Here is a 144,179-nt window from a genome sequence, read left to right as displayed (position 1 = left end):
CCAGTACTTTATTTTTTCTCAAAAAAGTACCCGTTTTTTGCGCGTAAAATCAAGTTGCCCAATTTTGAGTGCTTGGCATTCCCGTAGTTTTCGTTTCGTTAACTTGAAAATTTGAATTAAAGAAGCCACATCTATTACTGGCAGTTTGCCGAAAACAAATTGTTTACACCACTAAAATTAACGGAGTTGTTGTAAACAACGCAAACCTCTGCTAACTTCGAAACCAGTGGGCCAATTGAAAATTGATTGGTACTGTTGCCTTACGTAGAATGTTAGTACTGCAAGTACATATAAAATGTATATTAAATAACAATAATAACGTCAATATCACTGATTATTTGCCTAGATGTTTCTATACGAATACCGGCAGCTCCGTCGTGGGACAACCAGACAGGCGACAACCAGAGTTCAAAACAAAAATAAATATCCAAAGATATTGAAAATACTGCTTACATTTAACGAGTATGATTCACGTATATGCATTCATATGCATGCCAATGAAAAATCGATAATGTAATACTTACAGCACGTTCATTCTGTACACTTTGGATTCCTGCAGTCTTTCTAAAAAAGGATAAAGCTAATATACTTTGACTTTTGATTGAAAATTTGGATGAGGAATTATTTTTTTCTGACGTCAACTTTTGTAGAAAATGCGATTTTTTGAAGACTTCGTTCAATTACGGTGGTACAGTAGTTATTTAAAAAATCATTATTTACTTGTTTCTGTGAATTTACCATTGAAGGTTGGCCTTATAATACTTACATTCGTCGTTTTCAATTCATACTAGATGTCAGCTACCTCTAGAGTAAAAGAAAGAGTCTTTGTCTTTTGAATGAATCTTTGAGGGAAGAAGATTGATTCTGATGAAAAAGAAGATGGGTGTCATATAGCTGCGCATGACACTTGAACTGAACGACAGTGCAGAGATGATGAACTTTTGTAAAAGGGAAGGGAGCTTATGTACGTTGGGAAGTAAGGAGTTGCAACGTGTAATACGCAGGGATCAATACCAAACACAAGAACATAAAATTGTAGCAGTGTTACTGAGAGGAGTGGACTTATTAGCAAAATAAATTGGATTCAAAACACGAATGGTTTGTTTTCGTATGATGTTCATTGAAAGAATGGTAGAGAAAATTGTAAAGTACACTAATATTCAGGTAGAGAAAGTCACTGAAAATTATTCTTGTAAAAGAGATAGTGAAACAGACAGGAAAGACTTAGTGTTCCTGAATAGTATTTTACTTTTAGCCAGGGCATATAAAACTGAGTAACAGAATTTTTTATCATTTTGGAACCACAATGGATTAGGAGTGGAAATATGTTATTCCTCCATGAGCCATAACATATTTCTCTTTTCCCCTTTATCTTTTCGTTTCGACAACGTGACTGCTAGAGTAGAGAAAATGAAAAGTGGCAAATTAGCACAAAGTAGAGATGTATTTGAGATGTTTGCTCGCAATACACGGCAACATTATAGAATTGAGCCATGAGAAAAAGCTGATGAATAATTGATCCCTTTTCAAAGAAGATGTTCATATAGTCAATAGTTACTTTCCAACCCCGCAAATTATGGCATCAAAATTTTTGCATTGGCAAATTCGATTGTATTTGAAGATGTACCTACTCAGGGTGGCAACCAGAGGGTCCATTTTTTGTGGATAGCAGTCCAAAAGAGGAGTTAAAGCGAATGTTTTCTTTTGTGAACAGAAACGGGAGGAACATAATTTGAACTACTGGTTCAGTAATATTCTGCAAGCAGATGAAATTCTAAGCAATAATTCGACGGTTGCGGGAACAGTGCGCAAAAAAATAAAAGATATTTAGCACTGAATGTTCGGAAAATGGGCGCGAATATCGCGGGGTTAAACAATATTGGACTAAAAAAAAACCTTTACAAATTTTAGGTGCGAATAGCGCTATCTCGTTTCATAGTGAGTTATTGTTAAGGCTTGCAGGTTGAGACGCTGTGTACGGTCACTGTTCGAAATAGTCAATCCCCGTAAAAGCACAGTAATACCCGGGTCGGTGTAAAACGGGCGAGTAGAATACGTTACGGTTGTTGGAGCACTTCATATTGCAATATCCAATAATCACACCCAAATTCACAGAAAAGGAGGCATGGGTCTGAGAGACAATATTTTTTAAATTAATAGTTATACGAACTTGGGCAATAGAAACTTGAATATAGCCTCAAATATTTAGAAATAATACCAGAGTCTCAAAGAACACACCTCAGTGTATGACGTTAAAGTAAAACCAAAGCTTGACTACTGGAAACAGGAAGGTAACATCTATTAACAAAAGCGTAGATAATTTTGTATTTTAAATGCATGAAGTAGTCTCTCGGAAAAATAAGAGGTCGACAAATTGTGATTTTTTTAAAAACAAAAAACTACAGCCAAATAATAATGTGAATTTTATCTAGATATTATGGATCCTGCTCACAAAATAGATTGATTTAACAGGACGAGTTTTGAGCTGCAATTTTTAAGAGGATGAAGTTTGTTTTTCCACTTTTATAAAACTGAATGATTTTGTGTGTTATACAGCCATATAAAATTCATCTTCTCTTTGCGTTCTTTGCTTTTCCACCATATTGAGTGTAATTTTAGTCCAAGCAAAAGAAAAGTCTACTTACGGGATAGAATATTGTCGATGCAATAGATTGCAATGATTGGCATCTTCCAAAGGAGAATTTTTGACCAAGGCTCGGAGGCGTTAGAACCACAATCAATAGTATTATTCCCTTCATGGAGCAGTTACGGGAAGGACTCGTTCTCTTCATTTCTACCTGGCAAAATAAAAAAAAGCGAAAATCATAAGTCCAAATACTCAAGTTGCTGACATCAGAGGACTCTTTTATGAGGAAAGATGCATCTTCACAGTACAAGTTTTTGAGGTTCGCATTTTAGGCCGAAAATTCTATGATGTAATGCTACGAGCAGAATATGGGAATAGACGATTACAATATGTTATTTACGAACATTTTAATGTCCCAGGTTGAATTATGTGTAAAAGGCTGCGCAAACTTATTTGAATTTAGTTCAAGAAACAACATTTTAAGCAATAGGGTGGTTTCCTGTTATTTTTTTATTGCCTTAATCGAAAGATTATTACTCCTGGAGTACGTATTTCACGCTTTTAGATTTTTAAATGACAATTACTATTTTTCGCGATTAAATGAAAAGTGAAAAATTTCAAGCGCGCGAAAACGCGACGCTCAAGTATGAATGCCGGGAAATATCTCCGTACGTCGTATTTCTGGTTCCCCCTCCCGCCCGGTGAGGTGAACTTGAGGCGAGGCTTAGCGCTGATACGTCGCAGGCTGCCAGCGGGTAGCTGAGTACCTTGCTGAATGGTAGCGCTTGGCTTAAAAAAGGTTTATTAATACCTTATCAAACGAAGAAAACTTTCCGACCTTAGCCAGTTTTAGTAGGTGATTATTAAGACATGTTTCCCTGAGCTCTGTGCCTCATGCATGCATTGGTAACCTCAGACGATGTATAACTCCTATCCTCTCGTGTAGAAACTAGGCCCTGTGACGTCACGTGGAGTGGAATCGCATGGGCGCCAATCTGGCCTTTTTTAAAGGAGGATAAAATTTGACCCTTGCCATTCGTCTAAATCGGTATTTCAAAAACCAAATAATTTGTGTATTATGAATACACTAATGGTGGGTAACGAATCGCAATCAATGCCTTTCGTTTTCTTTGATGAAGGAAACTACCCTATTCACGAGATCATAGCTACTGAGAATACAAATAAATATAATCGAATTCAAAAGATACCCTGTATGCCACTCCGGGAAATAGAATCACCCCGCCTCAATAACAACGACAGTACTCTAAAAATGCCGCGAAAAAATATATCCCATTTCGCCGTAAAGATCAACAACGAGAGGTAAATGTTATTTTTGTTAGACTTTGAATAGTAAAAGAGGAATAGCATTGCATTCAGTGTGCCGCCTTTTCTTCCGTCTCAATATTAGACATTCTTTGCCCCAGGCTACACATGTACATGTTCGAAATACATTTAACAAACTTTATATAATATTTGCGTTATCACGTTTTTATTTAATTTATTTTAAATCAATTCAACTCAAATTATTGATCAAACATTTCTTCCATGGAGCGAAGATCGGACTGCTGTAAATAATTTTGTTATTCAATTTTTCTATTCGCTTCGTTTTTACTGATTAACGCATTTTTAGATGCAGATGTATGGGAGACTCAGGCAAGACGCATATATGGAAGGTAAAGAAAAAATGTTAAAATATATGATGAACATAACTTTTCATTGTTAAAAATCAGTACTTTGTTTCACAAAATTTGGACTCATCTATTAAAAAAAATGAGAACTTTTAGATAACTTCTTCTGAAATTGATTAGATGAAAACGTATCAATTATCCGTTTTGCTCGTAGTACCATAAAAAACGGATACGCCTTAAGGGCAAAAAGGAGAACTTGAAAAATTAACAAATTAGCCTTAACAATCGTTCAGAAGTAGCTGCCTAAGAAAAACCGTATATTCTTCTTACCCGGGCCTCCCCTATCGAGTTTTCTTGCATTTAAATATTATAAATTATTTATCCCAGACTACACATGTACACTGATGAAAAAATTCTCGGGATTCCCACCGGGTGTGGTATTGGGTTAATTCTCCCAACGTTTCAATGGCTAAGTCTGCCATCGTCTTCAGGGGTTTACTCTTAATGGTACTTCTTTACGATACTTATTTATTTATTCATATCCCTGGTTGCGATTATTGTTGGGTGCGGATGTAAAGATTAAGAGTAAACCCCTGAAGATGATGGCAGACTCAACCACTGAAACGTTGGGAGAATTAACCCAATACCACACCTGGTGGGAATCCCGAGAAATTTTTCATCAACCTATACGCCGGGAAAACCTAAAATTTTACATATGTACATGTTCAAAATGCACTTAACAAACTTAATATAATATTCAAGCTAGTTAAAATTTAAATTAGTTGAATTCCTAACTTTAACGTCAAGCCGTTATGTGAAATTTAAATTAAACCCGTTGAATGTCACGGTTGACAATTGCTAGTTATTGATAAAGATTATTCATCATTTAGTATAAACCAAAAGATTTTTACATAAATATCATAAGATCCATTCTTGATCAAATTTCAATAATTTCGACGTGGTAATTTATAAATAAAAGTAGTACCTTTTATGCTGAATCGCTCGCCCGGAAATAAGATGTAAAGAAGGTATGTGAGAATTTCTTGATCACTTCTCAGTGCTCTCAAAAACAATGGCGTGGAGCTAAAAGATAACGTCTTTTATATAGCTGGTAAATTTTAAGTGTTTCGAAAAAAAACTTACTCACCGTCACAATTTCACCTTTCAAATAAAAAAATCACATTCATTCGTGACTCGCAGTTCTCTCCGAATACTAAAGCGGCGGATTGATCCAGCAAGACAAAATAATTAACGTCCTTTGCGGTCATTACTTTTTGGAGGAATTTATATCGAGGAATCTGCACGCAATTTATCCTCCTCCTCCAAATAGAGCAAGAGAAGAATGTTTTTATTCTCCTCACGTCTTTCACCTCACCCCAAACTTCCATTTCCAGTTCATTCACCGCAATAAAATTTACAGCAGTGATACCCTCACAAATCTGTATAGCATCTGTTCAAAATCTCTAAAAAATGATTGTTGATGAGACTAATACTACAATCCTGGAGGTAATTAAAGAGCTGTTCTCTAGTAGTAACATACAAAACAGTCAAAGTGCTGTCGGAGTGAGTATTGCCGTTTAAAAATGATTTCTTTAGGTTAAAACTAGACTCAAACGGTCAACCTTCAAACGGTCCTGATATTTCTCGATTACTCACTTAGAAGTAGACAAAAACTCTCCAGAAGGATGAAACGCGACCGGTAAGCAGGCGAGCGTTTAAAATGAGTTTAGCCCATTGGTTAGCTATATTTTTAGGTCAAAGTTTTCATTTCAAATTCGCATTTCCATATATAAGTGGATGGTAACTTTACATTAGAACGAAGTACTATTGACTTGCATTGAGAATTAAACGGCAATCTACCGTTTTCGAGCTAGAGTTCATTTCGCGGACCGATATACTGTCTACTCACAACCATCAATTTTTTTGGGGTGGATAATAAGATTTAATTACTACTTGCGCTTGTTTAAAAGGACACCAATAATGCATTGCTCAGAGAATCCATGTTGGATATATATTTTTCTCAGTAAACAGTGATTACTGCTACTGCTATGCAACTACCTCTGCAGATACAGCGAACACATATCACCATACAGGAAGTGCAATGTTCGAAAGTACGGATATTACAAGATCTACAGTCACTTAAGCCGTTACCATGAACGCTATTACTATAGAATCAATCTCTTACGTGGATGTTGAAAAGTTGACAGTCGTGTAAAAATGTAATTATAAAGGACCTGTGAAATAATTACCCCTGAATATATCACGAAATAACGTTATTTAGCCGGGATTTGGTTGGTGTGGTGGCTAGAGTGTTGGCTTCCCACCCCGTGGGCTCAGGTTCAAATCCCGGCGGAGGCAGAGAATTGTTACAGATTACCCGATCCCAGCTTGAATGTTGTACGGAGGACATTTCAAGCGCAACACTCGGTCCGTTGGATGGGACGTTAAGCCTTGGTCCCCTTGGCGCCGTTTTTGAGGAGCAGGCCAATGGTTACAACGAGTTTCTCTCCACACTTCCTTTCCATGCTCTTCTCTCGCGGCGCAAATGAGCTCAGCTGCCGATAGCCTCCTCCAAATGCCGTAAGCCTCCTCAATACCGTTTTTTTTTTTAGCAATACTCGATTGACAAACGTTAGCTTTTCCTCACATTCTTTCGACAGTATTAACCTTTTGAAGATACATTCAAACAAAACCGTTATACATGGAATTTTTGTCATGCGTCGTACAATACGAATAATTCTCAATGATTAAGGAAATACTGCAATCGAAATGAGAACCACGAAACACACGCTTACGAAGTTTTAAATGGTTAGATTCCATAGAAAATTTGACTCAATTCCTTACGCCGCGGCATCAAGGCAAATTCGGTGGAAGGGGCACTGCTAACGTAGAATCCTTGGAAACATCCTCTTCTACCAACTCGCGAGAAGAGACGAGGGAAAATCGTTGCGTGAGAATAGACAATGCATCGCTGGCAGGTTGTGACACGGATTGCTCCAAAGAAATTATCACCTCCCACAACTGTTCCCAGGATGAGAGACTTTAAGATTAATTTTGTTTTGACCGTGAATATTATCAAGGGAAATGGCACCGTTTCATCAAAGTCAAAGGGCACTGGTGAAAGGAGAGGGACCTCTTCGATCGACACACGAGAATAAACGAGGGGAAAACGTTGAGTTGGGATAGACGCCGGCACGTTGTGATACGGACTGCTTTACAGAAATTCTTATCTGCAAATACCGTTCCGAGGATGAGGGACTTAAGGGTTCATTATATTTTGATCTTGAATATTTCCAAGGAAATATCATCGACTCATCAATTGAAGCTATGAACGCAGTGCCATTAAACTTGATTCCCTCAACTAACTGATACCATAGAACACAAATAAATTTCTCTCGCAGTTTTGATTTCCTTTCACTTTATGTTCATATTAAACCACTGTATGAACATCACAAATGTCTAAATACGGAAAATAATCTTGAAGCCACTAAACTTTGCATAGTGATACGGTCAAGCCTTATGATAATAGCACCAACACTCCTGTACCTTGGGGGTAAGCAGGAGACAAGTGGCCCCCTGGAAAGTCACTTTTTTCATGGATGACTAAAACCAAGTTAGAGATTAGTATACAGCAGAAGAGAAGGAGCCAAGACTAGCATTAAAATAGGGAAACAAAAACTGGAATAGGTGGATAAATTCTGTTATTTGGGAAGCAGGATAGTTAGCGATCGGAGAAGCATGAAATAAATGTTAGTTTCACAAGCTCAGGAAAAGACCATTCCACCGAAAGAAAGAAATACCAACATTAGCAAATTTAATCATTATAGAAAGGAAAAAAATTATTATAACTTACGTTTGGAGAGTGCTGCTCTACAGAAGTGAGGAATAGACATTGGAAAACGACAGAAGCAGATAACTAAAAGTGAAAAATCTTTATACGAGGTCAAGAAAACACAATCGGCTATAGATAGAAACTTGATGGCGTGGTGAAGATAATCGTTCATTCATTCATACGACGCCTTTTAAGCGTAAGCATTCAAATAAATTCAGACGTAAGGAAAGAAAGGAATAAGAACATATAATAGAAAAGGGACGATGACAATGGTGCTGTAGTAGATGGAAAAAGTCATAAATCTGAGGGTAAAAATGCCGTATTCTGGCTTTTTAAATCTACCGCGGCACCATTGTGAAAAGTAGTAAAAATTCTGAAAAAAAAGTGAAAGTTAACGAAAAATTTATCTTGATCTTACGGGTATTGTTTTAGTAGTTGGTAATACTGCAACAGCAGTTAAGTCGGTAAAGGGTACTAAATAAATTATTTGTTTTCTTTTAACCGATTTAAAGACTGAGCTCCGTTACAATATAACATTTCAATAGTTAAACATGTAACAAATATTGTATCATATTTTTAAATTTTAATTCAACCTAATAGTACGGCCAACTCGAGTAGATACTTCACTACCGCGTTTATAAACAAATTTCCAAATTGTTGTCTGTCGGAAATGTCTGTGTTCCTGTCGACTAATGAAGCAGTTTGATTTTATTTCCTCGGAATTTTTTGCAAATTCGTTTCATCGGAAGGTGAGCGCAACAAAAAAGTGTTCCCGAATCGCCACAAAAATCACAAATGGTAAATTGAGCGAGCAATTTTGACGATCTATAACGAAGATGTGTATGATTCAAACTGGGTAACTAGGTAACTGATAGTTGGCACTCTACATATATTCCAATATATTGACTGTGTAACAAACGAAACGAAGTCACCAACTATCTATCTGAAATTTTAAAGTACTACGATATGCATCGTTTACCACGGTACAATTTACAGTGAAAAGTAGGCTCGGTGTTCATGATGCTTCGAACCTATACCAACCAAAACTATGCAACGGTACACGTTTGGTGATTAAAAAAAAGCTATTAATGAATGTGATCCACGCGACTATTCTCAAACGAAAATTCAAAGGTGAGAAAGTTCTCATTCCGAGTTTTCCATGATTACAAATTATATGCCCTTTAGAGCTTGAAGGAATTCAATTTCCAATACGTGTTGCATTCGAGAGGACAATTAACAAATTACAAGGTAATCCTTCAGTTTTTTTTATGCTTGCGCTCATGTGCTCATGAAAACCCATGGTTTTCTCACGGTCAATAATATGTGGTACGTTCACGTGTTGGTAAACCATCCGCTGTATTTCTTTCTTCGCTTCAGGGGCGCAGCTAGGAATTTAGGCTAAGAGGGGTTGAGGCGCAACTAATATAGACGGTTCTGGAGGGTATTGAAAACTCGCCAAGGTAAGCGACAGGTTCGGGGGCTCCCCAGCAGAAATTGTTAAGATAAATGGTTCAAATGGTGAGTTTTACGGCTGTGTGAATAGTTAGATATGTTTCTTTGTGAGTCATGAGTCCCCCTGTGTGCTGCCAAATTTTTCACATTAGAATATTAAAAAAAAAATATTATCTGAGCTCTGTGGGTGGTTTCTCACTGAAAACCCACCCTCGCTGCGTCACTGATTTACTTCCCTATATTTATTTCGCTTCATCAGATTTATCTTGTGCTTGATAACGAAACAAAAACTGTTATATATCAGGTGGTGTTTGACTCAAGAGATTAAACCCGAATGTGTAGGATACACCGTGTTGCGTTTACGCATGCAGCACTTTTACGCAGTGCATTTTTTCCAAACAGAGATACAAAAACTGGCGCGCCAAATTTATTCCATACGAATTCTGCTTCCTAGGAGCTTTTCTTACGCGATTTTGAATATCAATCGGGCGTCGGTCTAACATTACGTTAAACTGACCAGTGAACAGGCCAAGTTTACGCAACTGACTTAGACCTAAAATATTTTTTTTACGGTTAATAACACAAATAGCCAAGAACTGAATGCATACAATTTTGACTTTATTAACTGCCTTATAAAACCAAAATGCCCCACATTTATAATTTAAAACGTCAAAATTAGAAAATTCATTGAAAAATCCGCGTAAACGTGCTCAGATCCACCATATGCAAATTTTATAAAGAAAATGTCTTTCTGAAAAGCAATTTCAATACTTATTTTCGTAGTTTTATTTAATTTGTTTCCTTATTGTATTATAGTACTAAAAGACCTAGCAAAAGTTTTGCCGTATAAATTATTTCTAGTAAATATTTTGGTGGTCAAATGAAAAATAACTAACTTAGTGTGTGGGTATGTGGTATATGACTGATAGAGTAAGATGCTGTGAGCGATATTGACCGATAAAAAACAGTAAACATTCATTTTTTAAATTCATTGTACTTTTATAATATTTTATGTATATAAAAGAGGATGTCTGTTTGTCAACCAAAGTTAGTTCGTTGCTGCATCTCATGCTACCAAATCACGTAGTGCTACTTTCGGTTTTGTCCGACGCGTACTTTTCGTCCTTATTTCATTGCCATTGTTACGTCACGTAATGCAACTTCTGTGGTTGATTATCCTGCTGGGTAGACAAAACCCTTGACTTGGTCTAGTAAAACTTAACTAAAAGGATTCTACTCTTACCTGTTAATACTCATGGTGCAAACATTTTTTTCTGGGGTATGCGGCATTTCATCCCGTGCGCGATATACAGAAATCATTGTTTCCATTGCTTGCTGTTATATATGTACACCCGCATCAGACCTGCTTTGTTCTTTTATCTAAAAATCCTGCCATGTGACAATGAGTTCCCAGTTACCAGTTTATCTTTCTCTTTACTTCCCGAGCAACACCAGGTGACCTGCTAGTAATCAATAAAGTTCAAATGACATCTCTACCAAAAATTATGACTATAAAAAAACATTATCAGCATCTGAATTTAATGGAGTGTACGGTATTTTTAGTAAATCTATCTTTAGCCAAAACAAACAAACTGGATTGTTTACCCATGCGTGAATATGCCACGTACAATTGTCCGCATTAAAAACACTGTATGCCTCAAAGCCACAAAAAGACATCGTTTGGCCTTGACACTTGTCATTGCAAATACCAATCTCATTGGAAATTGAACACGTTTTAATTCAATTGGCACTGTTGTCGGAATAATAGGGATTCGAGGTGGTACTACATCTCCTTGGCACATACAATTAGTAATTTATGGTGATATAAAGAGATTACAAACGACATAAAAAATAATGCTCGGTCATCAAGGGGACAGTAAGCCAAAAACGCATTTTTCCTTTTCCTATTTCACTCCTGCTTCTATTTTTTGGAAGTTTTAGTTCAATCAATTATTCAATCAACTTTTACGTAAACAAATTGGTTGTTTTGATTTTCTATCATTTCTTTCATTTCAATGACCGCAGCGCTGCCATTTTCTTTCCGTAGGCTTTTATTGAACTAATCTCCATATTAAATTTTAAATTCTGAATAAAAGTCGGTACAAACTTCCAATCATAATAAAAGTGCTAGAAAGTTGCACTGTCATCTGGTTCATGGTTATCCTGAAAGATACAATCTGATATTAAATCGATAAGTGGATTAAAATTTACATATTAAGACGACAAACAAAAAAGCGAGTTCATGAAAACGCAGTAAAATAATTTTAATTTTACAGTACATGATTTATTGATATTTATTCTGACACGAGACATAAAATTTCAAAATTAGACAGCATTTACATTAAGATATTTGCACAAGGGCATTCATTTTCGCCCGCACCAAGGATATCGAACGAACATTCTTAGCAAAGACAACTATCTCTGCGCATGACAGCAGCTCTCCGTAAAGAAGTCTCTCATTTCACTTCTTTGTAACGGTATTCTTAGTGCAGTATGCCACACTGTCCTCTTTTAGTCTTTCTCACACATATTATGGACATCTAAAAGAAGAAAAAGCTACTTTTATTTGTGTCACAACCATACCCAATGCAATCTTTCGCAAAATAACAAACACCAAGTCGATACAAAATAACTTCCGAACAAAGTAATCGCAGCTATTGAACCACTAATGTCTATCTTATATCGAGGAAAATACTCAACTCTCTATCTATATTCATCTAACAAAATCATCAAAAGAAATAGAACAAAAATATTAACTTGTGCTGTTTAAAACCAATATGTGCCACTGCTAGCTTTTACGGCGCGCGATGGCTGACGCAACACTGAGACATAGGTTCAGATGTGCAAGCATTTTGGATCCTTACACCCGTATTCATAATTTCCCTAAGAAGCTACCAATGCCTAAGTAGCCTTCTCGGTAGTAGCATACTAGCACAATGGATTGTTACTAAGGGCTACTAAGCTAAGTATGCTACTATCATGGGATCTGGCTCCTAAACGCCCTCCTGCTTTGACTAAGCTACTAAATATGGCGGACTGTAGTGGATGATTGTGTTATTTTTAGTGTTACTCCGGTGTTATTAGTATTCTGTTACAAATGTTTTACGCATTTGTGCCAAAATGGAACGAGAAAATCCATTCTTCAAGTAAGGGGTAACGTATGTACTGTAATTGATGACAGGAATTGAAAGTTTGGTATAGCTGAAAGGCAACAACAACCTATCATTAATTTTTAATCATATTTGAAGCAGTTGTTCTTTAGTGATACATTTAACGCGTATTAATTTTCATTCGTCTGTACGCTTGCAAGTTTTTTTTATGACTTTCTTACCTATTCTGTTCACTTCGTGATCTTTCGCCCGTGTTTATTACATTTCACGCATTTCCTTGAGCCGTTGTCTTTGTTTTGGTTGCGGTACGAGTGATAGTGAGAATCAACGTTTTTTGATGCGACAGTTGAGGGATTAGCAATTTGTTTCACCCTATTTATTTCAGTGTCCACATAATGGTGATGTAAAACAGCATAAACTGATTCTAAATCGTTATAGATGAGTGAGAGTACGATGCGAAGAATCTTTTCGAACTTCATCGAGTGAAATTTCATTTAGTGAGTGCAGTTCTTAAACTTCATGCAAACCACGGTTTCATCAAAATTTACCCAGCCGTCCTTTTCAAAATGGCTGAAAAAAAGAATGGCTCAAAACTTTTTTTCAAAAATATTGGTTTGAGATTGTGTACTTGTAGGTAAGCAATGATAAAAAAGTCCGAATACTTAAAAATGTCGAGCAATAGATTTTATTTAAATTGGGTGATTTGAAATGGAATATCCCCGATGTGATCTATCAAATTCATAACTTTTAAATGCTATTCTTCTCACAAAACTAAAATAGAATTTTTTTACATTTACCGATAATTAAGTTAAAGTTATTACCGAATGCTCATACATGGCTTCATAATTCTCCATGTTCTTGTCGCTACACAGCTTCGAAGTTCGATAAAATTAGTTGATTCTTTCGCGCTACAAGAACGCTCTGTGGAGTCATGATGGGAGCAAGCAGATTCGCTCCGTGGCATTAACGAACAGTAACAACGATAACAAACAGATAAGACCATACTAGTTCATAATTTGAAGGGTGTGTGAAAAACAGTTGTGAACATTTTTGAATTATTTTACGGTGTACGCATAATGCAATGGCTAACTCCGACTTCGTAGGGTGCGTTCTAGGAACATTATGAAGGTAGATTAATTCATAGTCGCTTATTTATTCTCCGACAATGAAGATTTCTCGGCGTGATTTGAGAATCCACGAAATTGAAATGTAACATAAATTTAATCAACTGCCTCGTTCGCTAGTTATCTAAAGCAAGGTTTGTATCTCATTTAAGTACTGTCATTTACTCATTGATTTTAATGTGTACCGGATGTAATGCTGGAATATATGAAGTTAACGTTTTGAAGAAATACTACGGAACATATTCGAAGCCGATTTACTTAGCATCTCTATGGTCTAAAAGAGAGACAGACAGTGACACTATAGTTGGATAGGTTAAACTGAAAATAAATTTATGCGTTTGCATTGTTGGGGCTAAGGTGACACCAGAACGTAAAGTGAGAGCAAATATCTTATACTGTGGAAATCGCGGTATATGGGGATGATGGAAAAGTAATAAGCACTATTTTTCAAGACTGCATCTTCCAGTATGCAAACATTCTTTAAACCTATTCAATATAAATCTCTCACATGTTTTATGATGAAATTAACATGCATTGCTAAAAAAATAAATTCTACTTTGAAAAATTACGGAGAGATACATAAGTATTTCTAAAATTGGGAAAAAATACTCTGCTGGCACTACGTAAACGTGTTGTTTACTGGACTCTGACGTCACGCTCATCAAACATGGCGATGAGTCGTTTGGAGCGCAAAATTACTATGCTATTTTCAAAGTGGAATTTAACGAATAATACGTAGGTCAGTGAAGAACTGCTTTCACTGTAATTTTCAGTTTGGGGATATTTTTTAATCGCTTAAACCTCCATTTTCAGTGGAATTCCCCATTGCTGCTCCTTGTCCCTTTCCATTGATGAGAGCACGGCGGCAAAAAAAGGAGATCTATGGTAAAGTGCTTGCCTATAGAACGGGAATCGAAGGTGTGACCACCATGCTGTGATGGTAAAGGATATAAAGTTCCATTTGATGTGAACTCAGGGAGAGATGCGTCTGTATGTGGTGCTGCAGGTCTCCGAGAAGTCGAGAGGACCAAAATCCTGACTGTAGAGTCATGAATATTATAAAAGAGGATCCTCAAGGCTCTGACGTTGACGCCTTATTGTCACCAACCGCGCATTTAACATGGGTTTACAAAAGTGGCCATTGTCGTCGCTGACGTACAAATTGGTCCGAGTTTCAGGGGGAAATGAAGTAAAATTATGCGTGTCAACTGAAATTTACATTCATGATGATATTATTTATTCATGTAATAAGTCAACAATGCTGTTCCTCTCAATTACAAACATTATAATGCAAATTATGGAAAAAAGTGCATTGCTTTGCTCTCATCAATGCGCATTTTCGAAAGCCGATTAAATTGCGACCGAAGTGGCAACAGAAATCAACCTCCTGTGGAATGTAGTTGGGCCTCCACTATGCACTCTCATTGTGTTGAGGTTTAATTTCTTTAATAATATGGCTGCCAGGTCTGGAACGAAACCGCTAAGATCGAAGCTGAAACATCGAGTTTGGATCGAATGTTGAAACTCACGTGAGTGAGAGGAGATAAAAAATACAATTTACAATGTAATAAACTTTGCCCTAATAATTAATTTGAGAAAAATAGAAATAGCTGGGATGCAATCAGCCACCCATTTATTTATGATAGTGGGCCACTAGACTATGCAAGCATTTACAATGATTTTTTTTGGGTGTTTAAAAATAAACCTATTTCAATTTTTTAAAATTAATTTTTCCGGGTCTTCCTTTTGGGCTGTATTCTTTAATAATTCTTCACCACTGATTTGTTGACGTTATCGCTCTGCTGCTGAATTGTTATGTCGTTTTGCAGTCATTTGCATCGAAGTCTCAATTAAAGGCTATATTTTGTTTTCTCATTCATTGCTACCATATTCGCGCAAATGTGTTTTTGCGGAATAATCTTGCGGATTGAATTTTTAACATATTAAATGCGTTATGTTGTTCATTCTGTAAGGTAATTGTTCTTAACCCGCAAGTAAAAAGGCCAAGTGGTGAAGCCAAGGGGGTTGAGAACCCAAGGGGTAAAAGTGATTTTTTATCAACAGAGTTAGTGACATAAATTGATAGAAGATATATTTTAAAAAAATTGATTGCCCTAGGAAGCAAATGAGTCTCTGTTCAATGATACACCGACTGGAAAATAAAATTCACTTCCAATTATCTAGTTGATCTCGTTTGTTTTCTTTGCTTAAATTCCATTCCTTACTACACTTTGGCATCCACTTCTCACTTTGGTGGAATCCCTTTTGTGGAGTCTATATCCCTTGTTGCTTCAAGTTCGGGCTTAAATAAGTGCTTACATATTGGTGTTTGTTACAGCTTAACCTTTCTTATAGTTTAAGCTTAATTAGGTCAAACTACATATAATGGAAAAAGGACGAGGACAACGTTGCTGTGGTAGATAGAGAAAGCCAGAAATCAGAGGGTAAAAATGCGGCCTGGCTGGGACTCGAACCCTCTGGTGGCATTACCGATAGGAATGAGACTCGAACCCTCTGGTTCGAGTCCCATTCCTATCGGTAATGCCTGAATTCCTGATTGTTCCCGACTACTGACGCAGTTTGATTTCATATCTCGGAATATTTGCGAATTCGTTTCATCGGAAGGTGAGCTGAACAACAAAGTCTCCCGAAGATGATTGATCGCCAAAAAAATCAAAAATGTGGATGACTCAAACTAGGTAAATCAGGATTAGTTAGTACTCTACATTCATTAAAATCTATTGAGTGAGCAACAAACGAAGATGAAGTCACCAAATTCCCATTTGGATTAAGCATTAAATTATTTGGATATGCCTGGCTATGCGCAGCACAATTTAAAGCGAAATTTTGGCTCGGTGTTTATGAAGCTTCGGAACGATTAACAAATCACAAGGTCAATCTTTCAGTTTTTTTTGTTTGTGCTCATGTGCTAATGGAAACCCATGATTTTTTCATGGTCAATTATATGTGGTACGTTCACAATTTGGTAATCCAACCGCTGTATTTCTTTCTTCGCTTCAGGGGCGCAGCTAGGAATTTAGGGTGGGGGGGTTTAGGCGCAACTAATACGGAAGGGGTCTGGTGGGTATAGAAAACCCGCCAAGGTAAGCAACAGGTTTGAAGGCTCTCCACTAGAAGTTTTTAAGACAAATAGTTCAAAAGATGAGTTTTACGGCTGTATCAATCGTTGGAAATAATCCAGAGAATTACAGAGGTATAAGTCTACTAAATACAGCATATAAAATTTACAGTAGAATAATAAATACTAGACTACAAGCTATCTCTGATACCATTCTATTAGAAGAACAGGCTGGATTTAGGAAGGGAAGATCTTGCATTGACGATGTTTTTACTTTAAAACAAATCATTCAAAAACGAAGAGAGTTCAATCTAGAAACGCATCTGGCATTCATAAATTTTGAAAAGGCATTCGATCGTGTAAATAGAGAAATGTTATGGTCAGTTATGCAGAAAAGAGGGTTTCCTAGACATCTGATAAAAGCTTCCCAGAGTCTATACAGAGACACCAGAATTGTAATTGACACAGGGAAACAGATTACCCAATAAATTATCATTAACCAAGGAGTCAGACAGGGTTGCAGCCTATCCCCAACCTTGTTTAATCTATATATAGATGACGTTCTGAGAATGTGGAAAGAGAATAATGTATCACCAGGCATAGAAATAGGACCATCTCAGTACTTAAATATAATGCTGTTTGCTGACGATCAGGTTATAATACAAGATAAAGAGGACAAACTCCAAATGGCAGTACACAGACTACACCAGTTGAGCAAGCTATACAACCTGAGAATTTCAAAAACCAAAACAAAGACTATGGCATTTTTAGGAAGCAACCCGATACGAACAAAAATTGTTATTGAGGATCAAGTCCTGGAGCAAGTGTCGCACTTCCAGTACTTAGGATGCGATATGACGAGGAAAAAGATATTATAAATAAGGTTAACACTTTTCAGAGAATATGTGGCATTATTAGAAGAACTCTAAAGAATAAACCAAGAAAAGAAACACAAATAAAATTTTACAAAGTGATGGCAGTCCCTACTGTACTCTACGGATCAGAATGTTGGGTACCAAAAAGGAAGGAATTAAGGCAGATAGAATCGTCTGAAATGAAATTTTTAAGATCACTAAAAGGCTGCACAATATTGGATAAAATAAGAAACACTCAAATAAGAGATGAACTGGGTGTCCAAGCAGTCACTGACAAACTTAAAGACTACAAACATAGGTGGAAGGAACATTTACTTCGAATGCCAAATGAAAGAATTCCAAAACAAGCAATGGAATATCAACCATTTGGCAAGAGAAGTATAGGAAGACCAAGGAAAAGATGGTAATGTGGAGCCGGAACAGGCTTAGTAGCCTAATCCTGGAAGGAAGAAGAAGAAGATCAATAGTTGGATATGTTTTGTTTGTGAGTCATCCGTCCCCCTAATATTAGTTACGAAATTTTATTAAATTATTTTTATAAAATATTCTCTGAGCTCTGGGGGGGTTTATCCCCAAAAACCGACCCTCGCTGCGTCACTGCTTCGCTTCGCTATATTTATTTCGCTTCATTCGCTTTATCTTGCGCCTGATAACAAAACAAAAACTGTTGTATATCAGAAGGTGTTTGATTCAAGAGATTAAACTCGAATGTATAGGGCACACCTTGTTGCGTTTACGCATTCAGCACCTTTACGCAGTGTATTTTTTTCCAAACAGAGATACAATAACATGCGAGCCTAAAGTTTCATATGAATATATATTTCATACGAATGATGTTTCCTAGGGGCTTTTCTTACACGATTTTGAGTATCAATCGGGCGTCGGTCTAGCGTTATGTTAAACTGACCAGTGAACGGGCCAAGTTTACGCAATTGTCTTAGAACTAAAATATTTTTTTACGGTTAATAACACAAAAAGCCAAGAACTGAATGCATGCAATTTTGACTTTATCAACTGCCTTATAAAACCACAATGTCCAACATTTCTTAATTTAAAACGTCAAAATTAGAAAATTCATTGAAAATCCGCGTAAACGTGCTCAGATCCACCATATGGAAATTCAATAAAGAAAATGTCTTTCTGGAAAGCAATTTTGATACTTATTTACGTAGTTTTTTAAATTTTGTTTCCTTAATTTATTATAAAGAATGGTGTGAAACACAAGAAACATGTAAATGTTAAAAAATTAGTCGACAAAAGAATTGAGTTAAAAGGTTCATAAAACTAATCTTAGGTTTGCTGACCAGTGGTAATGAATACCAAGCCAACGCTAGGTATTTTCCATCTGATGTTCCCCTCCAATTGTGGATTGTGAAAAAAAAGCAAGATGGATTGAAAATTACGAAAATGAGAGCGAGGAAAAAAACTTTGACGAACCATGTCGGCGGGCGAAAAATTCTCTGTTGAGGACCGCGAGAGGGAACATTTTAAATACTGAGGCACGCAATGAATCCGCTAGAGGCTATGGAGTCCACGGTTATGACGTCCGAGTCGTCTTTCCTCCGAAACCCATTCCAACCGATGTCCGCCGCCCCGAGATGATCGACCTAGGGAATTATTTTTACACCAATTTTTTAGCTTTTTCAAGGTTACTTCTGCTTTTTATAAAAATTATTTTTTGTAATATTATTTATATTCTTCGTGGATTCAGGTAAAATCTTGCAATCGATCAATTTGTTTGGCTCCAGTCGGGTTCAAACGTGTTATGTATTTCAACTAATTTACAATCAATTTAAGGTAAATCACTTACCGTATTTACCCGTAGAAGCCGCGCACCCTTTATCCGGAAATACCGATTAAAAAAAGGGGGTACGCGGCTTACACGAATCCACCAAATTTTTATGCAAGCCGCGTACTATTTTCCGTGAAATTCTTTCCGTTTATTTATTCATAGTTTAGCACTGAAACTGGGAAACCTTCGCAGGAATTTCTTTTCTAACATTATTTAGCCTTATTAATCACGGTTACGTAAATGTATCGATTTAGCAACGGATCACGAGTATATAGATAGATTTTTTAGACCGCAACAAATAAGCGCTAGGAAGTTTTTTTTTCCTCGCGAGCTGTCCCAAAATTGGGGGTTCGGGGGATACAAGAGGGCGCGGGTTACACGAGTAAATACGGGTTCACAATTGCGATTTTCTCCTGAAAGGCAAGTACCCAATCTTTATCTGAAGTTTATCAATTCAGTTGGTGGTTTCTGGCGATACTCAGTGGAATTTGATGAACATTTTGGATAAATAAAATTAAACTCCGTTTTTTTCATGGTGAAACAAAACTCAGTAATATTCCACAAACTTTAGTTTTAACAGTCCACTAGTTTCGGCGTTTATTCCGTCATTATCCAGAGTAACAAATCTTAGGTTCATGAAATGGTATCAAATCAAATGGTTCATTCAGGTAATCAAAGGTTAGTCTTGATAATGACGGTACAAACGTCGAAACTAGTAGAGTGTTAAAATAAAAGTTTGTGGAATAGTACTGAGTTTTGTTTTACCATGAACATTTCATCGTTCCGCCAAGTAACGCCCAAATAAGTGGATTTTATTCGTTTTTTTTTCAATTTTAAATTCAACAGATGATGATCTTAACCATCGAAACCATGGTAATGTTTTAATAAAAATTCACCAGTTCAGTTATTATTCGCCGTTTCAGAGTACCAACAATAACTTCCCTGCTATCACTATTTTCGCCGTCATTTTAAGGATCTGTAAATTTACACGAAGTGGGTCACATTGACAGAGAAGCACTAGTTGTAGATTTATCTGAAGGCTGAACGGAAGGATGGTTGGAAGAGAAATGAAATATTGTGGATGGATTGTAGTATCTGGGTATCTAACGATTTGATCGTTGGATCCTTCTTACTCGTAGAATGGTCCTCCAAGATTGTTAGAACATTAATGCTTAAGCTTGGTTTCGTCAGTAGTGGGATGCGCCCGCCTTTGTGACGGTGCGGGATTCCTCGTCCCCTCCCTTCCTTCCCTAACCCCTCCCAGGAGGCGTCGTCGGGCTCCTATCGCAGCGGCGCCTCCTTTCCTTCTCCTTCCTGTCCTCCCCCTTCTGGGTGCAGAGTGTATCCTCGCGAGCCCGCCCTAGGGTTTCGTTCCATTTGTAGCATCTGGGTAAAAAGTTTCATCTATTGCAGTAAAGTATGGCCAGCTAGTTATTGCAAACCCCGTCATACATATTAACATTGCCCATCTCACAGTCAATTTTAAGGGTGTCTATGAATTTGGCATGTAGTCTATGGGTGCTTTCAACTAGGCTAGCGCTGTGCTAACGAACAGCGCTACTTGGGTTTGAGCGCTTCTTTCTAATTCTCCATTTTTTGAGGAGTTCAATACCTTCAGCGGACTCCATTTTTAACAGTGAAAATTTCCTCTGCTTGCGGACGTAGCAGTGTGACCTGAAACGTATTTAGTTCAGGCGAGATTATTATCCGTTTTAAGTATCTGAAAGTGATCTTGCATATTAAAAAAATAATAGCCGTGAAGGAAGTGTTAAAACTTGAATTTACTCTCCATGGAAAGATGTACTGATCCAAAATATCTTCGCAATAAATATTGTAGCTATATATTTCTTTTCATCACTTGCTATTTTTTGTTATGTATTTTTCATTTCATTGTCCTACGTTTATTGGGCATATATCACTATCATATGTATTATTATACTCTAAATGCAAGTACATCTTTTAAATCTTTACTGATAGAATCTGATAATCATAACTTTTTACCATTGGCTCAAACGTTCAACGGCGAAGATATTGGGTTATATTTAAAACCAATCTTGAATTTAATTTCTTTAAACTATTTCATTTGTGAACCTTTCAGTTGATACGTTCAGAAACATCGTATGAACGCAAATAATAAATGCATCCTCGGTCGGCGAGAAAGAAAGAAACTATATCGAAAAAAACAACCGGACAGAAAACAACGGCATACACCTCAGCAAAGGACACAACATTAAACTGGGATGATAAAAACCACCAAATTATTAATTTAGAAATGCAGCAAAGAAACCACAAAATTTCGAGACCCAAAAATAAAAAAAAGACATATTTGGTAAAATATATTGAATCAACTAAATTTTTTCGGCCACTATACCGTAACGTGCGACCGGAAATTCGGGAACTTGAAAGTCCAGCCAACGATAGCTGACTTCCCTCTTACGTAAATGTAAAAATAAAAATAATTTCGCACGTCTTTTGGCGGCGAACACCAATTGGAATTGGTTTCTCAGGAATCAAGATTCGGAGGTCCGGCGCTTGAACTCCATCACCTCGAGCGTTTTCATTGCGTGCCGCAAGTATTTACGCTTTGCTTCCTCGCGGTCCTTAATTATGTAAATTTCCGCCCGCGGGTATTCTATGGAGGATTCTTCCAACTTTTTTCTCGCTCTCATTATCGTAATTTTCGTTCCATCTTCTTATTTTTTTCCACAAATTTTGGAAAGAACTTCAGAGGGCGTGGTTTTGGCGAAGGGTAGCAAGACATCCTCCTTTTAGGATAGCCTTGAGTTGAGCAGACCTTGTTACACGTGCAGTTTTAAGTGAAATCAAGAACATTTTGATTTAATGAAAAATACGCATCGACCCGTTTTACTGTCGCACGATAAAAAGATAATAATAATAATAATGTGTTATATTTCTAAACCTGCCGCGTGAACGGCGGTGAAATATACAATTTGCCATACAAGAATTGCCATGAGAAAAAATAATAAGTTCTACTTAACCACATTTTCCCAGTGGTTTATTTTTTATATGAAATTCTATGAAACTTTGATCATGAAATTCAACACTCACTAAACTGATGCTTGAAATTGAAGAATGCCCGCTGAAGAGAATCGTGTACAATCTTCGTAACCTGTAAAAACGACCTTATATTTTCTTGCGCCCTCCATATTACGCAATAATATTTTACAACTGGAGCCGATGAGAATTCACTGTCTGAGGCAGTCATTTATTTATTGTACATCTATATCATTTTCATTAAACACGTTCATTTGCAATATTTCTTGTGTGTTAGTATGCTTTTAAACCCTTTAAAGACCGAACTAACCTACCAACTGATTTTTATCATATTTTGCACGTCCCGTTTATTTCACAGCTAATCAAGAGATATTACGATAGAAAACACGAAAAAAAAACAACACGAGATAATACGTTTTCAAACATCTTCCCAAATGGGGAACACGCCACTAAATTTTTCCAATACTTATATATATATATACTAAAATATATATACACTTGACCAAAAACTAAGTTTTACGACATTATGTATAAATGATCTATCTTTGGAATAAATGAGCATTTGTCACTGGAGAGGAAAATAGTGTGGGGGAAAGAGGTGCAGGGGAAAATATCGAATAAACCGCACACTCACCACAGAGGTGATGAAAATAACCAACTACGAAAAGGCATAATTAACGGCCAATGCATACGCAAGTCATACGATTCAATTAAAAAAATACTTCTTTACTCTATTCACACTATAAAAGCTTTAAAAGTAATCACACATACGGAATATAATTTTTATCAATTTTTATACATCTGTTCCCAAGAGGGAACATTGCACTGTAAACGGTATATAGGATTTTCTCATTACATTTTTCCTAATGGTTTACTTTTCAGTATGAAATTCCGTGAAACTTTGATTGAAAAATTCAACACTCATTAAACTGCTTTTAAAAACTGTGAAAGAACCGCTATGTAGATGACTATCTGTAAAAATTGCCTTATATTTTATTGCGGCCTTCCATTGTGCACTATCATATATACAAAAATGACTATATTTATAGCAACCGGAGCCGATAGGAATTCACTCTCTGAGGTATTATCCAACGATTTTACCGATGGGTTTTTCTTAATTATAGGAAAATCCTCCAAAATCGTAGGCACATTAATGGCTGAGCCAGGTTTCGCTAGTATTGGTCGCTTCTATAGCGGCCATGGTATTCCCCAACCGTCACTTCCTTCCCTAGCCCAGAGGCGTCGTCGGGCTCCTATGGCTGCGCCTTTTCCTTTTTCCTTCCCTTCCAAACCCCTTCCCGGGCGCCCGGGCGTATTAATTGTAGTACTGGGTCCGGCCAGGGGCGGTCTGGCCAGGTAGGCTGGTCGGCGATCGCCGTGGGCCCCGAGTTTACGGGTACCCCACAACGCTCGCGTCTATCGTGAAGTGTATCTGTTTGAAAGGTTTGACAATAAAAAGAAAGATTCCTATCACCAATTTTTTTACAAGGTTATTCGTTTTCATTAGTAGCTTCATATACAGCATATTAACAATAAGTGAGAAAATATCGTATAAAAATAAATAAAATAAAGGTGGTAGAAGATTAAAGATAACTTGACGCTTATTTGAAAGGAATATTCTAAGAGGTCATTGAGATATTTTTTTAGATTACAGTGCAATGGAACAAATTCACTAAATAGTAAATAGAATCATAATACATTATTACAGTTTATAAGCTGTGGAATAGCATTTTTTTAATTCCTTTTATATAGTTTTAAGAGCCAGAATAGCGTCAAAATCAATTTGCAGGCATGCAATTTCCTGATATTTTTCGGGGGTAGGGGGAGTGGCTGGAAGAGGAGGAGGGCCCCATAATGAGTCCAAGCCGAGGGCCCCCTATTACCACAGACCGCCCCTCGGTCCCGCCCCCGGTGTGTTGTAACCCTCAAGGGACCCGCCCTGCGCCACGACTCAACGCCTAAGTCAAGGAGAAACTGACATAATACATAGAAACTATGGTCGGTAGTTGAGTTTTGAATCAAGTCTGGAAATAACCATTTGTGTTTTTAACATGGATACATCAAACTTCCTCCAAATGAAGCCAGAAACGATTTTATAAAGTCATAGATTTGTTGTATATATATTATTTTCAGTAAACGCAACTATTTGCCATATTTCACGCTCTTGTGTGTTAGGATGCTTCTTAATAGGGTATTTTATGGGCATCTTTTATACGTCCCTCTTTCCCATTATCAGGAGGCAAAGAAGTAAAGGAGCATACGCGATCGTGGGTAGTGTACGTCCCACCGCATCCGTCTTGAGATTCATGTCCTTTTAAAGTAAAAAGTTTTAATTAAAATATTTACATATATATCAGACGAAAAACCAAAAGTAACATTAATTGAATACAAATTGCGTAATTATTTTCTTTTCCATCTTACAAATATTTTTGTTACCTTTCAAAAACGCCGCTTCTTTAAAAAACATAATTTGTTGTTTCGTAATAAAGCCATGAGTAATGGTTCATTTTATAATAATGAAATACTTTCTTTATCGAAGCGAAGCTTGGCACTGACTGTAGCAGAGAAGCCGAGAGAGGGAGCTTGCGAAATGTAATGCTACTGAAGAATAATGAAGATAAAATGGATCGACCGTGTAAGTAATGAGAAAGTGCTAAGAAGAGTGGGAGAAAAGAGCAGTCTTCCACAAACCTAACCTTAGGCAAAAGGTGGGACAACTTGGTTGGCCACATTATGAGATATGATGGCCTGATGATAACAATCGTAGAAGGACAGGTGGAAGGGAAGAAAGGCAAGAGACTGTTCGAATGAGTTACATGGGACATGTTATAAAGGATGTAAAGGAGAAGAAATACGTCGCTATGAAAAGGCTAGCGGACAGCACACAGGAATGGAGAGCTGCGTCAAACCGATCTCAGGATTGTTGACTGATGATGATTTTTTTGATGATGCATGCATGATTTTTTTATATTCAGATATTAAAAAACATAAATATTTTATTCGTAAATTATTTCGTTCATTGATGGAGGACGGTGGTAGATCCACGCGTATGGTCCAAGGCCCCTGAATGTTAATCCGAGATAACATCCTGAACCCTGAATCCTCATCTAACCTCAGTGCCTGAACCCCGCATCTGACCCAACAATAGGGCGGATCGCAAAAATCGATATTTTTGGGGAAACGTAGCCCATTGAACCAGTTGCCGAGCTAACGACACAATGAAATGGCGCAACTACAGTTTAGGCGAATTTACTTTTTATTTTGTCGTATCTGCGACCATTTAGTCACAGAAAACCTATTTAGCGTGTGATTCTATCAATAGCTATCAAATTATATAATTATAAATAATAACTATATGATAAAATATGACATCAGTAATCTTTTGTAGCTTAAATGGTGATCGTCAAATCAACGGCTACATCGTTAACTTTTTGGACGACACTTGCACCTGGAGTAGTAATGTCCTCCAACAATACGGAGATTATGAAGGATATTTTTCATAAGATTATTATACAGTAAACACTATAGCTGAATTAAGCATGGGGAAGAAGACTTCCCGAAAAAAAACTACGTCATGAGGACCTTTCCTTAATGTCGCAGGAAGGCCCCATGTACGGGAGCCAATCGCCCTCAAACTCCATGACGTTGATGCACAAAGGTTAAGAAAAAGACTTCGCTGTTTCACAAAATAAAATATATTTGCGACCGGTTTCGATACGGCGTGTCATCATCTGGAGTAGCAATGTCTATATTTTATTTTGTGAAACAGCGAAGTCTTTTTCTTAACCTTTGTGCACCATGAAGGAGTTTCACCATGTTACGCCAACCACCATCGCATTTTCCATGACGCTGATTTGCAGGCGGTTTAGTTCATTTTTGACTCCATCACTTTAGTCTTCAATATACTTTGACAAAAACAAATTGGATGTTATGATTTTCTATTATTCTCCTTCTAGTTAATGATCGCAGCGCTGCCATTAGATTTTGGTGGCAAAATTTTCTTTACTATTCTACATTTTAAACTCTGAATAAATAACTATAAATATTAAGTCCCTCAGTGACTTTCGGTTTGTGCAAGTGAGTTATAAGCATTTCATTTCTATTTTACGATGTTTATATAAACTCGCAAAGTTGCTTGTGGTCCTGTCCGCGTAAAATCTTAAAACTCAATTTTAACCCATTTTCCAATTAGCCATAAAGCTGAAATTTTCAGGATAACTCAGAACCAGATGAAAATGCAATATCATAACACCTATATTACGATTGGAAATGTTTATAGATATTGATTCCGAGTTAAAAATGGAGAATAGTTAGAAAAAAAATCGCCACCAAAATCTAATGGCAGCGCTGCGATTACTAACTGGAAGGAGAATAATAGAAAATCATTACAGCCAATTTGTTTCTATAAAAGTTTATTGAAAAAATAATCTAAAATTAGAAATTAAAATTCCAAAAAAGAGGGAGAAGTGGAAAGAGTGAAGAGGATAAAACGTAAAAAATATAAAGATATGAAATATATACGAAATTTACATTGTAATTTTTGAAAATTAAAATTCTTAGTGGCTTGTTTACTAATAGGAACAACTCCGCGCAGAAAAAATTTGCTGTTGCAATCACTTAAAACTCGATCGTCTATTTTGTTCCCAAAAATGTCCTTGCTAAAACTATACTAGAATAGTACAAACGTATAACATAGTACTATATTTCGCCTTATTCAGCGTGATTTAATAAGGTTAAAAAATGCATCTGGAAAAACAGTGAGTAAGGGTAAAAACTCGAAAGCATAATTAACCCATTATAACCCAATGTTGCTTCTAAGCAGCATCAAAAATGTATCAATTTTCAGCTCTATCTGGGAAATATTTCAACTATACTTTATTCTGTGATTTAAAGCTAAATGACGAATTATTTAGCTGACACGATAATTATGAATGAGTGTAAAATTTTCAAGTTTTTAAAATAAAAACTCTTGAAATTTGGTTTCTCGTAGAAGCAGCTTTGGGTTAGAAAGGGTTAAGAGGTTTCTTCATACATTTTGTATGGAAACTACGAGGGTTGCCCATAAAGTAATGCAACGCAATATTTTTCTCATCTAAAAACAATCGTGCGAATGCGAAGCGCAGCATATGCAGGACTGTGCTATTTCAAAAGGCGTCTGTTAGTGATTTACGTGCACAAGCACCGTGCCTTAGTTGAATTTTTCACTGCAGAGAAAGAAACTGAGGAGAATATCAAATAACGTTCGGGCAAATTGTGGAACATCTGCTTCCCACAGGAGTACAGTTAGTCATTGGGTTCAGAGAACGAGGACATCAGAAGGCGGTTCGGCGGTCAGGGAGACCATCCACGGCAATCACACCTGACACGTTGCAGCGAGCTGATGTTGCCATTATCATTCCATTGACGCAAAGAGGTCTTTCCATTGGCCATTTTATTTTCGTTGCCATTTATAGAAGACAAGGACGACAAGGACGTGATTCACTCAGTGAAGAAATGGCTTCGTGACCTGAACAAGGATTTTTACCAACAGGGCGCCATAAATGGTGTAAAATATGTACAGTCAAGGCCGGGATCAAGGGGGATTGATCCCCCCCCCGAAATGAAAAAAATTAAATAGATACTTTATGCTCGCTTGGTGCTCACACGACGATATTATATAGCGGCGCATGGACATCTAGGAGTCCAATGCGACTTAAGTCAATAATTATCCAAACGAATTTTTAGGTGCAGTGTGTCTAGTTGTAGTGCAGTGCGTGAAATAATAGTGCTGTGAATTAGTAGAGAGGTGACTGACTTATGAGCCTCCTGAGGGACCGCAGAATTGACACCGACACCGAGGAGTTAATTCATTTGGTCGCTGCAAAAAAAAGCTAGAAAGCTAAATTCAATTTTATAATAATATTTTTATATTTCCCTTTAAGATTTATAATACATATGTATATTAAACCGTATACGCTATTTTATTTATCTTATAAAAATAATTTTATGTTTGTCTACTATTCCATAAACCCCCCCCCACCCCCCGAAAATATTTTCTGGCTACGGCCTTGTGTACAGTCACTTTAATCATAACCATGAACGCTGTTACCATACAATAAATATTTAGTGGATGCATGGATGTAGAAAATTGGCAGGCAGATGTAAAAATGTAATTATAAAGGACATGTAAAAGAATTATCCCAGAGTAGATCAAGAAATAACGTAACTGAGCGGGGACGTTAAGCCGTGGCCCCCTTGACGCCTTTCTTTAAGAGCAGGCTAATGCCGATGCCGGACTTCTCTCCACTCTTCCCTTACATAATTTTACCTCATGTCGCAAATATCCGGAGTTGTCGGTCGCCTCTCCCAAATACCATGCCGTTACTAAGTAATGCACGGATGACCAAAATTAGCGTTTCCTCATATTCTCGCGACCACATTAACCAGCTGCAGAAACATTAATTATTATTTCTTCATTTTATTCTCAAACCACCGAACACAGCTCATATTGGCCGTTTTACATAGGGATATCCAACAATTTTAACAAATTTAAACGTACACGAACAACCATGCCCTGGACAGGGAAATCTACCCAGTTGGGACTTGAACCCGCGACATCTTATTTGGCAGGCAAGGACGTTACCCCGCCACCGAGACCGGCGGATTTAATCAGATTTAATCAAAACTATTACACTGAAAGAAAAAATTGGCTATTGTATTCAATAGTTGGATCCCTCATCCAATTTAAATGGTTGCTACGGCCCCATCCAGTTAGTTGGATGAGGGAGCCATTTTAAATGGCTGGGTGAGAAATGGCTGTGACTACCAACTCGTTGGATACCACAGCCAGCGTCGTTGGGTCTTACGTCCATCTATATTGGATGCCTCAACCTTGCGACATTGTTGCCGTAGCGTTTAATGAATGGGTAATATTTCAACGGATATTATTATTAATAGTGTCACCATTTGAAAGTAACATTATAATATCCTTTCCTGGCACTATTTCCGCCACTTCCGACGAACATTAGAGTCAGAAAATACATTTTTTTAAATAAAATGTTTATTTACAGTAAATTTTGGGGTTCATAATTTTCACTGCAACTTGTTACCTTGAAGACTTACTCACCTCGGATCACTATCATGTGGAATTGAATGCCATAAATAATGAAAATAGGTTAAATGATGTAAGAAAGCAGTGGTCTTTTATAAAACGTATTTATTAAAAAATGAAGCAACTTTTTAAAAAGAAACTTTCAGGTGAAACATTTTGTTACACAATATCTGAAGTCTGCATACAATTCTACTGCAATAGTCCGGCATTCTCACATAAATTACAGGCTGAAAAAATATTAAGTTTTCAACATTGATAGAGTTTACTATGCTGGTTTCAAGAACTTCGTAAACATCAAAAATTTGTCGAAATCCAAGGTGTACAGAGCTTTGTAGACGAAACACTCAATCATTTTCGTTGGAAATTATTCTGTCCACTTTTCCAAATTCAGGAAGGCTGAAATCGTCGAAACCAACTGCAACACATTTTCCACTTCGGTAACGAGTGAACTTCCTTTTCACCCAGGGCACCTCAAGGCAAGCTGACACAAACTCACGGGGAATTTTCCAATAAGTTCACAGTGTCCATCAACACCTCACAATCTTCCACTAAGGAACTGAAATAAATATATAAAATATTTACATAATTAAACTAGCCATTATAATTATTGGTTATACTCTTTTGCAATTAGTTACCAACGTTTTAAATGAAAAGGAAGCTACTTCCTACTCATAACTTAAGCTATTTATACAGTACATAAATCAGCTGTAACTTCTTGATATGTAAACATCAAGAATAGATAGATCAGGAGAAAAATGATTTTAAAAATTCTGTGGTATGTTACACCTTGCAATATGGATACTATTGTATATAGGTCTATATATCCTCGATTTGAGTTCTAAATTTCGTGGTACACAGCTCTATATTGCAGTTCATACGCATTGTAACGTTTGATATTATGTTTATATTTTGATTTCTATTATTTATTTGATGTTTATATTTGGATTGTTTGCCAATGAGTTGTTGAAACGAGAGAGGTAATTGTTGAGAGGGTAGCCATTTAAATATGAGCTGGAAGGAAGGAGAGGAGAATAAGAAATTGTGATATGAAATGAATAAAGAGGTCTCTGGAAGAAGCTAGTGTCTGATATTACACTTTGATATTATATACATTTAGGTTAGGGTCCTTCGCATAATTAGTGCATAATTATCTGCATTTCTACTTGTACAGTGGAACTCAGGTTATCCGGTGTGCATGAAATTGCAATCCAATCCAATTGAAATTGAAATCTTATGGAAAACTACTTGAAACTTTTCATCAATGGATTAAATGAGAATACAAACATTTCATTCAGAACTAATGATACTGTGGTACACATGTATTAAGTTAAAATGAATTCGTTTTATTAGTAACGAAATGCATAATTCATACGGGTAGTGATCGAAAATTGACCAGAGTTATTTTCGAGGAAACGTAAGGTTTAAAAAATACAATATCCAACCTAAGGATAACATCAACCCAAAAGATAAAATCTTAAACGGTGAAATAATATAAGAGTTCCGCATAATAAGGAAACACGATAGCCAAACTCACCGGTAAATTTTTGCACTAGACAGTTCAGGCCCCAAGCATCAAGAAATCCTTAGCTCGGTTATCCATATCGGTTATCTTCTCGTCTTCAAGTGCTCTAAGAGTATAAAAAGAAGTATTAAAATTGGAATTGAATGGCAATATTTTCTCACTTGCAAGAGGAAACTTAAAACCTATTTACTTACCTCCAAGCGCGCCAAACATGTGCACTTGCGAGTTGTTTATAATAAGAACTGTTTGGGAGTCCGTCGCTATGGCGATGATTGACGCAGAAGCGATATTAGTCGCCCTATCCATCGAGTTGGCTGTGGGATCCAACTGTTGGACGAGGGATCTCTTCGAGATGGGTGTGGAGACCAACACTTGGACACTATAACCAAGTTGCGATCGTCCAATTTAGTTGGATAGTACACCCAATCGCGTTGGCTGCCGTGTCTGTTGCAGTGGATACTGCATCCAACTTTCACTTATCCAATTAAAACTGGATGCCACATCCAATCCTTTTTTTGAGTGTATGCATGGAATTTTTCTCATACGATACGAATGCAAAATGAGGCCCACGAAACGGATATATATAAGTTTGAATTGGTGAGATTCCATCGAAAATTTGACTCAAGCTGGGTCGATCATACCTTGGGAATCCTGGGAAGAAGTCGAGGGGCATGCGTAAATTCCTACCGCCACCTGCCGCAAGGCGAAATTGTTGGGAGGGGCACTGGTAACATAGATACCACGATAAGGACCTCTTCAACCAACACACGAGAATAGACGGGGGAAAAACATGGGGATAGACAATGCATCGCTGGCACGTTGTGACCGATTTCTCCAAAGAAATTATCACCTGCCACTACCGTTCACAGGATGAGAAGCTTTAAGATTAATTAATTGTATTTTGATCGTGAATATTGGGCCATTTCATCTCAAATCAGGCAGATAGTGCAAAATCATATCAGGTGACCATCACCGATTTCTCTGAAATTTATATACGTGAAAGCAGTATCCTTATGATGGATAATGATGACTTTATCTCAGCTCAGAACCGAACCGTTATAGAGTTACCGTCCTTTGAACATTGCAGTGTCAGGCCTCAGAGTAAAAAATGAAAAATCACATAAATGCTTATTACTAAGGAACCATGGCCCGTAAAGCAGTGGTTATTGTTTCATTTTGAAGAAAATTCATTTATGCACAGTATGACATAACTTTCAAGTCATTTTAAGCCATAATAAATAAATAGGACTTTTTTAAACAATAAAAATTAGTCATTATTTAACAATTTATCACTAAAAAAGGCCACCTTTTATTTTCTTTAAAATTTCTCAGGGGGTAGTTTACATGTTCTGCTTTCAATTAAAAAGATTAAAAAAAGTAGTATTTTTATACTTTTTGTTTTAAGGCATGTCAAAGTTAGGCATGTTTTCGACTCTTTTACGCCGAGATTGCATACCTTCAAGGTGGAAAAAATGAAGTTTCATTCTACTTTTAAACATAGCAGTGAAAAATTCATATCTGAATGATTGGTTACATCTATTGACTGAAAGCAAGTTCAATCTTGTTTACTTCCATGTCATCCAATGTTTTACAAACGCCCACTGCCACAGGCTGGAAACGGTGAATGAGTCATTATTTGCACAGAGTATTTTTCAATGGCACTTCACATAAGTCTTCTAATTTTGGCCCTGTGGAACATTTTGATGGACCATGAGGATGCATAAACGAGAAACTAATGTCATTCTCTCCTAAACACACTGCAGTTATTTTAGAAATTCACCAGGTTTTTTGGAGACACACGATGAAATCATTTGTGGTGAGAGCTCGCTCTGTAATCCACATAGTTAAGCAGGCTGTGACACTAACAAATTCAGATATGAAGACATACAGTACTCAAAATCTATCTATAAAGAAAATCTATTCCATGCCGACAGGCGCTTTTATTCTAGGGGTGGTTTCCACCCCATCTCGGGGGTGGAAATTTTTTATTAGATTTTGACCATATTTGATCGTTAGAAAGACTAATTATAAGCAAAAATATTTTGTGCATTGTTTTCGTAAAATTAATACTTTTCGAGTTATTCGCGATTGAAAGTTTTTCCGTCGACGTTTCCTATTGGTTTTTCGCAAATAACTTGAAAATGGAATGCCACTTTTTCGTGGATGATAATGCACAAAGAAAACCAAAATTAAGATAAGTAATAGAGAAGCAAATAGAAAAGAACAAGGCCATGTTCGCTGCAAATGAAGAAGTCGAGGTCATTTATCAAAAAACTATAAATTATAAAATTGTAGCTTATAAACCAGAAATAAAATTCTTTTTTGTTTCCTTGGCGACCAGTACGAATCGAGATACGGATTTTTAATGGCTAGCTTTTGTTTTTCAAACGCTATATTTTAGGGATTAAATGCCAAAAAGCGGGACATCTATGTATCTTTCGAGAAAATTTTAAAGCACTAGTTTTAAAGATCATGCCGGGGATTGGGGAGATGGAACAAACTGTGTGTGAGCCCTTGCTGCCGTTGACTCAAAGACGTAAACACCTCGGAATACTTGAATGTGGCTATAACGTTAATTAAAGTGATACAAAGTGAGTGACAATCGGCCTTGATTTGAAAAACCAGTGCAACCCTTCATAGCGCTTAGCAAAATAGGACGCTGCTGTGTCGTGTTGGATTATTGGGTTGGTGTAAGCTAATAAAAAATTAAAACCAATAAATTCATATTTTTTAGTCATGTGGTACCGTATAGTGTCCCTATAAGGAATTGTTTTAAAATTTAAATGCATATACAGCATACCATTCATCATCTTGGATGACAATATAGCCAATAATGATCAAAGTAGTGTTTATTCAGCAAAATGCTCTTGGGATGGACTGTTGGCTTATACTGATTGTGCTAAAATACGATGGGAAGAGCGGAACGAATGGTCTTCGTACACTGGTTAATTCCAGTCTAATAATAATTAGTAATTCGAACTCGTCGTCGCAGAAAAACTGAACCTGTCTGATTTTCGCTGCGTGAAGGCGGCAGTACGCCGACGATTTCGTATTGGTGTTTGTTTATGGGAAGTTTAGGTACACAAATATGCAAGATTAGCTCTATTGGGAGTGACAAATGCTGTTTATTTCATTATTAACTATTATTTTGAAGTGTTAAGCATAGATATTTCGTATCTTTCCTAAACATAGGATAAGTGTTAACCCTAAATTAGATTACAATCACCGAGGAGCGTAGATTAACATAACACATACCTGTCAATGGTATCATAAGCTAAATACAGCCTGAGAGCTCCTTGTTGGTGACTACGGTCGTTTAAATTCCTAATGGTATCTAATAATTGTGCCCTCATGATCTACTCAGTTAGAGCTATTTAAATAACATGACTAGGAAAATCTGTTTGAACAACAGTTATCATTAATAAATATTCCTGATAACATTCCACATTACTCATGTTCACTCAGTGTATGTAATTAGCTATTTCTCGAATATTCTGAGTTAGGAAATAAAATGTAAAGATCAGAATAATGCATAGGCAAGGGCCATCATTACACGCATGATCATCGACATTATGGTCGCCATATTAACTTCAAATCCTATTTATAGCAAAGAAGAATATTTTAAGAAATGAAATTGCGTAAATATGCACAAAACAAGATATGTAATGTGCGTTTGGATAAAAATCATAAGATGATATGCTCACAGGCCGATTTTTAGGAGCCGGCGCTTTTTGCCTTTCATTTGTTTTCGCAACGCAGAGCTGTGAAGGGCTCCGACTTGCTGCGATGAGTTAGCTCCGCCCCCAAGTACGCAACGCCAAGCTATGAAGGCACCCTAAGACTTCCATGTGCATAAGTTGATGCCATTTTCATTTCCTATCGCAGTGAGAGCGATAGCAAGCACGAGAGAGCTTTCTGTGAATATGTTGACAGTGTAAAAATCAGCGTGTTAGAGATTTGAAAACCACCAAATTCCTTTTCAAGGGAAATCCGCATGTAACCTCTGGTAATAAATTATCAGATGTAATTTATAAATCGGGTCTTGGCGACTCGCGAAGGAAATAATTTCATCTCTGATTATGTCGCTATGAGTTCCACAACAATGGGGAACATGCACAATTTTTTAAATTACTACAATAAGAAGGACCTTGACTCAAATATACTCGCGGAAAATTTCGCGGATGAACAATGTTTTTTAGCGGAGTTATTAGTCTTTAAAAACCAATCTTCTTCGTATGCTTGAAAACACGACGTCATCGGACGGTGACGTCACGGAACGGTATTCACTGATGACAGACTGAGGAAGTGGATATAAAATGGTCTATGCAGTAGCTCAAACGAAAATTTGGCGGAAATAATTGGTTTTTACCTCAAACTGCAGATTGTGAATATATTGAGTTGCCAAGGCTTTGCTGAAACAAATAAATAGTATTGTTTGGGGAGATTTGGAAAGATTGAATGAGAATTAGAAGATTGCATTTTTTGATATACGTTACACACCTTCATCATTTTCTTAGCGGAGCGAGTGTATTGCCGTATGGATATTCAGTAGAAAAACGTGTAAAAACCATATAAACCGTGCATAGTGCCCCGTCACTAATGTACCTCTACTTTCTCGCCGGAGAAGGCTTTTGGTTGTTTCCCAAATGACAAAAATGAGAGACGAAGGTAGTTGTTGACCAACAGAATGGAGTTAAACAATTTATCTACATTTACAGCGGGATGTATCTCAAAGTAAGTCCTCTTGAACCGAAGTTACCGTTTTTTTTCATCGAATTACTAGTTTTTGCCGGATAGCCACCAAATTTAGGATGTATCTCTCATTTCACTTCGTAAAAACCCTAGAAATGTACCTATTCATCGGCCCACTGTAGGATTAAATATACAGGAAGGTGGCTTTTCACGAATATAGATACTGATTACCATTAAACCACGGGGAAAAATAAGGATCATGCGAAGTAAGGATTTCGGAAAAGTAAACTCAACATTTGCTATTGTGATGCCCATACCACTCACTGCATTTCAACGCAAAACCTAAAATATCGACTCGTTTTTGCAGTTCAAAACAGGAACTCGAGTAAATACAGCGTAAATTGTACTTGAAACTCTTTTCTGTGCCTATCAAATACTTTTTTATTACCTTTTAACGATCATTTAGATCTGAACTCCGGCCGATTGGGAAAAACTATCTAAGTTCCGATGGGTAGGTTACTAAGTGTGTACATAAGATAGATTTTCAACTAGCAATGAATCTTTTAAACCTTACTGGGCAGTGAATAAATAAATATTTAAAAACGTTCGTAGTGTAATTTTTGTTTATCGCATAATTAATTACCTGCTTGCTTCTACTCCTCGCATCGCGGTAATGATGAAGCAATTATTGTTCATTCAGGAAATCAGCCGCCATAAGGGTGTCGACCAAAGGTAAACTGTCGTATTGTGCCTTCTTATATCCCTCTTTAGTTTATTTGTCCTTGAGGAAGTACCACAAAGCTCGTTGATAATTTTTACTTCGATACCTTGCAATCAAGGCTCTATAGCTCTACTCTGTTAAGGAAGTGAATTGCTTGAAGTCACGGTCACGTGCGATATTCGAGCACTTTTAATTAACATTTAATGACGTTTACTCCTCTTGGACAGACTACTTTCGCTCGCACCCCCCACTCATCCACTTTGACCTTTAATATCTTGAAAACTAATGCTAGTATTGAATTAGTATAGTATAGTATTTCCCCCGGCAGATATTATTTCCTAAAGGTTTACTACATTTTGACATGGTTTAAAAAAAATGTGAAAATTCCCCATTGCTGGGAGGGGCACTGGTTACATAGATACCACGGTAAGGACCTAATCAACCAACACACGAGAATAGACGAGGGCAAAGCGCTGCTGAGGATAAACGCCGGCACGTTGTGACACGTATTGCTCCAAAGAAATTATCACCTGCCACTATCGTTCCCAGGATGAGGGACTTATGGATTCATTTTATTTTGATCGTAAATATTTCCAAGGAAATGTCCTCGATTCATCAATTGAAGCTATGAACGAAGTGGCTTTAAACTTGATTCCCTCAATTAACCGATACCATAGAACACAAATAAGATTTTTTCGCAGTTTTTATTTCCTTTCACTTTATGTCCATATTAATCCACTATACTGCGAAACGGAAGTTTTGATAACATTTTCTTTAATCCAAGAAAAGTGATATAAGTATAAAACGTGTATTTAAAACAAAAATGTTTTTTCGAGAAAATAATTTTAAAAACTAATAAAGCGAAGTAATAGTTTTATTAAAAGTAATGGTTTCCTTAACCTTTTCTGTGCTACAACTTAAACGACCATGGCTTGATCCCCTCTGATTTTGTTCGTGGGTACGCCCTTGCACTGGGAGACTTGGAGGAATTCTGCTCCCCACCCATAGGTGTGACTTCCACCCAATCCAAGTGGGACGGTTTGGGGTACCCACCCCACCCCTACCACAACCCCACCCCCTACCCTTACCCAGCCTATATTTATTTATTGGCGCTTCTGGACGCTTTGGGGCACTATCACTCTAATGACGTCAACCCACCACCCCCCACCCACTGGTGCGTCTTCAACTCAACCCTCATGAAACGCTTTGGGGCACCACACCCCCACCACCCTAAGGAGGTAATTCAACTCGCGCACGTGTTGGCGTTTCAATACAAAGCCAGCTTCGGAGCACGTTTCAAGGCAAAACGAATATGTCCACTAATACTTCAGGAAATGAAGCAATTCGGCTTGCATTTTTTTCGAACTGGACGGTTCTACTTTAAATTTCGACGGATGACGTTTAATGACGTTTGTGTAGTACTACTAGAGTTTTGGCTCATATATATTCGGACTTCATGAACCTTTGAATAAAATGATCGAATGAACTATGCCTTTCTCTCCACTATACTATTGAGAAAAACTCCGCATGCAACCTCTGGTAATAAATTATTAGATGTAATTTATCAATCGGGTTATCGGATCTATGAGACTTTGACTTACTAGCTAAACCGCGAAGAGGCAATCTGCGCCTGAGAAAGAAAACCAAAGTATCCCTAATTAACGATTCCTCTATTAAATGCCACTTCTGAAGGGTAAAAGTGTCGAGTTTGCACTCTGTCGTCAGGATGGGTTGCCAAAGCCCCAAAGGGTGATTTACCGTAGCTATCAACCGCGGAAGCTGGGCTGCTACAAGTGCCACAATGGCATAATCAATTATAGTCCAGGAAAAGAAGCTCAAGAAAGTGCAAAACCTTGCAATTTTTTCAAAATGAATCGATTTGCATTCAAATTTGAGTGAAGACTAATTTTACCCTCTACTCCAATATCTATACTACGCTGATGCTTTTTATTTTTTAGGGGTGAAAACTACCCCAAAATGCCAAAAGTTAAAAAAAAACTACATTTGATAGGTTTATATGGGTAAAATTTAGTTTGGACTAGTTGAATAATGATTGTTTTACGCTGTAGAACATAATTTCAGGATATTTCAACCCTTAAAGATCAACCCTTTTTCGGAATTACTAACATTAAAAAATTATTTACCGAAAAAAAAATTATTCGTCAGTGTTTTAATTTAAGAACGTTGTTTAAGATATGTATTAATTTTATTTTGAAACTTGTCAACCATTAAAAACCACCTCATGTAGTATTTCAAATCTTAAAAATTACTTTAATAGGTATAAATAGGAAATAACTAAAATTACACACAAAAGTTCATTTACACAAAAATACACAAAAATATAAAAATAAATTTTTAATGATCTTCATTTATATAACCATCGTCGTCATCGGCGTCATCCTCGTCTTCTTCTAATGCTGGACAATCCTCACCAGAGCACCCTGAAGAAATAGAATTGCAATATCATCCCACTTTTCTTCAGCCACATAAAACGGCGCACCATTTTTGTGATCATAAAAAATTATTTTGAGAATTTCTCCAGGTCCAGGCAAATTATTCATTTCAATGGGGTACAATTGTTAACAACTTAATGGATATTTATGAATGCATTACATATAACAAGATAAAACAGATACTGCACGGCGTCCCGACTTTCCACAACACACATCCACAAAGTTTACACGCGTGCGAGCGCACACACAAACACATGTATACGTGTTTACATTCATAGTTTGGGGAGATGTGTTTATTTTGGTGTACATTTGAGCGCATACGTCAGTGCCGAACGTGTAGCACGCAAAGTATAAACCGGTAATGTGGATTACGATGCTCTGAGTTGTGTCTTTAAAACATTTTTCAAAAACATGTGATTGGTTTTTCATGCATATGTTTTTCGTTTCGCAAGCAGAGGAAAACAAAGAACAATGTTGAATAATTTCCGCAAGTCACCGATTGCCACCCCTGGATTTGTTTGATGATAATTAACCCTGATAATAATTTAAAAGAAACACTGATTGGCAGCAAAAATAAGCGAGCTTACCTCTCGTTACTTCTCCACAAAGGGCTAAATCACTGTCTATTATTCTTTTCAGAAAATGGAGATATTAGTGGGCCATAGATGGATCTTTTCTGACCAGCGAGCGAGCGTCAAGTGAGTCGTGTCCCACTGCCCTTTCTACTGAGGAGGGGAAGACGAGGGCGAACTAAAACACAAAAGTGAGGGAAAGGGAGCTGAGAAGCATCGCCTAGTGACGAGTACCTTCATTCGTAAGTGACCAAGGCCTAACATCCTTGCAATCGCTTTGCAAACACGGGATGGAGTAGGGTTTCGCCTAGGCCCAGTAGTGATAAAAGATTATTTTTTCGCACTACCACTCGGATAAAATTTGGAAATTGTACATCTCTTCCAAGCAGCACGGACAGCTTTGGATAACTCATATTGAACGAATTATGAGTTTTGCTCGTACGTTTGATCCTCAATGTTTCGTTAAAGGAGATCAAAATAAGTTTCCGCTGAGGTAAACAAGCTTCTAGACGCTGATAATATTTTTAAATATCGCCATGGGAAATCCGACGCATTGAAACGATAGTTAATTTCGCACGGGGTGGATGTCCCACAATGGAGATGTTTGATTTCGTACCACCACGGTTAAAATTCATAATTGGGGAAGGTTGTGTAGTAGGCCGGCCCTTATTTTTCAGAATTGTGAAAAGTTATGTTTTCCTAGTCTCAAAATGATTCAAATGAGGTTTATATCCAGGTGTTAAAATTTGGTTACTTTAAAATAACTGCAACCTGTGCCCCAAGGTTCTAAGTACTTAGGACTCTTAATTGAGATTTTTGGGGCAGAAAAAGTGCTATTCCTATGTAAAACGTAAAAGTAATGGTCTTTAAGGCTGATTTTCTATTTGTTTTGATCTATCTCTAAGCGTTTAGGAGATATCGTCCGTCGTAATGCAATGCATCCCTCAGGGCGCCACCCCGTACCGCGGCGCCGCTGAGGTACGGCCCACACCACTTACAAGAGACTTCCCCTCCACCCCCTCGACAAATTCTTTGTTCCCACCGGCAAGATCTAGCCTCTGAAGAAATGTGTTTACGTTAGAAAGAATTTAATTGCCATTACAATATTTCCATTCCAAGTGATCAATTTATTTTCACTCTGTCCATGAATTGCAATACATATCAACCAAAATAAAATACATTTTCAGTGATTTCTATTCTTTCACTGACACCCCATAATCGGCATTTAAAGTGTCTTTTCGCACGTTAGGGGTTGTACTACGATGAAAATTCACACTTAGTAATAAATGTTGAAAGCTTTCTTCCCTCTACGAGACTGACTTAAAATCTTGAATTGGTTTCACCTCCCTCTCTGCGCAATCATTCACCACTTGAGGACCCCGAATAAGTTACAAATCGTTCTTGGATGTTTATCCCATTCTCGCATGGGCACATCAAAGAATGCAGTGCATATGTACAATGTATTAAATAGATGTCTCGAATTAGTAGTGACAAAATTTTATATAGATACCTTAGTCATGTATTTATGTTTACGGAATGCCTCCTTCGGTGGATCATATTTTCCCTCACATGTCCTCATACGGCATATCACGTTTTCCTTTTCACATCTACAAAAGGATTCGTCAAAGAATGACAGGCCTACCTACTCCTCACTCAGGTACCACTAGTGGTTTGAAAACCTCTTTTGTACTGCTTTTGCTATGTCCATGTTAAGACTTTCGTTGTCTTAGTCTTTTTAGGAACTGCGGGCCACTGTTGGGAGCAGATGGAGCACTAGGAGCGGAGAACCACATCTGTATCTTTCTTCTTGAATATTTGGAAATCTATTCCACCAATAACTGCATTTCGTGCTCCTCTTTGTTTGCGTACAATTTTTACTTCTTCAGCCCAAGCACATTTATCCGAGAGATTAACTGCACTTTCCTCTTCGTGCGTCAAAAATTCAATTCTACCGCTCCTTGCAATGTCAAACAAATCATCAAGTTTTGTTACGAAATATTCCCTTCATCTCCACTTTAGTTCCCGCTCTCTCTTTATGTCGTCGATCGTCAACCATTCTTTGCGTGATTATTATAACTTTTCAATCGCCTTATTTTCCATAATAACAGGAATTCTCGTTTTGTACAATGAATGAAACGCATTTCTTGCGATTTTTCTCGCACTAAGTCTCATATATTTCGAACCCATTAGTTCATAAAAAGAACACACAGTACTCTCTCACTGTAGGTAACTTTGAGCCAAGTATTTCCTAACTTTCTTTTCCAACCAGTTCAATGCCTGGATTTTGTCTTGATGCCTTTCCTTGTTGGCCTATTCTTAACATGCACGTCACGTGTATTCATGACGAACTAGTTATTTCTCCGCTTTTCTCCATAAATCCTTAAAAAAAACATAGCACTTCCTATCCTTTGCACACTATACACAAGAATTAATTAACTATCTCTCCACACTGATCTACATCCGTGAACTGACTGCCTCGCATTTTCTTCCTTGAATATTACTATCAACTGCTGGAGCCCAGGAAGCCCTGCTCATTTCTTTCATTCCTTTATCACATTCTTATAATATTTTGCACATAAAGAGCACTTTGGAACAAAGCATTCTGGAATGGTTCGCGGCCGTATGGCGGCAACAAATTAAGGTTTAAGGGGCGGTACCCAGTACATAGGACGGCTTTGAGTGTTAAAAAAGGCATTGTAGGCTTTAAAAACATTAATCATGACACAAGAGGAACAACCTCTTTAATACTGTACCACTTGCATGTAAATCTTACCGCCAGGAGGTCTCGAGGGAGGAAAGGAGGTGGAGGGGAAGTCTCTAGTAAGTGGTGCGGGCCGTACCTCAGCGGCGCCGCGGTGCGGGGTGGCGCCCTGGGGGATGGATAGCATTACGACGGACGATATCTCCTAAACGCTTAGGGATTGATAAAAAAATAGAAAATCGGCCCTAAAGAACTTTACTTTTACGATTTACATAGGAATAGCACTTTTTCGGCCCCAAAAATCTCAATTAAGGGTCCTAAGTACTTGGGGCCCTTGGGGCACGGGTTGCCGTTATTTTAAAGTAACCAAATTGTAACACGTGGATATAAACCTCTATTGAATTATTTAGAGACTAGGAAAACATAACTTTTCGCAATTCCGAAAAACAAGAGCCGGCCTATTGTGTAGTCCTCGATTAGTGGCGGTAGTCTAATTCTTCCTAGCGAGAAGCGAATATAATTGTTGCACTGCTATTTTCCGGTAGATATTTACGAGAATCTTTGAGACGGTAATGGCTAACGTACAGAATTTTGTATTACGTTAGTACGTCAAAATATTGTAAAATGGGCATATATCGATTACAAGTGTTATAAAATATTAAAATGACTCATTCGAGGCATTCTTTGCCGTCTTTCAAGTCACCACTGCTACCTGACGTAATATTGTTTATTACCCCTTCCAGAGGCGCAGCTAGGAAATAAGACTAGGAGGGGTTTTAGGCGCAACTAATACTGGGGTGTCTGGGGGTATGGCATACCCGCCAGGGTAAGCGTGAGTTGCGGGGACCCTCACCAGAAAAAAATAGTGAGTTTTACTGCTTTCTGTGGGATATTTTATAAATCCTTACAAAATTCTATAAGTAATATTATTGCAATTAAGTAAAATGGATTTAACTTTCAAAAAATTCTGAGGTTTGGGGGGGTTTATCCCCCAAAACCCCCCCATCGCTGCGCCACTGACCCCTTCATCTCATCTGCGCTCCTCTGAATTTAAATTGACGGAGTATATTGACCGAATATTTTCCCTTAAGATTCGACGCATTGACATTACAATGTTGCCGAGTTCCACCCTTTAATACTATTTCATCAAAACTAATTCCTCAATATTTACTAGCGTATCGAAAGCAGCATTCAAATCTCTTCCCTTTCTACTCGACTCTCCGGTCTTTATCGTGATCACCGGCTGGTGAGGCAGTTTTTTCTCCTCAACAGCGCTTCTATTCGCCTCCCCCCTCTTCGCGGGACTGGAGTGAAGAGCTATTATAAGGCGTCGGTCCTCCGCTAATAAGGTAACGGTAGTAGGTATTTTCTTACCCGATGATCAATCGTAAGCGATTGCCACCAGATGCTTGTTCTCAGCGCCAATACCTGTTGTCAATCTTAGCGTGTCATGGTGTACACGCAATATTCCTGTAACCCATAATTTCGGCTCTCTTGGTCAGAACCACAAGTACGCTCACACGCTGCTCTCCTTTTTCCGGTAATAACCACTTATCGGTCTCTGCTGGAAACGTCCGTTGTATCGTAGCAGTGGGATGTGTATACGTCGCGACGTCGGCGACGCGTCGCCGCTTACTGCATGCAGTGTTTCCTCGGGAGCAGAAATAAGCATGTTAATCTGAAAAAAAGCCCTCACATGCGTTGTCCCCCCCAAAAATCTAACGATTTGATCGTAGGATTCTTCTTCCTCATAGAATGGTCCTCCAAGATTGTTAGAATATTAATTGCGTAAGCTTGGTTTCGTTAGTAGTAGGACCCGCCCGCCTTTGTGACGGTGCGGGATTCCTCGTCCCTTCTCTTCCTTCCTTATCCACTCCCAGGAGGCGTCGTCGGGCTCCTATCGCGGCGGCACCTCCTTCCTTGTTCCTTCCCGTCCTTCCCCTTCTGGGTGCAGAGGAGAAAAAGCTAGCGCTTACAGTCCCTGCCCCAGGAGTGTAACCTTGCGAGCCCGCCCTGGAGTCTCTTTTCCACTATCCCCCCAACAGTCCACACTTGGTTTCACCTAACGCGAAAATAGTGCGCATTTTTCGCCAACCGAATATCGCCATCGGATGCAGTGTTTTATTACGGTGCCGCTCGACTCCAATCTTCGATATATGATCGCCTTTCAGGAAAATTAGACTCTTAGAAAATGGAAGCTCACGCAACTAACTTATGCGGTGTATGTGTTCTTTAACAAGTACGCCTTGAATATAAAAACATAAATCGATGAATTGGACTGATGCATTTACCGCGAAACTTGTGTCTGTCATCACTCCTCTATAGCTACAGTGTTTCCTTAAGGTGCAGGACGGAGAGTAACCCGGATTCTACATTATAATTATCTCAGAGCAATAGTTTCCATAGAGTTATGAGTACGAAGAGCAAGGTGTATTCAAAAATTATGATTTTGATTACAAGTGTTATAACATATTAAAATGATTCATTCTAGGCATTCTTTACCATCTTTCAAGTCACCACGGCTACCTGACGTAATATTATTTAATACTCCTTCATCTCATCTGCGCATCCATTTGGGGTTGCATCTCCTTGGAAAGTTTGAGTAAGTTTAGGTTTGTATGTTGTTGTTTTTAATATTAGGCATGATTCCAAGTTATCATCAATAAAACGACCTCTCAGTTTACTCTTGACATTGTTTATGCTTGAAAAAGTTTGTTCGCATATATATGTAGAACCGAAAAGGGAAAGCAGAGCAAACGCGAGCTTTTTCAGCTGATCGTAAGAGTAAGAGGAATACTATTCCAAGCGTTTAAAATGACCATGTCTTCCTTCTCCAGGTCGTTCAAGGCAGACCACTTGTAATGTGAACTAAGATAACATTTTTTCTTCTCCAACATTAAAAATTCAACACAAAGACATTCGAATTTGGAGCGCCATATCTCCTTTTTAAAATCCAGCAATTGTATTTCAAAGCTACCAATGTCAATTCCAAAAGGAGAAAATTTCAACTCGGTTATCGCAGCATTTAGAGGATTTTTGACAAATGTTAAAGTTGACCTGCAGTTTCTAAATTCCTGAAACCTGCTGAGAAATGCTTCCCTCGTATTTAAAAGCATTGTTTTAAAATAGAGCTTATCTATAGGGGAATTATTTTCTTGGCGATACTTCAGCAGGATGGATAATGATTAAAAATGGATAATTTGTTTTCGAATATTATAACTTCGTCTAACATCGACAAAATTAGGTTTCCTTTACCTTTCAGTTAACGATTAACCTGATTCTGATGAGACGTAACGTCTACCATAATATACAATTTTTGGATCCACTGATCGTCTGTTAGTTCTGGATTGTAAACGCCCCTCTCAAGAAGAAATGCTTTAATTTACGGAAAAACGGACGCGAAACGTTTTAAATCGTTCTCTCATGTTGACCAACGTAACTTGTTATGAAGCAGAAGATCAGCGTACTCACTCTCCATTTCGGATAAGAATACTTTGAATTGGCGATGATTAAGTATTTTAACTATAATGGAGTTGATAATGGTAATCACTAATTCCATAGCTTTACAAATTTCATCCAGAAATGTTTGCATTAAAAGCGCCTCTTGGTGAATGATAATATGGTATTCAAGTATATCGTGATTTATTTTTTCTTTTAAAATAGGAACAAACACTTTTCTTACGCCGGGCATAATTTTGGCCCCATCTGTTAAAATTGACAAAATTTTACCAAGGGGAATATGATGTTTATCCATACACTCAATAGGGTGGTTTCCTATTATTTTTTCATTGCCAAAAACGAAAGATTATTACTCCTGGAGTACGCATTTCACGCTCTTAGATTTTTAAATGACGAAATCTATTTTTCGCGGTTACAAGAAAAGTGAAAATTTTCAAGCGCGCGAAAACGCGACGGCTGAGTAGGAATGATGGGAAAAGTCCGTGTGACGTATTTCTGGTTCCCGCTGCCGCAAAGTGAGGTGACCTTGGGGCGAGGCTTTGAACGCTGATACGACGCAGGCTGCTAGCATGTAGCTGAGTACCCTGTTAGCAGATAGCGCTTGGCTTAAATAAGGATTATTAATACCTTATCAAACGAAGGAAACTTTCCGAACTTAGGCAATTTTAATGGGTGATTATTAAGAGATGTTTCCCTGAGCTCTGTGCCTCATGCATGCATTGTTAATCTCAGACTATGTAAAACTCCCATCAAATCGTATTGAAACTAGGTCTCTGTGACGCCACGTGGAGTGGAATCGCATGGGCGCCAATCTGGCCTTTTTCAAATGCGGTTAAAATTGACCATTGCCATTCGTCTAAACTGGGATTTCTAAAACCAAATAATTTATATATTATGAATGCACTAATGGTGGGTAACGAATCGCAATCAATGCCTTTCATTTTCTTTGATGAAGGAAACCACCGTATTACAGTATATGCGATATCATCTCCATGCGTCTGGCCTTTGAGTGGCAATAATCCTAAAAGTTCTTCTTTAGGGCCTGAATGAGACATAAATCTTACAAAAAGTGAAACTTGCGCTGTTTCATTTATGTCACAAGAGTCATCAACTGCCATTGATAAAGCCGAAACCAATTTCAGATCTTCGATCTTACAAATAAGACATGTCGGAAGTCCACTCAAGTTTTGAATAAACGCAAAATTCTCGGTCCACTCAACTTTAAGTGAGCGGTTTTTTGTTTCCGTTTTTCTTTGATTTTTTTTTGGCAGGCATGTTAATTGGGGTGCTTATAGAAGTAATCGAAAAATCGATTACAAAATCTGTTCCGGAACAACAAACATACGTATATAGCAGGTGTAATAAATCGTATGAAAATACCTGTAAGATGTGCAGTTAGATTGAAATATACAACTTTTTAATAGGACAGGACAACGGCAGACAAGGTAGATAGGAAAAAACTGTTCACACAGCAACTGTTGGTCTGTGATGCCACTTTGTACCCCCACTACCCCATGGTACCACTGCTACCATGTACATGGTTTGTATTTACGTTTACGAAAACTAATAAAATTAAACTCGATGTTCGTTACGTATTTTTACGACAATATAAAATTTTAATTTCCTATCTATCTGTTAACTTAAGCAAAAAATAATGCATGTTCTCTGTGTAGAAGAATTTTATTTTATCAAAATAAGATATAATTTTTTCTTACCAATTTAAAAAAAATGGGAATATTACTGCGTCTTCCGTGGATATTTGTGCCAGAGCCGCACTTAAGGAGCCAAAGAGCCGCATGCGGTCGGCACAATGGTCGGCAAAATGCGGGTACAGAGCCGCACTTAGTTCTTCGATCTTACAAATAAGAAATGTCGGAAGTCCATTCAAGTTTTGAATAATCGCAAAATTCTCGGTCCACTCAACTTTTAATGCGCGGTTTTCTGTTTCCGTTTTTCTTTGTTTTTTTTTGTGGTACCCATGTTAATTGGGGTGCTAACAGAAGTAATCAATTTCAGGTCTTCGTCCACTCAACTTTAAATGCGCGGTTCTCATCTTCCGTTTTTCTTTGTATTTTTGTGGTAGCCAAGTGAATTGGGGTGCTTATAGAAGTAATCGAAAAATCGATTACAAAATTTGTAATCGATTGGATCCTGGGCTAGGATGAGTGCTGCATGCCTGGTGTGAACTCACGACGTGCTACACACACTGATGGCGACTTACACGATACCTCGCAGGGGTGCAGCCAGGAATTAAGGCTGGGGGAGGAGGTTTTAGGTGCAACTATTACCGGGGTGTGTGGGGGTATGGAATACCCACCAGGATAAGCGGTAGGTGCGAGATTATTAAATTGCGGAATTTTAAGATAGATGGTTCAAAATGGTGAGGGATATTTTATTAATCAATCCTTGCACTATTCTAGTGGTAATTTCATTCCAATTAAGTAAAATGGATTAAACTTAAAAATTTCTCTGCGTTCTGGGTGGGGTTTTATCCCCCTAAACCCCTCCCCCCTCGCTGCACCACTGAGACCTCGTATATGTAGACGCTTAAATAAATTCTGATGTATATATTACTTAGTCAACATAATTAAATCGGTTCGTAATTATAATTTAGTGAGGTCTTATTTCGTGTAAATTTCGTGTATTAGTGCCAAGGTTCAATCTTAAGTGAAAGTTTTTAAATGTGAGATATCAAAAAATTCTTGATTTCAATGGGAAGTAATGTTTAAACGACTTCTAAAATTTTTTGTGCTAATCAATAGAATTTGGTTTATAACTACAATCGAGAAAGATCTTACTTTTAGTGGAAATCTCGTGCTTTTCCACGCGACGGTTCTATGCTGAATGAAATTTTTGAGCCGTACGTTATTAAAATTCTCGAGTTATTACGGGATCAAGGAAATTTATGTGCGCTTAAAATGTAGAGATGTAACTTCGGTGGAAACAGTATTTTTCCCCGCAAGGCAGTATGCCAAGCAAAATTCTTGAAGAGCGAAATTATTGAAAACGTAGATTTCAAAGGGAAGGATGTTTAAATAACCTATTACGTATTAAGTGCTCGTCAACGAAATTTCTCGTGTAATTTTAATTTAACGAGTTTTTACTTCGATGGATTTTTTCGTGCTTTTCCCACGCGATGGATAATTTCTAAGTGACAGTTTTCAAGCATGAGTTTATTTAAATTACTATTATTTTCCTCAGGAGTAATTTTCTTAACATTTCTAGCATGTTACGTTCTCATCAATGAAATTTGCTGAGTAATTATAACGTACAGAGTTCTTACGTCAGCGGAAATTCCGCGTTTCCATGCGTAGGTTGTATGCTAGGAAAAATTTTTGAAACGTGAGATTATTTAAACGTTACCGACATCGACGATCGTCGGTGACCGTGTACAGAATTCCGCCTCAGGGAGAGCGGTGGCTCACTCACCACCCGCTCAGTGAGCGGAGCTCCTCCTGGATGCACCAACGAATGTGATTAGGTTTTTGAATAAATATTAATTAATACATTCAATATTCGTAGGCTTTCCCGGCGTATAGAATTGTGGAAATTTACACGGGATTCCCACCGGGTCATGCTCTCCAACTCCATCTCGGGCGAAGTTTCGATGGGCGAGTTGTCCATCGTCTTCAGGGCAGGTTGAGTCTTGAAAATCCTATCAGGAGGACGATTTTCAAGACTCGACATACCCTGAAGACGTTGGACAACTCGCCCATCGAAACGTCGGCCGAGATGGAGTTGGAGAACCTGACCCGGTGGAAATCCCGTGTAACCTTCCACATTCAATATTGATTCAATAAATGCTTAACGTTACAGTTACCTACCTTTTGCCTGTCGACAGGCGTTTGTCTTGATCAAGGCAAATGTTTTCCCCTGTGGAATGTTTCGCAATGCTTTTGTGGGTGACTCATTAGAGGAAATGACATCACTATTTCCGATATATTGAAAATATTCTAAATATATATCAACTAGGAATCCAATTACGATTCGATCAGTTTTTTATGCATGGCTACAGCTGCCGGTCACCTCACACATATCTCGAAGGTTTGAGAAATTTTAAATGGTTTATTTTAACACTTTGTTATGACAACCAAGCAGTAATCAATATCCCAAAAACATTGTTGTCTTAAACCCGTTAACGCCTAGCGGTACCGTATGATATCAGCAGGTAGTGCAATAATAAACGAACCTTTTTTGTTATTTATTGTAACTTGTTTGGGGTTTTGAGAATTTTAGACTGATAAGCATATTTATAATTACGTTTTTCAGAAAAGTTTGCTTTATTAAGCAAGATTTGAAATATTTGAGTGATTTTAGATGAAAATGAATCTTTCTTTTTCTGAAAAATAGAAAATACTAAAATTTTTTGTCATTGGAATGTGAAATTACTAATGTTTATATAATATCAATTTTTGACCCCTTAATGGCCTAGCGGTACCACATTGCCGGTACCAGGCTGTATCTTCAAAACTATCAGTGCTAAAAGTATAAAATTTGCATCTAATTAATGAGAATTTAATTCATTTTAAAATTAAATATTACGAAAAAGTTCGGATTATGTTTTTAATTCAGGCGTTACCGGGTTAACATATGGCATCTTCGCCCATATCCATGTTAATCTAATTATATTATGTTGCATGGATATCTGTCAAATGTCCAAACAAAGGACCCGCCAAACAACATTGAAGCGCTGTTCAACAGTGTGCATGGAGGTGCATATTACAACACCTCTCAGATACATCTTTACAGTATCTAATGAGTAGATGATGGGTGAACTTATTATGGCTTTCGGTCATAGCCAGCCATATAACAAACATATTTATGGGCTTCACATTCTATGCAGAATATATGCTACCTATGCATACTGTTTGGAACAACAATTTTTTAATATCAAGTATATTGCAACTTAGATATCTGTACAACCTTATTTTTACAATTCGCCGTGGATGTTACAAATAGGGTATATATATGTAACGTTATCAAAATATCCATCATCAAATAACAACGTGTTTTAGATACATTAACCTTAATTATACATACGATGGATACTGTCTGCATCTTGGGTAAGGCTATATTATTAAGTACCGATGAAAATTTATACAAGGGTTGTAAAATGATTTCAGAATCTAATTATTTTAAAATGTGCTGAAAATAATTTTGAAACAGTTTTGAAAAAATATTCACATATTATTTTTCTATGAAATAAAAAACTTATTGTGCAAAATATAAGCCATTACTTCCTACATATCCATAATATATGAGGGGGTATGAAGCCTAAGGGTACAAGTGATTTTTTTTCAACAGAGTTAGGTAAAGTTATTTGTTAGAGGAAATACACAAAAACTTGGTTGCCAAGGGATGCGAGTGAGTCTCTGTCCTCTGCTGACATCGAGTGGAAAATCAAATGCACTAATAAAAATCTAATTCATCTCGTTTGTTTTTTATACCTCATTTCTGTATCTAACTCTGTGTAGAAAAAAGAAGTCACTTTTACCCCTTGGCTACTCACCCACTTGTATGTTATTTACAAAATGAGATGACGTAGTACTGGACTTTAAAAGAGCTGTACGCACCACACCATTGTAAAATATTGAAGCACCATCGAATTTAGCCATCTTATGATATTTTGATTTTAAAATAATTTGAAATCATTTAAAAATCATTTGTCAATATTCATTGGCTATTTGGGGTAGTGTCATTGGAGCTTGAAATGATCTTGTGCTGAAAAAGACTATAAATTTGGCGTGAACATCGACCGGCTATATTGCTAAAAGTAAGTTCCACAGGAAAAGTTTTTGTATTAATTATAACGTTATTTACAAAATGAAATAGGTAAATATTTTCCTTGATAATCCCATTCTGGAATAATTTTACATTTACATTTTAGCATTGCGTTTATTTATCAAAGTTTTAAAATAGTTTAGATTAATTGGACTTTCACATTTCATTGCCGAAGCATGAACATTAAAGTTCTTGAGGGCTTTTTGTTTGACCCAGTGGAAGTTTTGACATAAGAGAGTCTCAATTCACATAGACATTACATTTGCTAATCAGTAGATATACAAGTAGAGGCCTGGGTATACGATACATTAGCATGTGCAAGTTGATTTCTAAGTGTATGAACACGTGAATGAACACTAAAATGCGACGGGAATGCGAACGAAAAATACATCCTGATCAAATTAGGTTCATGCACACTATCATTCATGCAAACAGACGTTAACTCGTACTTTAATGTTTTACATCATTGAACCGTGTAGCCAGGCCTTAATATCATACCTCTAATTTCGCATACTTTTCTATCATTTCCAATGATACAAAAGTACGCATAAAACACCGGAAAAAGAAGTTTATTAATAATCAATGGTCCGCAGAAGCTTCAATCAATTATTTATTCCAAAGCCATAAATTTAAATTTCAATTACCCACTGTTGCGAAGATTGCATAATGAAGTAAGCTGTATTTTCAGTTCGTAAGTTGTAGCACCATACAGTCTAAAAACTCATAACTTGGGTAAGTCTAAAACAAGAGTTGAGACTCGTCTGAGTCAAAACTTCCATTTAGTCAACCACAAAATCTTCAACAATGTTCATGTACTTGCATCGGCACTAAATAATTACTTTCCAATCTATCTATACTATATACAATGCTTACATCTTTTATAAAGCATTCATTTTATGTTTGACATCCAACATATGTTCGCACGGCATGCAGTGGGTATCCTTTTGCCATCAGTGCACTCAGGGCTCTTGAAGCTACGTCGGGTGTTATGGTTGTTGTTGTAGTCAATATGAGGGCATTTTCTGGAATTGGAAATATCAGTGTCGTCAATTTTTTTCCCACTTCTATCTGTCACATAATATGATCACAAAGAATATTCGCACGCACTAACTACATTGTTTCAAAATTCTCCACTTAAGTTAGGAGATATAATTCGAAGACCGTTCCTGTGATTTTAAATTGAGTATTCCATATAAAGGCTTGTTTATTTCTTCGTTTACCGACGGTTTAATTTTTCAAATTCATTACACATATAATATAACTTTAATCATGCGCTCGAAAATGGAATATCACTCTATTTTCTGGCTAGTTTCTGATATTCATGTTTGATCGATTGTTATGATTCCATAATTTTCCATGATAATTAATCATTTTTTCATATTTTTGGAGCATAATATTTCTCATAAAATTTTCACATAACTTAGAAATCGATAAAATTAAACGAATTCATAAAAATTTACTAGGAAATTCGAATTGATTAGTACTTAATACCTTCACAAGATAGCCTATGATCCAAATTACGACTACCATTCATTTCTGCCCTCAATACCTTGGATTTCCGTAGGCTGTAACCAGGATTATTGGCCGCGAGTAGGAGTTACGGAATGGGGGCACGATCATTCCAAAATAGCATGGTAGCAACGCTCCACAGTGGGTGGAAATAAAAAAAAATCTTGACAAAACCCTATATTTTCACAATTTTTTTAAAGAAAAAATGGTGCTACCCTATAATATAATGTCTGACGATTAAGAAACTATGGTCACTTAAAAATTTTTTTAAATCCATAAAATCATCAGGAGCCGTTAAAAATTAGAAATAATTTCAAATTTCCCACGGTCATTTCCAAAATAGCACGCTCCCCCATCCCTAAACATGGATATCCAATCAGTTCATCCGAAAAAAAGTTTGATCAATAAATGTTAAACCAAATATGGAAGGAAAAGGGTAAAATATTGGTAAGATGCGCCTTGCTAACATAATTAATAATGTCTTTTTAATTATATATTTTATATTTAAAATTTAAATAATACAGATCGACCCCTGAAAAATTGCTTATAAAATAGACGAATTTCGTCGGATGCATTGAAAATATGTGAATTTTTCTTAAAAACGTAAACAAATTTTAAATCATTCTGAATAAACTTACCTTTTTTGCCCCATCCAAAGCTATCACATCCATATAATACAATGTAGTCCAAATTTGCCACGGTTTCAAGCAAGTAGTAGCTTTCAGAAAATGATTTCCCTGTAGCACGAATGAAAGAAAACATTCATATTTAAGCATTCACTCAGTCCCAAGGCTAAAGAGTTAATGGTTTTAATATGTAAGTTAACCAATGTGCATTTAAAGCTGCAGCGTCCCATGAGGCATGACGTCATGTTGGAATTCCAACCGAAGCAAACGACTGTCTCAATGGGCCATATATTTGTGTTTCTATAAGTATGAGCGGGGTCATTTTCCAATTTATTTGATAATTAATTGCTTGGTGAGGGGTGATATTTATATTAGAGGCAATGCCACTCCAATATACAAACTAAATACTTCCCCCAAAATATTGATCATTAATGGCCTTAATAATATGAAACCTTGATACACTTGTAGAAAGTGAATAAGTCCATATTATTTAAACCATTGGAAGTATGGGTGACCTTGTTCATAGCTTGGTATTGGAATTATCCTTCATTGTAAGAGGAGAGGATTATGTTCTTACCCTTAGTGATTGGAAAGCCATCTTCGGCGAAGGTCAAAATGTATAAATAATCGGAAAATATATATTCGGAAACCGAAATGAAAGAGGAGAAAGGCTACTTGAATTCTGCTTTGAGCACAGGCAAGCGGTTGCCAACATTTTATTAAAAAATCCTTGGCGAAGAAGATACTCATGGAAAATGCCTTGAGACGTAAGAAAATTCCAAATTGCCTGTATACTAGTCAAACAAAGTTTCAGGAATCAAGTGAAGGACTACAAAAGCTACCCCAAGGTAGAGATCGACAGTGACGATAACTTAGTTATGGTGACATGCTACATAAAATTTAAAAAGTAGCAAAAAATATTTTGAAGTGAAGGACTACAAAAGCTACCCCAAGGTAGACATCGACAGTGACGATAACTTAGTTATGGTGACATGCTACATAAAATTTAAAAAGTAGCGAAAAATATTTTGGTCTGTTGAAAAATTGAAGGAGGTTGTGGAGATAAGAAAAGGAGAGGATATAACCAAGAAATCAGTGGAAGGGAGCTGAAAAAATATCAGATATGGAATACAGGCAGCAAGTTCTTGGCAGAACAATAGTCGCGAAGAAAAAACCTTGGAAGTCACATTGCTAGGTATCATTGAAGAAATAAGAAAGAAGAAGAATGCAAAAACAGAGGAAGGACAGATTTGTTGCATGAGAACTAGAAACGAGATTAGTCGTAAAGCGAGGAAGGCTAGATAATCGTGGGTGAACGATATCTGTGAATTCGGTCAGAACAATTTTAGTCATGGGCAAGTAGAAGCCGCTTATAGAATAATGAGGAATCACTTCAAGGAATGGGGCATGAGATGTGATACCCTAAATACAATAATAGAGAACAGATGCTTGTAAACGAAGGCAAAGTGAAAATTTGGATGTAATATCTGGAAGAGTTGTACAGCAGGAACAGTCTACGAATGAATGCTATCATAAACAAATAGGAAGTGGATATGAATGGCATGGAGCCCCAGTTTTAAGATTAGATTTTGATGCCATGAGGAGAGACCAGCGAATGAATGAATCATCTGGAATTGACGATTTTCCAGCAGAGTTACTCAAAATGCAGGACTTAAGACTCTGAATTAGCTCCACAAGTTGATAAATGAAATGCATTTAACTGGTAAAATACCAAAGAAATTAGAGAGGAACATCATAATCCTGATTTCCATGAGAAAAAGAGCGGATCTGTGGAAAATTTTTGTGCCATGAGAGAGACAACATTTGCATCTAGGATACAGACAAGGACCATCTGCATAAGAATAGAATGAAGAGAAGACGAGTACATGGATGAGCAAAAATTCGACAACATATTACGTCTGCGAAAATGATTGATTAGGAAAATGGCTCAAATTCTGGCGATAAATTCATGGTTAATTAGAGTCAGGAGATATGAAAAAAAATCATTTTCGCAGAAGTTGTATTTCTCGAAGCTTGGAGATAACTTAAAGCTTAACTTAATGGTTATAAACATTAATCATAGTGTGATAGGTATTTTTTAAGTTAATACTTATTCTTAATCAATAATATTACAAACTGATCAACAAGCGTTGCTCTCAACAATCAAATCAGATATCCTCCTGGAATACATAGATGCAAATGGCGCAGAGCAGTTATTCGGCGTGTCTATTGTTACCTAAAATTTTTAATTTAGTTTTGAAAATTTCAAACTTATGTAAATGTTTAGTTTTTAGTCAATAAAGTTTGAAAAACATCAAGATGGCATAACGAAATAGCGTATAAAATAAAAATCAAGAAAAAGTTTTTACAAAACAAAAACTAGAGATATGGTTAAAAAACTAAAAATCGTGTTTCAATTTTTTTGGAGTAAATTTCCATTGCCAAGGCCTGAAACTTTGGGGAAACATGATGCAATTCAAGTGTATATTTTTTTATTTTTCGAAATATCTGGGGGCACTTTTCACCATCTTAACTTGCTATACCATTTTATCATAACTGGAGGTGGGGAAATATTGGCAAGTTTTGTTATTTTAGCATGAAACTTCCCATACATATTTGAAAAATCCAAAACATGAATTTAGGAAAATGCAACGAGAGATCGAGCTATTAACAGTCTCCGAAGTGAAATGATTTCATTTCACCATTCCCTCAGGATTTTTAAGCTTCAATTTCAACTACCTTTCACATACCTTCCCCACCCACTTTTTCGAGATCAATATAAAATTTTGGCCGAGTGATTAAAATATTTTTAGATTTATATATAAAAATAGTTTTAAAATTAATAAGGCGTCATAAACTAGTAATACTTACACCCATCCGAAAATGTAAAAGTGAAAAGATCGGTGACGGTAGTGGCAGTCGCAGTCGCTAAATGTCCTGACACTGTTAGGACTCCATTGGCGCTCAGTGGCGCTCCTGTACTGTAAGATAAATGTACAGCATTTAGTCTCGGCTAAAAAACAGCAATTAATACTTCTACAGGCTATTCGTTTAAAATTCGAGTCCTTATCTCTCTATTTAAACATTGCCAAACCCAAAAAACTGGGCATTTTATATTTTTTGTTTCCGTGTAGTTGTAAGTGTTTATATGTACTTAGTAGTCTAAAATTCCAATTAGGGTGGTGACAGTTTTCCTACAATCAAAGACGGAGTCTTCTAGTTATACTTGAGAACTATGGCATTGATTTCTTATTTCTTAGATGATTAAAATTTATGTGATTGTTTAAAATTAATTGCTACTGGTGATTAACTAGTGTGCCACACTGAGATTTGAAGTAACGATATTGTTCTCTATTGAAATATATTATTGTGATTTAGAAGTCATATTTAGATTTAGATACATCGATTGAGAGATTAGAGAGCCGTCAACTAGTAGAAACTCTTCCTTATCACTCTACATCATTACTTTGTTCAAATTATATCAGGCTTATTCCAGCATTGTGATTTCATTTTGTACACAATTACGCTGTTTAATGATTTGTGGAGACGCCCAAATGAGTTTTTTTGCTACTATATATTGCCGTGAAGGACAAAAATAAATGTGACAATATTCGATGCATGATTCCGCAAGTATATGCTGCACGAAGCCAGAAGAACGAACAGACAACAGTGAACAGGAAGGGTTGAACAGGTTGATCGTCCATTTCACTCAGGGGAAGATGGTGGGCATGGTGCTGCCTCTTACCTGTGGAAGATAGCAAACGCAAGCAAAGCCGATACCGTTATCCGTGGATGTTTCGACTGTATTTTCGCTAAGTTGTAGGTTGTGGAGAATATATTTTTTATTTGAGTATTAATTAACCTGTGCTAAATCCCCGCAGCGTTGAATTAAGTCATTATGAAGTGGAACTTTAGCTGCTAAAGTCTCGATCATGCATCGAAATTTTGAGGTTTGGCAAACAACGCGGCGAAAAATTGAAGAAAAAGTTGACACACGATATTAATTGCTATGTCGTTTGCAGATTTTTGGCAACTGGGTTTCCGTGTTGTATTGTGCTAAGATTTTATTAACCTGCATTTCCTCGTTCTCTCATATTGTGTGCGAATGTAAATGAATAATGCGTTATTGAAAGCTTTTCCCCACTAACTTTTTTGTACGTTAATAACTGAGTTGGCTCAATGAAAGCTCACTTTTAATTAGCTTCCTGCACTGGAAATGCTCTTCGATGTTTCCATCGATTCAAAGATTCAAATGCTGATATTTTCACGTGATTTTATGATCATCTTGTATGTTTTACTGAACACGGTCGTTAGTACTACATGTTAGTCGAATTTGGATGGTACAAGTTCATTGAAGGTGGCTGAAATAGTGTAATTCTCTCGCGTTAACTTGAAACTATACCAATTAATTTGTAGATTTATCAATCAGTGGTTCTCTCAAATGGATGCATATTTTGAAGGAATATGGGTGTGAATTGGATTCTTTTATGCTAACCAATATTTTAATTATTGGAATGTTGACCTAAGGGCTTCGGGACTACATGCATAGTCAAAAAACGAGACAGAAACACGCTGGTTTCAAAATAACAGAAACAGAAAAATGTTAAACGTGATATGGAGGCATGTGGAAAGAGAACAGTAAGAAATTATGGAGAAAATGCTTAAAATACAATGCAACGTATGGAAAGAAGCTTTTGGCTAGCCAAACGACATGACAATCAAGCCTTTGCTTACAAAGACCATTGACGCCAAAATAAACAGAATTTCGCTTTTATTTCCAGTATCTTTAAGAGAAATTATAGAATGCAAACGTATAAATAACCTAAGAACTTAATAATTACCTTATATTAAAAATTAACATAAATTATGCCACTCGCTTTGGGCCGTCGAAGTGTTTTCTTTCGGGCCCCGTGGCGAGGATTTTTCTATCTTTAGATTCATATTTGGACTCACGGTTTACCTCTAACCAACACGTGACTCCGTAGCCGAGTATGCCTATACTGTGCGCGGTAGTGCGGTAAAGTTCTGGGACGGTTCGAATCCGAAAGTATTATTCTTATTTTCCCTTTTTAAAAGAGACATTCTACACAACAACATAATCAATGGAGATTACTCAGGAAAAAGTTAGCGTCGCCGTACTCTCCGCCGCCGCCGTCCAGAGCCGGAGTCGACCGCACGATCGAAAAAACAATTTAAAATTCGGGGTTGCAGGTTGGTGCAAGGTTTTACTTAAGATTCACAATGTAGAGGCTTCATAGAACGACGTGGTATCACTCACTTGGTGGAAGTCCGTGGTAATATCTACTTTTTCTCTACGTTTATGTAAAAAAAATTGGCTGAAAACAGGCTCCGCCATTTTGTTATAAATCTATGGTTATTGATGAAACAAAATCTTTGAAAACCCTTCCAATGGAAGAAAAAGAAGTGTCAATTAAGATGTTATAACAGTTTTTTTCGATAAAACTATTCATGAAACCAGTACACGAGGATAAAGTTGACAATTTTCAGAAAAAATCGAGGGAGGTCGTATTTCGCAAAATTTGTTCAACTTTGACTTAACATATATTGTTAACGTGAAAACACAGGAAAGAAATAATCTGAAAAGTTATGCACAATTTATTTTAGAATATGTATGCAAAGTTTCAAATTCCTAGCTCAAAAAAATCGTTTATGAGGTTTTGGTCAGCTTTTTTCGATTCCAGCCCACTATGCGACGCTTTCCTTTCAGTGGGTGTGCGAACCACAATTATTATAATGACCAGGTGGAAATAAATTGGTTTCTTCTCATTTTACCTCAGACAACTTAAGGAAAACACAATAGTCGGGTCATTCACCCTTTCTAAATATATCACAGCAAACTCCGGGGAGAGAAGGGAGCGGTGGGAGGGGAGATCATCCCTCAGCCATGATCCCAATCCGCAATTTCAAAAAGAAATCCTCTCCTTTCTAAAAAAATTGGCCCCGCAGAAGGACTCAGCCCCTCCGACATTAATCTCCTATCACCTGCCGATTTCAACACTCCGCAATTCTATCTTCTCCCCAAAATACACAAACCCAATGTGTCTAGCCGCAATTCCCCAACCGAAAGAATATCAGCCCTTCTAGATCACCACTTGCAACCTCTTGTCACCTCCCTTCCACCTTTCATAAAAGACTCCTATCATTTCTCAAGCATATTAACTCAATCCTAATCCCTACCGGTACCAATCTCATAATGGCGAAAATTGACGTCGTTTCACTATATTCCCCACTACTATTCCCCACCACGTTTACTATTCCCCACCACGAAGGCCTCTATGCCCTCAACTACTTTCTTGTGAACAAATACTGATCATTATGCTACAAGCAAAAAACTACGCATGCATATAGTTTTCATCCGATAAAAATATACCGTGCCGGGTACCTGATGACTATTTCTGTTCAATAAATAAAAACGATATGTATTAGCTACCAAATATAAAGTTTGTGATGTAAGTAGCGATTTACGGTGCGGAAACTTAGACGACGACTAAAGATGGACAAGAAAAGAATGAAGGCAACCGAGATGTGAGTATAGAAAAACAACGGAAAAGGTGAGATGCACGGAGAGGAAAAGAAATGAAGAAGTGCTATCCATAGAGGAGAAATTTGAGGAACGGGGGGAGGAGAAGGATGAAGGTAAGGATATGGATAGAATGAATGGGCTCTAATGCGAATGGGCGTTACTGTTAATTTAAGTGGTAAGTTCAAGTTGGGAGGGGCGCAGGCGGGGTGATTCGTAAATTCTTTCATGTACTCGAACATTATCAAGATACCTTTCATAATAATCAAATATACTCCCTTTTTCATTTCAGAAGGGCAGGTAATTTTGTTTTTTCATGACCACCGTAAATGGTTGACTCACAATCATAATGCCAGGCTGATGTTGCTTGCACTATTTTTCTTAAAAAAAAACACCTAACAATACTAATGTACGAGTATTCCACAGAAAGAAAAGGGCAACATTTCCTACGACGCATTGCGACCTGAAAACTTGCCATATTTCTCAATGCCCATAAATATCTCGCTACTTCTTTCATTGAAACATTATAGTTATCTTAAAAGCAATTCAAACCAATCCGATTTCTCATATGAAAAATATAATGCATGAGTTATAAATTCTCTCATAAAACAATTTCCTTGCCGTTATCTTTGGCCAGGTTAAAAAATAAAATACTTAATCTTATTATCTATTTTGAGAATGTAAATACGTTGCAGCATTCAAAATGTAGGCACCACTTGTGCTCCGAATAAACTTAAACTTGGGGAGTAACTGATATTTCACTCGCAAACATTGAGAAATATCTGAAAATCCTTCGCCCTTGATATGGGTGAACGAGAGCATGGATGGTAGCCGTGGCATAAACGACAATATTGACATTGGTGTATATATTTTCGTATTTTCATCAAGACCATGTAGAGAAAAAAATGTTGGAGTATTATGCTCGAAATGCTCCGAAAATGTTATTTGTACTATAGGTACTGTATAAGTTTACCTAACGATTCGGATGTCCCTCTCACTTCCTCTCACGATGTGTTACTCGTCAGAAAAATCCTTAAATTCTTCTCCACTTTCTTCGATGGTGGAATTGTTTGGCTGCGGGGGGGGGGGGGGGGAAGGGTTCACCGAGACCTTCCTACCACTGAAATCATGCTTGGGGCTCTTGGCGAGGGTAAACGTAGTCAACTTGCACCATTTGCGCATCCCGATACAATCAAATCGGTCCCCAGCGGACAAGGAACGCGTAAGCAATACGCGAAGGTCGACTTTGGAGAATAACAAAGACGGCTGCGCCAGGTATGTGGACCGACTTTTGAGAGTGACTGTACGTGAGCTTGTGGCACACTCCCTCCCCTAGGCCGGAGCCCGCGTCAGCGGTGATGGCTTTGGAGGCGGGCTGGGGATCTCCCTCCCCTCCCCAAGAAACCTTCCCCCTCCTCCCCCTCCAATGGATTCAGCAAAATTCGATCGTCATTCTCTGCCGACCAATATAAGAAGTTCGAACCAACACCTGAGATTCCATCCGAAACTACTTCCTCGCCAACCATCCTACGTAGGGTGGCCGGCGCTCACTATGACGTCCAGCATTTCCGGCCAAAGGTGCGAAAACGCACCATTTTTTACTTACAATTAGTCCGTTATAAATTATCCTCGCTTGTTTTAAATAGGTTCTCCATGATAAATTATTAATCAGTAAATTATTATCAAACTATTACATTATTATTATTAAATTATAATGGTAAATTATTCTTAAATTATAAACTTATTTTAAAGCCATTTTATTTAAAAATTTAAATGTGGATATTTAGTTATAATTTTTCAAATTTAGTAAATTTCTTGCTCATCGAGGTCTATCAACTTAATATTTTTTACAAGTGCCGTAAAATCTTTATGAATCCTAACAATTGTATTATTAATGCACTATAAATGCATAATTACTCCAATTTTTTAAATCATCTAATGTATTTAGAGATATACAATTTTGACAATGGTGCATTTTCGCACCTTTGGCGTTCGGGGGTATGGCAGACTAGGACAGAGGCACCGTGCGGAGCGACATTGGGCGCTTACATTGTGCACCACCATTAAGTTAATCCAGGAATGGATCTAAGCACTTTGAGGTTTCAAGTACCATTTTTTTATTTTTTCTTATCTTATTTGTGCCGCAGCTGTCGACTGCTACAATGTGACTTCATTCCGTCGTTAGATACATTGTGAACTAATGAGCACCCCTGCTCGAGACCAGTCGGTTCTTGACTGAGAGTAATGTATAGTTTCTCAAAGAGCAGTGGCCATTCAGAAACAGAATACCACAACGAATACATCCGTAGAGTTTACCTTCCAACTCAAGAAGAAGGCTTCAAGAAGGTATTACGCAGGTACACTCCCACAGGTATATGCGCAGTCGTAAGGTGTGACGGGTGTAACTGGGTATTCAGCTTCCAGATCATCGACATTTCTGGCAACGTAAGTGTGAAAAATATTATCTTTTTTATTTAAAAAAAATTGCCGATACTAAAACTTATTTACGACTACTTTAGATGGATAATAAAAGGTGTATGTCCACCCAAGAAATCCTGGCCACTTTAAAGGAAACCCTGGATTCTGTGGATGAAGCCGCGGATGTTGTCTGCATACCACCAGACGTTGACAACGTGACGGATGAAGAGGACATCGATGACAGCATTTTGACTACGGAGCCCATTAATAACGACATCGCGGAAACATTTGAAGTGCATCGAGGTGATGGCATAGTGGAGCACCGGCTGAGTGCGCGAGAAGCAGAAGGAAAGCCGATGGGTGCCGATAAAAAGGTATCCAATCCTCAGACAAAAGAGACTCATTTCCAAAATGGAAAAAAGGCATTGATGCTAAGTTTTCGTGTCATCCAATATCTAAAGAGAAGGAATATGATGATAATATAAAACTTGAATTTGGAGGCATGTCTACACCAGAAATTTTTCACCTGTTTCTTGATGATGAGGTTTTGGAGAAAATGGTATTTTTTTCAAAAGAGTATGCTAATGATATTAAAGGCATGAGTTTAACATCAGTACTGTAGACTTAAAAAAATTTCTTGGTATTTTGATTCTCTCTGGGTATCATGTGTTCCCTCAGCAGGACATGTACTGGTCTAAAGATGAGGATAAACGCGTTGAATTAGTTCGTAAAACTATGAGTAGAAAGAGATTTAGAAGCATAAAGAAGAATATCCACCTCTCGACAAAACTGACAAAGGGCATAGCTGGATAAGAATGTGGAAAGTCCCCCCTCCGGGATTTTTCCCGTACTCAGGGAATGCGATTTGGGATCAAATAGGACAAACCTCATCACATTTCTAGCCCGCTAGAGGCCCATCAGGGCCGGCTAGATCGAAAAGGACAAGCATTTTAGCACAAGCGAAGCATTTTACCATTGGAGCTCGAAAAGAAGGATATGATCATATTATTTTATACCAAAGAGCAATACTTGTGATCGAGCGACCCAACACGGTGTCACCAGACTCTCTCCTCCTTGACATCGGGCATTCAATGCAAAGGATCTACTTGTCATTTGAAGGGCCTCGTTCCTATAAATGTAAGATGGAAGGCCATGTAGCGAGGTTTTGCAACAACAGACAACCAGAAAATGAGGCCACAGTCGGCGCATCTGATTCAGCCCAACAAACCTCCGACCGGGCCTCAAACAACCAAAGTCCCTCTTTCAACCCCGAAGGCATCATCCAAGCACAGTCATCCGGGGAAATACTGCCACCACCATCACAACTTTCCGATACTCCTAATATTGAAGAAAACACGGTGCCACGCCAACCCACTCCGCATGAAGAAGATAATTCACAATCCCTCGACTTGATCCCAGACACCCGTCTTCCTGCCCCTTCTCCTCTCCAGGACACCACGCGAACCTCGCTCGAGACACCTCAGTCCCTTATTACCGAAACCACGCCAACCCTCTATTTGTTACATAGGAAACTTCACGGAGCGCTAGTTCAGTTATCGCAATTGACGCAAGCGACTCACCGTTGAAACGGAGTGACGACATAGCATCAACTTCGTGGTCTTTTCATCAACTCGATACTGACTCCCTCTTTTTCGACGACACATCCGACGATCAATCAATACCATTCCGGCCACCAAAAAGGCCGCAGTCTGAAGAAATGTCTCCATCGACTCCAGCCCAGAAGAGGAAAATTTCCAAAGAAGGAGGAGGTGAGAGAAAATTAAGCAATAACCATCTTGATGATGTAGACAAAGCCACAGTTGACATTATCGCACACGAAAATATTGCATTCGAGGCAAACACGCTTATTTCTCTTCTTGAAGAGACACATAACCGAAACATGCCGAAGCAAGTAGCGATAGCACAGAGATACACAAAAGACTTACATGGTTTGTGTGAAACTCTCGGAGGCATAAAATCGCATGTATCCGAGAAACTACGAGCTCGAATACAACGTTTAATTTCACACCTGCAAAATTGTTAGTCGCCCTCTTTGACTTTTTTCTTTATTTTTTTGTATTGATACTTAGTTATTCTGTTCGTTTCTTCATAGCCTTTTTTACCCGAATGCAGCTCCAAGAAACTATCTGTCTTCTATTCTCAAAATGAAAAAATAACAATTATCACTCTTAATGTAAAATGAGTACAGAGCCTTCCTAAGTGGGCACAACTAATGGCCTATGTCGTTAAGGCAAAGCCAGATATAATATTGCTCCAAGAGATGAATACTGCTTCAATTCCTATACCTGGTATCCCAGGCTACCAAATATCTCTTTGTCCACCCGCCACACTGCAAACAGGAACGGCCATTGCAGTCAGAGACATCCTTGCGGATTACGTTTCGAGACATAATTTAATTTTCCCAGGACATGCAAATGCAATTGACATTTCTCTCAAGAATAATACCGCTGCCGTTTTAAAAATTATCTGCTTTAATGGACCAAGAAATGCCAATGTAGCCCTCCAAGTAGTAGACTCGTTACGGGACTATTTGGAGAGCCTACCATCCGCCACTTCTCCCATAATTATCTTGGGCGGAGACTACAACACCACCCTTCACCCCGAAGAAGACATATCCGATCGAAAGGAGAGGCATCCACAGTATGGGCGGGCGCTCAGTAGTGTAGTGGACAGCAGCGCCCCCGGGGATGCGTGGCGCCTACTGAACCCCGACAAACGAGTACACACCTTTTTTACTCCTAGATAATCAGCTCGCCTCGACCGTGTCTACGTATCTGCTGACAGGTCTCTACCATAAATTGCATGGCTTTTTGCGATAGCTTTTCTGATCACGGGCTTATGATGCAGATAGAAGTGCAAGGAAAAGTCCCAGCGTGTCCATACTGGAGTATTGACAACTCTATGCTGGAATATAAGCAATTCGTGCAATCAATGAAAGCTCTAATAGAAACCATAACAGCGGAAAATAACGGCGGGCCCGGTAAGTGGGAGAGTTTAAAACGGGAAACCAAAGAATTCTCAATTAGGTACAAAGAATAGCTGAGGGAAGAAAATAAAACGCCTTCCATTACTCAAAATAGAGATTTCCTGGAGGAAAAATTAATGGAAAAACTAGGATGAGACAGTTTGACTGATTCCGATGGGAGTGCCGCCAACCATCTTGGCAGATGGGCGTTAAAGACTCGGCACAAAAATTTGAAGTGGCTTAAGGTCAACGGTAGGGAAATCACTGACACGGATACTCTGAGATAGTTACTTAAAACACATCGGCATTCATCGATGTGACCAAAACGTTTCATCTGGAATGCGACTCCATAATCTAAAGACCCTAAAAGAAGATGAAATGGAATATCTGGACACCCCCTTCCACATAAATGATTTCACCACTGCACTCGCAAGCCTAAGCAGAAGGAAAGCCCCCGGCTTGGTTGGTATAACAACCGAGTTCTACCTTAAATTCTTCCCCGAACTGAAGCAAGCCCTCTTTAATATGACAGCTAAACCTTCATTGATGGACATTTACCCAGGACAACCACTACTTCAGTTATTACTTTGCTAAGTAAAGGAGGAGACGACGCTGACATTAAAACCTGGAGACCTATCTCTCTATTAAATGTCGACTATAAAATCATATCTAAAGCCATATTCATGAAGTTATCTATGGTATGAACTACCATAATATCCCCTGAAAAGACCTACTGAGTACCCGGACGGTCCATTTTTGACTCTTTCTCTCTTTTGCGAGATGTGATACGGTGGAAGAACAACGAGAAAGGTAATATAGCTATCCTCGCACTCGACCAGAGCAAAGCTTTTGGTCGCGTGAATCACTCTTTCCTCTTCAGTGTGATGATGGAAATGGGATTCAGTGATGCCTTTATTAACTGCATAAAAACACTATATAGCAGGGTCAAATGCATGGTGAGAGTAGAACAAACATTTACTACCCCATTTCCATTTCAAAGGGGGAATCAGGCAAGGCTGCCCTCTTTCTGGGCAGCTTAACTCCATATCTCTGGAACCGTTTCTCGCCCTACTGATGGGTTCCCTGAAAGGGATATCTCTGCCTGGAACTGTTGGCAAAAGGCTGGTAGTTAGTGCTTATCCAGACGACGTGAACGTCTTCATCACGGACGACTCTGATTTCCAAAAAAATAGATAATTGTTTCCAAGACTATTCGAGAGCGTCGGGGACTATATTAAATTCGGAGAAGAGCAATAGTTTATGAGTTGGCAGGTGGAGAGGTAGAACCCATCAACCACTAAACCACTGGACCAGTGAGGGGGAAAATTTCTAGGCATCTGGCTAGGTAATGACGAGGACTCAAGAGTCCCGGCATGTCTCATAGCAGTTAATGAAAAGAGTAGAAGATGCCATCCGTAGTTGGTAACCGAAAGTCGCCCCATTGTGCCTCAGTAGTCGCGTTCTCGCAGTTAACAAATTCATCGCCCTCAAACTGCGGCATATCCTAAAATGCCACTCGCCACACCCCTCTCTTACGAAACGTATACAGAGTCTTTTCGTGGATTTCGTTTGGGGTGAAGGAAGGCACTGGGTCAAAGCAGATGTCATAAAAGCCCCAATCATCGAGGGCGGCCTGGGACTAATTAAAATGTATGGGCGAGAATATTATCATTCAGGATGCTGTTATTGCAGCGGCTTTACAAGGACGATCCGACTCCACTTGGAGAATAGTTGACCAAGAAAGATTCAAAACCTATAAAAATAAGAGCAACCTCGTCGAGATATTAATGGAAATTGAAGATTTTAATCTACATCTACATGATACCCTGCGAGCCACCTCTAGGGTGTTCGGCAGGGGGTGACCAATCACCAACATGCAGCATGCAAGAGGACCGCCACATGCACACCACACGGTCATAGAAATATTACGCACACTAGAAAAATTTACATGCTTATTCATACAAAACATGCTAATGGTTAGTAATTCCTAGAGCAAATACATGCAAGGTTAAAACTAAGAAAAAAACATGCAATGAGTGATCCTAGCGAACGTTGCCATTAATCCTTTCAATTGAGACAACGTTGCTATCCTTAATAGTACGAGGGAAGAATGACGTTTTAAATCTCTCTGTTTTGCAGTCTATTTCTTTTATTTTTTCTCATGATCGCGTCTACTGCTATAGTACGATGGTAAACGAAGGATATGATTCACGTCGTCTGAGAAAATATCTTCTTCGAGTTTCCTGCGTAAGTTAAGCCAATGCTTTGATCTTCGCTCCTGTAAAGATTCCCATCCTAACTCGTGTAACATACTTGAAATGCTGCACTTTTTGTCGTAACAATTCATCACAAATCTGGCCGCCCTGCGCTGTACTCGATTGATTTCACCTATTAGTCCTACCTGGTAAGGGTCCCACACGCTAGCAGCATATTCCAAGTGAGGCCTCACCAGAGTCAGGTAGGTTATTTCTTTCACCTTTTTTGGACATTTACCGAGAATTCTTTTTATAAATCCAAGTTTACGGTTAGCTTTACCGCATACTTCACGTATGTGCTTACCCCACGAAAGATTCCGGGTAATGGTGACCCCCAAGTATTTAACGAATTCGATATTTGGTAGTGGAATCCCGTTAGCGGCGTAGCTCCTTCTTGGAGATATATCCTTTTTCCAAAAATTCATCACCATACTCTTTTCAAGATTTAATTCTAACTCCCAAGTACTGCACCAGTCATTTCCTTGGGGTAACTTGAATTGTATCCGAGCTAACTCCATCCAAAACAACTCGCTGTTCGCGATCAATTAGGAAATCTTTGATCCAACCAATAACGTGTGTATCTATGCCGTATGCTTCCAACTTTTGAATCACCTTTAAATGCGGAACCTTATCGAATGCCTTTCTGAAGTCTAAAAATATGGCGTCGACTTGAACATATCTGTCACCCGCGGATAAGTTATCGTGAACGAAGAGAGCAAGTTGAGTTTCACAAGACCTCCCTTTTCTAAACCCGTGCTGCTCTTCTGCTAACAGATTTTGGCTATCAAGACGAGACATAGATGTATATGTATGTGGAGCCATGAGGTATGAATTATGTGCCTTGTGGTCACTAATACCAGCCTCAGTTCTGATTACGCACTCTGAAATATTCGCTGCCAAGATGTGAAGTATGTTGTTACCCCTGGTAGGTGTATCTACTTGCTGAGGTAAGAGGTCATCAATGAGTCGTCATCATAGCGAATGACGCCATAAATGGGGAACTTGCATGGGTCGCCGATTGCTCTAAAAACTATTTTGAATAAGTAAAATGGATACATTAGCTCCCATAAATACCTTTAGTTTCTCCATTCATCATCAAAAGAAATAAAAAAAATTGACTTTCAAATCGAGAAAAAATTCACTGAGCCGACCACTGCGCGAAGACACCCGAGCGTTGCCGAGGCTAGACGTGACGTCATAGGTGCCTAGACAACCGTAGGGAGTTCGTAAATACGCTGAGCGCATGCTGTAAAATTTGTTTTGAGGGTGTATTTAGCCGCTCATCGTCACTTTATTTTGTTCTGTTATTCTTGGGCAAGTTTTCCTATTGCTATTGTGCAACGATTATTACTTGTGATATTAATAATGCAACCTCGGGATGATGAAATACAAGCGTTTCACTTCGTATGTTTTACTTATCAGAAAAATAGATGATAACGTTGCCGCTCGTTCGAATAATGCACTTGAAATTCATCTACATCTAGATAATACCCCGCAAGCCGCATAAAAGAGGTGTGGCAGGGGGTGTTAGGACACCAGCCTTTTTTTTGGGACACCAAAAATTGATTCCACGACACTCATGGAATTTGTTATAACAAATCATTGCTATATGTCGGCGGCAAATGGAGATGTAAAAGAAACTTGTAATACTGGAGGATAACGATCGTAAGCTTACGAACTGTTCTAATGATTTTGGCAACGCCGTATTAGCGGAGAAGATAGTCCTATCCGTTCTACGGTACGAATTCACCGCAAAACAGTCTGCACACAATCCACATGTTAGATCGCGAATCGGTTCCGCTGCCAACGCACACACACACAAGCTACAACCTATTTCAATAATATAGGTAAATCCATAGACAATATACTAGCATATAACATAAAAATGTAGTGGGAAATAGGCAAATACAATTATCAAAAACTGGAAGTCTCTACCATTCTTATATTTATCACGTAGTACAACTTACAATAATAGAGCTCGTTATGATGAAAACAACAATTTATTCACTGATTTAAAGCCTTAAATTAGCCCGCGGAAGTGACACAGGTGACTTTTCTCATTACTATTCATTGAAATAATAAAGTAACAAACTTCACGCACAGTTTTGATCTTGATAGCTTGATCGTGAAATGTCATATCTACGGTGAACAACTGAGGTTAACACGCCACTGACAATTTTTACACTACTGTTAGACATTTATCGATAGCGTAATAGCACTTTTTACAATTCAATCACGATGGAACACTGATAACTCTTGGCCGATATTTTTCAACCTTGTCAAACTTCGTGCATTACAACTACTGGCACTGTGATTATTAGCAATTGCTTAACGGGAGATGCCACGTTGAAAATAACACTATTTTGGCACAAAAAATTGTCCTAGATGTCTCCAATCAGCGAGCAAAAGATGCATTGACTGGAATTCACCTCATAATACAAGCACAGGCAGTCCTAAATGACGATTTCTCCTGTACCTACGATTAAATGGATGAAGTTATTGTATATAATAGCATAGCAGACATAAGTAAACATTAAAATTGTTCTAATTAAATACTTATGATGAATGATATGCCGTCGATAACATCAACTTACAATTAACGTATCCCCCTTCCAACGGCCGTGGCTCAGACTGCTACAACGATGTTACTTAGATATTATAAAATATTTGGTTTCACTACTCCAGTTTTATAATTTATGTCCTTACTCAGATATTAATATTATAAATAATACAAAATATGAGGGCTTTCGAGCCTCTATCGTCGGATATTTATCTTTAAATAGAAAACAATCAACACGTCTCACAAACGGAGCTCTCACAACGGCAGGCAACTATTACAAACAATCACAACAATAGCTTCGTGTGATGTTTAGGCACCTTTGACGTCATCGAGGCTTCGTCGGCAGTGGCTTGGGGGGTGAGGGAGTTTTTCCCGCGCTTTAAAATTCGTTATATTTATCATTGTATATCTCGCGAAGGAAAACTCAGATTTACATGCGGTTTTCATTGTTGAATTCAGAAAGTAATTTTCTGTCCGCCTGTGAAATAAAAAAAATTCATGCAAGTTCCTCATTCTATTAATTTGACACCGTTGCAAACCTTTGTAGTGCGAGGAAAGAATGACATTTAGAGACTTTTTGTACTTCAGTATCAGTAGCTAGTGACTAAGAGAATACTCTGGTAAAGTAACTGAAGCCTTGGCGTATAACTGCCCTTCGCTTGACAACTTCTACAACACCGTGCTAAAATTAAAAGCAAATGTTCACTAATAAGAGATAACGTATGAATTTTGAAAAAAATGTAAAACAAGTTGATATATGCAATGACTGACTGCTATTTACCATTAAATCTCCAGTCATTCTTGTTTATCTTGTGGCTCCAAGCAGGCTTCGCACACTTTTCATGTGCCCCAAACATCTTGTTACATTTTAAACAGGAAGTTGTTTTCTAGCATTTTTCTTGGGCAAACTACGCATCGAACCTTTCATCTCCCCTAATTTGCTCTGTTGATGCCATCATCATCTTTTGGTAGTTTTTCTTTTTTTCTCGCCGACCCCCAAATCGTTTTTGGAATACACGCTAAGGCAGATTGCTCTTCAGCTTGAGGCTTCACCAAAATTTACATTATCAGGAAGTTTTAATAACAGTGGTGATTTATTAGAGTAAATAGTATGCGGAATTATATTGAGGGTACCGTACTAGTCACGCCATGTGTTCCACTTAACTACATCGGTTAACCTCGATTTCATGATAAGCAATTTGGTACCTACCTCAGCATACATGAGGAGTTCACTTTATAATTTTTATTTAATGCATATATATCAAGTGTAATGGTCTTGTAAATCATTGCCTTTCGGTGATATCTGAGATGACAGTATTTATCTTATATATAAAAATGAATCGCAAAATGTGTTGGTAAGCGCATAACTCAACAACGCCTGGACCAATTTGGCCAATTCTTTTTTTTAAATGTTCGTTGAAGTCCAAGGATGGTTCTTACGGCGAGAAAAAATCGAATAATTGCCGGGAAAATCCTAAAAACAGCCCTTTTCTTTTTCACATACAAACGTTCTCTAACTAAAATGTAGAATCAATTTGAGCTTTATTGCTATTATATAAAGTTCATATTAAATTACAAGCACTCACTGTTATCTAAGAAATGTAGGTGTGTTCCTAACGTCAAAAAGTAAATTTGCACTTTCTTACCGCTATACAAAGTTCAAATTCAATCATATCTATCAAAACAGTGTGCGTGTGTGCGTTGGAGCACAGAATACGTCGTTGGAGGATTTAATGTCGCGTTCCGAAACTAAAAAAAAGTGATCGCTGACCAAATATGCAAATCAGTGAAGAAATTTACAACGAAGCATTGATTTCAATTGAAGACATGTGCTTGATGATGTCAAACAAACTATTAATTCAATTAGGCCTGGCCGCGCCCAATCGTCCAATGCATGAATCTTTTAACCAAGAGTTGCACCGAGAAAAACTGTATGATCTCAACACTTTGAAAGAATTAATTCAAACAAATCTTCCACTGTTGAATGAACAACAGAGGTATGTATTTGATACTCTTATGAAAGTAACAAATGATGAAACTGGGGGGATTTACTTCTTAGATGCACCTGGTGGTACAGGAAAAACGTTTTTGATTTCATTAATATTAGCAACAATTCGCTCACAAAATAAAATTGCACTTGCACTCGCTTCGTCGGGAATCGCAGCAACTTTGCTTGAAGGTGGTCGAACAGCCCATTCATCACTAAAATTGCCATTAAATATGCAAAGCAATGAAACTCCAACCTGCAACATTTCGAAAAACTCTGCAATGGCAAAGGTTTTGCAGCAATGTCAATTGATCATTTGGGATGAATGCACGATGGCACATAAAAAATTTTTGGAGGCTTTAGACAGAACCTTAAAAGATCTACGGAGCAATCAGAACCGATTTGGTGGTGCAATGATTTTATTAGCAGGAGATTTTCGTCAAACATTGCCAGTGATTCCACGACCAACGCCAGCTGATGAACTCAACGCATGTCTAAAGTCATCCAATTTGTGGAAATATGTCGAAGTACTTCATTTAAGCAAGAATATGCGTGTTGAGTTGCAAAATGACCAATCTGGAAACATATTCTCTAAACAACTCATTGACATTGGTAATGGCAATTTTCCTATTGACATGTTGACTGGATGCATTAACTTTCCTCAAAGTTTTTGTCATTTAACTCAATCAAAAGAAGAACTCATTCAGAAGGTATTTCCAGATGTTGCTCAAAATTACAGAAACCATGATTGGTTAAGCGAACGAGCTATATTGGTAGCCAAAAACATTGATGTAAATGAATTAAATTTCAAAATTCAAGAACAAATTACAGGCGAATCGAGGATATATAAATCAGTTGATTCGGCAACTAACCAAGACGATGTAGTTAACTATCCACCGGAATTTTTAAACTCGCTGGATTTGCCAGGATTGCCACCTCACAATCTTCAATTAAAGGTTGGATCGGTAATTATAATGTTGCGAAATATCAACCAACCGCGCCTTTGCAACGGCACACGGTTAGCGATAAAAAAACTACTAAACAACGTGATAGAAGCAACTATATTGAAAGGAAAGTATAAAGGAGAAGATGTTCTCATACCGCGCATCCCAATGATTCCGACTGATGTGCCATTTGAGTTTAAACGACTACAGTTTCCAGTGCGGCTTGCTTTTGCTATGACCATAAACAAGTCCCAGGGGCAATCATTAAGTGTTTGTGGTATTAATTTGGAAAATCCATGTTTCTCACATGGTCAATTGTATGTTGCCTGTTCCCGTATTGGAAAACCATCAGATTTGTTTGTCTATGCGCCAGGTAATCAAACAAAAGCATCGTTTATCACAAAGCACTACAATGAAAATAGAACTGATTTTTTTTGTTAATAATTATGATTTACATGATTAAAAATGACTTACTTTTAAATGCTTATAGTGTTTTATTTAATTATTTTTAATTCACACCGAATTATTACCAGGGTGACGGTTCTGTTCAGGATAATTTTTTGCAAAGAATTAAAAAAAGGTAGGAACAAAACACTGCCACATTACAAATTTTTTTGACAGGACGAAGTCTGTCGGGTCAGCTAGTTTAATATATAACTTAACAGAGTGAACTTAATATAATCTCTGCTGTTTATTATGGTAATACTGCATTTTTATGCCATATTTTGGAACAAATCCTGGGTATATTTCACTAACCAATGGACAAGAGATCAGAAATAATGGAATATGTAGTACTATTTATTACGCAATCTCAGGTGTTAGTCAAATTCAGCTAGCTGATCTCCATAGAAAATGCTGCGGCAGGAGAGCTAGAAATAGCTGTTTTTTTAAAAATTGTATTCTAATGGTAATTTATGTATAGTAGTGCACCTTAAAATGTGTTACTTCATAAAGGTGTTGTAGGTGAGGGGCCACATAACCCATGATGTTATGCTAAAGGTATAACGCTGAAAGTGATTTCATTTTAAGGTGAATATTATTAGATAATGCAGAAATGGGTATTCATAAACCAGTGATACAATCCCATTAACTTTCTAAATCATTAAATACTCAGCATTTTCATAAATAAATTAAGGAGTAAATTCATTAAAATCAACAGTTTCAATGCATAGATTACTTTAAAACCATTGACAGTCGTGGCATAATATAAGATATTGTTCAAGTAAAATGGAGAGGCAATTTATTTACCATACCCGTCAATGAAGTAATACCGGCGACATTGAATTGGTTTTTACTGGTTTTGGATGTATATGACAATTTATTTTACATGAATTCTTGGTCATGATGAGTTGGAAATGGCAAATAGATGCTATGAGTAAAGATCGTGGCTTTAAATTCATTTAAGCAGTGGGCGTGGACAATATCCCGGGTGAGCATCTGAAGAATCTAGGCATAAAGATGGTAGGAGAAGGTTTTTCGAACTAGTATGCAGGATCTATGAGGAGGGATGTTGGCTGGAGAATTTTGTTTAAACGGTTCTCATTCCGCTATCAATATGCTATATATATATATATATGTTTGGAAAAAGGAGATGCACGTAGCACGTAATATAAATGGTTCAAGTCACTATCACTAAACATAGAAACACAAAAAGAAACACTCACACGGGAAAATAAAACTTGGAGCTTGCGAAGCAGTGACTTCTTTATCAGCCTGAGTCATGATGGGGAGGAAAGAAGTGCGTTGGTCAAGGGAAAAAGGGGGGAGAGGTGTAAAGGGGAGAGGTAGTTAGGATGAGACGTTCAACCCCGGAAAGCTATTGGCTTGCAAACGCTAGATGCACGCCAATTCGAGGGTGTGGAGATTGAGGGCGGAATCGGTGGGGGAAAGGGAGGCAATAACTGAAACTTGGAAGCATTCATTGAAGAGGGAGTCCTGAGACAAAGAATGTGTGGGGACTGGGAGAGATGCGTGGGGGGATGACGGACAGCGGGAGGCACGGCGATTATTTATTCTAAGATTGATGGGGGTGGCTCATTAGCCTACATAGACAGCGGGGCAGAAGTTGCAATGAAGGAGGTAAATGATATTGGTGGAAGTACAGGTGGCAGAGGGAAATATCGGGAGGCATTTAAGTTTGGGGAGAGAAGAGGCTGGGGGTGGAGAGAAAATCTTTCAGGTTTTACATCTGGGACGATTGCACGGTGAGGGTGGGGGAGTGGTGACTGAATGCTATTTTTGAAGAGGGCGGGTGGCTTTGAAGATGGTACTTAGGTTAGGTGGTAAGTGATCCGTCGAGTAGAAGGGAAAATCTGGGAGGTGGATTTATGGTTGAAGAGAATGTGGTACCAGTCCTTCAGGATATCCTGTAGGGTATGAGCGCCGGGAAAGTAAGTGGTGAACTCTTTACGACCGTCTATGAAGAGAGAAGGCAGTGGAAGAATGTGGACACAGAACCGTGCAAAAGGATGTTTAGGGAAATAAATAATCAACTGTTGTGTGAACTAAGAGGCAAGGGAGGCTTGTCAGAAAAGACAGTGGATATGTGTACTCCGCCACTCACTTGGTCACCCTTCAAAACCTTTGGTTGGGGACACTAGTTTCCCTGATATTTCAAAACATACGTCTATGACCTTTGACCCCCGTTATGACCTTCGGAGGTCAAAAATCAACAATACAGATCCATGAACTGCAAAAATGACTTGGGCACCCTTTAAAACCTATGGTTCCACACGTTAGTTGTCATGGTGACGTTTAAATCTATGACCTTTGACTCCTATTATGACCCTCGGAGGTCAAACAGTCAACAATATGGATCTATTAACTGCAAAAACGACTTTGGCACCCTTTAAAACCTATGCTTTGACACGTTGGTTGTCACGATGGCCCGACGTTTCCCTCTATGACCTTCGACCCCCGTATTCACCTTGGAGGTCAATTAGTGGATAGTACGGATATAAGGACAATACTATTAACTTGGACACCCTTTAAAAAACATGGATCGACACCTTTTTAGGTATGCTTTTCTATTTGCCACCTTAATGACCTTGACTGTGACCTTACTGTTTTAACGGTTAAATTTTCTTAAATAAAGTGTAATTTTCGGTTTTATCGTGCCCGAAAACCTAAGAATTGTCATCTTGGTAGATGAATTTCAGAATTTTTCTCTCTCGATTTTTTTAACATTGAAACCCCATAAGGCAAACTCAAATTTTTTGTTTGGACCCACATTGTGAGGTCAAAAGAAGAAAATTCTAAAATGTTGTTTACATTCAAAAAACATAGGACCTTTTCCCATGAGCATTCAAATAAATTCATATGTAAGCAAAGGAAGGGATAGAACGAATAACCATAGACTCTTGCAAAACTCCCCCCCCCTCCTTGAACCCATCCCCAATCCCAGTGCCTCACACAACATTTGTTTCGAAAAATTTTTTTCTCTCACCTTCATCGAAGTTCAGCCAGAGAGAGCAATAAGCATCGAGGTGAGAGCTAGGGAGATGGCCCACATCTGGGTCGAAAAGGCGTTTGAACCATTCGGGCTAAACATTGCCCATTAGCTACTACAGCCAACCCTATCCCCTCAATCCCTTCCCCCTTCTTCCACCCCCACTACTTCACCAAGGAGAACAACTGGAGGAATTTCCCCGCCTGCAGCAGTTCACCTTCGGTACCTAAGATAGCGGGTCATCCCGCTGAAACGTCTGTCAGTTATTGTGTCTGTTTTCTGTGTTTCTGTGTTTTTCATAGTCAATTTTGTCCGTTATTTTCGATCTTATATGACTCAAAGAGGATTGGAGCGCTGTGAACGATGACGATCTGTAAAAATAACAAAACACAAAACATTCATTTTTTGAATGCATTGTACTTTTATTATCTTATATATAAAAATGAATCGCAAAATGTGTTGGTAAGCGCATAACTCAACAACGCCTGGACCAATTTGGCCAATTCTTTTTTTTAAATGTTCGTTGAAGTCCAAGGATGGTTCTTACGGCGAGAAAAAAATCGAATAATTGCCGGGAAAATCCTAAAAACAGCCCTTTTCTTTTTCACATACAAACGTTTTCTAACTAAAACGTAGAATCAATTTGAGCTTTATTGCTATTATATAAAGTTCATATTAAATTACAAGCACTCACTGTTATCTAAGAAATGTAGGTGTGTTCCTAACGTCAAAAAGTAAATTTGCACTTTCTTACCGCTATACAAAGTTCAAATTCAATCATATCTATCAAAACAGTGTGCGTGTGTGCGTTGGAGCACAGAATACGTCGTTGGAGGATTTAATGTCGTGTACTAAACTAAAAAAAAGTGATCGCGGACCCAACCAAATTGAATAGTCACAAAATATAATAATAACAACTTGGTTGGCTTCGCGATATTATTTCTTTTGTTTTACTTTCGGCAGGCGACAAAAAAAAATAAAACATTGGTATGGCTTTAAAGGATTTGACTTCAAGTCATATCAGATTTAAAAAAAAAAAACAAATTAAAAAAACAACTGTCAATGTCGATTTGCCGCCTTTGCCGGTGTTGTTTTTCTTGGATTTTCTGTTATACTCTACTGAGTGTGCTTTTGTTTTGTTTGCAGTGTTTTGTTATCTACCTATGAAAAAAAAGTTATTGCATGTGACACAATATTTTAATAATGCCTCCTATAAGACGAGGCAATTTAAGTAGAAGAACAAGGAAAACCAGTACCAGGATACACAGATGTATATTCCACCGATGCGATTGGTCGAATTTATTCAGTACATCCAAGCAATGATGAATGTTTTTATTTACGACTGCTATTAGTCAATGTACGTGGCCCAACATCATTCCAACATTTACGAACTGTTGATGGTGAATTGTGTGGATCCTGTCAACGTTTACGATTGCTAGAAAATGACGCTCATTGGGACCAAACTCTCAGTGATGCTGTAATATCTTCGCACGCTCATCAAATACGAACATTGTTTTCTATAATCATATCTACATGCTTCCCATCAAACCCAATTGATTCGTGGATCAAGTACAAAGATTATATGTGTGATGATATTTTGTGTCAAATACGGAATAGAATGGGAAATCCAAATATGCAAATCAGTGAAGAAATTTACAACGAAGCATTGATTTCAATTGAAGACATGTGCTTGATGATGTCAAACAAACTATTAATTCAATTAGGCCTGGCCGCGCCCAATCGTCCAATGCATGAATCTTTTAACCAAGAGTTGCACCGAGAAAAACTGTATGATCTCAACACTTAGAAAGAATTAATTCAAACAAATCTTCCACTGTTGAATGAACAACAGAGGTATGTATTTGATACTCTTATGAAAGTAACAAATGATGAAACTGGGGGGATTTACTTCTTAGATGCACCTGGTGGTACAGGAAAAACTTTTTTGATTTCATTAATATTAGCAACAATTCGCTCACAAAATAAAATTGCACTTGCACTCGCTTCGTCGGGAATCGCAGCAACTTTGCATGAAGGTGGTCGAACAGCCCATTCAGCACTAAAATTGCCATTAAATATGCAAAGCAATGAAACTCCAACCTGCAACATTTCGAAGAACTCTGCAATGGCAAAGGTTTTGCAGCAATGTCAATTGATCATTTGGGATGAATGCACGATGGCACATAAAAAATTTTTGGAGGCTTTAGACAGAACCTTGAAAGATCTACGGAGCAATCAGAACCGATTTGGTGGTGCAATGATTTTATTAGCAGGAGATTTTCGTCAAACATTGCCAGTGATTCCACGATCAACGACAGCTGATGAACTCAACGCATGTCTAAAGTCATCCAATTTGTGGAAATATGTCAAAGTACTTCATTTAAGCAAGAATATGCGTGTTGAGTTGCAAAATGACCAATCTGGAAACATATTCTCTAAACAACTCATTGACATTGGTAATGGCAATTTTCCTATTGACATGTTGACTGGATGCGTTAACTTTCCTCAAAGTTTTTGTCATTTAACTCAATCAAAAGAAGAACTCATTCAGAAGGTATTTCCAGATGTTGCTCAAAATTACAGAAACCATGATTGGTTAAGCGAACGAGCTATATTGGCAGCCAAAAACATTGATGTAAATGAATTAAATTTCAAAATTCAAGAACAAATTACAGGCGAATCGAGGATATATAAATCAGTTGATTCGGCAACTAACCAAGACGATGTAGTTAACTATCCACCGGAATTTTTAAACTCGCTGGATTTGCCAGGATTGCCACCTCACAATCTTCAATTAAAGGTTGGATCGGTAATTATAATGTTGCGAAATATCAACCAACCGCGCCTTTGCAACGGCACACGGTTAGCGATAAAAAAACTACTAAACAACGTGATAGAAGCAACTATATTGAAAGGAAAGTATAAAGGAGAAGATGTTCTCATACCGCGCATCCCAATGATTCCGACTGATGTGCCATTTGAGTTTAAACGAGTACAGTTTCCAGTGCGGCTTGCTTTTGCTATGACCATAAACAAGTCCCAGGAGCAATCATTCAGTGTTTGTGGTATTAATTTGGAAAACCCATGTTTCTCACATGGTCAATTGTATGTTGCCTGTTCCCGTATTGGAAAACCATCAGATTTGTTTGTCTATGCGCCAGGTAATCAAACAAAAAACATCGTTTATCACAAAGCACTACAATGAAAATAGAACTGATTTTTTTTGTTAATAATTATGATTTACATGATTAAAAATGACTTACTTTTAAATGCTTATAGTGTTTTATTTAATTATTTTTAATTCACACCGAATTATTACCAGGGTGACGGTTCTGTTCAGGATAATTTTTTGCAAAGAATATAAAAAAGATAGGAACAAAACACTGCCACATTACAAATTTTTTTGACAGAACGAAGTCTGTCGGGTCAGCTAGTCTTAATAAATAAATTTCAAATTACATCTCGTTAAGCAATTATGACAAATAAAAAATAAAAATTATTAGTCTCTTACTGCAATGGAGTGTACTATATTTGTAGTGAGTCTTTCGCCAACACAAACAAACTGCATGGTTTACCCACGCGATGGTATGCCACGTATAAATTTCCGAGCGAAAAACTCGGTGCACCCAAATCCTAAGCCGCAAACAGTCATAGTTTGGCCTCGAGACTTACTGTCTGTCATTGCGAATGCCATCTAATTGGAAAATGAACCCGTTTGAATTCTGATGGAACATCCAATAATGGTAATAGGGATTCGTGGTAGTAATACATTTTCTCCTTTATTTTTCTTTCCATTCAAAATAGTCGGCAATGTTTTCCATCAATATTTATGATTAATCGCGTGGCATTACCGTGGTATTAGCCGTGGTGGGTTCAAATAAGAAACCATATTTAACTGGAGATCCAACCAAGTTGTAAACGGTGCAATGGTATTAATTCCTGGCAAATCCAATAAATTCAAAACCTCAGGTGGATAATTTAAAGCTTCGCTTGTATCGCAAACTGTATCGATAGAAGAGATGTCAACTACATAAACAATAATGACGGTCGTCAAGGGTACAGTAAGCCAAAAACGCTAAAATTTTAGTTTATTTTGATGTTTTTTTTCTAAATTCACTGTAAATCACGTTGAAAACGAAATTCGATTGCAAGAATAAAAATATGCATTTCTTTTTCTTTCCAGTGGCATATGTCTCAAGTAAATGTGACTAGTCTGGTTTCTACGAATATATAATATTTTTCACGTTTGGCACTTGGTATACTTTTCGGAAGCCAATACTTCGTTTACGTACAACCATAGAAAACGTATTTTCATGCCACTATTTGCCACATAATAAACTTAACTACGGAAGGTAAAAGCGAACGACGAACCTTAATGATGCAACGTAAGTTCCCACGTCAATGATCATATTTGCTCCGTACTTATTACTATCTTGTACAGACCGCTTTTGAAGTAATTTGAAGACAATAAGGTTCTACGGCGAACTTCGTACCGCCTAACAATCAATGAACTTACAGTTTACTTACACCATTTATAAATCAAGAGCGGCTGCATCGTTTTTAATCATGTTTAATTTATTATAATAAAAAAAGGATACAAATTCAATAAAACTACGTAAATGAGAACCAAAATTGCTTGTCAGAAAGACATTTTCTTTATCGAATCTACATAGAGTGAATCGGAGCGCGTTAACGCGGATTTTTTTCAACAAATTTTCTTACGTTTTAGCTTAAGAAATTTTGGGCATTGTGGTTTAATAAAGCAGTTCATGAAATAAAAATTATACGCATTCAGTTGTTGGCTATTTGCGTTATTAGCTGTAAAAAAATGTTTTTAGGTCCAAGTCTGTTGCATACACTTGGCCCATTCAGGGGGCAGGTTGACACGACCCCAGACCGACGCTTGACTGATGCTCAAAATCGTGCAAGAAAAGCCCCTATGAAGCAGCATTCGCATTAAATGACTTAAGGCGCGCCAGTTTTAGTATCTCTGTTTGGAAAAAATGCACTGCGTAAACGTACTGCATGCGTAAACGCACCACGGTGAGCCCTACACATTCGGGTTTAATGTCTTGCGTCAAGCATCTTCTGAGAAACAACAGTTTTTGTTTTGTTATCAGGCGCAAGATGAAGCGGATGAAGCTAAATAAATATAGCGAAGCAAAGCAGTGACGCAGCGAGGGGAGGTTTTGGGGGATAAACCCCCCCCCCCTAAGAGCTTAGAGAATTTTTTTATGAAAGATTATGTTATTAATATTAGGGGGACGGATGACTAACAAACAAAACACATTTAACTATTCACACAGCCACAAAACCCACTATTTTGAACCATTTATCTTAAAAAATGTCTGGGGGAAGTGCCCCCACACTTCCCGCTTACCTTAGCGAGTTTTCTATACCCTACAGACCCGTGGTATTAGCTGCACCAAAAACCCCCTATCCTAGCTACGCACTTGAAGCGAAGGAAGAAATGGTAAATTTTTACAAAAGGTACAATCCGGATTTCGCCTTCAAACCTTCACTTTCCTGTAGTGTTTTTGCCTCCTGATTAACGTGGTGACATTCATTCCTGGCGGAAATCAATAGTTTTCGAGATATTTTAACTTTTATGGATAGCGATTTTCGGGTTCTGCGCATGCGCGGCCATATTGGAATGGCGGTAAATTAGTTTCACGGAACATGTTTGAAATTGTAAACAAGAGAAAAATATCCCTAGTGATGGTCCAATACATAACAAAGTGGGGGGTAGAAGTGTATAAATCACATTCTGGGCACATGTACGGGCTGGTCAACTAGAAAAAAATATCCTTCGAGCTGGTCCAGTTGGTAAAGCGGGTAAATCACTTTCTGGGCACATGTACGACTTGGTCAACTAGAAAAAAATATCCTTCGAGCTGGTCCAGTTGGTAAAGCGGGTAAATCACTTTCCGGGCACATGTACGACTTGGTCAACTAGAAAAAAATATCCTTCGAGCTGGTCCAGTTGGTAAAGCGGGTAAATCACTTTCCGGGCACATGTACGAGTTGGTCAACTAGAAAAAAATATCCATCGAGCTGGTCCAGTTGGTAGGGTGGGAGGTAGAAGTGGGTAAAATGTGCTTACCTTCCAGTGCTTATGGTTGCCCAGATGTCCCAGGCTGGTCTTCCACGACGACATGGACCAAATTGAATGAAAGTTTAAATTGGGCGGCATGGTAATGTTTGCGCATGCGCAGAAGGTGAAGTGCGTAAAGTAAAGGGTGAGTAAGTGAAGATCGTAAATGGCGGCGCATGCGCAGAACCCGAAAATCGCTATCCATAAAAGTTAAAATATCTCGAAAACTATTGATTTCCGCCAGGAATGAATGTCACCACGTTAATCAGGAGGCAAAAACACTACAGGAAAGTGAAGGTTTGAAGGCGAAATCCGGATTGTACCTTTTGTAAAATAATACCGAAGAAATATAGAGGATGGTTTATCGACTCGTGAACATAGCACGCTAAATTGACCATGAGAAAATCATGGGTTTTCATTAGCACATGAGCACAAACAACCCAAAAACTGAAAAAATGACCATGCGATTTTTTAATCGTTATCACGAATGCAACACGAATTGTAAATTGAATACGTTTAAGCTCAAAAGGGCATATGAGTTGAGATCATGGAATCTACGGAATGAGGACTTCCTAACCTTTGAATTTTCCTTTGAGTAAAGTTGCGTGAATCACATTCATCACCAATTTTTTTAATGACCAAACACGTTCCGTTGGATAGTTATGGTTGGTTTAGGCTCCGAAAGATCATGAGCACAGAAACTACATTTTTCTGTAAATCGTGCCTTGGTAAGCCAGGTACGTCCAAGGACTTAAAATATTCAGATAGATAGTTGGTGATTTCGTCTTCGTTTGTTACACATTTAAAAGATTCGAATCCATGCAGAGTACGAACTATTTGAATTTACCTCGTTTTAGTCATCCACATCTTCGTTCTTGCTCGCTAAATCAACCATCTTTGATTCTTTTGGTGATCAATCATATTCTGGAACTCTTTGTTGATGAGCTCACTGAAACTAATTTGCAATCATTCCAAGGAAATGAGTTAAAACTACTCGATTCCTCGACAGGAACACGGACATTACCGTTTGTCAACAATTGCTTGGAGATTTGTTTACAAACACGGTAGTGAAGTGTCAACTCGATCTGGGCCACGGCTGGGCTTACAATCAGCTCGAATTAAATTTTTAAAATGTAATTTCAATTTAATTAATATTTTGAATATATTTAGTAATTAAAATGTTATATTACACACCTACATTTCTTAGATAACAGTGAGTGCTTGTAATTTAATATGAACTTTATATAATAGCAATAAAGCTCAAATTGATTCTACGTTTTAGTTAGAAAACGTTTGTATGTGAAAAAGAAAAGGGCTGTTTTTAGGGTTTTCCCGGCAATTATTCGATTTTTTTCTCGCCGTAAGAACCATCCTTGGACTTCAACGAACATTTTAAAAAAAGAATTGGCCAAATTGGTCCAGGCGTTGTTGAGTTATGCGCTTACCAACACATTTTGCGATTCATTTTTATATATAAGAAGATTTAACTTGGTGGCTATAAAGTGGTAGTATTCTTACTTTTCCGCTGTGTTACTGTACATTTTAAAATGGTTTGTGCGAGCTCGTCTCCCTTAATATGCATTACAACGTAAATTATTTAATCGAGGTGATCAGCAGACGATATTTGGCCGCCATGTTTTTGTAGGGTGTAGGGTTGGTTCGGGTACCCTACATCAAGTAGGGCCCGTTTAGTTCCAAAAACGGCCATATGTAGGGCTTGATGTGGCGTATGTAGGGTGAGATCGGTTTATGTAGGGGCTGATGACGTATCCAGGGTCGGTTGGCCCTACAGGGTCGACTAAGAATACGGCCCTTAGTGATGAAATTGGAGAACCACGCACGGCGTTGCTCGGCAAAAAATATCTGGAGAACTCGTTAATGAGAAGAATATAAGTCTTCGCGCCAATTTGCAGAGCATTAAAATAGTTTTAATATTCGAAAATATTTAGAATATTTTTTTAAAAACCCATTAGATATGACATATTGAACATAACGAGAAAGCAAAGCAGTGAAACATTAATACACGCCTTTTGCCATGGGACAATAGACTTTAGTCATGAAAAAAAACCCTCCCCAGACCACAGTCCTACAAAAAAAGTAATGAATTAAGCCTATTTTTGCTTTACTTAAAATCGTACTTTCACGGCAAGTACGAAAAACAATAAATTATGATAATTTAAGACCACTTCCAGTATTACCAACCCCAAAATAGGATAGAAGCCACAAGATGTCTGCCGCCTTAGAAGACTTGCGCAAGCCAACATATGTCGTAGGTTTAAATGATCATGTGCCAAATACTGATGTTCAGTCTAATATGAATCGCGTTAAAATTAAGAGCCAAAACATCATTAGGACTTTCTATTCAATTCCTTAGTGAAAAAGTAAATTTTAAAACTCACAATTTGTTCACTCCGGAGACTGCAACGGTGTACTGCGCCGTGGTGCCTATCCGCGTGATTTGGAAACTGAGGCAGTTCCATTGGTGGAAAAATAGTGAAGGACTAATTGCGTAGACATAATAAGTATCAGCCACATTGAAAGTCTGAAAAGGAGGTAACGATCAATAAATTATGGAATGTAGTGAGCATTAGCAACATAGGAAAGGAATACATTCACACCTCAAACAAAAAAAGCACAATGGTGTTTACGTGGGTCAAACTGGTCTCAAATTTGTTAGCAGAGCGAAAGATCATATGAAATATGTGAAACATTAACAATGACCAAAAATCACATTTTGTGGGAATATTATCGAAAATGGCCACCGATGTAATTTAGACGCAAGATTTTACATGCTAATGACAAAGGTTTTTAACTTGATTTTTTTTGAGAAAGTAGGAAAACTGAGTGAAAATTTCGAGCTTTTACGATAATAGGGAATAAATATATTAACGAAATGGTGTGGTTGGGTTCTAAATAGAGAAGAAGGTGTATCATAAAGTACTTTCTTCAAAGTTTTCTTCCTGCAAAAATATACCAAATGTTTGGATACAGTACTGGAAATGAGAATTAGGTACCAAAAGTAACAACCATGATGTGTTACTGAATAATGGCACGCAATTTACAAAAGTTCTTTTTAGAAGTGGAAAGTGGTTTTTATTCATTGTCATTGGAAAGGCCAATTTGATTGGGAATTGTTTTCTTGTAATTTGTAAAGGCATGGTCTTTTAATTTAGAATAATACCATGTCTTGAGTCGATATACCTCTTGCGTGTAATCGACATGGAAAAATATAAACTTTGAATAATTTAAGTATACTGAGACTAGGCATTGAACTTCACGGAGTCACCCGCAATGCAAAAATTGTGCGAAAAATTTACAGAGAAAAAATAATTCGCCTTGAGCGGGATAGTCCACAATTTTGCACAGATTTCCGCTTCGTACAGGAAACGTGTCGTGTTAAAATAAAATCCAGTGGAAAAATTGCAATTTCTCATTTCAAATTCCTGAAAAAGGCATCCTATGGATGTCCACAAGTGGGACACTAGGACGTTCATAGGAAGTTCAGAGAACATCAAATGGATGTCCAATTGAAATCAATTCACTTGCTGGGGTACTGCTCTGAAAGACAATGTTTTGATTAAAAGGAGTTACACAAACCTGAGCAGTAGAAACTTGGATATATTCCCAAGTATTTTAAAGAAAATTTCAAATATTCTTAAGGAACACACCTCATTCAGTGACGTTAAAGCTTGGTTACTGGAAATAGAGAGGTAACATCTACTAACAACAACAATCATAATTTTGAATTTCTAACTGCATGACCTTGTGTCCCCAAAAAATTAGCTATTGACAAATTGTTATGTAAAATAATAAATAACTACAGCCAAAACAATAACGTGAATTTTGTTTGGACATTATTAGGGATGTGCGAGTAGCACTTATTGATCTCGAGTCGAGTATCGAGTCGAGTTGAAATTACTCGCGAGTATCGAGTCGAGCATGATAATTTCTGAACCAGGCAATACAGCAATACATACTACAATATATTCTACTCCATTTCCCATTCTGAATGTTTAACCTAATGTAAGAAGGAAAATATAATGAGGATCTTTGTTAGTTAATGTCAGAATTAGGAGATGAATGAAAATTAATGTGTCTTCAATAGTTCCATAGGCACAATTGAAATTAATTAACCCAAAGTAATACGTCGACCAATTAAGTCACATATGTATCCAAAGTACAAGGGAGAGCCCTGAGTATAGTCATTTTCACAGCAATAATAAAAATTACATACTACGCATATGAATCATTTAATATTTGGTCCTTTAACATTCTCATGCAGAAAAACCAATTATTCTACTTGCTCAGCCAGCAGGTTTTGACGTCTCCATGTTCCAGTATTACTGCCTGAGGAAAATTGCCTTTTGCTACATACATGTGTGGTTGGGAAGTAGTTTCTCCACTAAATTGCAAGATTTCGGAACCTTTGGAATTTTACTCAAAATTATATCAACGATTGAATCTTCATGGAATTCAGGTGGACGAAGCGAACGAACTATAGAACTTAGCTTTAGTTTTGTAGAGCAAAAAAATTCTATACTTCTCACGCTGTTTAATCAACCTAAAAACTCTTGTTTTTTAAGTTAAAGAAAGAAACTAAACGCAACAAATGAATACCACGTCGGACAGGCATCAGATGGCACTACTTGTGATGTGAAAACTCCCCTATCCGCGCGACTCACCTCGGCGAAGGTGGAAAGGGAAAAAGTGTGTCGGTTGTTGCCTTTCGCGGAAACAATTCATTTTTCTCTTTCTTAAGCATCCAGACTTAATCTCCATTCTACTTCGATACCCGAGACATATTTCTTATGCGTGGGATGGTTCTGAAAAATATTCAATCCTCAGTATTTTCACTCGAGTAATGCGTTAAATGGTCAATCGATCGATACATAATCCTTTTTAACATCCATAGGTTAGTGTTTTAGTTCAATGAAGACGATATTCCGTGCTTAAAATGACGATTTTCAGGAATAAATTTTTAAAAACTTGAAAAATCGGCCTCAGTTGTCGAGTCGCCTCAGTTACCGCGGCGTGTAGCTCAGCCTTGACGCGTGATTGAAAAATCGCTCTCATTTCCTTCGTCAGAAACGTTTTTTCCCCTAGATTTCCACTAAGTAATCTTTATAAATCTCTACTTTATATTGTGGTTAAAATTTCCCGAGTTATATTTTTCGTTAACGAAATATAATGTCTACTTAATGCCAAATTTCACGTGAAAAACCGGTCGGCCATTTTGCGTTGTAAAACCAGACAGACGAGAGCCAAAATCATCAAAAGTATAAGCAAAGCACCAGGTCAAAGGAATATTGCGTTTTTTATTCCATTAAAATCATACCAACGCAACACCACCTGTATACATTCAAAGATTTTGGAGGAAAAACGAGATCGCGCGTGATTTTGAAAAATTGGTCATGTTTCGGCCACTGTATCATCAATTATGGGTTGTATTTAGGTAAAATGGAATAGGAATCTATATCTGATAATAATTTATGAGTATTTACGCTAAGTTTCAAGTCTCTATCTCTAAAAAGGTCATCTTGGACTTCATTCCTGCTTTTTCTGATTTCGAACCAGTGTGCGCCGGGTCAGAAGACGATCGGCCGCTGCGGCTGACGTAAAGGTATTCGGCGCCCACGTCGACAACTATAATTAGGGCTCCTAGATAATGGTAAATAAAAACTTCACTTGGCGGTATAAAAATGGACCAACGTTCAGTACATAAAGTCGGTAAAAAGATCCATTTTGTGATCAAGGCGGTAAAAAAAATCGTTAAATAAAACATCGTTTTTCGAGAACAAAAATGAACTTTTATCAAGCCAAATACTATTAAGCAACTCATATAAAAGGGGGAGACACTGATCACAAGGTAATGCAAAATATTTAAAACTTCAAACTTCACTTATCAACTTCCTAACATATAAAATAATGAACAGTTCTTACAATATTCTTTAATGTATTCCGCTAACGCATCCCATCTAATGCACCTCGTTAAAGAAGAATAGGAACAAGTTGGCACAATTTTATCCATTAGGGTACTTGTTCCTTAGGTGTGACAGGTATTGATGCTTTGTTCAAGAACAAAAGTTTGCATAGTGTGACACGTGTTGAGCCCCTGAAGTTGTGTAGACCATATATGCTGGCTACTAAGTTGAGCTTGTAGGCCAAACACTATGTGTACCATGTCTTCATAGAATGGTACAATTAACACTTAACAAAAAAATTATCGAATGGCTTTTTCTCAGAAACGGTAAATCTTAGATAAAAAAGTAAAAACACAACTTTGTAGATAATTTTTTGATCTTAAATTTTAGTCGGAGATATTTTTATCCTAAAACTAACCGTTTTGCCAAAAAATAAAAAAATAACCATTTTTGTGACCTTTGACCTTGAATAAAATGTTTTGCACACACTGGATCGAAGGGGACTTTTCAGTATTTCATCAGAGTGGTATCCTTAAGGTTCATGAAAATTTTCAGCTCGTTGGGAATTTATGCAATGGTCAATGTGTATTTTGACCGGGCTATTGGGGGCTCCCAGAGCGCATCAGTAGTAGCCACGACCCTCAACGCATTCGCTACGAGGGCGGAGTTATTTTTCGGAACATTCTATGAGGCCGATTCTTGCCCTAGCAATCGTTGCTGATGAATTTATTCTTTGTGCTAGGGACGTGTTACTATAAGGTATAAAAGCCTAAACTTGGGTGCCCTACCGAATCGTTTACGCAGTCAGGGAGGTTCGCGTAGCGGCCGGCTCCAATGCGCAACGGGCCTAGCGGTTACTCCTCCTGAATGCACCTGTGTCTTCAACGTACTATCGGCCGCTTTGGGAGCTCTTCTTCATGACACTTGTCGGAATAAGCAATTTTTAGCTGGTAGGAAAAAAGAACTGAATGGCGGCGTAGAGATGCCGATGATAACGCCTCGAATGAGAGTTTTTTGGGATGAGGAAATTCGCGGCTTCAACTTTATTCGCGGATTTGTTTTTAAAAAAACAGAGGCTCTTTTTGATTGTTTGCAATTTAAAAAGAAGCGAAATGATCAAAAATCCTCTCAAAATCGTGGAAAAAATCGCAGAAAAAGTAAAAAACATTGAAATTCGCGTAAATACTGAAAATGTGCCAAAAGTCGCGAAAAATTGCAAAATTTCGCGTAGGCGAGAATCAAGGAGTCCTAACTGTATACTGCAACTATTAAGCCAAGGGATTAGAATGACTTATTGGCATTAAAAACTGAATTATTACATGAGTTTCATGATAGCGCTTCCTGTTGGCAGATTGCTGGACTTATTATAGCCTCGAAAGCTATGTAACCGTAACTAATCGACTCGACATTCGTAATGCTACTCGAAACGCTCGAGTCGAGTACTTAAAAAAAACTACTCGACTCGACTGGAATATTCGAGTACTCGCAAATTCCTAGATATTATGTCTACTGCTCACAAGCCAGCATATTTTAGCAGGACCAAATGAGTTTTGAGTTGCAATTTTTAAAAAGATGAAGCTTGTTTTTGCACTTTTAAAAAACTGTATGATATTGTATCTTATGTAACTATGACATTCATCTCCTCTTCGTATCTATTTTATTTCCACCGTCACATTAATTAAAGCTCAAACAAAAGAATTTTTTTTACTTACGGTATAGAAGCCAGCAAATACATATGATTGCACTGATGGGCAAGTTCCAAAGGTGTATTTCTGACCAAAACTCGGAGGCGTTAAAACCAGAATCAAGAGTAATATTCCCTTCATGGGGAAGTTACAGCAACCACTGGTTCTCTTCATTTCTCCTTAGTTAAAAAAAGAGAGCAAAAATCACAGGACGGAATATTTCAGTAGCTCCTATTACAGGGCTCTTTATGAGGAGAGATACAAGTTTAGAGCCCAAGTTTTTTATTTTAGCAGCGATGGGCCGCAAATTATAGTACATAATATTATTTTGTTTCTTTAAATAAGACTTCTGTGCACACTTTTCAATGTCCCTGGACGAATAATACGTAAAACACTGAGGCGAAAACTTACTAGAATTTGGTACGGAAGCTTCAACGGTGTTTGAATTGATAACTGTTTTTCGGGTTAATGCCCCATTCCATTCATGAAAATTTAATTTCTGGGCACGTTATATTATTCCAAGACGCAAAGATCATCGCCAGAGAAAATAAATATTTTCCTCGGCTTTAAAGGGAGGTAATAGAAATAGCGAATCACGGGAAGAACATCAATAAGGAAAACGGCTTAGCTTCATCTTTCAAACGGCTCTTCGAGCAATGGGATTCAAACCGAGCAAATCAGCACGCGCTTGAACAGCCTTTACATTTAAGGAAGCTCTTCAGATCATTTGGACCCGAAGACGGGAGCTGGAATGCGCCCCAAACTGTCGTCCACCAAAATGATCCAACGCGGCATTAAGCCGAAAAAAAATTATCAATTTACTTGAGTTTGGTTTGGAAAATCGAAATTTTAAGCAATCCACGAGATCACAGCTGTGATATAACAAATGGGTACACTACTTAAAACTTTAAATATAATTTATGCCACGCAGGGATAAGGAGTCATCGCACCCAGATAACAACGGCAATACCCTAAAAATGTCATCAAAATACATCAAATTCCACCATAAAAATCAGCAGCAAAAGGTAAGCTTTATGGCTCCCATAAGAATTGCATTGCATTCCGTGCACATAATTTTCCTTCTGAATTTCGTAATTACCTCCACCCAAAATGTAAAATGAAAATTTATACCATAATATGAGGCAAGGAATGCGGTAAATTATATTTAAAATACAATTTTCAATTCGCTTCGTTATCTGCTGATTATTGCAATTTTAGATGCAAATGTATCGAGTGTTTTTACATCTCAATATCAGAAATTAACCATAGTTATCAGGAGTACACGTGCATTTAAAACAAGTTACAAAGATGTTTTATTTCATTATCAGATATTTATGCCAGTAGTATTTTAAAACTGATTGCATGACTAAATTTAACGTCAAAACGTAAAAATTAATTCAAAGTTTAACCCGTTGAATGTCAACGGGTGTCATTTGCCAGTTGTTGAAAAACATTATTCCTAATGCAGTTTAAACACAAAGATACTGTATATATATCATTATATCCGTCTATGATCAAACATCAAAATGTGTTAATTTATAAATAAAATTAAGTAGGTACCTTCTACGCTGAATGCCAGGCCCAGAAATAAGATACGACCAAGGTATGTGATACTTTCTTGATCACTTCCCAGTGCTCTTGAAAACAATGGCGTGGAGCTAACAGAAAACGTCTTATATATAGCTCGTAAATTTTAAATCCTCCGTGAAAAAAACTGGCTCACCGTCATAATTGCACCATGAACATTCCCAAACTTTGTGATGCGCGACTCGCAGCTCTTCCCGATAACTAATGCGACGGATTGGCTATGCTAACCAAAATAATTATAGGTCTTACTTGGGCATCAGCTTTTTGGACCAATTTTTATCGGGGAATCTCCACACATTTTAATCTTCTAACGCCGCCTGCCGCAAGGGGGAATTGTTGGGAGGGGCACTGATTACATAGGTACCACGGAAAGGACCAGTTAGATCGACAAACGAGAATAGACAAGGGAAAAACGATACTTGAGGATAGACGCCGGCGCGTTGTGATACGGATTGCTTCAAAGAAATTATTATCTGCCACTAGCGTTCCCAGGATGAGGGACTTAGGGGTTTATTACATTTTGATCTTGAATATTTCCAAGGAAATAAATTTCTTTCGCAGTTTTGATTTCCTTTCAATTTATGTCCATATCAATCCACTGTATTAACATCAAAAATGTTGAAATAAGGAAAATAATAATGAAGCCACTAATCTTTGCGTAGTGACACGGTCAAGCCGTATGAAAATAGCACCAACACTCCTGGACCTTGGGGGTGACCAGGAGAAAAGGGGCGCTCTGGAATGCCGCTATTTTCATGGAAGACGAAGCACAAAGGAAACCACGACAGAGATGAGTATGCAGTAGCAGAGATGAAGTAAAGACTAACATTAAAACAGGGAAACAAAAACTGGAAGTGGTGGATGAAGAAGGGAAGAAGACAAATTCCAGTATTTATCCCAAGCCTTGGAGGCTGGTTCACCGCATTCTTATGGAAGGGTTCCCATCGTCAAAAGGAAACTATAAAAAAGCAAATGACCTGCTAAAAGCGCGGTATGCTTGACCAGGCCTCTTGATCGGTTTATACAAGGGAGCTTTTATCTTTGGTATTAAGAAAAGGAGAAGATCGGCCTCTGAATCAACTGTACGATAATTTGGGAAACGCTCGGCGTTACTCGTGATAATTACATTTCCTTATTAATACCTCTCATTGAATCGGCAATTCTGGAAGATTTGTCTCTGCTTAGGGAGCGGTAGCGAAATATGCATGACGACACTGAAGAAAGTGACGAATTGTCTGTATTAATGACATTTCTGCGCGTCGAAGTGGAGAGCCTAGAGCGGTTAGTGCTGAGGAAAAATAGGTTTGTGCCATTAGATGAAGATACTTTAACGTGCCTTCAGCCGTCGCTTTAGTTTCAGTGGAAAACAAAGAGAGCAAAAAAGGCAAATGTGTTTTCTGTGAGAAGGACACTCCCCCACATCAAGATTGTGTCACAGCCATCTCTCTTTCAGCTGGGCAACTTCAGCACGCCAACAACACTGCTTGTCACCATGCTAAATTCCTTCGAGATAACAAAATTCTGGGATTTGGAAACGCTCGGAATATCAGACCAAGGAACAAAGAAAATTAAGGAAGAGAAGGACCGGAAAATATTGGATTTTTTCCAGAAAACAGGTCCATCGATATGTAGTCCATCTTCCTTGGATTGATGGTCGGCCCCCAGAGCTGCGAACTAATATTGAATCTGCGGAAGGTCGACTACGTTCAACTACAAGAAAGCTGCGTCGTATGGGCAAATTCAAGGAATATGATACAGTACTAAATGGCTGGCAAGGATGGGAGTATAATTGAGAGGGTTGAAGGACACGAAGAGACAAATAGGGTACATTACTTGCCACAAAGAGCTGTATTGAAGGAACAAGGAACCACAAAGGTCCGACCCGTGTTCGATGCCTCAAATAAAGGTGACCATTGCCTTTTTCTTGATGACTGTATAGAAAAGGGTACTACCCTGATTGATTTAATACCCCTCATTTTGACCAGTTTTCGGCAATACCCTATTGGTCTTATAGCTGATATTGAAAAGGCATTTCTACAGATTTCTTTGGATCCTAATGATCGAGACATGCTACGATTTCTCTGGTGGAACGAAGATCAGAAAATTATATATCGTCATTGCCGAGTAGTCTTTGGAGTGGCACGAAGCCCTCTCCTGTTAGCATCTGTTTTGAATCACTTGCTGGATAATGGTTCCCCTGAGTTGAAAGATACTGATGCAAAGTTAAAGAGTCTTTTTATGTTGGCAGTTGCGTCACGGGGGTTTCATCACTGAAGGAGCTACATAAATTTATAAATGAGTCTCAGCAGTTGTTACTACCGGCTGGCGTCAATTTTAGAGGATGGACTAGAAATGCTGATAACGAAACTTCAGTACAACCTGTAGTTCAAATGGTTTTGCTGTACAGATGAATTGGGTTGTGATTGTGACAGATTCAGTCAAGCTGTCGGGCCATTAACCAAGAGGACGTTGCTATCTTGTACTCAGAAAAAATATTTGACCCCATTGGTTTCACAGTGCCCGTTTCCCTCATTCCAAAATTATTGCTTCAACGTGTATGGCATTGAGATTTGAATGGGATGAAGTTCTACCTGAGAAAATCAGGGAAGAATTCGATAAATGGGCTTGTCAACTAAGAACGCCAGCTGGTTACAAAATACCTCGTCAGATTGTTATCGACCAAAGCAGCTCATTGCATGTGTTTTGCGATACTAGCGAATCAGCATATGCTTGCTGTGTTTTTTGCGGACAGATAAGGAGGGCAAAGTACACCAGTTTAGTTCAAGCAAAAGCATGAGTGGCATCATCATCATCCTTATCACTGGTCAACAATCCTAGGATTGGTTTGACGCAACTCTCCACTCAATTCTCCTATCAGCTAATCTGACCTACGTATTTCTTCTCTTTCACATCCTTCTTTACTTGTTCCATATATTTTGCTCGAGGTCTTCCTTTTCCGTTCTTACCATCCACTTGTCCCTCGACGATTGTCTTCATCAGGCCATCATGTCTCAAGATGTGACCTATAAGGTTGTTCCGTCTTCTTGTTAAGGTTTTTATGAGGCTACTCTTCTCTCCTACTCTTCTTAGGACTTCCTCGATACTAACTCGGTCGATCCATTTGATCTTCATCATTCTTCTGTAGCACCACATTTCGAAGGCATCTATCCTTGCTTTCTCCGCTGCGGTCATTGTCCATGCCTCACTTCCGTATAGGAGTATTCCAAATGTAGGTTCTTATAAATTGTTTCTTAACTTCCATATTTAAGTTTCCCGCTGTAAGCAGGTCTCTCTTTTGGTGAAATGCTCTCTTCGCCAGATAGCCCGGTCAAATTAGCCCAAAAGAGGGGGTACCCCAATACGCGTGTTACGTGTCCAATAATGTTCAGAGAGCGCAATAATATAGTTATGCATATTACTGAGAGTACAGTTACGGGTAATTTCGAATGGCTCTATCTCAGAAATGATAAATCTTAGAGGAAAAAGTATGATGACAATTTTGTAGAAAATTAACTGCTCTACAATTTTGAACCGAACAATTTTTATCGTAAAACTAACCGTTTGGCCGAAAAATCCAAAAAACCCATTTTTGTGACCTTTGACCTTGAATAAAAATTTTTGCACACACGGGATCGATGGGGACTTTTCAGGATTTCATTAGAGTGGTATCCCTAACGCTCCTGGAAATTTTCAGCTTCTTGGCAATTTATGCAAGGGTCAATGTCTATTTTGACCGGGCTATGAGCTATTCTGCTGATAATTTCTTTCTTACTTCTCCCGTTACTAGTTATCATACTTCCCAAATAACCGCTGCGGTCAGTGAAAGGAAAGGGATGATGGAAAATCATGACAACCAATTTGTTTACATCAAAGTTGATTGAATAATTGATTGAACTAAAACTTCCAAACAATAGAAGCAGGGGTGAAATTGGAAGAGGAAAAGTGGAAAAGAAGAATAAGGAGCTATAATGACATAAGGGGAAAGATAAGGCACAAGGAAAATAATTTGCATTGAAATTTTTGTAAATTCAAATTATTCATGGCTCGTTTGTATACAATTGCACGATTCCACGGTGCAAAACAAGTCCACACTGATAATATTTTTATTGAAAACACTTCAAACTCGATTATCAATTTTTTTCCCTGTTATTCCTGGCTGAAACTATACTAGCGTATAAATTTCGCCGCACTCAGTGTGCTTTATTCAGTTGTTAGAAATAGGATAGAAAGGTAATTTCATTTCAAATTAACACAGAAAAGTACAATTTCCAACCTGACCCTCTTCGATTTTGATGAAATTTGGAGTGTTTGTTACACATGATTAGAGAATGAAGAATACCAAATTACAGAATCTTATCTTGAGTAACATAAGAGTAATGGCCATTCGAAGTTCTAAAACTGTGCCGAAAATTTGACCAACACTCGTAATATAAACGGCTGTGGCTTCAGTTCTAATAAGAAAGAACAGTGAAGAAGGTAAATTTCGAAAGATGAACAGTGAATTAGGTGAATTTCAAACAAGCTTTTCAAAGATATTCAATTTACTCATATTAGAAGAATGCTCAGTTAAGGTCAGTGACTTTGACCTCGAATATCTCAAAACATGTCGCCTTCCAAACATAAGAAAAAATATATTTCATCCTTCATATTAGACTATACAACATAGTAAAAATACAAGTTGGGATGACTATTGGATCAGATGATATCGTATAAAATAATATGTACAGCAATGCGTTGCATTAATTCCAAAGTTAACCGTATTCAGGTCCCAACAATGGGATAAATAGCACTGAAAAATATATATTAGTGATGGGTCGGTTCGATTCCTCGATTCTCGATCAAGAACCGGAATCGAAAACGAGTACCTGTCAAGTGAAAAATCGATTCCGATTCCAGTAGTACTTCAAACCACAAATTTATACACGACCACATTTCCAACAGTCATTCGAATTTTCGCGCCACGTAAACATGATAACAAAACACTGAAATATATATCTTAAATATCTTGGGATGTGCGAGTACTCGAAAATTCGATTCGAGTAGAGTAATTGGTACTCAACTCGAGCGTTTCGAGTAGCATCACGAATGTCGAGTCGAGTAGTTAAGGTTACAGAGCTTTCGAGGCTAGTAGGTCCAGCATTCTGGCGACAGGAAGCGCTATCATGAAACTCATGTAATAATGCAGTTTTAAAAGCCGATAAGTCATTCTAATGCCTTGGCCTGGTAGTTTCAGCTTTCCGAATACATTATAGTTGTCGACGTGGGCGCCGAATACCGATCGTCTTCCGACACGGCGCACACTGGTCCGAAATCGGAAAAAGCTGGAATAAAGTCCAAAATGACCTTTTTGGGGATAGAGGCATGAAACGTAGCGTAAATACTCATAAATAATTACCAGATATAGATTTATATGCCATTTTACATAAATACGACCCTTTAGTGAGATACAGTAGCCCAAACATGACCAATTTTTCAATGCCACGCGAGATATCGTTTTTCCTCAAAAAATATTTGAATTTATCCAGGTGGTTTTGCGTTGGTATGAGTTTTATGGAACAAAAAACGCAATATTCCTTTGACCAGGTGCTTTGCCAATACTTTCAATGACTTTTGGAGATATTGGCTCTCATCTCTCAAATTGGAGAGGGGGAAGACAACTATCGGGGCAGAGTCATCGAGGCTGTATTTGTCATCGAGTTCGAAAAACTAAATAACTCACAGGGGCATAACTAATTTCATCATGCATTCCGGCATTCATGGTGGTCGGACGTGTGTAGCTCTGTAGCCTAAAGCGTCTATACATGTGCCTTAAGTTGTCTGCATATTGTGATTAATACGTATCACGTAGCACTAATCAACAAACACTAACTATTTACGAACTCACAAAGCAATTTGAAATCTTCATGAAGTGCAACAAGTGTGAAGAAGATATTGTTGACGAGGAGTTCGTCAATTGTTACGGCTGCTCGTCAAGAATTCACTTCAACTGTGCCGGCATCAGAGAGTCGACATATAGGTCTATGTCCTCGAAGAAAAAAGAGGCTTGGAGATGTGTTACCTGTCGTTGTGCTGAGAATTCAAAGCAAAATGAGCAAAGCAGAAATCCACCAGCTGCATCCGTAGAGGCTCAGCCAGCTGAGGAACAACGAGAGAGCTGTTCCACTGATGCTGTTCTCACGAGGGAGGATGTACTACAAATTAAGAAGAGTCTTACCTTCCTCAGCCACGGCTATGATGAGTTTGTAAGTACCATAAATGCTTTTAAGAACACTGTGGGTGAGCTGAATAACACTATCAGTGACCTAAAAGAACAACTTAAACAGAAAGACACTCTTATTTGTGATCTCCAAAAGAAGGTTAACCGGTTGGAGCAAAAACAGCTAGAAAACCGCTTAGAAATTGTGGGTATTCCCTTGGGTGATAGTGATAGCAGTGAGCTCCTGACTGCTAAAGTTATCGATGTTGCCAAGGATGTTGGCGTTGTAATTGATAGCAGAACTATATCTGAGGTTTTCGTCCTTCCTAAGGCTAAAACAAAGCTACAAAAAATCGTTGTTGAGTTTAACAGCAAAGTTGTGAGGAAATCTCTTTTAATCAACAGAACCTCCTTGAACAGCCCTGAGAACAGGAAAAAGTACCCTAATGCAAAAATATACATCAATGAAAGTCTAACTCCTTATCTCAAAAACTTGATGTGGTAAGTTAGGACTAGGGCTAAAGAACTTGATTTCAAATTTGTCTGGTATAGAAATGGTGGAATACTTGTCAAAAAAAACGAAACCAGCCGAATAATTAAAGTGGAAAATGAAAATGACCTATGTAAATTGATATAATATATATTTCAATTGATTATATTCCTGTTTCTTATTACTGATTTTGTTATTGTCATTAAGTATTTAACACTATAAGACACATTAAGTGTTCTATCTGTTTGCTGTTGAAATTGAAAGATCTTTTGGCATCATGGATCCATTGTCATCAATAGCTAGTGATGTTGAATGCAAATCCTATGAGAGCACTGGTGGTTTCTTGAATAATGTAAATTTGTTTAAAGGTTGTATTTTTTGTTCGTTGAATGTGAGGTCATTGAAGAAAGGTTGGGATGAAGTAAAAGTATTGCTCAATATGCTGAATAATAGGGGTCAGGTATTGGCATGTTTGTTGACTGAGGTCAATATAAAATCATCAGAAATGGGTCCTTACAACCTACTAGGTTTCAACTCTTTCCATAAACTGAGGGAAGAACGAAAGGGTGGAGGTATGATTGTCTTTCTGAGGGAGGTCTTGCCTGCAACGGTAGTTGATTTCGAGTTGGACGAATGCGAGTCATTGATCTTGAAAATGGTTTATGATTCTAACACAGTGTTATTAGTATGTGTTTACAGACCACCACATTGTAAGAAAAAGGATTTCCTCATTAGTCTGGAATCCTTCCTCGAAAGTAGATCAGAAAACCAGATTATATTGATTGGTGACTTTAATTTGAATCTAAAATCGAAAAAAGATACTAATGTGGACGCATACAAAAATTTACTTGCATCCAATGGGCTCACTGCTTGTATCACAAAAAGCACTAGAATAGAAATAAAAAAACGTAAAGTGACAGCTTCATGCTTGGATCACATTAACGTTAAAGGTTTCCACTCAAAACTTGATGGTTTCATTATCAAAACAAAAATATCTGATCACTTTCCTGTTGGTGTTTTCATACACACAGATAAGAGCTTACCTGAAGATAAGGTTATGGGACAATCTACTCATCTTTGCGACCGGAGGGTAACACAATTAATAAACAGAATAAACTGGTCGACACTACTTACACTCAATGATTCTGACAGCATTTATCAGCAACTGTGCGAAAAGTTAAATCATGTTTATTCATTATCTAAAATCAGGCAACGGGAAAATATCGGTAATAATACATTTAAACTTCCGTGGATGAATAATGCTATTTATTCAGAAATACAGATAAGAGACACACTATTCAAAAAATACAAATCCAATACAACAAACAAAGTGCACAGAAATAATTACAGAACCCAAAGAAATAAGGTAACTTCCTTGATAAGGCGATCTAAAATCTCTTATGTTCGCTCTAATCTCGAAAGGAACAAAGACGACATTAGGAAGACTTGGCTACTGATCAATAGCCTTAGGGGTGTCACCAGTAAGAAAAGCATTGATATGCAAATAAAATCAAATTTTAAGAATATTAATTTAAACTATGTCTGCGAATCCTTTGCATCTCAATTCACTAATGACATACAAAAAATACTGCCCCAATGCTCACAACACATTCTCAACCCTGGTGCTAAAAAAATAATTCCATCTACCTTCTTATTGTTGCCAGCAACTCCAGCTGATATCCAAAGTATATTACAGCAATCAAAAAATAAATGCCCAGGGCACGATAATATAAGAATGATCGATCTCAGTTGTAAACATGACATCATTGCTGCAACAACCCACTGGATAAACAAAAGCATAACTGAAGGTAAATTACATAACGATTTAAAGTTAGCGGTAATCAGACCGATATATAAACAAGGAAAGAAAAACGACACAAACAATTATCGTCCCATTTCTATTCTACCCTCCTTGGATAAAGTCATAGAAAGATATTTTGCGGTACAATTAATTAACTTCATAGAAAAATTCAACATTATCACTACACATCAATATGGGTACCAAAGAAATAAAAGTGCACGATCGCTTCTGGAGTACTTCAGTGAAGATGTACGGAAAAGCCTAAATAAGAACTGGTCCGTTCTCGCTGTATATATCGACTTCACTAAAGCTTTCGATACTATCGATATCAACATCCTTTTAAAAAAACTGGAACGATGTGGAATACGAGGAATACCGCTTACATGGTTAGAAAGCTATCTCACCAATAGGAAATTACTTGTAAAATTATTTGAACATAAGAGCACGATTAAATCTGTCACCTCTGGTGTGCCACAAGGCTCTATATTAGGGCCAATACTCTTCTGTATATATGTAAACGACATACCAGAATATATTAATCATTCTAAAATATATATGTATGCTGATGATATAGCGCTAGTTTCAATCAGCAAATCATTTGAAATGGCTAAGGAAAAAATGCAACAGGATTTCTATGCGATACAGTGCTGGTGCCATGACAATAAATTAGTAATAAATGATAAGAAAACGGTTACCATGCAATTCCGAAATGCCAAGGCAACGAGAAAACTAATAAAATTAAGATTTCATACGCATTTATGCCTTCATACTGGTAACCCTGGCCATAAAAAGAGTAACTGTCATTTATATTCCTGTTCATTTATTTCCCAAGTCAACTCCTTTAGATATTTAGGATTGACCGTAGACGAAAATTTTGACTTCAGTGAGCATATTAATCACTTGTGTAATAGACTTAGATGTATTTTGTACCAACTATATTGTGTGAAATATACCTTACCAATTCAATTTAAAAAAATGTTGTACTTAAGTCTCGGTGAAGCAGTACTCAGATATGGTTTAACGATCTGGGGCTCCACAAATAAAACCCTGTTGAGAAAGGTGGAAAAAATCCAAAACAATATGGTATTACAATTGGATCCAAGAGAAAGAAATGTCTTTAAAATTTACAAAAATCTAAACATGCTTCCAATACGCGATTTATTACACTACATATTAATAACAGACAACTATTTTAACAATAGCTACAAAACTGTAAGAAATGTAACACACGATATAGGACTCCGAAGTACTAGAATATATAATGTACCTAGTTTCATCAACGCTCACGGGAAAAGAACCTTGGAACACGTAGTTCCTAAATTGTTTAATACGCTACCACAAAATTTGCAATCAATAGAAAATATTTCTCTACTAAAAACGCGTCTGAGACATTGGTTACTAGAGAAATATAATGATACCGATATATGAGAATTATGTTTGCTTATGTGATAATACATTTATTTCTTTGTCTTGTATGTATGTTAAAAATTTGTTATGTTATGTACACATGTTAAAAATTTAATGACATTATACTACTAAAAATGTTAAACATTGTTTTGTTAAAAACTAATCAAAATTTATGGTTTAAACATGTATAAAGAAAGATACATATATTTTGTCTTTATTTTGTCACATATATAATTTCTTTCTTCCAATACGAGAAATATCTCAAATGCAAACACGTTATATATTAAAAAAAAAATTTAATACATATATTCCTATAATGTTAATGTGTATTTATGTATGTACTCTTGCTCCCTAATAATTTTATAATATGTTTTTGGCAATAGTGGAAACATTATTAGTGAGAATTCATGTTTGCTAATGTGATAATACATTTATTTTCTTTTTTGCTTAAAGTTATAACCTTTTCTGCTACCATTTCTAATCTCTGCCATTAAATTTCTTATATTATAAAAAAGTCTATTGTTAAAAAATTTTATTACATTATATTGCTAAAAATTTTAAACAGTGTTTTGTTAAAAATTAACCTAAATTTATGGTTTATACATGTATAAAGAAAGATACATATATTTTGTCTTTATTTTGTCATATATATTTTTTCTTTCTTCCTATACAAGAAATAACTCAGATGCAATCACGTTATATATAAAAAAAAAAAAATATTTAATACATATATTCCTGTAATGTTAATGTGTATTTATGTATGTACTCTTGCTTCCTAATAATTTTATAATATGTTTTTGGTAATAGTGGAAACATTATGAGATACACAATTTTAAAAGACAATGTACGACCACGAATAAAAAAAAAACTAATAGGCACCTGCTGACAAGCCTTGAAAGGCTTAGCGGGACCTAGACTTTTTTTTTTCACATTGTATCTCTTGTAAATGACATTTCATCTTTGATTAATGTTATAAATTTTTGTAAAATTTCTAATCTCTGCAATAAATATTATTATTATATGAAAAAAAAAAAAAAATCTGTCTGCTTTTACAACGCAAAATGGCCGACTCGTTTTTCACGTGATATTTGACATAAAGTAGACATAATCTTTCGCTTACGAAAAATATAACTCGGAAAATTTGAATCACAATATAAAGTAGAGATTTCTAAAGAGTACTAATTAGAAATCTCGGGAAAAAAGTTTGCGACGAAGGAAATAAGAGCGATTTTTCAATCGCGCGTCAAGGCTGAGCTACACGCCGCGGCCTACGCTCTGAGGCTCATTTTCGGCCGAATTTTCAAGTTTTTTAAAACATTAGTCTTGAAAATCGTCATTTTAAAAATGGATAATCGTCTTCATTGACTTAAAACACTGAACTGAGGATGTTAAAAAGGATTATGTATAGATCGACTAGACCATTTAGCGCATTACTCGGGTGAAAATACTAAGGATAGGATATTTTTCGGAACCATCCCACGCATAAGAAATACGGCTCGGGTATTGAAGTAAAGTGAATATAATAAGTAAGCATGCTTAAGAGAGAGAAAAATGAAGTTTCCATAAAAGACAACAAGCGATACCCTTTTTCCCTTTCCACCTTTGTCGAGGTGAGTCGCGCGGAAGGGGGAGTTTTCACACCAGAAGGCTCTTTTACCTTTTTTTATTACTGCGTCCGTCCGATTTGATATTCATTTTTAGCATGTAGTTTCTTTCTTGAACTTAAAAAAAGCCAGAGATTTTAAGGTTGATTAAATGACGTGAGAAGTATAGAATTTTTTTGGCTCTACAAAACTCAATTTTTGTTCTATAGTTCGTTCGCTTCGTCCACTTGAATTCCATGAAGATTCAAGATCCAAAAAAATCGTCGATATAATTTTTAATAAAAATTCCATAGTCTGCGAAATCTTGCAATTTTGGTAGGGAAGTACTTGCCCAGTCACACAAGTGTGTAGCAAAAGGCAATTTTCTGCAGGCAGTAATACTGTAACGTGGAGACGTCAAAACCTGCTGGCTGAGCATGTAGAATAATTGGTTTTTCTGCTTGCGAATTTGAAAGGGCCAAATATTACATGATTCATATACGTAGTATGTAATCTTTATTATAGCTGTGAAAATTACTGTACTCAGGGCTCTCCCTTGTATTTTGGATACATATATATGGTCGACATATTACTTGGGGTTAATTAATTTCAATTGTCCCTGTGGAACTGTTGAAGACACATTAATTTTCATTCATTCTCACTTCTGACAAAAACCATCAACAATTCTCATTATATTTTCCTTCTAACATTAGGCTAGACATTCATCATAGAAAATTGGAGTAGAATATATTGTAGTATGCATTGCTGTATTGCCTGGTTCAGAAATTATCACACTCCACTCGACTTGATACTCGCGAGTAAATTTCAACTCAACTCGAGATCAAGTGCTACTTGGAAATCCCTATTATATTCCAAGCAAGGAGCAAATGCAGACTAGGGAGCCTGTGACAGGTATATGGTCAAGGTACAGTTATGCATTTGGAAAAGTACCCAAAGTCACCATAGCAAACACTGTTGAAGCTGAAGTGGAAGCTTATTTATCAGAGATGAATGCACCACCAAATTCCTTCCCTGGGAAATACTGGAAGACTTGTATCTCCTACCCAAGGCTGAAAATATTAGCGAAGAGGTTTCTTGCCATACCGCCATCCCTTGTGTTCAGTGAAATACATTTAGTTCTGCAGGAAAAATATGTGAAGTAAAATGCAACAGGCTTAATCCTGACAGAGTAGAGATGCTTTGCTTTCTGAGCAAAAATTTAAAGTCTGTAAAAGGAGACTAAATTTGTGAGACATTATTGATAATGATAAGATATTATCAATAAAAGATAGATATTAAATGAGATAATTTTATTTTAAATTTAAACATGAGTGCTAATATTCTAAAGTAATACCTATCATGTAACAACACTTTTCAGGTATGTTCCGTTTTGAAATATAGCTATTATATTTTAATTACACAGTGATGATATGAAAGATGCTTTTGTCAACTGACTCTTTCACAGAGTAATATTTTGTACGTGGTTTTCTTGTTGCCTGGAATTAAGTGATATTTTTCTTGGAGACAATGGCATCAGAATCGATGGAATCGGTATCGGTAGAATCGGAATCGAAATTTCAGAATCGGAATCGGGATCGGAATCGATAAAATTTTGGAATCGACCCATCACTAATATATATTGTTAAAAAGTTGGTACTACAACAATGCAGAGTGAGTTAGCAATATAGGCAGGACAATATTAAGCGTAATTATGACTGCGTAGGTTTCCGCGGTGTCGAGGTTCCAAAATCTCCATTTTTCCGGTGCTACCGCGTCTGGTTGTTTGTTGATGACAATAGTTTCGCTAGCACTGCTGCTAGCGTCTTCAGGTCGAAGATGACGGTCCGAGCAGGCTTTCTGGGGCGCCGAAGGCGCATAAAAAATTGTCCCGGTAGCCAAGGAGTTTGTCAGTTTCCACCAATGGCTTCACTTAGAAGCAAAGATACCAAGCTGAAATGTCAGAGAATTGACGATTTCAGCGCCACAACGAAGGTACTAGCTGCAAACAATATCCCGCATTTTAGCTACCAGCTAAAAGAAGATAAAAAATAACACTATATTATTAAAGGGTTGCCAGTCGACTCGCCGCCGGAATTAATTAATTATGAACTACAATCAAAAGGAGTTCGTACTGAACATGTTCATCAGCTCCATTCTTCCCGTTTGAGCCCAGAAAAGAATAAAATAAGAAGCCAGCTGCGACAAAATGATCCACAAGCCAAACTTCCGTAGATTCCTCTTAGGCCATTGCTTATGTTTCAAATACGCCTCGACCGCCCAGATCAAAAACCAGCACTTAACAGTATCAATAGCATGCTAGGTCTAAACGCAAGTGATACCCTACCGACCAGTGCATTCAATGCCGCCGCTGTCAGGCTTTTGGCCATACACACAAAGCATGCAACCTCGAAATCAGATGTGTTAAATGCGCTGGAATCCACCGTTTCGCAGAATGCATAAAACCCTGGGACGAACCAGGAAAATGTGCTAATTGCGGAGGAGCGCACATTTTAACATACCGAGGTTGCCCCAAGAGTAAAGAGCTTGCGCTGATGCTAAAATTAAAATATGAACCAAAAGCTTTAACCACCGAACCTCCACCACTTGATGATAATCACTTTCCCCCGCTTCCTACGACCAATGCCTGGACAAGACGATCAACAACCAGCCGTACGACTGCCACCGCAGATCAGTCTCCCGTACTTCAAACCGCATCAACTCCAACAGTTCCGCCGAACCCCTTACCTACTTCCAGCAATCAGAATCGCCATTAACCACCACCGCGACCAAGTCAGACACAACAACCACCGCCACGACAAAGCCAGCCAATTCCGGCCCCAACAAATCGAATGAGACATGGAAGAGCTAATTGAAATCCCGGCTCTCTGGACTCATTCGAAAAATCATTCATCCCCAAGAGGGAAAAAGCCGAATGGACATTCTCATAGGAGAAGTCATCGCCGGCGTAATGGTTCTTCTCAATGGCTTATAAAACGAAGACTCTAAGCCACATCAAAATACTGTCGTGGAATGCCGGCAGTCTGAAACCAAAAAAGAGCGAATTTCTTCACTTGCTGCAGGTCAACCAACCAGACGTTTCGATGCTCCAAGAAACGTGGCTCAAACCCAACGAACCTTTCTCCATTCCAAATTATTCAAACCGACGCAAGGAACGCAAAGACGGGAACGGCGGGGTATTGCTTTTGTACAAGACATCCCCGATCGAAACCCCACTCAAGGTTCCTGCCACTGACATTTTAGAACTAGTCAGCTCAAAATTTACAACCGCCACTGGGGAACTGCTCATCTGGTGCGCGTGTCTGCCACCGAAGCACCATGGTATAAAGAAAAAATACCTGGGTGCCCTACAAATTTTACTAAAAAACACGAATGTCGTTGGAGGCGATCTCAACTCCAAGCATATATCATGGGGTTGCAAAACCACTAACCCCAAACGCAGAGACTTACATCATGCAGAGCTCACTTTCCCTTTCACCACCAAACCCTACCCATATCACAGCTAATCCCAACCACCCATCAGATATACTAGATTTTTTCCTTACGAACAACCTCTCTCCGTTTCTTTTACCCGCAACCCTTCCACAAATAGCCTCAGACCACCTTCCAATGCTGCTTACTCTACCACTCTCTCATCCTTCAATCACACCCCCACCCGTTGTGAACTGGGACAAATTTGTCGTCTCTGCATCAAAAATCATTCTTTTAGATCCACGAAACAGCACGACAACAGAAGATATTGAAGAAAATGTCTCTATTTTCACATCAAGCCTTGACCACTGCATCACTGAAGCTTCATTCGTACCAAAACCGAAACCACCAGTTGACCTATCACTTCCTCCTGCAATTCTTCAGTTAATAAAACGAAGAAATAATGCCCTGCTATGCTGGCGTAGAAATAACAACCCCACATCACGCAATCTATAAAAAGCTCTCCGCAATCGTGTGACACCGGAAATCTGAGCTCACCGCCAAAAAACTTTAGACGATAAGATCGCGCAACTGATCTATACAGATAATTCCGTATGGCAGCTGGAGCGGTCACTGAAAAACAGGAAAACGCCATCACCACCTGTAGACTTCGGCTGTGTACTAGCAGTCACCGACTCCCTAAAGGCAGAAAAGTTTGCTAAACAACTGGCGAATTCAACGCGCGCGATTCCAACGACTCCGACGCAGCGGAAGATTGTGAAAATTCATCCGCATCCATCCGACTCTGCCCCAGCCCACCATTACCGCCGGTCTCCCCTTCCAAACTAACTGACATCATCCAGCAACTGCCAAAGAAGAAAGCACCCCGGAAAAATTCACAAATCAACTCATCATGCAACTAACACCAAACTTCCGCCTGTTCCTCTGTCATCTGATAAATACATGCTATAAATTCACCTATTTTCCAAAACCATGGAAGTCAGCAAAGGTAATACATCTACAAAATCCAGGATAATCTCCCAAAGACCCAGACAACTTCCAACCAATTAGCCTGCTGTCAGCATTCGGATAAATCCTAGAAAATCTATCCTCAATCGGCTCCTTCCCGATATCATAGAGAATGAAATTATCCGGAACGAAGAAATGGGTTTCATATCTGCGCATTCTACAACACACCAGATCACAAGATTAGTAGAAAGCATTCAATATAGCTTCAACATTATAAATACGTTGTTGGCGTGTTCCTGGACCAATCCAAGGCCTTCGATCGTGTCTGGCACGAGGGATTAATTCACAAACTCAACTCCTCACCTATCTCAACCTACCTTACGAAATTCATCCAATCATACCACTCGTACCGAACCTTTTTCTCGACAGTTAAAAACTCCCGGTCCTTACAGCACCCTATCTCTTCCGGCGTACCACAAGGCTCCATATTGTCCCCTACCCTATTTAACATCTACATCAACGACCTACCATCCCATCCCAATACCGATACCTATCTCTATGCCGACGATCTTGCCATCCTTTCGAAATCCTTCGATCCAGACACGGATCTGGAATTAACGTAACTAAAAAATCTGGAACTCTTTTCTTCCGGAGTGGCTATTGGTCTGACATTCGTCCGAGACGTGAGGGAAACCGGCAAAACCCCACGTAGACCGCCGTGTAATATTGGTTTTGTGTCTGGTGATGATCTCGCGGTGCTGTTAGTCGCTGTTATCTCGGTGTCCTTTGATTGCTGGTGCGTCCGTTATTGGAGTAATGGCTGCAGTGCTGCAAATTCAGAGTGTGAAGCTGCGGAGCGGTGGGCCGCCATCACCCGCTCCTCTCCTGGTTGTTATGACTTCTCTTCCTACCTCCCCGATTCACTGCTCTTACGTATTCCCAAGTCCCCCCCTCCTTCAAAGACCTTCCCTATTACGCATCTTTTTAAACAAACGGTCTCCCCCCTCCCTTGCTATCCTTTCCACCCCACCTTTCTCTTGCTGGACGGTATATATAGAACTTGGAAAGCCAAATTGGTAACTTGAGGATGACACTACGTGTCGAAACCGGGTCGGTACTTAATTAAATAAAATTGAGTGGAGGGTTACCATTTTAGTTTATTCTCATGGATATTAAACTTTTCCACCAGATATCGCCGGACACAGTGGATATTTTAGGAGCTGGCTAATGAGATGGTAGCAAACTAAGCATAGTAGCCCTTAGTAACTATCTATGAATACCATTGTGCTATAATGCTACTACTTACAACGCTACTCAGGCGTTAGTAGCTCACTAAAAAACTATGAATACGGCCGTTAGTATTGACAAATTTTTCCTGAGTTTTTACGGTGAGATTTTGACTGGCTGTGTCTTATGAAGATAAAAGATCTACCACTTTGAATTACCCATTCGAAATATCACCTCTACACAGATGATTTACAAATCTACCTTGACTGTCACCCAACAAACATTGATAATGCCATTGAAAAATTAAATGAAGATGTTAATCACGTTTGTGATTGGGCCAGAATGAATTTACTAAAACTTAACCCCCATAAAACTCAAGCTATTATTATTGGTACTCCAATGTATGTTAGGAAACTCAACTATGACAGAATACCGAAAATAAAAGTTGAAGGCGTTGATATTGGCTATTCCAGCACGGTAAAAAACTTAGGGATCATTATGAACAATACGCTAACGTGGAACGAACATATATCCACTATTTCTAACAAGGTACATAAAATATTGGCACAGATCAAACATTTCAAACGCCTAATCCCAATAGAAGTACGAGAAAAATTGGCGAATACCTTGCTGGTTCCACATATGGACTATTGTTCCCTTGTTTTTTCCGACCTAACTGGTGAATTATATCAGAAGTTACAAACATTGCTAAATTCTGCGATTAGATATATATATATATATATGATATAAATATCCGGGAGCATGTCACTCCTTACTACATAAAGCTGCAGTGGTTGAAACCCCAACAGAAAACTAAATTCCTGCTATCTGTTTTTGTTTATAAAATACTGTCATCCAAAACACCTGACTATCTTTACAATATGATTATATGTAACCAAAGTGAAACCAAGTAGAATAGTAAGAGCTAGAAGGGGTTTTAAAATACCTAATTGCCGAACTACGGTATACCAATTGTCCACTTTAAACTCTGCCATAAGAATATAGAACGAAATACCGGATTATATTGTTAATTGTAAAACTGTTAATCAATTCAAAATGAAAATGTTTGTTTATTTACTCGAAAAATATGATTGTAATTAAAATACTGTAATATATTTGTCATTAATACTGTTAAATTGTATTTTCACTTTTCTATGTTGTTCACTGCTGAGACTTAACTGTAAAATTTGATATGTTTCATAGGACAAGGTCCTAGAACAATAAATTTATTGTTTATTATTATTATTATTATGATAGAAAATTTTGAAAATGGTTTCTTAAAGTTCATTTCATGCTGAACACACTGGTTTGTGAATTATTCACATCTTTTAAAATAGCTTCAAAAATAAACTTTTTGCAAACAAATTTGTTAATCAAAATTTGCCGAGCCGCCTGTTTAAAAATAGCTGCAAAAATGTATGGCATTTAAATTAGCCTAAGTAACATTGAGTAGTAGCATACTAGTACAATGGTATTCATAGATCATACTAAGGGCTACTATCCTTAGTATGCTACTAACTTAGTAGCCACCTCTTAAAATACCCTCCTGCCTTGACTAAGGGAACGACTAAATAGGCCGTTGTGGATGATTGATCTCTGGTTCTCATTCTATACTCTTATGGATTTTTTACGCATACTATACGTAGTAAAAGAATTTGCACTCTTTGAAGTACTAAAGGATTCTTGAAGGTAAATTAATTACTTCACAAGCGATTTTCTACTGAAAGTCAAGTACTCAATCTTTTTCTGAAGTTTACCAGTTCAGTCGGTGGTTTCCGGCGATGCTTTGTGGAATTTGAGGAAAATTTTGGATGAATAAAATTAAACGTCGTTTTTTCATTTTTAAATTCAACAGATGATTTTTCTTGATTTCAAAAAGGCATTTGATAAAGTATCCCACGGAAAGTTAATGATAAAACTGAAATCTTATGGTCTAGACGAAGATGTCATTTCCTGGATTAGAGAATTTCTGAGCGACCGCGTCCAAAGAGTAGTATTAGACGGTGCAGTCTCCAATGAGGTTAGAGTCACTTCTGGCGTTCCTCAGGGTAGTGTCATTGGCCCACTCCTATTCCTTCTTTATATAAACGACATTGGCGAAGTAGTGCAGAGTAAGTTACGATTATTTGCAGACGACGCTGTAGTTTACAGAGAAATCCGTTCCAGCAAAGATATGGATGAACTAACGAATGACCTTGCTGCTATCCAAGCTTGGTGCGATGCTTGGCAGTTGGAATTAAATTTGGAAAAATGCGTCGTAATGAATTTCTGGAAGAAGAATAACTCCCTACAGCGTAACTATATCATTCGGGGCACCCAGTTAAAGGCTGTTGAATCCGTGAAATATCTAGGCGTTAGACTCAATAATGATCTATCGTGGAATAAACATATTCGAGAAATAACCGGTCAAGCTAATCGTAAAATGGGTTTTGTTAAAAGAATATTAGGAAAGTGCGACGACAAAGTGAGAGAAATTAGCTACTTTTCCCTCGTTAGACCACATTTGGAATACGCTGCCAGTGTTTGGGACCCTCATGAAAAAGGCTTAATGACAGAGTTAGAACGCGTGCAAAGAAGAGCTGCCAGGTATGTGAAAGGTCGTTACGATAGTCTTGTTAGTGTAACTGACCTCTTAGATAAACTCGGATGGGAATCTCTGTCGGACCGTAGATTGAAAAATAGACTAAACCTTTTAGATAAATTCAAGAGCAGTGTCTTTTCTGACGAAGTTAACCATATCTTGCGGACGCCGACGTACTACGGAAAATCAGATCATATAAATAAAATAAGAGAGATAGATGGTAGAACAGACAGATTCCGAATGTCATTTTTTCCACGATCAATAAGAGATTATAACGGCAGCAATAGAACTCGTAAATAGATTGCATGACTTGTAGTGTAGCCTACTAACCTATGTAAAACTTAATGCATGTTTCTGAATTTCTATTCTATATTCTATTTCTAACAGCATATAGTCGAATAGTTTGTTATTATACGGGACGTTTTTTGGACGGTGTGGTGTGCATGTGGGAGTCCAAATGCATGCTGCATGCTGGTGATTGATCACCCCCTGCCAAACACCCTAGAGGTGGCTCGCAGGGTATTATGTAGATGTAGATGTAGATGATGATCTTAACCGTCGAAACCATGGTAATTTTTAAATAAAAATTCACCAGTTATTCACATTTATTTTTCGCCGTTTCACAGTACCAACATAAACATCTCCCCTACTATCACTATTTCGGCCGTCATTTTAAGGATCTGTAAATTTACTCGATGTGGATGGCATTGGCGGAGAAGCACTAGTTGTGGATTTATCGGAAAGCTGAACGGTAGGATGGTTATAAGAGAAATGAAATATTGTTGATGGATAGTAGAATCTGGGTAAAATGTTTCATCTATTGCGGTAAAGTATGGCGAGGAAGCTCTAACGCGCCCTGTTATATTAACATTACCCTTCTCACAGTCAGATTTGTAGGCGCCTATGCATTTGGCTTGTAGTCTATAGGTGCGTTCAAATAGTCTATAGCTGTGCTAGAGGACAGCACTACTCGGGATTGAACTACCGTTCATTTTCATTCTCCATTTTTCAAGGAGTTCAATACCTTCCTCGGGCTCCATTTTTAACAGAGAAAATTTCCTCTGCTTACGGACTTAGCGGTGTTCTCTGATTGGTTGCTATAGCGTATTTGTTGCAGACGAGCTTATTATACGTTTTAAGTATCTGAAAGGAATCTTGCATAAAAATATAATAGCCGTGAAGGAAGTGAAAAAACTTGAATTTTCTCTTGATAAAAAGATGGGCCGTTCCAAAATATCTTCGCAATAAATATTGAAGCTATATATATATTTTCATTACCTACTCTTCCTTATTATATATTTTACATTTTATAATATAACATTTGTAAGGCAAATATTACTATCATTTGTGTTATTTTACTCGAATTGAAAGTGCATCTTTCATACCTTTTTGCTTCCATTGATGGAATCTGATAATCATAAATTTTTACAATTGGCTCTAACTGTCAACGACGAAGGACTGTACGGGTTATGTTTATTACCAGTATCTCATTTTTTTAAATATTTAATTATAGCCTTTCTGTTGATAAGTTCAGAAACATCGTATTAACGCAAATAATAAATGCATCTTCGGACGACGAGAGAGAGGGAGAGAGAGAGAGAGACTATGTCGAAAATATAACCGGACAAAAAACAATGGCGAACACCTCAGCAATGGATACAACATTAGAATAGGATGATGAAAACCATGTGTTATTTTACTCGAATTGAAAGTGCATCTTTTATACCTCTTTGCTTCCATTGATGGAATCTGATCATCATAAATTTTTACAAAAGGCTCTAACTGTCAACGACGAAGGACTGTACGGGTTATGTTTATTACCAATATCTCGTTTTTTTAAAAATATTTCATTAGAGCCTTACTGTTGATACGTTCAGAAACATCGTATTAACGCAAATAATAAATGCATCTTCGGACGGCGAGAGAGAGAGAGAGAGGGAGAGAGAGAGAAACTATGTCGAAAAAATAACCGGACAAAAAACAATGGCGAACACCTCAGCAATGGATACAACATTAGAATAGGATGATGAAAACCACCGAATTATTAATTTAGAAATACAGCAAAGAAACCTCCAGATTTTCGAGACACAAAAATTGAAAAAGTCGGAGAGAAAAAGAGACACAATATATTTGGCAAAATATATTGAAGCAACTTATTTTTTTCGGCCACTATACCGTAACGTGCGACCGGAAATGAGGGAACTTGAAAGTCCAGCCAACGATAGCTGATTTCCCTCTGACGTAAACGTAAAAAATAAAATTATTTTGCAGGTCGATAATCTTTGGGCGGCGAACACCAGTTGGAAATGCTTTCCCAGATATCATCAATCGGAGGTTCGGCTCTTGAACTCCATCACCTCGAGCGTTTTCATTGCGTGCCGCAAGTGTTTACGATTGGCCTCCTCGCGGTCCTTAATTACGTGAATTTCCGCCCGTAGGTATTCTTCGGAGGATTCTTCCTCTTTATTCTCGCTCTTATTATCGTCATTTTCATTCCATCTTCTTATTTTTTTCCCACAGATTTTGGAATGAACGTCAGAGGGCGTGGTTTTGGCGAAGGGTAGCAGGGCATCCTCCTTTTAGGATAGCCTTGAGTAGAGCAGGCCTTGTTACACGTGCAGTTTTAAGTGAAATCAAGAACGTTTTGATTTAAGGAAAAATACGCATCGACCCGTTTTATTGCCACAAACAAGATAATAATAACTTCTGTTTAACCATATTTTTCCCAGAGGTTTATTAATTTCTACGAAATTCTCTGAAACTTTGATCATGAAATTCAGCACTCACTGAACTGGTGTTTGAAATTGAAGAAGGTCCGCTGGGAGGAATCGTGTTCAATCTTCGCAATCTGTAAGAACGACCTTATATTTTCTTAAGGACTTCCAATTTACGCAGTAATATTTTACAGCTGGAGCCGATGACACTTCACTGTATGAGGCAGTCATTTATTTATTCTACGTCTATATTATATTCATTGAACACGTTTATTTGCAATATTTCACCACATTGTGTGTTAGTATGCTTCTTAACCATTTAAAAACCGAACTAACCCAACAACTAATTTTTATCATGTCCCATTTATTTTACGGCTAATCAAGAGATACTACGACAGAAAACCCGTACAAAAATTTTTGAATACGTTTTCAAGCATGTTGCCGAATAGGGAATATGCCAATAAATTTTGCTTTTGCTTGAAAAATACACTCGACCAAAAACTAAGTTTAACAACGTAATGTATAAATGATGCATCTTTGGAATAAATGAGCATTTGTCACTGGAGAGGAAAATGGTGTGGGAGAAAGAGGTGTGGGGGAAAATATCGAATAAACCGCACACTCACAATAGAGGTGACGAAAATAACCAATTACGAAAAAGCATAGTTAACGGCCAATGCATAAACAAGCCATGCTATTCAGTTAAAAAAATACTTCTTTACTTTATCCACATAATAAAAGCTATAAACGTAATCACAGATACGAAATATAATGTTCATGAAATTTTATAACTCTGTTCTCAAATGCGTACATTGGACTGTAAACGGTCAATAGGATTTTCTTACCACACTTTTCCTAATGGTTTATTTTTCAATACGAAATTCCCTGAAATTTTGATTATAAAATTCAACCCTCATTAAACTGCTGTTTAAAACTGTGAAAGGACTGCTGAGTAGATGACTATCTGTAAAAATAGCCTTATATTTTATTGCGGCCTTCCATTTCACGCTATCATATTTTACAGTCGACTTAAAACAATGACTAAATCTATAACAACAGGAGCCGGTAGGAATTCACTGCCTCATTCAGTCATTGATTTAACCATGATAAAAACACAAATGGTCATTTCCAAGGAGAAAATGATACAATTGTTGAAACTATGGCCGGTAGTTGAGTTTTGAATAAATGAGCATTTTTCGTGACATAAGTGTGAATATGTTGAAACTATTTTAGGAAGTTGAGTTTTGAAATTACCATTTGTGTTTTTAACATGGGTATATCGAACTTCCACCAAATCAAGCCAAAAACGATTTCATTAAGTCATTGATTTATTTGATATCTATATTATTTTCATTAATCCCAATTATTTGCTATATTTAACTACCTTTTTATACTATACTTCTTAATAGGGAATTTTTTTGCATCTTTTATACGTTACGGAAATGTGAAGTTGTTCATTTTATAATAATGCAATTATTTTTCCTTAATGGAAGCGATGCACAGTGGTCCCAATCGCTAATCTAGCGGGACAAAAGTCATTTTTGCAACTTTTAAAAATAAAGTCGCCGTAGGTGTAGCGATATCCGCAATTAAATGCTGCATCATGATTGGTAACTTTTACAACGTTTATATAAGTTACAACAATGTTATGCAGCTGCAAAGTCACGCGTTGAGATTACCTACCCTCCGCCTACACCCAGACGGTGGCTGACTCGCTAGCATTAACACGTATCTGCTAGATAGCAACAACGCAAGGAACGATAATTTATGACGGGATCTTATAGTCATTGGTATATAGCATTATATAGTGATTTTTCTCTAAATATAATTGCTTTCAAATACTAGATTTCAAATGGCAATCTCTCAATCTTTAAAACCACGTTTTTTATCGACTTCAATTGTTTAAATTGACTTATAAAAAATATATGTCGAGGTAGGATTGCGAAACCTTCAAAGACATGTGGAAACGTCCGTATAGTTATAGATATTTTTATCACATTTTGCGCCTACTCGCGCTTTTTGACAATAATGCCCTTTTTTTCCATGAAGTTAACAAACGAGAGCTGTTGAGACGCGGGCCTGGGGGCATTTCCTCGGACGACGCCTGGAATATCGGGATAAATTGCGTTAGAGAAGAAATATGTTTAATTTTAACTGTTGTAGTTTTGTACGGTATAAATTTTTATTAATATTTAAGGTATAGTTATTACATGGCTTACATTTTTTTATCGATAGGGAAAATCATGTCGCATTCAAGGTACCGGCTGTAAATCGCATGGAATTGTTATGATTGCTGAGGAAGAAAAGACTAGATGATTTATTAAATGCGTAGAACATAAATTAGGATTTGAAAGTTGTAATGAAGGTACCTCAAAGGACATCAGGAAAATTGTGATGCTATTTAAAAGTAATTTTGATAAAAAGTGGAAACAGTGCTCCAGAATATACGACAGATTTTGTTAGATGTGTACAGTCTCTTTTGAAGGATATATCGAAAGTAGAACCTTGTTTTGCAAGCCAGATTTCATTGCCAAGCTCTGGGAAAAAAGATGCGGCTGCAATTATATAAGACATAACTGAAAACATACCAAAGAGAACTACCAACTATAAGAAGGCTTAATTGTCTTCACCTTTGATTCCAATAACATATTCATCATTAGAAGCTTTGTCCTTTTCCATGGAAAAAACCTACCAATTAAAAGTGCGTAAACATCATAAGAGAAGCCAACCAGAGACGGTGCGATATTTATCCCTCATACAAGATAAATTTGAACTCAAAGTTATCTTGCCCCATCACAAGAACTGACCATTACTGATACTTCGGCCGAGGTCAAATTACTGACTCTAGTGAATAACACTATTTTGGCTCAGAAAGATGTTGTCGCCTCTTTCCTTCGGTCTGGTAATGAATTCAAACTAACGATGATATTTAAGTGGGTTAAGACGGAAGTAGTGGGCACAAGCAATATAAGCAAAGATTTGTATTTCGGAAGGAATCAGGTCCAGTGGACGATTCCTATATGTTTTCCATTTCTATGTTGCCTCTTCAGCTAAAATAAAATGATAAAAACAACATCTTATGACAGAATACCAGGCCATCTTCGATCAGGTATTGTAGATCCATTAAATTATTTCTGGAAGATGAAAGTTAGGAGATAACTGTGAAAGAAGTGCAAAAGATAGAGGCGCAGATCTCTCCACTGATGCCCTTGGTCATCGAAATAAACGCTAAGAAATTGTACATAGTATCAGAATTTTGACGTTAAAAGAATCCTAAAATTTCATCAGGCATTACTGGAGTAGAGGTGGAATTATTTCAATGGTTTGGAGCAATTCTTAGCGCACTTTCCTGTGGTTTCTCCATAAGTATAAGTGAATTTGAGAAGTATGCTCGAAAAACAGAAAAAATATACATACGTCATACTTATGGTATTATACGCCTTTCACGATACATGAAATCTAATTCATGAGACAAAAGTGATTGATTGCCCCCCCCCATTGGAATGCTTTCCGAAGAGGCCCAAAAAGCAAGCATATTCGGTAATTCAAAGAAAATCACGCGCTAAAATATTCAAAAAAGGACACAATGAGAGATATTTTTAACCTACTATTAGTCACATCTGATCCTTATGTTTCCAGTACTAGTTCGTTGCACCCAAGGCATTGTTATTGCCTCTCGATGGATGTCAGACAGCTTCTCAGGGAATCAATATTACCTGTGCCTAATGAAATGAGTAATGTTAAAGAGATGGAGGATGTGGAATTGGTAAATTTTGAGATGAAGGGAGTTGGGAGAGTAATAAATGAATGATGAAGGTGACTAATGTTCCACAGTTCTCATTCTGTGAAAAACGATTTTATGTGTAAATCCTGTGTTTAGGAGTATATTTTTAACGTAATTAGTTCATTAAATTAATAAAAGTGCATTAATATAGATTTAAAAAAAATGATTTTCTGCATATTTTTTCTAAGTGTTGAGTAACACGAAATTATTTTGTAAATGAAATTTTAATTTTTTTCATAAAAACCACCTTGAAAAGACCTATGATAGTGTTATTTTGTGTTTATGTCTATAATTTGGCAATTCTGAATTTTCACGACAAAAGCTCTAAGTTTTTTGGGAAAAATAATTTTGTCCCGCTAGATTCGCAATTGGAACCACTGTGCGATGGTTGGACGCTAGTTGCAGCAGAGAAGCCAAGAGAGGAAGCTTTCGAAATGTGGTGCTACTGAAGAATGATGAAGACAAAATGGATCGACCGTGTAAGTAATGAGAAAAACATAACAAGAGTGGGAGACAGAGAGGTCTTCCAATAACCTCAGGCAAAAGACGGGACAACTTAGTTGTCCACATTATGAGATATAATGGCCTGATGAAAACAATCGTAGATGGACAGGTGGAAGGGAAGTAGGGCAAGACAATGAGTTGCATAGGACGGGTCATAAAGGATGTAGAAGAGGCAAAATACGTCGCTGTGAAGGCTAGCGGATGGGAGACATGAATGGAGAGCTGCGTCAAACCAATCTCAGGATTGTTGACTGATGATTTTTTTTGATAATTCATGCTTCATTATAATCATATATAAAAAAATAACATTATAATTTTATTCGTAAGTTGTATCGCTCATTGATAAATATTTATAGATATTTATTCAAGGGTTATAAAAGGAAAAAAGTTCAAAAAATCGCCGCCAAAATCTGATGGTAGGGCTGTGATCATTAACTGGAAGGAGAATAATAGAAAATCATTACAGCCAATTTGTTTCTATCAAAGTTTATTGAAAAAATAATCGAAAAATAAAAATAAAAATTCCAAACAAAAGAAGGATTAGTGAAATAGGAGAAGTGGAAAAAGTGAAGTAGCTAACACGTACAGAAGAAAAAGATAAGGTAGGATATTTACATTGTAATTTTTGAAAAGTCAAATTCTTCATGGCTTGTTTACATACAAACAACTCCGCGCTGAAAATTTTCTGTTGCAATCGCTTAAAACTTGATCACATATTTTGTTCCTAAAAATTTCCGTGCTGAAACTATATGAGCATAATACATACATATAACATAGTACTACATTTCGCCTTATTCAGCGTGGTTTATTAAGTTTTAAGAAATAAATCTGAGAAAAATAGGTATTAAAAGATTTTCTCATACATTTTGTATAAAAACTACGATAGTTAAGATATAATCGGCGCACTAAGTCAATAAGTTCGTGGATTTGCATACATTAATAACTATAGTGGTGATTGGACTACCACTATTTGGTAGTAATCTGCCATTTTATCTTAGGTTGAGTATTATTGTTAAAAAAAAGAGAATGATTTGATTTGAAGAAATTGATCGATCAAAAGAATTTATCTTAACCTTAAAAGAAATAAATTAAAATTATATTATAAAAATAAATAACAAAACATTTTTTTTTCGCTAAGTATGTACAATAATATAATTTCTCTATAAGACTGACAGTCTATCTGAATAGATAGCTTCATGCACAACAAAAAATATTGGGCACATGTTCCACTAATACACTAAATTTAACTTAACGTCGTCAACATAATGACGCTACGAAATACTATGCAGTACAGATTGATTTCGTTACATTTTAATTGAGTAAGAATAAATTTAATAATAAGTAATATTTTAAGTATAAATTGACAGTTACAGTGGAACATGCTCCAGACGTTTTTCGTTGTATATGATACAATTTATTAGGAGACTCCGCCAATCCACATCGACTAATGCCAATATAAAATGCATTTTATTCTTTTTACTTCGCAAAAAAGTTGTTCTTTTTTTAATACGAAAATTTTAATTTTAAATTGTAATTTTATTGCGCATTCTCCTTGAAAACTAAGACATTTCTTGGCAAAGTGTGATTTATGTCGGGTATGGCGTAATAGAATGGCCCTTGTCGGATGATTGAGGGACATGCTCCGTGACGACCCTGAGCGACTTATTGTTAGCCAGGTAATACATTTTTTTTTAAAGTAACTGGTCTTCTAAACAAAGTTTAAGTTAACAATTTATTTCGTATACATTTTCTGTTTTATATTTCCGTTTTAAGAAAATTATGAATACCTAAATTTCTCCAATTGATGAGGTGATATAAAAAACTTTTTAACATAGGATATGGTGTGGTGCAAAATGACCTCAGCTGTCGATGAAACCCTTTAAACAAAATTACTACTACTAGTACTACTCCTCCCTGAAAATGGGCTTCGAAGCTCAAAACACCACGCCCTGTTGAAGAAATGAGAGGTATATATTATTACTTCATATAATCCAGCTGGGATGAATGAAGTACCCAAGCTTTTAGATTAACAATTCACTAAAGATAACTAAAGAAAACAATTTGGATTACCAGATTTAGTCATCGAATACACCATGTACATCCTCTATCACTGATATGAACAGTATTATGGTCATTATTACATTTATAATATAAATAGAATGATAAAATGTTACGGAAGTAATTCTGTTTCTTGAAAGAGATATATGAGCAAAAATCACCCTTTCCCGAAATACAATCCCACCGCCTTCATTGTCAGATAGTTTCAAAGTTCATACATTCCCACTTGGCATATGCTAGGGGGCTATGCTTTACATCGCTATAGCACGGGCGGTCGGTGAAGTCAGATTTCAACCTCAAAATAAATATAAACCTGAGCGATTTTCATCGCATTCGATCCACATTGAATAGTATAAACACCATATCACATAATTCCCTACCAGCGGGAATCCAGAATTCTGCCTCGGGGAGGGCTTGGGTGGTATACGGGTTGCCTATGTTGAAAAATTTCTTTTCGATTCTCAATTCATTGGATAACCATTAATTCCTTAAAATAAGCAGAAAATTTAGTTTTACTAGTGTTGAAACACAGGGTGTTTCAGGAGGAATCTGCAATACATCATGACGTGGTAGGGGGGACCATTTTAAACAATTTTTGTCCATTACCTTACGGGTGGGGGACTCCTTAATTACTGAGCTATAGCAACGCAAACATTTTATTGGATGCACTTTGCAGTCACCATGAAAGTAATTTTATGTACCTACATTAATGTTTGCACCCTATTGTGACTGATGAATGCTGTTAACGTAGTAGTTTTCCCTACATTGAGTTGCAAAGTTCATGAAGTTGAAAAAACGGCTAATGATATGGTGAGCGGAGTATTTAATGCACTGGAATGTCCACAGTTTTGAATTTTTCATTAGACAAAAATAAATCATAATTTAGAATAAAACTTTCTTTAAAATAACGATTTATATAAATTTATCATGCACACAAGCACAGATATAAACTTGCAAAATATAGCGGTACATCCTACTAATGCCGACAGTAAGTTTTAGTTGTGTCCCATCAGTTGTCCATGGGGATTTATTCCGTTAATTTATTTTGCTCCGCCAAATTTCCTTGCTGAAACTATGGTAGTATAGTACATATATATAACATAGTACTACATTTCGCCTAATTCAGCGTGGTTGCCTATACAGGGAATTTATTTTTTGTACAAATCTCAATTCATCGGATAGCCATTAATTTCTCAAAATATGCAAAAAATTTAGTTTTACTAGTGTTGAAATAGAGGGTGTTTCATGAGGAATCTGCGGTACGTCAGGAGGTGGTAGGGGAGATAATTTTAAGCAATTTTTGTCCATGAAATTGGGGGAACTCCTTAGTTACTGAGCTATAGCAGGAAAACATTTCACCGAGGTAGAATGAGGGGTTTACGTCTGGCTACGTACCCATCCTCTACCCTTCTTCCTCTGGTCATTTCATGTCCGAGAAGATCGCTTATTGACGATTCCTACAATAGCGTTTGTCTACATGAAAGCTAACAATGTATGGGCTTATATATCCTATCTTCACTATTCGGCTCCTGTAATGTATCCAAAGTAATTATGTCTTTTTATAGTGCACTCTGAGACAGTCGCGGATACAGAAAAAACTCAAACGGGGGGCGCAAATGATATCTTGAGCTACTATTACTTTTATCGTAAAGAAAAATAATCAAGTCACACGCAAAGTTTAAGAGAGTTTTATTTAAACTGATAATACAGATATACAAGACAATGCCATCTTTTGATATAAAAAAGTTACCAATGTGGTTCTGCAATGTTAAGCAATGCAGTTGGGCGTGCAAGGAGGGGGAGCTCCACATGTGTATCTACCACTGCTTTAAGCTCTAAACCACACGCTAAGAGGCGAAAAATATTGGCGTTCAAAACTACGAATACGCCTCGAACGCTGCGTTATATAACTATGAATATTCCACATCTACGCAGCGCATGCTTCCCCTTAAGAAATTTCGTTCAATTGCAGACAGCAATGGTACTACTTGTTGAGGGCTTGAATAGTTTACTGAAGCAGGTATGCTTTCTTAGAGTTATTGATCATGTCTAATGTAAGGGAGACGCCAGCTGAAGAGCCGTCTAAGCCATGCCCCACTTTAAGCAATAGATATCGCTTATCTTAAACTATTCTATGCGGTCGATGAATAGCCTTGAGATTCAAGCAACAACCCAGTAATATCATTGATTAGATCCCAAAAAAATATCATTTAAGGTTACCAGGTCTTGAATGAAATCCAAGTTTGGCTGAACGAACATCAGTAATCTAATCAGATTGCATCGAGTAATTTTCTGGCGGAGGGAAAAGATATCGCTTATCTAAACTTTTCTATGCGGTCGATATATATATTGATATTCAAGCAACAATCCAGTAATATCATTGATTGGGTATATTGCTTGCGAAAAGCGTTATCTACCTCTGTCTATCGACCATTGATATTGCCTTCTTCTACTAACTTGACTGTGAGTGACTGACATTCACCCTGAATACAGGGGCTGGCTACTTATAGTGAAACGTCCGTGTTCAAGGGCGGATTCAGGATTTTTTCTGGGGAGGGGGTATGACAGGCAAACGGTCATCTCATACTTGAGATTAAAAATAGCATACAGGAAATGCTGTGAGAAATATTCACCTCATTTTAATTTGAAAGTTATTAACATGAAAATATTGATTAGTTTCACTTTCATGTATAATAACGACAGTTTTCAAATTCCTTTCCCACTTGGGCAATGCTTTCTTTGAGCGCTGACTAGCGAATGACCAATGACTCGCAAATCTGTCTTCTTCACTTGGACTCAAACTGAAATAATTGAGGCTCTGCAGTACAAAAAACAATACGAAGCAATGATATACTTATTAAAAAGTGGACAATTTTTTTAGCGTCTTGGCAAGGGGACACGATCCCCCCCTAAATACGCCTATGTGCGTGTTTCATTTTAATTTATTCGACTTAAGGAATAAATTTTCAGGTAATATAGCACACTTAGCGACTTGGGGTGTGAGACTGATTTTCAAATGATTGGTATACGTAAAACACTGATTTGAACGGAAGATGAATAAGTTTTAAATACCCAATAATAGCAAATTATTTTAATTAATATAGGAAATTAGGAATCAGTGACCTTGCCCTCTTCAGATATTTAGCTGAAACAGCGCATGAATATCACAAAAGTGAATATTGCATTGTGAGAAGAGTCATTACGTACATTTAGGAGTCTAATATATTCGCATTAGTTTACTTTTCTAAAGTTGTAGATTAGAAAAGTGCCAAAAGCCATGGCGTGATGTTAGATGCTGGTCTTATTCAGCGCTAACTCACTAGGTTAACATACGCCATGTAATTTGCGAGTTAGCTATTGGAAAAATAACTTGCTGTGATTTGCTAAAGTGTTAGGTCAAAATGAGCGGCGCCACTTCTTCATCTCAACGAAAATGAAAAAATTTCGCCACAACTTTAAATGATTGGAACAGAAATTGAGTTTCAAAGATTTCGTGACTTATTTTTTGTAGCGAAAATCCTCGCATCCAAGCTTTGCAGTGTCCATCTAACTCCCAATTGGACATCTTTGAAGTAAATTGGCGAGGGAATGGGAGAGCGCCAACGAGCGAACTTGTGATGCTCTAGAAGACCACGAACACCAAATCTGGCGATCAACTTAGCGCCGTCCTCAGATCTGTGAGCTCTCGATTCGTTCCATGAGCTCCAGACTTGAGGCAGTCTTTGAATGCTACAATATAAAAGTAATTATTATTTAAAAACAACATTTTTTCACACTAAATTTCCATGAGCGCCACCCTTGAGACAGTCTGAATGTTACAATATAAAAGTAATTTTTATTTAAAAACAAAATTTTAAAATAAATTTTGATGCACACAAATTTCATGCTATAATTTCCATCATTCTCCTACCTTTTAATGATTATCGGATTGTCGTGGTCATTTTTTGAACAAATCTCCATACATAATTTTAAGTCTCGATAGAAATCGAGATACAGTTCCAATTATAATTCAAGTGTTAGAATATTCCATTGTCATCTCGTTCTGAGTAATCCTGAAAATTTATGCAAGTTAGCTAATCGGAAAGTGCGCTAAAATTGTGTTGCAATAACTAACCAAGAAAAGAAAACTACAAAGCGGGTTTATAAAAACGTTTTAACAATGGGGATTATACTCGCCACTGAGTCAACGGCGTTTTTTATGCATATTTTTAGAGGTTTTATTTGTTTATTCTGTGTATTCCAGTTTTTTGCGTAGTTTTATCGCTTTCATTTACTAACCTGGCCCACTTCACACACGCGTAGTTTTATCGCTTTCGTTTACTAACCTGGCCCACTTACACACACGCGCTTACCGTATTTTTCAAATTTATTGATTGCGTACCTCTGGGTTTCAGTTCATGGTTCCAAGTAGGAATGCATGCACTTGAAAAAAATCTGCGTGAGGCGGGAATGAATATTCGGGTATTGCTCAAATGCCTCTTTCAAACAACAGAATTACGTCTGTAATATCTTATAATGGATTTACTATTCCATTTACAATTCTAAAAATAATTTTGAACATTATACTTTTCATGTCAGTGAAAGGCGTTGTCCATGATAAATTTGATAACTAGATCTGGTAGTTCAAATTGTTTTGTTTAGTTATCAACGGTTAATTGGTGGTCTACATGTTCGGGTACTTCATGTATCCCCCCTCAACCTGGAGGATATGGAGGAATAATGCATACTTATTTCACATTTCGTCAAAAGAACAAAGCGTTTTGTGCGTAGGAGGACATAAAGTCCAAAGGAAAAAACCCAAACCGAAAAGTCCAAATCTATTAGATCCAAAAATATTTTTAGACAATCTATTATTTTTAGAGCTATTTAAACTATTTAAAAATATCCCTAGCAACGCTATAATATTTTCGCAACCTACCTTCGTAAAGGAGGTGGTAATGCTTCTCACAATCATGCACCAAATCCTGAAGAGGTGGAAGCTAAACGCATACTTGGTGCTATTTAAAGGAAGTTAACGAACATCCTGACCGTCCACCAGCGGCCGAGATGAGGGTCGCAGTCAATGCAAGTGCTGGAGTGCAAGCGCATTTACCAGACAAACATAATTTAAGAAAAGTTATTCAGCGGGAACGAACAAAGGAGTTACCGGCGAATCCTACTTCTATTGAAAACCTTGAAAGCGTACCTGACAGGTTTACAAAGACCATTACTGGCGACAAATTTCTTATCTGTTATTCTTACGAAGATGACTATTGCAAATTAAATTGTGGCAGGATTTTGGTTTTTTCTACACGTGAGAATCTCTGAATACTTTTCAAATCAAGTATTTGGCACTTAGATGGCACGTTTAAAATCACTCATCTAATTTTTTTTCAACTGTTTTCTATAATGGGAACAAAAAAAACCTACGTTCTACGCTTGGACTTTTTGGTTAGGACTTTATGTCGTACAATCGCTTTGAGCTACGAAGCCCGTTTTCAGGAAGGAGTAGTAGCTGTTATTTTGTTTAAAGGGTGCGTCGACATCTGAGATCATTTTGCACCGGACCACGTTCAAGAATTATTTTTGTGAATATCACCTCATAAATTGAAGAAAATTAGATATTTATGATTTTCTCAAAATGGAATTATAAAAGAGCAAATTGTTAACTTTAACATTGTTTAGAAGACCATTTAATTTAAAAAATTTATTACTTGGCTAAGTCGTTCCAGGCCGTCACGGAGAATGTCCCTTAATCCTCCGGCTAGGTACATTCTATTACGCCATACCCGACATAAATCAACATTTAACAAGGAATGTCTTATTTTTCAGGAAGGAGATTGTGCAATAAAATTACAATTTAAAATTAAATTTTCACTTAAAAAATCATTCAACATCAATAACAAGTTAATTAACTGAGATCTATAGTATTCCGTAGAGTCACTAAGTGAAGTATAAATTGAGTGTATTAGTGAACATGTGCCCAACGTTTATCGTTTTATATGAAGCAATGGTCATTAGGTCCAATGGTCGTAAGGTCGGGCTAATAATTTTTTTTTTCTTTTTACTTCGCGAGGAAAGCGTGTTTCTTCGTAAAAATTGTTTTTATATTGTAATTTTATTTTATTTCATTTTAGATTAAGATAAAATCTAGTAATCGATCAATTTCTTCTCATATGATAATTCGAATTTATTTTCTTTCAAAACGATAATACTCAATCAGTGATAAAATGTGAGGATACTATCAAGTAACGGTGGTGCCCCCTCTGGCTGTACGATGTGGAGGAATAATAAACTTGATATTTCGTCATCAGGCCGAAGAGTATTGAGCTCTTACGCCCGTTTTCGAAAAAAAAGATTGAACAAAATAGAAATTGAATACTTCATATTAACGTACACAAACCGGGGAACCGGTGGCGTAAGAATGAACCAAACTGCCGGCGAATTTACATCACGGTGTTTGAGGGCAATGGAACCCCGTACTTCGGACCCAGCCTCCTCCACTTGGAAAATTAAAGAAATAGTAATAATTTGCATGACTTTTTTCGGGAAGTATTTATTTCACCAGTTTAAGATACATTACCTACTTTCTTTTTTCCTCTACAATAATCTTCTGAAAGTGATCCCTCCGAATATTTGTTTTGTTGGATGTTTTTACATACGTGCCAAGTATAGGAGTGTCCTCCTAAAAACGACGAATCAGTTTTGTTTACGATTACCATTTTAAGTACAACCCATAGGACAAAGTTCTCAGCGGCTTTTCCGTAGATATACTTTCATGGATTATAACTGTAAAAGCGGTGATAGCTCAACCGAATCTAGCCCATAGGGAAGCACAACTTCAACAAATTCTCTTATTAAAACATCCATTTTTGCTCTGTAACGGCTGTCGCTGGCATACCGCCTCAATATCGAAGAAGAGCAACCCGACTTGAAAAGGTCATCGTATCTTTCTTCGGTCATATCCTCGGCATTTGATGGAGCAAATTCCTCACCTAACATCATCATGGGCAGGTAGATATTTGAAATGATTACACCAAAAGTCCTGTATTTACCGTAGAGATCTGCCACGAAGTCCTCTTTAGAAAAGGGAATGGGTTGGCTGATAGCTTTCAGTGTTTCCGTCATTGAATCATAATAATCGTTCACCAAACTTTCGAAATACTTATCTCTGAAGTTTCGTTGGGTACATATGTGCATGAAATTCATCACATCCACAGCTGGGTGACAATACCTAACGGCTTGAAAATCCAATATCTTGGCATCAATAGGTGTCACCCCATCGGACTCGTATTTGACCATGATGTTATTCATCCAATAATCACCATGAGCTATGACGTTCATACCCTTCTCGCTTGGTTTTATCAGCCTTTTCAGGCTGGGCCACAATCCTTTCAAAACATTCTCCAACACACCACTCTCCGCAGCTGCTTTCGGAAGGCCGTCCAGGTGTTTGCATATTTTCGTCACCACTTCAAATCCCTTCTCTACTAAGCCCTTAAAGAATGGCTCAGGCTCTCCGGGCTCCCTGTCGTATATCGTTGCGTCCTTTGCTATGTCTGGAAACGTCTCCATCACGCTAACTCCTGCAGGCAGAAGTCTTTCAGCAGCGATGCCCAGCGCGTGTAGTCTTCCAAGGGCTTTCATGGCCAAGACGCAGTGATTCAGATCGAGCCCTTCCACCTGGTACGACCTGTCCGGCGTCCTGAAACCTCTGGCCGCCAGGTCTTCCATGTATATGGCGTCGTTCTCTCCGTCGCTGATGGCGAGGTAGCATTCCGGGACGGGGACTTCGACGCGTCCGGCCGATGCCTTCCTCATCAACGGCACCACGTCCCTGAAGAAGACGCCCTCACGGATGAACACCCTGCAGGCGGAAAGGACACACATGAGCAGCAGAATGGTTGCTTGAGAACCCAAATAAATGAAATAAACACACTGCGTGTGGTTGAAAATTTATCGGGTTTTCCACCGGGTGAGTTGCTTTCAGACCGACGCACAGTGGGAACGAACACCCAGCAGGCGGAAAGGACACACATGAGCACCAGAATGGTTACTTGAGCACCCAAATAAATGAAATTAACACACTGCGTGTGGTTGAAAATTTATCGGGTTTTCCACCGAGTGAGTTGCTTTCAGACCGTCGCACAGTGGGCTGAAATCGAAAAAAGCTGGACTAAACCTCAAAAACGATTTTTTTAGTACGGAATTTGAAACTTTTCAGTTTTTTCCAATACATTAAGAGCATTTTTTGACGTAAACCGGGTTTCATCGGTTACTTTTTTAAACAAATAACTTGGCCTCAAAGTTAAAAAAAAACGATTATAAAAAAGGATCACCGAGTTACCTATTTGCACCACTTATACAACAAAGCCTATAAAGTGTAATACCGAAAGGGGAATTGCGACCGTCTGCGACGCCGAAATTAAGATGAATTTTTTGAACGTGCGGCACAATTCGGAGTTTGCCGCTGGCCACGGGGAATACTGTCAGATCAACGGGCATAAGAAACCTGATCCTTTTTTTATAATCCTAAATGAACACAAAATTTTGACGAAAAACAGGGTCCGCCATTTTGTATCGTATAGGCCAGAAATACTACAACTGAGTCGTGAAAATTGGCAAGAATTAACAATAATAACCCGGTTAATAACATTCTAAATTTTTGTTGCTACTGAATGACTACAGAAAGTGTAGCGTTCGTTAAAAAATGCAAAATTTCGAAAAAAAATTCAATGCGGGCAATATTTGAGAAATTTGTTCAACTTTAAGGCCAAGTAATTTGTAATTTGGAGTAAATATCTCGAGGTAACTTGGTGATCCTTTTTTTTTAAATTTTTTGTTCCACTTTGAAGCCAAGTAATTTGTATAAAAAAGTAATCGAAGAAAACTGGTTTGCGTTAAAAAAAATGCACTAATGTATCGGAAAAAACAGTGCAAAGTTTCAAATTCCGTACTCAAAAAAGTCGTTTTTGAGTTTTTTTTACGCCATTTTCGATTTCAACTCTGCCATCGTCCTCAGGGCATCGTGATCGTCTCCCTGACACTCTGAGGACGATGGCAGAGGTAGCTATCGAAAATCTGCCTACAAGCAACTCACTCGGTGGAAAACCCGAGAGGATTTCACCAGTATCATACACGGGAAAAGAACAAAATCATATATGAAACACCTTTGCGTCATATTACGCCACGTTAAATCCTTCGATTTTTGCTGCGGGCGTATTATTAACCCGTCCATCTTGTGAAAAATCGTAGTTCATCATTTTTAACGAAGTGGTTCTAACCTCTGAATGAACAAATGAAAAACAAAAGCAAAATTAATTCTTTGCAATGATATCAAACACCTATTTCTCGCTTCATAGGTTGATTGTTATGATAAAACACAAAAGTATTGAAAATGGCCAGCAATGGGGTACAGATCAACAGTACTAATGTCAGCACGGTAAGAGTTAACTCCTAATTAACATTACGGTGTTTGAGGGCACCAATGAGAACCCAAGGGGGGTTCTTTCAGGGTTACAACGCACCGGGGCCGGGAACCAAGTCAGAGACTTATACGCCCGCGCTCCTGGGGTTTCTATAGGGTTTGGATGGGAAGGAAAAAGGCAAGAGGGGCAGCACAGTGGTCCCAAATCGAAAAAAGCTGGCTGAAAAAAGTGGTTTTTTCGAAAATTTTCAAGGAATTTTTGAAACTTACATTCGGCTTCTACAGGATATGGTCAACAAAATACACTACTAGTTGGTATTTTTGTTCATTATAGCGGCTGCAGGGATCCGTCAACCATGGAGCATTCACCGAAAAATGACAGTTGCGTGAAATCGGTCGATTTTGAAGAAGTTCAGCGTCATGGAAGACAAACTTTACGCGATATATTGAACGAAAAAACATTTTTACCTAAAAATATAAACATTATAACATAGTGGAACATAAATTTTATTCGGTTTTTAAATGTTTACTATTTTATATATATTTTAAAACTTTGAGCGTTTTCTACCTGAATTTTCAAATAAAATGTGCAGTATCATTTAGAGCGCCACGTTCCGCCGCGGTGTCTTTTGCACCAATACAAAGGGAAAAGTATATGCAACGTAGTAGAAAAGAAAATTTTTGCTACTATTTGCTACTCTGACCTCATCGTTGATTTAACTACAATGATGCAATGCGCTGACGCGGGCGGCGGCTGGGCTGGCGCGTGGTAGGGCTCGAGGAAATCCAGTCTTTATGGATATAATTCAATATTGTTGGATATTTTATTTCTATAACAAATATTTACTTCATGAATAAACATCTCTTGTCATAGCACCGTAAAAGTAGTACATTTTGTCAATAATGGTTTCCTGTTCTTATTTACACGTGCCCATGCTCTCCTCAGAATTGCTTAAGGACTCGAGCGGAAGTGTATAATTATGGAACGAAAGTTCGCAGCTGTTCATATAGTAATCTTCAAAAACTTGAATGCAAAAAAAATCCCTCAAACGCTACTCCACCCTTTCCTTCCGTTTGACGGATTAGTTTTCGTCCTCACGCAGCACATTGACCCTCTGTCGCCTCCTTAACCGCATGCAGGGCAAACGTCTGCCGAAAAGGCCTAAGCTATTTATTACGTCCACCGGGAAAACCCAACCACTGCTCTGTGTACACTTGTAATGAATTGCACTTCGGCCACCGGGGATGAACGGAGTAAGCCTTTTCACCCTTCAAATGTGAATTTTCTTAGAAAATGGAGATAATAACATTGCGAACCTCACAATATGGAAAACCTAAATTACTTCTAGACAGCGCTTCCCCGAAATGTTCTCGCCAAAACTCAGTTTTACTCAGATTTTGCCAAACAAAAGACGTGAAAATGAGTTTCCTCAAGCGTGGCAGATGCCGAGTATCCTCGAAGTTTTGTGAAGAGGACTTGCAGGATTGAAAAAGAGTGCCCACAGTGTTTTAGTGTAGTATTGTTCGACAAAATAAGGGTATTTGATTTAGCTGTCGTGGTTTCTGTTTTGTGGTTTTATTTGTGCCTTCGCCTAAGACCTCAGTTGATATGAGAAATTTCACGCGTCTTGAGATGCATGAAAAATTTTTCGAAGTGGGAATGAGTCTGTTTCGTTTAAAAAACAATACGTATTGGATTGCTTGAGCAAAAAGTTAGAGTTAGATGAGGACGTTAGATCAAAAGTTATCCTGAAAAAATTTGCAGAGAAGTGTTTTTTCTCACATTATCCTCGCAGGTGGAAGGGAAGCAAAAGAAATGACAGGTGTTTTTAGACGACAGTTAGCTGATTGGCTAAATGAGAAGTTGAAATTTCCTCCGCCTTTATTTCAAAGTCTACACAGTACATCCGGTAGGTATATAATGCGGAATATGAGTAGAGTTTAGTAATATTCATTGAAGAAGCTGCCCTTCCTATTGGCCACTTGTCCGAGGAGGCAATGGAGGCGAGGAATAAGGACATGAGAAGATTCAGGGAGCACCATGCAAGGAAATTTTCCAGGATTGCAACGAATAAAGACCTGTTTAAAAGATTCAAAGAAGGAAATTACTTCAATTACCAGCCGAGGTAAAGAGTTTATTAATCCTGGAAGAATTGAGTGAGCAGACTGAGGAAGACAGTGATGAGGGTTTGTCGGATAGTGATTATGAATGTATTTAAATTTTTTTCGTAAAAATGACTGCGAAAGATAAGGAAAATTGTTCACTTATTTTTGTGACAGTTAAAAAACACAAATTAATGGAAATTCTCATTTAATTTTTCGTACCAAATTAAATTACCGTTACCGTTAAATTGATGCCGCACCCCGTAAAGAGCTTATTGCAAGCGTATCTATACATTTGGCGTTTTACTTGAGTCATAGAAGTCATGAAATATTGTTTATGACATTTCAAAGCTTGTAATAATGCCTCCATTGAAAATTGCGATATAAGGAACCCCGTTTAAAATTGCTTCCAAATCCATTGGCACGTTCAACCGTCCAGTCAGTAACCAAACTTATACCATTCATTCAATAACCGGGTACCCGGGTACCCACCCTAAATGCATCACTCGGCTAAGCCTTTATTCAGCCGGTTTCGTGACAAATTACATCAGTGAACCCCAACGATCAAGTGGTCAGTTAGTAGGCAGCCACAGACTCATTAGGTGGATGCCCTTCCCCCCGCCCCCCCCCCCCCCACCTCACAACAACAAAGAAGCAGAACGATCGTGAATCGTTAGGTAGGCAAGAGTTACTACGCACCACGCCGAGTATGACTTTGTTTTCATTATTCAGCAGTCCCATCCAAAGGCTGTCTCTAGTTCGTAGCAATAAAGGTTATTTTAGTATCAATGTATCAGGCTAAGACACATTAGGTGGATGCCCCTCCCCCCACCCACCTCACCATGAACAACGAAGAAGAACGATCGTCAGTCGTAGCGTCGTGTTCGAGTAGTGGAGATGCTAAGGCAAGTTTTCTAATTGTAGTAACAGAAAAAACATATAGCGAGCAAAACTTATTGTGAAAGTGAGAACAATATAAAAATTATTAATTTACAAATAAATAACCGTATATAATATCAATGCAATGGAAGATTCATCAAGTTTTCGACGGTAGATGTGTTTTCCTTTTCTCAATTCGTGTAAATTTTGTTGTATTTCCAATATTTAAAAAAAATGTTCATAACAAACTGAATATTTTTTAATAGAATCACCCGTTCGCAGAGCAGAGAGCATTTAGATGAAATACTCGAACCAGAAGAATCTGATGACGACTACGTGTCAGATACTAACGACAGTGAATATTTTCCAGAGCCAGAGTTGGCAGCTTCGGATTGCGATGATGCTGGTAATTGACATTTGAATTTTCTATTGAGTACGGAAATAATTGTGATATATTATATATTAAGTTGTATATATTTTGTATATTATTAGGAGAATTTGATGAGAATGCGCTCGACCAAGACGATGAAGAAAGTGAAATAGAAGCTACAATGAGTGGGCCAGGAATGACATCAAAAGATGGTACTCAGTGGACTGAGGCATCAACGAGTGAACATCAAGTAGGAAGGCGTAATATTGTGCGAGAAAAATGTGGACCTAATAGGAACGCTAACATGCTGTCAAATCTTGACACATTCAAATTATTCTTCTCTTCGGAAATAGCTGATATCATTATACGTCATACGAATAAAAAAGCAATCTCTACATATGCAGCATGCAATGAAAAAAATCCAGGGAAGAAACAATTAGTTTGGAAAAATCTTGAGCTTCAGGAATTTTATGCATTCCTGGCTATTTTGATAACCTCTGGCACCAATAACTCGAATATGTTTTAAATAACTCATTCAGTTTTATAAGATGTATATATTGCATTTACTATCGCGTGGATAATATCAAATGCCATTGTAAAAAAATAATTGTTTAAACAAAATGTCAAATAACAAGAAAGGTATAGCAAATACATAAAAGATAGATATAAATCTAGAATTAGTGGATCAAAAATAATGGGATTATACCTTAAGGTGAAATATATACATAATATTAACGGTGTAATTAATTTTGGCCAGCTTTTTTCGATTTGGGACCACTGTGCGCCGCCGCGATAGGAGTCCAACGACACCTCTAGAATAGGCATAGGGTTGGAAGGGAGGGACGGGGAAAACCCTCGCCGCTATCGAAGCGACCAGCAGCATTATTCTGGTTCTTTCTGGCTATAGCCACCACGATTTGTCGAAATAATAGGCGAACGGTGACTGAATTCGTATTCTCATTTTCATTCGCTTACTATTTCGCCAGAAAAGCTTCGCGTCGTCCCTCTGACGACGAAAAAGTTATGCTCGTTCTGTCTGGCGAGCACATAGCGAATGTAAACATTCGCCAAGAGCAAGTTCCGCTAGCGATGACAGTGAAGTCGCTCCAGCGGCTTGGCGAAAGAATTGATGAGAGACCGACTCGTGATTCAGTTACAGCTATATACCATAATTATGTTATCTTTTTGATCCCAATGAGTTTAATTGTTATTAAAACGCTTGGCACAAAACCTGTACGCTGCTTTACTCGTCTTGTCGTTCGATGTAATGAAATAAATGGGAATTAAATTGTGTTTCTTTGAATGAACCACGATGCGTTTGTTTTATAAGCGTATTTATTGTACTACCGTGGGTGTGTTGTTGTTTTGAACCTATTCCTGTGTTGCATAGCTTGAAAAGACTAGTTGTTTTGGATCTTTTGCTTATAAACGTTTCACAACAAACAATAAGGAAGAGACTAACGCGGGGATAGAAAAATAGGAACGCAAGAGGCAACACAAGAAGTAGAGATTTTCATATAATTATAAGTTTTGATGGACAATGTGAGAATTGGATTCACCTTTTTGCATTAAATACGGGAATGGCGTCCTTACAACCAATGCTAAATGCGTTAGCTTCGGAGGTGGAAGAATGTCAAGAGGCTGCTGTGATGCGTTCCCTGAGGGGTCGAAGCAACGCATTCGATCTCTCAGATGAAAGGTTTATTAGGTACTTCCGCCTCTCCAAAGATGCAGCTAGGTATGTGTGTGATGGCATAAGAGACACATTCCGACATCAGCGTTCACATGTCCTTAGTGTGGAAAGTCAGGTATGCCGTTCAATGAATAGTTTTATCCACATTGGTTTAACATTCATGAATTGGAAGTGTCCTTAATCTCCTAAAGATAGGTACTAGCAGCGCTGAGATTTTTCGCTATTGGCTCCTATCAGCGAGACGTTGGACAGGAGCGATTTATGTCGATGTCCCAGCCTGCTATCAGCAGAGCTGTAAGAAAGGTGGCAAATGCAATCGTAGAAAAAGTAGGAAGTGAATGGGTTAAGTTTCCCATCAACGAGGAGCAGCGGAACCCGATAAAGAGGAGGTTTGATACATTTTTTTATGGTTTATTTTTATACTGAATATGAATAGATGCACAGGCTACCTGAATTAACATAGAGTGAATTATGTGGTTGTGAAATTTTATTCAGTACCTAGATGAATCACATGCTCCAATTTATGCCATTAATTTGACTGACTCTGAGATGTAACTTTGTGACTGTGAGATAAAGGAGTAACAATATGTTTTAACCATCATGATAGGCTTCGAGAGACTCGCCAAATGAAAGGGGTAGTTGGCTGTATGGATTGTACCCATATTGCCATAATAAGGCCGAAACAAAATGAGGAGGCCTATGTGAATCACAAAGAGTATCATTCTCAAAATGTGTTGGCCGTGAGCATTTTTTTCTACCTCAAACTATTTTCAAAAGTTATTTGGATGTACTGGCTTGGATCGTCTCAACGTAGGAGGAAGATCAAACAAATATTTCGCTACCAAGAGACATATATGCTAACTATTTGCAAGAGACAGATTATCCAATCACGTTCATTTTACTAGCAATTTCTATTATGGTATTTTATTAATGCCTTCGATGCATTCCGATCGCAAAAGTACGAAGTGAGTACAATATGTAATGCAACTCATTTTTTTCACTGCCAATTTTGGTTTAAAAAACATGAAATTTCTTTGGGAACATTTTCAAAAATTCCCGCTTCGTCTCTTTTAGTTGCATTGACTTCCGATACGCGACCGCGTTCTACGGAGCTGTTAAAATGGCGTCCGTAACGGAGGTGCTTTCCAAACACAGGGCATAGATGGAGTGAGTTTCTTTTGGCGGAAAGCCAGGGTATATCAGATATCAGCACGCCTGCGGTGATCTGGTAGTGGGAAAAAGCACAGTAAGTCGTTGGGCAACGAGTTTTTCATCATCGCCGCTACGGGGATGATGAAACGTACACGTAATGTGCATGCTCATGTTTTATGTGAAATGTACACACGAATATTACAAGAGGATCCTCATGTCACCCTCTAAATGTGTTGTCATCCACCGCGCATTTAAATGGGTTTACAAAAGTCGCCACTCGCGTCGCTGACGGAGAAATTCATCCGAGTTTCACGGGGAAATAAGGTATGTATAATATTAGGGATATCAACCGAAATTTATACACAAGATGCTTCAAGATATATCAAATTCATCACTTTTCTTGCTATTCCTCGCATTGACAAACATTAAACTGCTAAATATTGGAAAAAATTGATCGAATTGCACTCATCACCGCGGACATTTTTGTAAACCGTTTAAAATGCCACCCAAGTGGCAACCGAAATCTGCCTTCGATGGGATGGAATTGGGCCTCTTTTATACAGTCCCTTGGCTGTGTAGCAGAAAGATTGGGGAATAACGTGGTGCATTTGAATGCTGCATAATAAACTGAACTACCCTCGAGGTTGGGATAAGGTGAGGTAGGAAGGGAAAGTCGAAAAGAGGGGGAGGGAGTGTAGAAGAGTGATAAGAGGGACCGATATCGGAGAGATACGCCGATAATACTTATCAGTACGTATTCGCCTTTTTTCTTGTTTCGAAGTGAAGAAATGTCTTTCACGTGCGTATTTCTGCCGATTCCACAAAATAATACTTAACATCCTGGGGCACGTCATGTTTCTCCAAAAATCACGGAGATGGGAGCTAAAAAACCTAATGTTTTTATAGCATGCCGTTATTGAAAATTGTTTTCAACATACCCGTAGGATAATAAACCAAGGAGTGTTTATTTGAAGAGCCGAGCGAAGCGGAGATTATCAATATTAATTAATTGAGCTTGATTGAATACATATTGGGGTTATTTTTTTATCAACAAACAATCACATCCGCCACATATCTCTTGCCGTCTAATACGTATGTTGATATGCTGTATCCTAGCGATTGGAGCGACGCAATTTATTGCGACCGGTGGGAATCAAAGGAATCGCAGCAATAAAGAATCCTGTATATAATATTTATTGAAATCGTATAAAATCGTTTCAGACTTCACTTGCTGGAAATACGATGTTCGAACTGTATGGATAAATGGATATTTCGCGGTTCACTACTTTTCGATACGCCTTGGGGGTACGCAACATACATGCAGTAACCTCAGGCGGTAACGGGTGTGCTAAATTAATAGGCTTTTAGGTACCTATTCTCCAATGATCTTTAAGCATTATTTACTAAACTGCAGTACTGAAAATGTGAATTGAAGTTGTGCGAAAATTCCACAGAGAAAAAGTCATTCGCCTGACCTGGATATCCCGATGTTGGGGTTCGAATCCCAGTCGAGGTGAATGATTTTTTCTCCATGGAATTTTCGAACAATATGCGCATTGCGGGTGACTCCGTGAAGTTTTCATCGTGACTAATCCTGGTATACTTAAATTGCACTGAGGCGCCACCTCAATACTTTGTATCTTTTCTATTTTTTCTGGGATTATGGAGTAGAGGGCCGGCCCTCTCCACCGCTCCCATTGAATCCGGCACTGAGAGCAAACCCGAGAGCAATGAGATGATAGAATAAGCAAATGACAGAATAATTTTGGCAAACCCCTACCTGCAGGCTTTAGCTACGAAGATTTGCGATTCCACGGTCGGAGCCGTCTTCACCACGAGTGCCGCTCTGCGATCCTCAACTGTCTCTTCGTCTCGCTTCGTGCGGTAAGCTGCGTTGACCCGCAAGACCACCGAGGTGAAGCCGTCGACTCCACCAGTGGCCCTCTTCGCGTCGATAATGCCCAAAAGATTGATTTCGGGATCGCCCGTCATGCAACCAATGGCGACAGCGAGGTCCTCCCTTCGCATGCGGTCTCCAAGGTTCTCTTCCGGATCCATCGCGCGGCAACGTTGGACTCGCGCTATCGACTGATATCGCAGAGGAAGACAGGGAAAACCTTACCACGTGCCCGGCTCGCGCGTCGCGTGGATTGAAGCGGCGCTGTCGTCGCGAATACCATCCAAGGTCTCCCGTGCGCGAGTTGATGGGTCTGGAAATATCTCTCCTCCCCGTTTCCCCTACCACGCGCCATATGTCACAACTCGAGGAGTGGGGACGTGTTGTGTGAGCACTCCGCGATTGAAGGTCGATCTTTGAGTGAATGGCAAGAGGCCTACACGGCCAAGTACCGGCGTTTTCTCTCAGGGGCCGTATTCTGTATTTCGCCGGTACCGCACCGATCGGTTTCCCTTCCCAGACCAACGATAGGACAATATTCCGTACCGACGACGGTTTCCATACCGACGACGGCACGTCCAGCGATTCAGAATGGTCGTCGGTATCAAACCAGTCGGTACGCCTCCCCCTCCTTCCCAAACAGGGAAAAGCCGAATACACCCGAAGTTGGAAGTTATTTGACGTGTCCTCACCAATGGAAGGTAAGTGCGGAAACAAGTGAAGACTGAAAATGCTGAATGCCCGCTAAAACTACGAAAGATGGAAGGGATCGGTACGTACTTTGTTGTCATTTTATTGATCTTTTTATTTGTGGAAGTTGTTATTTAGATTAACATAATTGATATTGTATAACTTGTTAAAGTATCTTGTATAATGTGTGGTAGTAGTGCTCAGCCTACAAAAGCGAAGGAAACAATATTACAACATCGAATATAGTTCGCATATGATGGAGATTGTTGTTGCTGGAATGAATTAATTCAATTACCCTGGATGTCGTATTTTCATGTATAAATATTGGTACCGGATATTGCTATATCATAATACCAATGTAATATAGTTGTCATTAAGAAAGTTCCGTCTGAATTATATCAATGGACGCAAGAACGGATTCAGAATTTTTCTGGAGGGGCACAAGGGTCTGACAGACAAACGGTCTCCTCATATTGGAGATTAAAAACAACATGCAACAATTATTGCGAAAATTATTCTCCTAATTTTAATTTGAAAGTTATTTGTGTGGAATTAAATATTTAATTGAGGCTCCGTCCCACATAGCACAACATTTTGTATTACATCAATAATACACGAAATATACATGACCAAAAACATATGTATAAGATTGAATACGATCGTATTGCGTCTGTATATTTCCTGTAAAAGTGCTTCAAACTTCCCTCAGGATGTATATATACGTGCATATCACAAATTAGAAATCTGAATACCCATGCATGAAATATACCTTTTTATCTACAGGCCCTCGTACATGAATTGCACATTGATTTTGTGGCCCACATCCACTTAATATACTATTCATAATACAGGGTGTGTCCTGAAAGTAGTAGGACTGATTTTTTCCCACACACGCGGACGGTCGGATGGGAGTTTTCTGCGTTGCAGGTGGTGGAAGGGACGCTAACAAAGCGCTGTGAACGCGCGGCAGTCGGCTCTGAGATCTTGCAGAGTGTGAATCGTATTTCTTCCAGACCTCTGTCAAGTGACCTCGTCGCGGTGCGTCATGGAACGTTTAGTGGAGCAGCGTTACGCAGTGAAATTCTGCGTTAAACTCGAGAAAAGCGGCAAGGAGACCCATGAACTCATCAAGGCAGCTTACGGGGATAGTGCTATGAGCAGATCAACCGCTCAACGTTTGAATACGACCCAGAAACGAAGCGGCAAAGTGCAGAATGGCACACAGCGACATCGCCGAAACCCACAAAAAGCTCGCATGTCCAAATCGAAGCAAAAATCCATGCTCGTGTGCTCCTACGATTCGAAAGGTGTCATCCACAGTGAGTTTGTGCCACCAGGGCAAACCGTTAATGCAGCTTTTTACGTGCAAGTACTGGAAAGACTGCGAAAACACATCTTCCGCGTCCGACCAGCCATCGCCGCTTCGTGGATCCTTCATCATGAAAATGCGCCGGCCCACACCGCGTTCATTGTCGTTGACTACCTGGCGAAACACGGCGTGGCAACCCACCCTACAGCCCAGATATCGCCCCCCCGGACTTCTTTCTCTTCCCCAAGCTCAACACCCCTCTGAAAGGGCGTCACCAAGGGTCGGTGGAAGCCATGGACATGCCATGGACATTCATCAGGATAGGGGAAAGTTTGCCTTAGACAAGCAGCGCCTTTAAACGGTGTCGTAGTGGTATTAATCAAGTGAAATGGATTGTATATAACTATTTTGTTGAACATAATAAGCATAAAATTCAAAATTAAATGATATGGTCTTTACTCAAAAAAGCCGAATGCCAATTTTTAATTAATAGCTTAATTAATAAATTTTCCAACCGAAAAACAAATGAAAGCGACGTCCGTGTGCTGGTCTTGAATGCCTGGTGCGCCTGGTGTGTTGATGGTATAGTGTTGTGATTATTTCAAAAGTTTTGCTGTTTTTCTGCGTTTACCGCTTCTAAGTAGCGAACAGAATTTTGGAGCATTCTCAAATATGCGTGACTCCTGTGCTGTGAAGGATTGCCCATCAAAGGGTTGTAAGTTTTTCTGTTTTCCGCGAACGGTGTCCAGGTAAGGTATTTTGTCCTGGATATAGACAGTTACTTATACCACTTATTTTATAAGAGCGCGACCCGGGTTTCAATGAGTAATAATCATCATCAGGCGCTAATTATAATTTGTTTATCTTGTTGTTACCTAGTTACTTGATGAATTTTAGAACGGACGCCAGAATAGGTGAAAAGGATGGGTAGAGGTATTCATTTATAAGGGTACTATCTTGATTTTCAATAATTTTTAAAATTTCTAACTGTTCCCTAGAATCCAGTTCTCGGCGGTCATTGCAAAACTTTAAAATATTCATTTTAAAATCGCTTCTGTGGCAGTTACATATTAAGTGCTTAGCAAAATTACTCTTTTCATCTTTATTATGTTTGTAAGCACTTAAATGTTCTTTTTTCCTGATTTCAAAACTTCTTCCTGTCTGCCCCACGTATACACCATTGCAATCGCTGCATTTACTCCCCAAAACTCCCCCTCGCTGCGTCACTGCCTAAAAGGACAGGTGGAAACCAGAAAATTAGTGGATTAAATTATACATAAAATTTTTTCTACACCACTCCATGTGCTCCAAATTTTGTAGGCCAATCTTTGAAGATCTTAGATTACTGTCCCATCCGTGAGTTTACATTGTGTGTATTCTTTTCCTCATTTGGGAAAAATGGATAAATTGCTTGAACATTTTCATTTCCATGAATAAAATAATAGAATTATAAAGATATTCATCTTTATTACATTTGCAAAGAGGACTGCTGAAGGGCCTAACCAAATTGGCGTGAGGCTTTTTATCCAGCTCCCACAAAATTTAAAGTTATTTCAGTACCACGCACAATTATGAAATGATAAAATACTTTTAAAAAATAACTTTCAATAAAATAAATTTGCTCAGGTGTGATCAATTTCAATATATGGAAATGATAATGATAGTCTTGCATGGTAGGGGAACCTTCCTGGCTCATGGAAGAGATCGTATATCCACCTTCTCCATTAGTATTAAACCAGAAATCTCATCATACTTCCCCAGTTAATAATAATTTTGTGAAAGAAAATAGAAAACTTAAAGGCACTATACATATAAGGGTGTTTCATAGTGATAATTAAAATACCTAGTGAACCATGTGAAATTGATAAGTACCACATTAATGCCGATATTAATTACTTTAATTTTATTTGTTGAAACTTTTACTCCTGATTAACTGGGAAGAACATTTTCCACATGGAAGAACAACAAGTTTCCCACTAGTAGGAGGAGATAATGAAATTTAAAAAGGAGGTGGAAGAAAAAAATTAAATGTTCTTAACAAAGTATTAGACTCTTTAAACGACCTCGAAGAAACCGAAAATAGGAAAGCAGCTGCAGCTAAGAAGCAAGCTGATGCTTTCGAAAAATATCTCAATCCATTGAAAGTTATCTGATGAAAATGTAATCAAAATCTCTGTTGTAGCTGTTTCAAGATTTGTGTTTGAAATACATAAAATAATAAATAACAATACTTAATTGCCAAACCCAAGCAGAATAATCTTATGGCAACACATTTTAACATATTTGTAAGTGTGGCGGGTTCGTCGCGGAGGCCCCATTCAATGACAACCCCGGATAGACAGCGGGCGCCGAGGTCGCGGAGCTGCGGGAGCGACGGATATAAAAGGCCGTGTCTTGGGGCAGACGGGGGTTATTTTGCTGTAAAGTCAGACTGTGTAAAGTTGCTTGTTGGCTACTCAATAAAGAGGCCGAAACCCGGAACGGAGTTACTTATTTTTACGCCAACAACACATGGTGTCAGGTGTGTTATTATGTCGAATAAGCAAGTCGAAGGGATAGGAGGTCCTACCTGGTCCATACCCCAGCAGTTTTCCTTCGTGGCGGAAAATTGGCCAAGATGGAGTCGACGGTTCGAGAGGTACAGACGAGCTTCTGGACTCGCCAAAAAGCCAGAAGATGAGCAAGTCGACGCATTGATTTATGCAATGGGTGACGACGCGGACGATATACTATCATCCTTCAACCTATCGGCGGAAGAAGAAAAGAAGTACAGTATCGTGTTTGGAAAGTTTGAAGAGCATTTTGTCCCGAAGGTAAATATAATTTACGAACGTGCCCGTTTCAACAAGCGACTGCAAGGAGAGACCGAAACGGTGGAAGAATTCGTTTGTAATCCGCATATTCTCGCTAAAAACTGTAAATTTGGCACCCTGCGTGAAGAATTGGTGAGGGACCGTCTGGTAGTTGGTTTACGGAACGCCAAGTTGTCCGAAGCCCTACAATTGGATCCGGAGCTTACGCTGGAGAGAGCCGTTACAAAGGCGAGGCAAGCAGAAGACGTGCACAGGCAACAGACGCTGATAAGGAGTAACTCAGGGGAAGATAAAACAGTCCACTCGCAGGCACGAGGATCTGAGGTGGACGTGGTGCGGAAGAAGGCTCCACGGCACCAGAAGGCATCGACGTCAACAGCCGCCCTACCCGACCAAATGAAGGTGAGTGGTCGCAAATGTCCACGGTGCGGGAAAACGCCGCAGCACGCTTTCGCACGATGTCCGGCGCGTCAATCTGCGTGCGCCCTTTGTAAAAAGAAAGGACATTGGGCAGCAGTTTGCAGAACTAAGGCGGTTGCTGAAATTGACAAGCGGCTACCGGGTGAAGACGACCATTTCTTTTTGGGAAGCATTTCGACGGGAGAAGAACCATGGAGGGTCTCACTCGTCATCGGTAACCAAGAAATCCCCTTCAAAGTCGACACAGGCGCGGATGTCACCGTCATCGGCGCCGAATTATTTAAAACGTTGAAGGGAATACAACTCGAAAACACCACAACATTCCTCCGCGGCCCAAATCGGAGCAGATTGCAGGCCAAAGGAAAATTCCGGTCACTTCTACGTTGGAAGGATCGCGTGTACGAGGACGAGATTTTCGTGGTGAATGGAGTTGAAGATGCGCTCTTGGGACGTCCAGCTATATCATCCCTGGGAATTTTGACTTGGCTGCGAGAAATAACAACTGGCCATCCGGAAGAAAATTACCAGGAACTTTTTCGTGGGCTAGGAAGAATGCCGAAACCTTACGTCATTCGCATCAAGGATGAAGCCGTGCCCTATGCGGTATCTACGCCGAGAAGAGTGCCCTTGCCATTGAGAGATAAGGTTGAGAAAGAAA

At 37.9% G+C, this 144,179-nt stretch overlaps 2 protein-coding genes across 3 annotated transcripts; both read right to left on the bottom strand.

Moving 5' to 3' along the window:
• Positions 1 to 51,640: 51,640 nt before the first annotated feature.
• On the bottom strand, positions 51,641 to 90,610 carry LOC124160657. Its single transcript, XM_046536579.1, has 5 exons — positions 90,487 to 90,610; positions 85,253 to 85,395; positions 56,492 to 56,601; positions 53,633 to 53,731; positions 51,641 to 52,507 (listed from the first exon to the last, which is right to left on the bottom strand). The coding sequence occupies exons 1-5, from the start codon at positions 90,598 to 90,600 to the stop codon at positions 52,380 to 52,382; spliced, it is 594 nt and encodes a 197-aa protein (XP_046392535.1). The 5' UTR covers positions 90,601 to 90,610; the 3' UTR covers positions 51,641 to 52,379.
• Positions 90,611 to 127,366: 36,756 nt separating this feature from the next.
• Positions 127,367 to 138,817, bottom strand: LOC124160523. 2 transcript variants are annotated; one of them, XM_046536383.1, is made up of 2 exons: positions 138,179 to 138,817; positions 127,367 to 128,641 (listed from the first exon to the last, which is right to left on the bottom strand). In XM_046536383.1, exons 1-2 carry the CDS (start codon positions 138,448 to 138,450, stop codon positions 127,552 to 127,554), a joined length of 1,362 nt encoding a protein of 453 aa, XP_046392339.1. In that variant the 5' UTR covers positions 138,451 to 138,817; the 3' UTR covers positions 127,367 to 127,551. The 2 variants fall into 2 exon arrangements, with proteins under 2 accessions (XP_046392339.1, XP_046392338.1); XM_046536382.1 differs by having other exon boundaries at positions 127,367 to 128,635; positions 138,173 to 138,816.
• Positions 138,818 to 144,179: the final 5,362 nt, after the last annotated feature.

Source organism: Ischnura elegans, chromosome 6, assembly GCF_921293095.1.
Source record: "Ischnura elegans chromosome 6, ioIscEleg1.1, whole genome shotgun sequence".
Classification (NCBI taxonomy): domain Eukaryota; kingdom Metazoa; phylum Arthropoda; class Insecta; order Odonata; family Coenagrionidae; genus Ischnura; species Ischnura elegans.
The sequence above is the reverse complement of the archived record's forward strand: the minus strand, read 5'-3'. Positions and strand labels throughout refer to the sequence as shown.

Excerpts from the sequence above, each read along its gene's own strand:
- LOC124160657 (XM_046536579.1), bottom strand. The coding sequence starts at position 90,600 with ATGAAGGGAATATTACTCTTGATTCTGGTTTTAACGCCTCCGAGTTTT. Across the intron at positions 85,396-90,486 it reads TATTTGCTGGCTTCTATACC|ACTTTCAATGTGGCTGATAC; the intron begins GTAAGTAAAAAA and ends CCTCCTTTTCAG. Across the intron at positions 56,602-85,252 it reads GTCTCCGGAGTGAACAAATT|TACAGGAGCGCCACTGAGCG; the intron begins GTGAGTTTTAAA and ends TTTATCTTACAG.
- LOC124160523 (XM_046536383.1), bottom strand. The coding sequence starts at position 138,450 with ATGGATCCGGAAGAGAACCTTGGAGACCGCATGCGAAGGGAGGACCTC. Across the intron at positions 128,642-138,178 it reads CAAATCTTCGTAGCTAAAGC|CTGCAGGGTGTTCATCCGTG; the intron begins CTGCAGGTAGGG and ends TGTCCTTTCCGC.